Here is a 144,179-nt window from a genome sequence, read left to right on the forward strand (position 1 = left end):
ACTTGCTAAGTTCTTAGACGTGAAGAACACGGGAGATCAGGAGATCACAGTTTTCAACAGAGAAGCAGCCATGACACTGCAGATGCTATTCTGCATCCAGTAGCAATCTGAACTAAATAGCCATGGAGGCCACGTTCAAATTCAAAAGACTGGGGGTTTCCTTTCATCTTTTTTGTTTTAATGACACCATCCCTTCGATCCCGGCCTCAAGCACCATCCTGAGCTGCGCCCTCTCATGGGTCTCTTCCAGGAAAAGTCGATTCTGCTCAAACAAGAAGGTACTTGGAGGACACAGTGGTGTGGCGGAGCCTGGGCTGTGCGCACAGGCCTTCCCTGGCCTCTCAGCAGGCAGAGGCTGGGCTGTGCGCACAGGCCTTCCCCAGATGTGGCACAGGTTGGAATGTGCGCGCGGCCTTCCCCAAGTGTGGCAGAGGCTGGTCTGTGCGCGCGGCCTTCCCCATGTGTGGCAGAGGCTGGTCTGTGCGCGCAGGCCTTCCCCGGGTGTGGTGGAAGCTGGGCTACGAGGCTGGGCAGCACGCGCAGGCCTCCCGGCCTCTCAGCTGGCAGAGGACGTGGAACTCCGTCTTCTCCTTCCGCAAAGCGGGGAAACGTTAGCCATCGAGCTTCTGGTTCACCAACTTTAGAATCCGTCTTCTCCCCGTTCTCCAGGTTCTCCAGCCGCACAGGCCTGCACGGGCTCCGTCCCATAGGCGAAAAAATAAAAACAATCAAAAGCCCTGGCCCCATGGACAGTGGTCTGGAAGGTTCTGGAGCTGACTGCCTGCAGAAGCCTCATCCCCTGCACCCCAAAGCTTCCTTCCTTGAGGGTCAGGGAGATGCACTGTGGGTTTACTTTATTTTAGCTTTTAGTGTTTGCTTCTGAAGTTCACTGACAGGGGGTAGGAGGGAGAAGGGGGGGGAGAAGGGAGGGGAGAAGGGAGGAGAGGAGGGAGGAGGGGGAGGAGAGGAGGGAGGAGGGGGAGGAGAGGAGGGAGGAGAGGGGGAAAGGAGGGAGAGATGAGGGGGAGGGGGAGAGGAGAGGGAGGAGGGAGGAGGGGGGGCTGCTGTGGATGGCCTGACACAGTCGGGGGGGGGGCGGGCAGAGAAAAACTAAGAGTGGGCTGGCACCCGCGTGCAAAACTTTCCCGGCGGTGGTGGGCCGTCACCGGGCGCAGGTCTTCCCGGGGCAGGGGCGGCCGGCGAGGCTCCGGTCAGCCCCGGCCAGCGGGGAGGGCGGAGGGAGCCCGGTGCCCGGCGTGGCCGGGGGCGGCGGGCCGGGCTGCGGGCTGCGATCGTTAGAAATGCAGCATCATCCTCCGTGCTCCCTTCCCGCGCCCCCGAGACACAGCGGCGTGGGGGGCTCGGGAGGGGCCGGGGACGCCCGCCCCGGCTCGGGTCCCCCCAGCCCGGCCCCAGCCCGACCCGCGCCCCGTCCGCCTCGCATGCATCCACGCGGGCCGCCGCCGCGGGGTGGGGGGGAGGAACCCCAAACTCTAAAAATAACTCTCACAGAGCCCCTCCCCCTGCCCGCCCCCTCCCCCTGCCCCTCTCCCCCTGCTCCCCTCCCCCGCCCGCCCCCTCCCCCGTGGGGAGGACTGCAGCACGCCGAGGGAGGGCGCGACCGCGGGATCGCAGCTCGTGCGGTGAGCGGCGGCCCGGGCCGCGGCGTGGGGAGGGGAGGGGGGAGGAGGGGGGAGGAGGGGGAGGGTCGAGCCCCGCGCCGCCCCCCTCCCCGCGCGCGCGCGCAGCCAGCCCGCTGCAGTGTTTGAAAGAGTGCGAGGGGCGCGCGGAGGCGGGGCCGGGCGGGGGGGGGGGGGGGGGCGGTACCGGGCGGGGGGGGGGGCGCGGGGAGGCGGGGCCGGGGGGGGGGCGCGGGGAGGCGGGGCCGGGCGGGGGGCGCGGGGAGGCGGGGCCGGGCGGGGGGCGCGGGGAGGCGGGGCCGGGCGGGGGGCGCGGGGAGGCGGGGCCGGGCGGGGGGGGGGGTGGGCGCGGAGAGGCGGGGCCGGGCGGGGGGGGGGCGCGGGGAGGCGGGGGGCGCGCGGAGGCGGGGCCGGGCGGGGGGGGGCGCGGGGAGGCGGGGGGCGCGCGGAGGCGGGGCCGGGCGGGGGGGGGGCGCGGGGAGGCGGGGGGCGCGCGGAGGCGGGGCCGGGCGGGGGGGGGGCGGTACCGGGCGGGGGGGGGGGGGGGCGCGGGGAGGCGGGGCCGGGGCGGGGGGGCGGGGCCGTGGCGGGGGGCGGGGCCTGGCCGGGGCGGGGGGCGCGGGGAGGCGGGGCCTGGCCGGGGCGGGGGGGGCGCGGGGAGGCGGGGCCTGGTCGGGGGGGGGCGGGGAGGCGGGGCCTGGCCGGGTCGGGGGGTGGCGGGGAGGCGGGGCGGGGCGGGCGGGGGGGGGGGCGCGGGGAGGCCGGGCGGCCCCGGGGGGCGGGGGTGCGGCGGGGAGGCGCGGGGCGGCGCGGGGCAGCCCCGGCGCGCGCGCCCACGGACGGACACGTGTCACCTGTGCCGCCGAGCGCCCGCCGAGCGCCCGCCGCCCGCCGGAGCCGCCGCGCCGCGCCGAGCCCGGGGAGGATGCTGCGGCAGGCGCTGCGCCGGGCGCTCCGGGCGTGCTGCCGCGGGCTGGGCTTGTGCGTGAGCCGGCACCCGGTCCTGTTCCTCACCGTGCCCGCCGTGCTGACCGCGGCCCTCGGCCTCAGCGCGCTCCGCCGCTTCCAGCCCGAGGGCGACCTGGAGCGCCTGGTGGCCCCCAGCCACAGCCTGGCCAAGATCGAGCGCAGCCTGGCCGGCAGCCTCTTCCCGCTGGACCAGTCCCGCAGCCAGCTCTACTCGGACTTGCACACCCCCGGGCGCTATGGCCGCCTCATCCTGCTCGCCCCGCCCGGCGGCGACATCCTGCTCCAGGCGGAGCGCGTGCTGCAGACCCACCGCGCCGTGCTCGGCATGAAGGTGAAGCACAAGGGCTATAACTATACTTTTTCCCATCTGTGTGTGTTGAGGAATCAGGATAAGAGATGCGTGCTGGATGATATTATTTCAGTGCTAGAGGACCTCAGACAGGCTGCCGTCTCCAATAAGACCTCAGCCAGGGTGCCCATGAGGTACCCGAGCACTAAATTGAAGGTAGGCGCCTCCTGCATGCTCCTGCCCCGCGGGAAACTTCATTTCTTGCCCTAAACGAGCAAAGAAATGCAGAGGTCTCGACCCCTGGACACCTAGCTTCCTGGGGGGAGGGGGCGTGGGGGAGGGGGCGGGGGAGAGGGGAAGATGGGTGAAGGAGTGAAGGAAACAGGCCCCCGAAGGGGGTGGCTTAGAGTCTTCATTCAAGGCCAAATCAATGGCCAAGAGAGAAAAAAATAATTAAAATTAAAAAATAAAAAGGGAGGGAAAAAAAGAGCAAAGACAGCCCCCCTCCCCAAGAAAAGTTTTCTGAGACCCTGCAATGACCTCTTTGTTCAGGGTTAATAAATCAAAAATGGGAGGGAGAGGGAGGGGGAGGAAAGGGAGGGAAGGGGGAGTCCTGAACGATTGTGATGGGGGGCATTTCTTTTCATTCTGGGGATCCATGTACTTCTTATTACTGATTACACATCCACTTGGTGCCATCTCTCCACCTACCTCCATCTTCAGCCTGGCTTGATTTTTCTTTCTTTCTTTCTTTTACACCTGGGAGTTTGTAGATTGGTACCCTGTGAGAGTGTGTGTGTGTGTGTGTGTGTGTGTGTGGTCTGTGGGTTTATGACTGAAGGAAAGATTCCAGGAGTTGTGTGCATGTGAATTTTGTGTGTCAAAAGAAGCAGAAATGTTCTGTGTGTAAAAAGAGGAGTGGGGGAAAAAACACCTAATTCCTCACCTAGGAATGAATGAGTTTACTTCATCCTGCTATCCTTCTTTCCCTACAAGAAAATCCAAGTGAAAGCAAGATTGTAACACCCCAGGAAGACAAATAAAGAAGGGAAAAGGTATCATCCCACAATCAACAGAAATGATAGGGAACGAGGGATGTGCCAGCATCTAATACACATATATATCTGCCACGAGTGATACAGATCACATAGAGAGAGATATAGATATAGATATAGGTGTATAATGCTTTGGGGGGTGTTAATTCAAATTTGGTTGCTCAAATGAGATTTTTGCACTCATCCTCCACTGTCAGGACTGAACTAAAGCAGGTGATGAGGTGTGGTCTCCAGGTGACTGAAGTTCTGGGGACAAATGTGACTTCCCAGAGAGTCACTGCACCATTTATTCCCATGCTTCACCCAGTCCGGCTCAGAATCCTGAGCACCCAACAACTTCTAAGACAGGTGTTTCTCATGAAGAAGGACAGATCCTCCTTCTGTGTGTAAGAATGTGTAAGCATGTGGGTGTGTGATCGCCCATGTGCACACGCGTGCTTTCACAGAAATAATGACCTAGGAGGGGACTCTAGCTTCAACAACAGTCAGCCAGTATCATTCAGTGATAGAGAAAAATCACCAACTATCTGTTTATTTACTTCCTTATCTAATACCATCAATATGGATATATCATGGAAATAATTTTCTCAGGATTCTGGAGAGAGGGAAAAGCCTCTTTTTCATTTCCCGAATTCAAGGAGGGTTTAGTCCACTTAGAGCTAGGAGTCCCTCGGAAAGGCTGGTGAATGGCCTCCTTCCATTTCCCATGGTGTCCTTGTTGGAATGGATTGAGAGGCTGACAAGAGTCTCACCCATGCCAAGCTGTGAAGCTCTGTAGAGTTTAGTGAAACTAGACAGATGAGCTGTCAGTTTCAACTCCCAGTATAGGACTTCTCTGCTCCAAGCTTACTGGTGGGATCATGGCCGATTTGGGCACTGAGGCAGCATGCTTTGCATCTTCTCAGTCTTTCATCATTGCTGTTGAAGAGAGGTTGTGGGGGAGAGGATGTCCTTCCAGCCTAAAGTCTCAACTGAGTTCTAGCCTATGCTGTGAATCTCCATTGTATTGACTCTGGTTTAGTTTTCCTATTGAGTCAAATCTGTAGTTCATTCATGTGCACTACTGCTTGACTCTCAATGGCCTTTGCCCTTCCTGGGTGTAAGAGGTTTTTGGATCAGTTGGATGTGTTGTGGGCCTGGCCATAGCATTTGGGAAGTTACAGTTCCAAACCCTCATGTCTTCGTCATACTCATTTAATCATCACTAGTTATCCTCATATGATTTCCTATGTGCATGTGCAGGCACACGAGACGGAGATTAGTTTTACTGTCTTAGGGACATCAAAGTGTTTAATTCCAGCATCCTCACCCAGTATAATCTCTAGAGATGTGTGTGTGTGTGTGTGTGTGTGTGTGTGTATCTATATATACATCACTGAGTCAGTACCATACTAGACTTAAGAGTGTTCCATCTAAACTTTTGGATCAGTTGGTGGGTAGCTGTACATCTTGGTGGACTCAACAGTGAATAATCATATAGGAACAGAGCAATTGATGACAAAGGTGAATATAGTAAAAGTAGTCTACGAACTGTGAAATGAACAGAAATGCTACATATGGGCCGAAGCACTTGTTTTGCTCTATTCTCTGCATGTTTCCTCCATTGTGCAGGTCTGTCTCTGTCTTCATGGCTTCTGTGGGGGGCTGATGAGGTATGTTGGGGTAAAGGCACCCACACTGAGGTCTCCTGGGACCATCAGGCCCCTCACAAACACAGCCCAAATCACACACAGGCTCTTGCGGCATAAACTGTCATTTCATCACTATGGTGGAAACCCCAGACTCTTATCAATGGGAGCCCTAGGGTCTCAGGATCCAAGGAGATGACGTTAATTCCCGAGTGGCGGTGTTTGTCCGCGTGCGTCCCTGACTCATGATTCGGGTGCACACTGGAGTTCAACAACTAACTACTGGTGTGTGTGGTGTGAGGAAAACATGCATCTGCACTTTTTTCTTCTTTTAGTCCTTGAGTTCATTTTGCTCTCCCCTGCAGTGCGCAGGTCACCATGCTTCCCACCTGTCCAATATGGAGACTTTTAGTGCTGGAGAATTCTACTGGTGGGCAGGGACCGTGGTTTGCGGGACCTCACAGAATAAATAGCAGCGAGGGGATACCTGATGGGAAGGTGGCCATCGCCGGGCATGAAGGAAGCGTCGGGTCAGTGGTGAGAGGCAATGTGAAGACGGCGAGCTCTGAGGACAGGGAGATGTGAGCGGCGATGAAACACAGGTTATCTCCCAGCTCTTGTCAGGACGCCCGCGTAGATCTGTGCACTGGAGGGCTTAGAACTCCTTATCTTGACCAGGTGACACTGACAAGCAAGGCCACCGAAAGTTGCCTTCTATGGGGATTCTACACAGAGGCTTAGCTAAAGCTGGTACAAGAAAAAAAAAAAAAGAGCAATATGCAGCTTAGACTACTACAGGAAAAAAAAAAAAGGAAACATATACAGATTTTCCAAACCTGTACATAAAATATGCCCAAGTCTGAATTCGCTACACGACATCCCATAAAGCCTCCAGCCTGCCCTGGGATGTGACCTTTGCACTGTGTCCTTGACTAAACTCAAGGGTTATCTTGTATTCCTCTTGTGCTGTTCACTTGTGCCTACCCCACCCTGTCTTGTCCTGAGTAGACACTGTTCATGATGCTGGTTGACTAATGAACTGTGCTGGCCGTGCATTGGTCCTGCAGTCTCAGCAAATGTTGTGTCACCCTGAACCTCTGTGACATGCCTTTATGTTAAAGCTGCACTCTACAGAACCCAGGCCTCAGGACCTTTGATCCCATTAATTTTGGATCCATAACCTATAAGCACACATGTACAATCAGACACGTATAAAGCGTAGTATATCAATGTAGCCATACTGAATTTTGAAGGAAAAACTCGACATCTGGTTGAAGCTGGTCTCTTTATTAACATGAGACGGATATTTGAGATCCATAAGCAAGAACTAGGCTGGCTTCTGAGAGTGACTGGCAGAGAATGAAGCTTCCTGTCTGGGCAAGCGCGTGCCATCTGCCAAACATGGCACCTGACACTAAGTCAGGTGGAGTGGGTTTGTGACATGAGGCGGCTCTCGTCTCTAAGAAGGGCGCCAGCTTCTTCCACCTGCAAAACCATAGTGCAGGGAAATAAATGATGGGCGCTCTCCACAGCCAGTGGATGGGTTTCTATTATTATGTAACATCCCTCCATAGGGTAGACAGATACACAGCATTCCAAAGGATTTACAGGGCATTCCATGGACGTGACTGTAAAACATGAATCACGGGGTCCTAACACACAATTGCATATGTATTTTTCAGGCTTTCAGGTCTGAATTCTTTTGTTCATTAGACTTTTTGTGAGCACCCAAAAGAGGTGAGAGCAAGCTCGGGCCTGGAGCCTCTCTCCTGCTCTTGGCTTCAGCAAAAACCTACCATCAACCAAATGAGATCATTCTTCTAAAGTACATATATCTGACTCCTTTAGTTGGGCAAATTCGGGGATGAAGGGTGGCTATCAAATTCAAAAGGAGCAGATAGGATGGCATAAATTCTTCTCCTCATTCTCCTGCCCTCAGCTGGCCTGACAGTGGCCTCCTCCAGGTTTCAGGATCAATTGAAACTTAGGGTGCAGTTAGGTAGAATAAGCCCCCCATGACACATGGAAATATATGACAGACTATGCTTCCTTCCCATCCTGGAAGTAGCATTCCTTCCCTCTCCTACCAGCTTCATGGTACTATTTTTTTTTTGGTCTTTTCTTCTTTAAAAAAAGTTCCAATAACTGAAGCAGTCTTTACGCAGTGTTTTGCAAAAAGCACTGCATTTGCAGAATATTCGGTATTTTATCCCACTAATGATCATGGTACTATTTTTTTTGGTCTTTTCCTCTTTAAAAAAGTTCCAATAACTGAAGCAATCTTTACGCACTGCATTTGCAGAATCTTCGGTATTTTATCCCACTGATGATTATTTCAGCCTGGTGGGACCACGTTTCTTTTCAATTCTATTTGAGAGATCAGCATCTACGCAGGCCTATTTTGGCTATGTCTGGACATATCTGCATATGCTCAATATAAAAAAAAAAACTTTTAAAGAAGAAATCTGAAATGCCAAGTTTCTAGATTGGTCCCAGACCACGCTGGGGTTTCATAGCCCTTGGATTTCTTTCCTTGGTGGAACAAATCACCCCACCCCCTTCTCAGGACCAAAACGCAAGAGTGACTCAGTCCTGTGGAGGGTTCCTGAGCAAGGTTGGTTCACACAGCCCTGGTACACAGAAGACATTCAAGCGACGCTTAAGGACATTCAAGAACATTCCAATTTGTATTGCCATCCAGAAAAGTCAATTTCATTTTTGTCTTTTGAAGACCATCCTCCTTAAAGGATTCTGCGTAGATTAGCACCACTACAGCACACACTGGGAACTCACTGGAAGCTAAAACTCCCCAGCCCTCAGCTCCAATCTGTTGCCCAGAATCTGCATTTTAACCACATCCCCAGGTCATTCTGAGAAGCTGACTCAGCCACAAGGAAAGCTTCTGTTTTCCTAGCTCAGGCCTTGGGTTTAAAGGAATGTGTAGGTTCAGGTCAAAATTACCATAAGGAGGTTGTAAAGGGAGCCTCTCCCTATTGAGATACATGTTGGAAAAGTGGAAGAAGTGCCTGGCAAAGCCATCGGGGTCTCTTCCTCCTCTCTGACATTTATTTGGACCAGTCACCTCTTTAAATTTAAGGTGATGACTGTCTTTTAATACTTTCTGAAAATGGATGTATTAAGTCTAACCATCTCTGTGATGGGGGGGGGGACAGCATTTTTCTCGGGCTCTTTGGTAATGATTTCACAATAGTAGCAGCACAAAGCTTTAGTTAGTGCAATTATGTTAATATTATGTGAGAACCCAAGGAAGAGGAACCATACCTAGGAGGCCAGGGTGTGCCTTGAAAATGATACTGTAATCCATGCCTTTTGCAGACAGGACTATTGTGTTCGAGTTGACAATTGAAATCAAGGCTGATTCTTGCCTTTCTGAGGAATGGAGGGGGGGCTCTCAAAGGGGCCTAATGAGCAGCAAGCGCTCAGCAGTGAATGGGCAGTGTTTAGACACAAGGTGTGTGCTGGCCCCATTATGTTTCCTCTCCAGAGCTGCTGGCCGAGGCTGCACAGGTCCCGCCGGAGAGCCCCTAACGTCTCCCTGCTGTTCCGACTTCCAGTTGGCTTTCATCACCTGTTCTCTCAGTATGCCTGCCCAGCCATATAGCTGCTGCCCACCCCCCCACCATCCTGCCCCTCCTACCCTGTCAGATCATCCGTACAGCAATGTTTGATCAGTGATCACCTCCTCACCCTGGTACTAAAAGTTGCTCCTTGCAGCAGCAGCAGCAGCAGCAAAGTCACTGGAAACTTACTGGAAATCCAGACTGGCCGTTCTGATTCTGCCTCTGCTGTAACTCTAGAGTGGATGGAGCCCAGTAGGATGACTGAGATGCCTGCTGAAGCACCTCTCATGCTCCCTCTTGGTTGGGGGTAGAGGATATCCACAGAGCTTGAAAAAACTCTCAATACATGGGTCCCATCTCCCGAGGTTCTCAGGTAATGAATCTGTGAGTGGCTAGGGCATGATTGAAATCTCCTCTCATAATTAGAATAAATTACTAAGGTTGCAGACCAGCGTCTCCTTTTTGACCTTGCCAGCTTGACTTTGGTGATGCGTGTGTTTCTTTACTTACTTATTCCTATCGGCCTATATTAAATTGCCTGTAAGAGGGAGTGTGTTTGGCATTTCCATGTGCATCTGTGCTGTACTTTGATCGCGCTCGCCCCTCCCCCACCCCCAACCCGGTGTCTAGTCAAAGTTTCTTTTCCTTTTCATTCTGTCTCCACCTTTGGCATTCAGTCCTTCCTAGCGGTTTTATGTATATCTCTGCTTTCTCATTATAGTTTCTCACATAACCTGGCCTATGCAATAAGATCATATTTCCTGATCGTGTTTTCCCCTAACCAACATGAGAGAAGAAATGAAAAACTCATAACCAAGCCTTTGAGCTCTTACTTGGGTTAGGTCTCCTTGGCTAGAACTCTGACTTCTCTTACGCTTTCAGCTCACACTACATCTGACCATGCCAAGAGTGCAAAGCAAGTAAACCTCAAACTCCCCTTACCTTCATTCAGACAGTGCATCTTGCTTGTCATGACTCTGACACTATCAAAATCACACACAACACACACACACACACACACACACACACACACACACACACACACACACAACACATCTGTTCAAAGCGGAGACCCTGGAATAAGCTTTTTCCTAGAGCACTTCTAGGATTTCAAAGAGTAAGCATCTTTTGTACATTGTAGGTAGCTATTCACATCTCCATCAACCTTTACATTACAGATGTGCAAAATATAATTCCATGTGCAATGAGTCTGTGCTAAAATATAATTCCATGTCCCTAATGAACTGGTTGGTAGGTGGCCTTCTTAGAATAAGTTAATTTTCCTCAGAGGATCGAGCCAACAAGGTAGAAGTTTGCAGGACAAGCCCTGAGAAATATTGAAAAGGCACAGAACAGAAGGTCAGTTGGGTTTGCCTAACATTGCAGCAACATCTCAGCTCTAGCTGTCTCCATGGGCAGCCCTACATCTGAGGCTCACCAGCCGTGTCACTCACCAGCGGTGTTGCTCTGGACGCAGGAAACAGAGGACCACCAGGCACACATGGAAATGCATCTTTCCCAGCCTGTACTTGGTTTCAGAAAAAAGTTAAAAACTAAAAGTTAAAATTATATATGTGTACATAATATATAAAACATTGCTTGGGCATTGTGGTTTGTGCCAGATTTGGTACAACCAAAACAGGACAACCAATTACATTTGAATTCCAGACAAGAAGTTCAGTGTAAGTATGTAATGAATATTGCATTCTTGGCTTGTCGGCAGTTCCAATTTAGCTAGGTTTTCTGTAGCTGACCTGCTGGTTCTGGTACCAAAGGAACTCACACAATCACATCTGAAAATGTCACAGACTCTCCAGGTCACCAGCACCCATTCTAGCTTTATGGTAGTGGGTACCAAAGGAGGGTCTAGAGATGAGCAAACTCTAGCTAAAGACTAGTAATCGACATACCAGGAACTGTCAGAAATGCCGGGGCTAAGAGGGTGTGGCCCAGCGTCTTGTTCTGGTGAAGTGATCAAGTGATATTCAAGTGACTTCAGTAACATATGCTGTTTTAGGAAATCCAAGCTACATTTAGGAAGCTTTAGGTCTGCAAGAATACACCAGGTAAAGATTCTACCTAGCCTTAAGTGCCTTTTATTTTACAATGTAGAGGAAGAAAGATGAAAAGTATTAAAAAGGCATTTTTTATGAGTATGTGTAAGTGACAGTTGTAGGATGGGAATGTTTGCAAGCTCTAATAAGCCTGAACCCTTAAACAAGATGGCATAGCCATTGCATGCATTATTAAAAACCCTAGACAAGAATGGGTACTCACGCATACTCCTCTGAAAACAGATGTGAAGCCTGCTGTTCACCTTAAACAACAGCACTCACAGATATCTGCGTGGTGTAGAACACACTTCGCTTTCCTTCAAGATGAGCATCAGGTTTGCAAGGATAGAAATCAGACCTTGTTCCCATGATAACCTTCCACACATAATTTAGCAACCATTTTGCCCCTAAGAAAGTCCTTGGGAAAGTGAAGTTAAGTGTGATGTGTTTGTTTGGGGAGGTTTTTCATTGGTGCTGATTGAGGTTTCATGGATCTGTCAGTTCTAAAAGTTTCCAAAACTTCCCACGAAGAGCAGAAAACTGGACACCATTTCCATGTTCTATAGACAGCCATTTCTGAGTGTCCGTTCCTCCTGAGAGGGTCATCGTGTCATTTATTCTTAAGCAGGAAACAGATTTTCCTATACTTAGTAGACCCCGAAAGGAACAAGGAAAATGCCAGGTCTGAACTAGTTCAATGACCTCTTTTCATAGCTGGCACAGAACTCTCTCAGGGAATAGCACAGAAAGCCAATATTAGCACCTTGACACGTCCTTTCATTTCAGTTTTTCCAACCATTTTTTACCCTGGGGGGCAGAGGATGGCTTTCAGGAACTGTATTCTTTCTAGGCTCTGAAACTTGAGGTATTCCTATTAACTTCTTATCCGACTGTCGCTCCCAAAATATGTCAAGCTGTACATATCTAGAGTCTAGCATGTCTTTGAAAAATGATGTTACCTGACTTATCTTCCTGGCTGATGGAAATATATTTTGGTAATTGATAAAGTACACTGATAAGAGCGCTTCACCTCTCTTTCTTCCATTCAGTATCCTGACAACTATTGTGAGAGCCTTAAAGTTAGCAGCATCTGATAGCATTCTGACCCACTTAGCTTAAAGCAACTACTTTTTCATTGAAGTAGAACCTGTATCTTTATGAATTAATATAAAGGAGGCAGTTAATGATTAAGTTACTCTTCTAATTTTTTATATACTAGTAAGGAGAGTAAAAAGTGAGAGACAGACAAACCTAAGAATGCATCTAATTTTTCCATGTATGTGTTTGACTTTGAAGGTATTACTAACAACTTTATACCCCTGTTCTTACATATAAAAAATAGCTTTGTTAAACTCCATATTGCAGATTTTCCACGATTTTTGACATAAGACTGTTTTAATTGCAGCCTTTTGATTAATGTACACTCCAAATCATGACAAGCTGCAGAAAGATTTTAAAAAAATGAGAAATCACTCACTGTCCCTCTCACCAGTTCTGTCTTTTAAAATACCCAATTATTTGGCTGTAAATCACACAGTGGTTACCGTAGGATGGATACTTTTTTTATCATGTTTGTTTTCACTGTTTCCTTGAGTATTCATAATGATCATTTTATTGGGGGTGCCAACAGTTAAGTGAACAGATGTGGCATGCTTTACACAACTATCCATGTAATATTATCTTTGGAATAAATCTGGGGCGGTACCTTCACATGATTTCCATAGTCCTTGGGCATCAGAGAAAAAGCAAAGCCTTGTGCCTTGGCCAGAGATATGGTATGAGTGCTCTTTGCAAGGATGCGTTTTCTTCTGTGATTTAGAAGGGTAACTTCTGTAAGTTTAGCTGTTGTGAAAGTAAGATACAAATAGAGGTCACCTACTCCAGTAGCTGTTCCTCGCCTCCCCCCACCCCACAAAAAAACAACACCCTGGGCAGAAATTAGAAGGACCTAACTCCAAAGTTAATGAAAGAGCACCTTGTGGCTTATCATTACTAAAAGAATAGCTTTTACTACCTTTCACTTGGTTTCAGCTCAATAATTATCCAAAGAAATTCTTTAGAAACTTTCTAACTGCATGGTGCCTGGGGCTTTCCCCAGACCAACTAAACTGCAAGCTCAGAAACAAACCTGAGCTCTGGTATTTTCAAGATGCTTTAATAGTACCAGTGGACAGCCCGGCTAGAAAACCCTGGAGGACCTCACACCACAACAGGACTCCCCTGACACCTGACACGCCAGCTCGTTTGCAGACAAAATGAGAGAGAATATAAAGAAAAGCTTTAGTCAGGACCCATACTGCTTCCCCTGGAACTCGGCTTCCCGTCCACTTTGGGGTCTCCAAGGAAAAGAATAAATACTTGGACAGGAACCACAAGAGCAGCTTCTTCCTTCCGCGTAAGCTGTCTCTCGCGGTATGGAACTAAAGGAAGCAACTTTTTGTCTTATATACCTTCCTAATCTGCAATTGGCTGCCCAGAAATACAGTGTTTTAATCCATTTTGCTCTGTTCCAAAGATATACTGAATTGCTCATCATAGGAAAATACATCCCTTTAAAAGACACTCTCAATACGTTTATGTGAGAAGAGTTTAAAAATGTGGACACATGGTAATTATTTATTATTAGGATGATAAGAGCCAAAGGCAATAAATCTCAATAGTTCAAGAAGTATAATAATAAAACCTGAAATAAACTTTCAGTTTTTATTCAATTGTTATTAGCTTCCTTTATTTTCATCGAGCCAAACCTAAATTCAGACACACCTTGAAGTGGCCAATGTTTGCTGCTTCAGAACCAAGCTTGTCAACATTATTATTTGTGAGTCTACACTTTTCAATGAGCATGTAACAGGAGTATAAAGGAAAAATCAGTTAAATTAACTCTGACTTTTTAACTATCATAGTTTGAATAGGAAAAGAAGGACATTGAAGAATTTTTCAATACTTTTAGTCCTAGCCTAAATACGTCTTGGTTGAAAATCTTCAACCAGATTGCACATCTTTTTGAGTCTTTGCCTGTGAAAAATAATAACAGAATTCTTTTGTAGCTGTGTGTACTGGTTTTAGGAAGCTTGAGAAACTGAAGGCATTTATTAACGGGTCATGACTTTCCTGGATCAGTGTGATAAATTCACCTGTAGTAAAAGCAGTCTTAACGCAATATCTAATTAAAGGAAAAGTATGTTCATTAAGGTGTAATGAGTATTTAAAGTAGATCCAGCTACATAGGAATCATAACCATCTCTGCGCCCTTCTTGGATCACCAGAAAGCTTTTCCATTAGCTACCCAGTGGGTTCACAAATCATATACACCTTCTGATATTATTTTTAGATGACAATTATAAATCACTTGACTCACAGGTAGAAGAATACTTTCCTCTTCCATAGGAGCAGCCAGGTATGTCCTGCTGGCCACTGGTATCTGGGAGTCATCCATTACAAAAGGAAAGGCAAGACCTCCCACTCACAACTTTGTACTAAGAACTCCATCTTTGGCAAAAAGTTACAAGCACCTACCAAGTCGAGGCCATAGTGTCCCTGTATTTTGCAGAGTGGTATAAAATGGGGAATCAACTCATCTTTCACAACTGTTGTAAATATTCAGTAATTCTGGCTACCTTAATGAAGTTTAATGTAACTACAACATATTTTTGTGTGTACAGTTTCACAATATTTTATTGCCAGAACTTTTTCAAAGATTAATCAATATACTTAAAAATTATATATATAATTATATAAATATATATTATATAAATGTATAATCATATATAATTTTTATATTTATCTATTACATTATATCTTATATATTATACTTGTATAATGTATATAATATAAATTATAGCTATCTCAAATATATATCAAATTTTCTAAACATATCTATCAGTCAATCAATCTATCGACCTATCTGTACACACACACATTTCCTTGGTACTCTACTTGCTCTTCAATGTCAGTGTGTCTCTACAAGAATCTTACTCTTTGTATCTGTTTAACATAACATAACACTTCTATTTATTCTTTTCCCAACAATTCTGATTATGCCAGTCAGCGGATTTCATTATGGTGTTTCCATATGTGCGTATGACGTACATGGATGTTACTCACCTACATTCTGCCTTCTCTCACCCTTTCTGCCCTGTGCCCTTCCTCATTTTTAAATAAGATTTTTATTGTGACAATACTGTACAGAGGGGTGACAGTTACATGAGCAAGGTCATGAGTCCATTTCTTACCAAGCATTGTTGCCCCCTCCTTTGTTTTTCCCCTACCATCCCTTCCCTTCCTCAACTACACTCTCCCCCACCCCCACCTAAGTTGTAAAGTTCATTTTTCAACATAGTGTCTTGTACATCTCATTGTTGCAGTGGGTCCACCTGTATCCCTTTTTAATAAACATTTTGTTTTTTCCCTTCCCCTCTGCAAATGATACCAACATCAAATACAGTGAAAACAGAGATTATACCGTGGGGGAGGGACATACAAAGCAACAAAAAAAAAAAAATCACATGGTACCTTGTAGATATATTAGCAACAATAGCAAGAAAGAAAAGAACCACTTGAATCCCTGTCTTGGGGTTCATTTTGCTTAACTTCATCTTATCTGGTCATCTGTATATAGCTTTTACCTTTTTCTACTTTCCCAGACAGATACTTCCCTTATTGCAAATAAGGGAAACCATGGGACCTATGTGTCTTTGGTGCCCTTCCCCATCTTTACTAGTTCCTCTTCCACACGCCTGCCCCCTCCTGCTAAATTCCAGATAAGTGATGCTTGACGTCTTTCATTTAATATCGTAATCTCTAGACCTATTTTCCTGAAAACGATGCTTATCTTTTATGAATTCTCTGCTTGTAACTTTGGACATTTTAACTACAATTCCTCAGACTTCTCGTCTCTGGCTGAAGAGAGGTCTTCACACAAACTCATTCTTGATATCTTGCCTTGACACACTGAATTTTATATTTCAGGATTTTGCTATATCTGTTAAGTCTTAAACACATAGCATGTGTTCTTTATGAAGATTTTGAAGTACTTCCCTTGCATTTTCTTTATATCGATGAATAGCTTTTCTCAGTTGAGATTTGTTCCAGCTTCCATCGTTTCAAATTCTGTTAAGCCCGATGACAGGTTAAAGATATAAGTCACAAGCTCTTTATTTTTTTAATTGTCAGAAATCTACAGTTTATTAAAGAGGAAAAAAGTCAACAGGGAGTGAGTAGCCGAGGCTGGCAGTGTGATCCTATGAGGTTCATCAAATGACTCAGAGTTCAGAGGCCAGAGTTGATTCCTTATCAGCTTAGCTTCCTCAAGATCTCCAGAACATTTATTTTAGTAAGAAAGTCATTTTAATAAGAAAGGGCAGGGGTAGGCCTTTCAAGGAGGTTTATTTCAAGTGGTAATAAATGTTTTTCTTTCAAAATGTATTCATTAAAATTGAGGCCAGTGGAAAGTTGTTCTCTGAAAGCAGAGATCTGTTTTGCTATGAGTAACTATTCTGAAGGTTATGAAGTCAGCATAAAAATCCCAATAATGCAATAGACTTAAAAAATGAATACAAAGCAAGAAATTTTTATGAGTCTGTACCAAGAACTAAGAAGAGGAGGAAACAGGAGGTTATTAATCATTCACAGGACCTGGCTGAGAGATTGTTGGAAATTTCCATCACCCCTGCACCCCAAACCATCAATTCCTGGTCTTTCCTTTGTGGTATGTAGTAACAGATAAAATAATGATGTGATTATTTAATCAGAAAAAATCAAAGCAGATATACAAGGAGTGTACACAGTGAAGATGGTGAAACTGTAATCACAGCTAAGATGTTCAATATTTTTTTCAATAAGGACAAAAATAGAGCTGATTTCTACCTTTGTTTTGGGTACTGTTTGATTTCATAAGTCTCTGAGTTTGTTCCCATTTGAATGTTAAATTACCACTTTTATTCCCATTAAACAAATGAGTCATGTTTATACCTTTAACAAAAAAGTCATGTTAATCCTTGCTGGACCAGGATGGGTAAAAATACTCAGCAAAAACCATCTCACACCTTACTAATCAAAATTTTTTTGTGTGATGTACCTTTCTGGGTGTTCTATGCTACAGATTATAATCCCACAACAGATTATAATCCCTCAAGACTCTAGTGTTAAAAATCATGCAGTGGAGAGACACATGCTTTTGTATTTTTTGTAGGGATTCTTTGTACTGGAAAAGAATTAATTAATCCTATTAAGCATTAAATGGTTTCTACTAAATGAATTTAATCATCCTGGGTCAAAAATAGAAATATTGTTATCTGACTATCCCATAAATGTGCTTTTCTTTTTCTATCATAGTAATTTAATTCTCCGGTTGGCAATTGTTGTTGATTTGTTTCTTTTCATGAAGACATAGTAAGATTGTAGCCTGGGAAATCTCAATCTCTCTCTCTCTCTCTCTCTCTCTCTCTCTCTCTCTCTCTCTCTCTCTCTCTCTCTCTCTCTCTCTCTCTCTCTCTCTCTCTCTCTCTCTCGTTGCATAGAAATTGATCATGCTATGCATATGTGTCTCCAGGTAACATTAAATATGACCCTAACAACCCAGTGGCAACATGGCTTTTATCATTCTCGTCTTAATAATGAAGAAGTGGCACAAATAGTTAAATACCTGGTCAAAGTCCACTCAGCTGGGCAGTGCCAGTATAACAGCAGACCCTGTATCTTTCATTATGACACCGTCAGCCAGCTCTCTGTAGGTTTTTAGCTTGGTTGCTCAGATTCCTAATGTGTTCATGGGAAATACAAAATTAGGAATAGAAAAGGATTCACTGGATCATCAAATTCATTCTCCTCCAGAGCTAATAAAAGTATGTTTCCTGATGGCATTTTTTCCAGAAGCAATTTAGTCAGTTTTATTAAGCCGAATTTATGTTCCCTTCATTTAATTGATCGAATTTCTGCCACTTTTCTTGGGATCTGCTTCCAAAGCACTAATAAACCTGACTAATAACGTTGACACTTCTCCATTATAAAACTATTTCTCTTGATTATGGTATTCTACTGTCCCTTTATCTATTAACAATATGGAGTGACCTGAAATAATTCTTGTTCTAATAAGTCATGTTGATCCTTTGTTTTTACGAAGGGTAGAAGGGTTTTTAAGAAGGGCAGTGGCTTTAGTCTCTGGGTTTATACTGGAAGCAAATTGGCAGCCATAGTTGTTCTAATTTCTATTTAATGACCACTAGTCTGAGGGTCCCCAGGGAATTTCAAGGTATGAATAATAAGCATTGTGGAGTCTTTACTTGGTGCTGGATCATAACGGATTGTGTTTCTAGACCGCTATAGAGCAGTAGGCTCGCCAGCAAGCAAGTTACAAGTGAATTGACATGAGCCAGTGAGTCTCTCAGGTGATAACTGCCCAGGGAGGGATGGAGACACGGCATGTCAATGGTCTACCAGCAAACAGAGGACATCGTTTCCTACAGTGAGGGTGGCTGGGCTGATGACAGTCACAGAGAGTCTTGAAATCATTCCTTACAGGTCCCTCAGGTATGCTGTCCTTTGAGTGAGCTAAACAAAAAGTTAAGCTTTCTTTCAACTGTGGTACTATTATTTTTTTTCTTTTTTGTCGGTCATGGGCTTGAACTCTGGGCCTGGGCGCTGTCCCTCAGCTCTTCAGCTCAAGGCAAATGCCACAGTGTCACTTCCAGTTTACTGGTGGTTTATTGGAGCCAAGAGTCTCATGAACTTTTCTGCTTGGGCTGGCTTTGAACCACGATCCTCAGATCTCAGCCTCCTGAGTAGCTAGGATTATGAGCATGAGCCACTGGCACCCACGTACTATTGATTTTTTTGGGTGAGGGCAGGTAATTCTGTTGTGGGGGCTGTCCTGTGGGCCCTAAGATCGCTACCTGCGGCCTCCACCACAAGATGCTACTTGGATTTCTCCCTTTCCCCTAGTTGGGAAAAGGAAAACCCAAATCCTCTCCACATGTCCCGTGGGGTGGAGAAGAGCCAGCTCCACATTAAACCGATGTCCCCAGCCTGTGACTGCTGAGGGGTTGGTTTCCTCAGCTTTGTGTCTTCCTTCTGTAACCCAGGCAATCAGGAAAACTGTACCTTTGCACCTAATCTCATCTCCTCATGGGACGTGCAATCTGTCATCTTCATCAGCCGGCTGAGAGCATGAGGCTTTGGTGTGAGGAGTATCTTAGTCCACTTGGCCGGAAGCCAGGCGCTGAGCTCTCTAGAATGTCTAGGATGCCCAGTGAAAGCCACTGAGAAACCCTCATCAGAATCTCTCCTCCACTAAATAGACAAACAAATAAACAAAAATAAACAAATAACTGGGCTCATTCGCTTGTCAAAACTGTGGTCCTGTTTAGCCTGGAAGCCGATTTCCATTGTAAATGCTGTCGGTGTCGAAAGCTCAGCATTTAGGGCTGAGCACAGCTGGTTCTTTCGGCTTGTTCAATAATTCATCTTCCTTATTTTGGAGAGTCAGGAACGGCGAGCGGGGATGCTAAATCCTCAAGGTAATACTGCAAAGCCTAGTCACTGGCAACTAAGGAGGGAAAGGCATGATAAATCACGGAGGCCATCCTCCAGAGATTTAGGAGAAGCCATAAAAGGAATACCACCTGCTAACTTGGTTATCCACCATTTAGTTAACATGGGCAAAGCTGATCAGTCGCTTTAGGAGAAGCTCCGAAACTCGGCTCAACAAGCAGCAAGCAGCCTTTATCTCCTACTTGTGTCACCCATGCATTGAGTTCATTTCTCAAGTGTAACATTTTGACCTTTGTAAGCATTGCTTTCCTCCAGCATCAGAAGGTACGCAAGGGAATGGGGAGCCATCTGCTCAGCAGCAGCTTGTAGAAAACAGATGACATTTGATCGACTGCTTGATGATAAATATTTCTCATTACCCTCTCTATTCTCACAGTTGGCTATTTATTGCATAATCCATTTTAGTTCATTTTGCCCTGATCTAAGCTCAGTCTTGGCTTTCCTAATACCCTGGAAGCTGCATTCAAACCTCTAGAACAGGAGACTTCTGTAACTGTGTTCTACAGAAGTTCATTGACATGTTTTTTAAGTATCTCAGAATTATAGGCCTTTTACTTCCACAGCCTCCACAGGGGCATCCTAATACCGATGCCAGGACAATCAGTGTTTCTCTTTATATATGATAGGGCCCACACATGTGCTATCCCTTATGGTGCTCATGTCTAAGTCAGTGTAGACTGCTATAACAAAAATACCATCCATAGAAAGCAACCTAAACAAGAAGACACTTATTTCTTACAGTTCTGGAGGTGAAGGCACTGACAAATTTGGTGGACCTCTCTTCTCTCTGCAGACCTCTCTTCTCTGTATCTTCACCTTGTTGAAGGAATGAGAGGGCCTCCCGGGTCTCTTTATTATAAGGACTTGCTTCTTATTCATGAAGTACCACTATCATGCGCTAATCATCTCCCAGTGGCAAGGGCTGTGTGGGGTCTCAGTATAACCACTCTGTGAAGGACCCAAACATGCGCTCTGTTGCACCTCAGGTACCACAAGTTCCATGCATACTGTGGGATGCTAATGGAAACCTAGTGATTAATCTTAGAAATGTTTATGTTCTGTTTGTACTATTTCAGTGATTGATTCCACGTGATAGAAGCGTCAACATGGAGCTTTCCATTGGTCACCCTGGGCACTTTTGTATTTTAGCTCTCTGGAGAGTAAATGTGGAAAAAGGTCAAGGGTAGTTATAGACACATGTGCACAACCATTATTGTTGTTGAGGTAATGTAAGCCCATAAGTGATTATTTAATTCTGCATCCAGGGTAATTTTTCTCTGGAGATGTATTTATATATATATGTACATATATATGTGTGTATATAGAAATATAAGCATGTATTTATACTACAATTGAGTTTCTTGGTTGGAAATCAACCAGGCATAACTTGTAATATTCTTTCAAAAAACAATTTTTAAAAACCCATGGTAGTCATTAGAACAAGAAGGAAAAGGAAGGAAAGAGAATTTAAGCAAACAAAATCTCCATCTGAGGTTATAAAACTGACTCCTCAACTTAGAAGAGCAAAGGAGGTAAAACCACCCTGAGGATTGCATCCCTGGGCCACACAGTCCAACATTAGGCTCTGATAGAGGATCCAGGCTGTGCCGGCGTCCTCAGCTCCCAGCAGTGGTCCCAAGGGAGATTTTATGAGCAGCCACACGATTTTTCCCTTCATGAGATTTTCTTCAGAAGTGTGTGCTGCAGCCTGAGCCTTTGAGCCCCTGCTTCATTCCGTGGCTTTCTCTAACAAACCCCAAAGAAGCCTCCATTTGACTATATTCCAAGGATTTCTTCCTGGAGTAACATCTTGCAAAGTGAACCTGATTCCATGGACAAGATGTACCATAAATCATATGATAGGTATAATTAAATAAGTTGCAGAGTCTCTTAAAACTCAGAACAATCGAGAAAGCTATTGAAGTATAGCAATAATATGTTTAGAAGGAAAAGATGAAGTGTAAATAGAAATTGATGGAGAGGTTTAAAATCAGGGTCCCTGAGATTGGATACAGTGTTTAATCCTGTAATTCGTTGTATAGGGAGGCTGAAATCAGGGAGAGCACAGTTCAAAATCAGCCTGGGAAAAAGAAGTTAGACCTTATCTCAAACAACAGGAATACAGTGATATATAGCTGTGGTCTCAGTTATGTGAAAAATGAGGTAAAAGGATCAGAGTCCAAGACTGTCCCTGGAAAAAAATAATGTGAGACCATCTGAAAAATAATTAAAGCACAAAAGAATGGGTTGTGGCTTAACAGGTTGACTATCTGCCTAGCAAGCCTAAAGACCTAGAATTGCCTAAAAAAAAGGAAACTGAAACAGTAAAATAAAAATCCCTGAGTCCCTGCAAATAATAAAATTAATAGAGTTAACTATACAATTATATATAATATCTAAATTATAGCTAGTACTACAAAGAAAAAACCATCTTAATAATTAAATAAATGTATGATTAATGTAAAGTAAAATAACAATGGAAGAACAAAAGTCGATACTTTTCAACATACCAGAATCCCACTCATAAAGCTTTCCCAGAATGGAATAATCCAGTAGAGATGCTTGTATCTTGACTTCCCTTATTCTTCAAAGGAGAAGCTTCAGTGCCCACAAATATGATAAAGAAACTTAAATATGCATGAGCGGTGTCTGGGAATCAATAACCCAACAATACGGAATAAAAAGGGCTTTATTGAGAAGAGAAGACATCTGCAAATATCTAAATTAAACTCTCCCAATGAGGGCAGGCTTTAGGATGATTTTCTGATTTGTTATTGTGTTTTGTTATCGTTAAGTAGCTTTACAAGGGAGTTGTCACAGTTGTAACAAAGCAGCTTATGAGCACCACACATCTTGATCAATGTCACCCCTTTCCACCTTCTCACCTGCCCCCCCTTCATGCTTCATTTTGTGGGATACGCATTGAAATCTTGACTGCATTCTTCCCCTCTTCTTCATTCATCTACTACTTCCACCTCCTCCTTTGCTTTTAACTTACTCAGGTGAGCAGCTTCAATTTTCCATGTTCACTGGTTTTCACACGTTGTGAAGTCACGAGGCTCTTGCTCTGTCAGAAGCTAAACTCAGACATGGTATCTCGCTAGGACACAGCTAACACTGGATGTAGACTTTAAATGCTTTATTGGTTTCAGTGAGAACCTCTTATATTCCAGGATCTGTCTTTTGGACCCTGAGAAAACAAAGATGCATTTAATCTACTCACCCCAGATGCTCAGATCAGTAGGCCAAAAGCTGCAGCCTGGAACCAGAGCCCCGCATGCACCCTTGTCTTGTTGCTTTCTAGCTGTGTGGCCTTGGATAAATGACATTATCTCTACACCTTGGCTTCCTCCTTTAGAACAAGTGACAATCACAGAGGATTGCTAGAGATCACTGGGAGGATTGAAAGAAGACACAGTTTGGGGGCCACTGTAACAAGTAATGGGTAAATTCTGAAGAGACAAAAATAGCTCAATGCCATACAGGTCTGTGCTAGTCTGATTTTCCTAACTATGCCAAAATACCCACGAGCAATCAACTTAAAGGAGGAAAGACTGATTTCAATTCACACTTTCAAAGATTTCAGTTCATGATGAGGGGTCTTCGTTACTTTAGGCCTGAGGTGAGACTGAATATCATGGCTCACAGTGTGTGGTGGGAGAAGTTACTCACTTCATGATGGCCAGTAAGGAGAGAGACAGAGACAGACAGAGACAGAGACAGAATAAGAGAGAACACAAAGGCAAAAAGGGCTGGAAACCATATTCCCCACCTTCCAAGAATGTTCTTTCAATAATCCATTTCTTCCAACTAGTTCCCATCTCCTGTGGTTGTTAGCACTTGCCAGTAGCCCAGCCAGTTACGAACTCATCATTAGATTAAACCATTGTTGAGATCAGAGCCCTTGTGTTCCAATCATTTCTTCACAGCTCGTGAGCTGCCAGCCAAACATTTCCACGGCCTCTTGGGGGTGCTCTAGATCCAAACCATAACAGGTTCCAAGATGGTCTCTTCTAGGCTCCTATTTTGGAAAATGGAAATGAAATAAATTCTCCTCAGTGGCTAGAGTTGTTTTTTTGTTGTTGTTTTTGTTTACCTTCTTCTGGAATTACCAAACCTTAAGACTATTACAGCTCTAACATTTAAAAACTGCATCAAGGGGTTATTTTCTTCCTCATTTCTATCCAGTAGGGGAGGGAATGGAATTATACTAGAGTAAGACTGTAGGCCCAGGGAAAACTCTGTAGCTGTAAAGGTTGTTAGTAAAATTTATCACCTTTAAAAAGGGTATTTTTAGAAATCGGACACACAGCTGTCTCCCCCTGGATGATTTGGCTGCAGAGCTGACAGGAGCCAGAGAGGTGAAATCTTCAAGATCTTCCTCTCCCCCTTGATGGATGCAGGAGTGCTATGCAGAATTGACAACTTGGAATAAAACTTCCTGGTCGAGAGGGAAAGGGCGTGGCAAAAGGTCAAGAGAAATGCGGGTGGCTGTATGTCTATGAGGAGGAGGCTCATTCTGGAGTGGGAGGAGTTGCATGGTCTTTTGAAACTTTGATGTGGAAAACAAGAAAAATTATGTTTGAAACTGCTGCTTAACACTGCTGCCTCCAGTCTTAGGATTTGATTGCATTAAAATACCCACTGGCATTTCAGTTTTGTTTTTTGCAAAAAGCCATTGAACAAGATTTTGCAGGCCTTATTTTATGTGCATGCAACCATTTGAATATTTGGAGATATCAGCCTCAAGATTTCCATTTTCTTCCATTTTCAAAATTCTGATGTTGCTCATTTCAATAAAAGTAGAATCTAGAGCCTGCAGGTGGCTCATGACTGTAATCCTAGCTACTCAGGAGACTGAGAGCTGAGGATCAAGGTTTGAAGTCAGCTTGGTAGACTGGACTCATCTCCATGTACACACACACACACACACACACACACACACACACACACACACACACACACACACACACACACACACACACACACACGCTGAAAGTGGAGCTGAAGAAAAAGAAAAAGAAAACCAGGCATTAGCAAATTTTTCTATAAAGTATCAGAGGCCATAAACACATGAATATGACTTTGGACCATTGAATTTTTTATTTTAAAACTGAGCAAGTTCCAATTTAATTGGTGGCTATATATATATATATATATATATATATATATATATATATATATATATATATATTGTTAACCTCTGCATTAGATTTTCTGTTTTCTTTTTCAAAATGATAGCTCTTTTCCTCCTCTGAGTATCACATTGGCAGCCTCAAATTTGCAAGATAGATCTCTGTTTTCTTTTTCAGCCCTCAGATTGATGCCTTGAAAACTGCAGGAAGATTCTATTCTATATAAAATAAAATGGGCAAGTACAGTATAGTTTTGCAATCACATCCCTGACTCAACCCGGAATTAATTTGTGGACTTTGAAATGACGGGTGAAAGAGAATAAATACCCTTGTTTTTGATGCTGTAAAATGTTCTGAGAGCGGAATCTTTTTCATACTCCCCCTACCACAGCAAATGTTCCCTTCTTTCAGCTACCTCAGAATACAAGTAGTCCATTTAAAATATTAATGAAAATACACAAACCGTCAGCATTGCACTCCCTCCATGAAGGGCCTCCTAAGATAAATCTTCCACTGTTGGAATGAGACTCCATCAAGAAAATGAAGATGTTACTCCCTTCTCCCACACTTCCCCCATCCCAAACCTCGGTGTGGTTTGTGTTCTGATTTCCAAATATTGGAGCCGGTTTTCCTGTTGGTTTTTGGATCAAGGGTGTAAGCCTGAAAACTGCTTTTACCTCTAGGCTAGATAGCATTGCTTCATGCAATCTACTGCAGTCTGAGAGTGTTGTAGCACATCTGATAAGCTTTATCCCTCTGGGAGATAGACAGCCTCACTTTTTATAAATAGTTGGCATCTGGAAGCAGGTGTTTTTTTTTCCTTTTTGAATATTGTTATAAGCTTGGCACCTACCTAGGGTGACATTTCTTAGCGTCACTGTATGTTGTCAATAGAGAAAGCACCGACATTTGCATTTCAAGAGTGGCTACTTTAGGGAGAGCTGGAGATTTTACTCGTGTTTTGCGTTTTGCTGTTACTTTTTTTTTAAATGCCTTATGGCAAACCTGCAACATAAGCTACTGCTCTAATAACTTAAACTAAGATGGAATAACTGTACAGAAATGGGAAGTGTGCACAAGGTAATACTTGAGAATAAAATGGGGGAAAGGGTGAAAAAATGGAATCCCAGTCTTCTGATTCTGAAAGTAAAAAAAGCCACATATGCTCATAAAAAGCATAATCTAGTACTTTTATCGAGAATCAATATATCTTAGTAATTCTGTTTGTCATGTCTCAGATTGACATGTAGGTAGACATTGTTGTGGATTAAAAGAGAACACTTTGGACCAGGGAGTTATAATTTGGGGGTGGAGGGGACACTGTTAAAATCTTAGGATTAACATGGAAATGTACTGAATTGTTTCTGTGTATTTGTGTATAGGAAAGGTATGTTTATCCCTATTTAATATATGGGGTTGCTTGTATTTGAAAGCCTTTTAAAAATGTATTGAGTTTCTCTCATTTGTCCCTAGTGTCATACATGTTCCTCTGTATTACCAACATAGATATTCATGCCTATCTCTTTTCTGTTCACAGAGGAAAATCAACATATATACTAGGGAACTAGACCCAGTATCACAGATGTTCATCAGAATCAGAGTCCAACTCCATCTGGCCATCTTTGTTTCTGGCCACTATTCCTGGGTGAAAATTGAGCCAGTGAAAGAAGTCAGCATCTGTTTGAAGTGTTGGGTTTTCTTGGCAGTTGTTTCTGATTAATCACTTTGTTGATTAGTAAAATATTTATTAGGTTCCCACAGTGTCAGATGTCTTCCTCATGTTTTGATTAAACAAAAAAATCCAGAAACTGCAGCATAGATCCACAGGGTAGAAAAATGAGGAGGAAAGAGCACTGTGGTTTTTCATGGAGTTTTTTTTTGTTTTTTGTTTGTTTGTTTAAAGAATGATACAGCAAACAGCATCTAGAATATCAACATGGAGTTGGGGATTTTGCTAGAGAAGAGCAGCTGCCCTCATTCCCGGGCAGTTCTCTGTCCAGAGTGCTGAACTGGTATTTCCTGCAGGCTTCTCTTCTCTGTGAAGGGCCAGGGAAGACCTTGCCCCAACCATGAGTCGGAGCTGTGTTCCCGTTGCATTTTGTATGTGAGGGCATTCTATTAGATTGCACCGTGCCGTGTTGCATTTTTCTTAGTATCTTTGTTTTGCATATTTAAAAAGATTTGTGGAAGGGGAGAGGTAGCTGTGAGGAGTGAGCAAAAGACACAAGTCTGACCCCCTGTCGATGACGCTGACTTCTCTGCACACCTCCTGATGGAAGCGATCTGCAGTTTTATTCTTGCCTCCTGTGTAGAAATCTCCTATTTGGGGGCCTGGATTCGGATTAAAATCTTAGCATACATGCTGATAAGTGAAAAGATTAAAGAAAGGTAGAGGAGTGACAGGTTTTTTTTTCTTCCCTTGGAGTGAAGCGATGATAGGAGAGTTAAGTATTTATGCCAAACAATATGCCATTGAGCCTGGTTAATAGCCTCACCTGTCATGTTAGCCAGAACACAATACACTAAAACTTTTTTTTAAAATTTTTGCTTCAAGGTGAGTCCATCTTCACCTTTTCAAAACCAGTTTATTTCATGGGTGGTTACTTCAGAGTCTTTATGCTTTCCAAAACAACAATTAACCCTTCCTCTCCAGAATTAGTGTTCTTAAATAATGATTTCCCTAAAACAATGCTGCCACTTTTTTTGTTGTCTAACACATAGTAATAGTATCTAATATTGAGCGTGGCAGGCACCAGTAATCAGTGAAGACAGGGTTATGGAAATCAATATTCTGAAAAAGGCAAAAACAAAACTATGTAAATGTGCTCGCTGCTTTAGTCTAGTTGACGTTTTGACATGAAGAGAACAAGACCAATGGTCCGCATCCTGACTGTCCGCAGCTCCCATGCGTGGCTCTCTTCCTGTGGCCAGGGCTGCAGGTCTTCCTGGGTCCCAGGGCAGAGCTTTCAGTGCATGTGCGATGTCCTAGCGCTTCACTTCACTATGGAAAAGCCCAGGCCTGGGACCTGGTGTGTGGTCTGGGCTGGGAGCCAGGCAAACCCTACACTGAATCTGCAGAGGCGAAAGCAGGAGGGCTGTGTCACTGCACACCCATGGCAGTGTTCCTGCCCACCGCCGCTGGGGAGGCGGACGGAGACAGACACTCACATGGCTGGGAGGCTGGCCCGGAGGAAAGCTATGGGCTCCAACAACAACCAGAAAGCATGGAGACAGCACAAACCATCACATTTCCCCCCAGAGCTCTTAGGGCTCCTCCCTTGCTTCTCAGACTGACAAAAATAAATAAGTAAAAAGGAGACAAAAGGTCCTCGATGCAGACATTCCTGGTCCATTAAGATCAAGTAAATGGGGTCTCCATGCTACTGGGCAGAGGCTTAGAGATGGTTCACTATAGTGGCTGAAAGCAGACTTCCTTTACAAGTGAGGAGACCAACTGGTTTATTTATGTAATCCCAACTTTGTCTTTTCCAGTCAAAAAAGATACACAATACCAAACAAAGAGATTTTTTTAGCTAATAAGACACCTAGGACACTTTGTTTAATAAATAATTTATGAGAAGGTAGTTTATGATAGACGATCAGAAAACAAAACCAAATCAAACACTTATTCTTCCTTCAAGGAGAGCCTAGTAAAGAAAGAGAGAAATAAGATAGGACAGGCCACACATCAGCATTGTAAATGTCACAGGAGTGATACCAATACACCACATGGCTTCAGATGAAAGACATTTCTTCTAGATTAAGGTTTCTTGACATTTTGAGATCAGTTCTTTTCATTATGCACAGGTAGGAAATTCTCTCCCAATTAAACTGACTTATCTCAGAAAATCCTGAAGTTTCCTCAGTAACGACTGTGGGAATTCTGTCCATTTTATTAGAACCAACAACTGCATTAAATTGTACAAATTATTCAAATGTTCTGCTCACTGCATGCTGCATGCTGCATGCTATTGTCTCATAAAGAGGAGCTTTTATTTTGTGGTCATGGGGCTTTAACTTGAAATGGGGGAATGGGAAAGCGAGAGGAAAGAGAGAGAGATTCCTTTCTTACAATGCATTGTTTACTCATGTGCCCTTATATGAAACTGCTTTTTACAAATAATTCTTAAATATTTAACAACTTAATCTAACAGCCTAATCTAGCAACACCATAGTTTTTTTTCTACAACTAGCTCTGTCTTTTCCGATGCCTAACTATGAGGTCATCATTGACTTTCTATACATTATACCCAGCAGAGAATATAATATTTTTCTTAGTTATTTTCTTTAAACAATTGTTTAAAAATATCTGAGATAAGTTGCCAGGAATCTATCATTTTATAGTGAGCATATGGACTATTGTGAGCATAGGAGCACTCTGTTCCTGGGGCAAATAGCCAAATCAAGGACAGAGGGTACATCATTATAATGAAATGCTAATTTCTCATTAAAAGGAAAATCCTTTGTAGCAAAAGGCTGAGCAGGATGCAACTTCAAATCGACTAGAAGAAACTCCCTTTTAATAAACTGAAAAAAAAAAGTTCCAACAAGCGACTCCTTAGAATCTAAAAATTGTTTTCATTTTAACAAATTAGAAATGCAAGTACATTATAAGCCCAGGGTATCGTCAACAACAACAAAAAATTTTATTCTGGGCTAGCTAACTAAATGTGAATAAGTAAGAAGGCATCATAATTTTTCCTTTGCTTAGTATATTTTTATATATAAGTGCTTAATGCATTTATTGGTAAAAATAGTTGACGAGGATAGACTATATACATCAACTGTTCATATTTTGAGGCAAAATATTGTCCAAGTATTCAACATCCCTGGATATGTATGTTTCTAGCTGCATCTGTAAGCTGATGCATCTTTATTATTATTTTTTCTTAAGATACTATTTCATGGATTGGGGCTGTGACTCAGTGGCAGAGTGCTTGCCTAGCATGTGTGAGGGACTGGGTAAAATCCCCAGTACTACAAAGTTAGAAATGGAAAGTAAGACCTTATTTAATGGGGGAGATGATTTTGATAGGCCTAGGGACCACTAAAAGGATTTTGAAGTAAGGGCAGAGGTTAAATGAACCCTAAATGGCTAGAGGAAATGTGAGGATTGGTAACTCATAAAGCAGGGTTCATGTTAGATATAAAAAATACTTTCCACCTTTTGTTCAGTAAGGACCAATGAATCAGCAGTTTGGGGCTTGGTAGTAGAGATTTAAGATTTACTCCAGTTTATAGATAAATAACACAACTTTAACAATAAAAAGAGGCCTGGGGTGTAGCTCAAGTGGTAGCATACTTGTCTAGCAAGCGCAGGTTCTTGAGTTCCATCTCCAGTACCACCAAACAAACAAATAAATAAATTAAATAGCAAACGAACCAGAACAGGACTAGAGTGTCACATCTACTAGATGTGTTATAATTTCACATTGCAACAAAGTGCTCTGTGTGTGTGTGTGTGTGTGTGTGTGTGTGTGTGTGTGTGTGTGTGTGTGTGTGTGTGTGTGTGTGTGTGTGTGTGTGTGTAAAATCACCCTTATTACTTTCTCATATAAGAATGGTTGAAAGGATTTGTTTCCAAAGTAAATCTGGGCTTATTAAAGTTAGCATGATTATTTCTGCAAGTGAAGGTGAATTTTTTAACTACCTAGGGTCTTTTTTCCTTTTAGTTTGCTTAGAACTTCTCATTAAAGAGCTCAGGTCAGATTTTTAAAAGTTCCTTAAGATTAGGACAGCAAGTCAGGAATTTCTCACCAAACGTCCTAGAGATTTGGGTGAATTCTTAACACATTGAGTGCCCCAAGTTATCCTACGCCCCTGAGCCTGCCAGGAAGTGGCCACCTGCACATACCCACAATGCCTAAAAATCTTCAAGACAAATACCAGGCCGTTTCAAGGGTCTTTGTAAGCATTGGTCTTCTAAAGTCAATCTTAGTTGCTTTAAAGTGTCTGGTCATATCTGATTTTCTGCATCAATTTTTCAAATATGACTTTCTAGTAAAGTCTTGGTAATGTAGTCAGTGCTTTCAATTTTATCGTGTTATGGAGAGAACAGATCATAATTGAATTTATTTAAATAACACTATTGCCACGAAAATGAAAACACTCAAGAATTCCTAATTCCAGAGAGATCTGCTTAAGAAAACAAAGGATTGTCTACCAATTTGCCATTCGTGATGGGTAGTATAAAAGAAAAGAAAAAGTTTCTTTATGTCTGGAAAATTAAACAATCAGATGTTTCAATCAGGGAAGCCATACAAACTATAATCATCCTGGAATTTATTGTCTCAAATGAGCCAAATTAGTTTGAACACCTTTATTACGAAGGATCAACTCCTTTGAGATTTTCCAAGGGTCATCTGAGAAATGTCAAAAGTTAGTTTGGAGTCAAAAATACGTCTCTTGGAAAGGGAGGTTTCCCAAAGGGGGCCAGTAGATTCAAACACTTTATCAAGAAGAATCCCAGATGACTATGAAACAAGTCTTAGGCTCTCTGAAGTAATTGAAACATGGTTTGAAAAGTACAGCACTAAACCCACAAAATTACTTTGAAAAGATGAATAATCTTTGTTTCCTAGGAATACCGCTTAAAGGATAATGAAAACACATTTCTAATTTCTTAGTTTAAGAACAGACAAATAATATAAGCAAATACTGTTTTCACAGAGAGAAAAAAACTAAATTCCAGCTTTGCTGTGGTGTGTATTTTATATCATCATCTTCTTTCAAAACCCCTAAATGAATCAACCCAAATCTTTGACAGCCTGACCCCACATAGAATCCTTTTTATCTGGATTCCTTTGTATAGAATCCCTCGATAACTTTCCTATATTCATTCAGGATTGTCCTGTATTTTTTTTCTCTTTCTCATTCTAGAACAACCATTTTAACCTTAACAAAGACACATCCTTCATAACTCCTACACGTCTTCACAAAAATACAACCTATGGTTCTAGACTGTTTTCCATTATTCTTACTATTTCTGGCAATTCCAAATGCATATGTTTAGAAAAAATCAGGTAGATAGACGACTGTGAATTGTCTGATAAATGCAAAGATTGTATAGCAGACAAACCAATGTTACAAATACATCACCTCATGTTTTTACAAACATCCACTTCCTCACAGTAAACTGAGACCCAGTATGGAAAACCTGCTGAAGGTTGGCCAGGCCAAAAGTCTAAGCAGTCTCTACTATCTCTAAAGCATGCTGTCCGTAGCTGACTGTAATGTCAGGTATCTAGAACTCAGTATCTCGAGCTCAGTTCTAGTGCCCCTGGTCTCCTACCAGTATCTTCCCTTGTTGAGTGATACTGTCTTCTACCAGGTTTGTGAACAACATGATGGAACCTGGTTCTAGTCTCCCTTCTTTCCTGCATTTCTCACATTCAGTCAACAAGGAAGTTCTCTCCATCACATTTAAGTTTCCCTCTATTAACTCCTTTTCTCTTCCATCTGTTCCCATTTGCTTAGTGGAGGGATTAACTCTGAACCTGGCTATCAATATCGTCTACTCACCACACTTTCTATGTGTATTATAAAATTCCATCATGCCTTCATATATATTTAATATATAATATATGTATAAATATGATACAAACTTGTATTAAAGATCTTTATTCATATTGCTACCAGAGGAAATTTCCCACCACTCATATTTCATCAGAAGTTTGAAAGATGGTCAGTGGCGACTATTTTAAATTCATTAAAATCATGCAAAACAACCTCTCTGGTCTCTCACACATTCATCCTTCTTTTCCACCCCAGATGAGCCACGGCTGTCAGGATGTGATTCAGATTGCTGCTGGAGCCTGTGGAGGACCTCATGATAGGCCTACCTAAGGAGCTTTTCCAGTTTTCCACACCAAACAGCCCCATTCTGTGTGTTATTCTGAGTGTTATTCTGTCCACTCGGAGCCTAGCTCAGTATTTCCCTGAGTTCTGATAGGGAGCTGCCAACCCTGTTCTGAGGGAGTGTGAATTTTGATACTTGTTATTATTGGTATTTTTAACAATGCACCAAAGTGGCAGTACGCATTTGAAAGGCCTGCTTCTAAATACCTGCTTATGTAACTAATTGCAGTCACTCCAAATAGCTTTAAGCTCTCAGTCACCTACATACCGAGTTAAAGTAATTCCAGGTAAATGAGGAGGGTCAGATTGCTTTCTTTATATGATCTCTCCCAAGAGGAGAGCCCCTCGCCTTCCTCCACAGGCCTGACACCTGTCACCTTGAAGTCTCTGATTACTTGAAAATTATAGGGAATTAATTCATTGCAGGGAGGAAGAGTGACAGAATGTTGTTTTTTTTTCTTCCCAGAACAATGGGAGAGCCTCTTCTGGTTTTGCGTCTGTCAATAGCTGTGTTTGTAGTCGTCATACTTGGAAAACAGTTCTTGTTCTATTAATATTAATCTTTTTCAAATGTGTTAAATTAGGAGTTACCTCTAGGTGTACCTTTCAAATATATATATATATATATATATATACATATATACATATACATATATATATATATGTATACACACAAATACTATAGATTGTCTTTCAGGGTCATCACTTTCATTGAGCTAATGGTTATCTGCCATCGGTGGGGATGACACAACACGCTGACTTTGTGTCAACCCTGCCGTAGACCCCGTGTTCCTGGCATTCTTCTGCAAGGACCAATGAGGCCTGTGACAGGCCATGGGATACTAGGCAGAGCACAGGACAGATACAGCCAGCACGAAGCATTGCCACAGACACGATGAAAGCTTGCTGCAAACTACACTGATAACCTTACCTCTCTGCATAACCCAACATGATGCTCAGAGCACAGGGCAGCACACCCACAAGGAAACCACGTGAGCTTAGAACGGTCCACAGGGTACAAGCACACTGCACTTTACACACGAGATGGAACAATGGGTGATGTACAGAAAGGGGGCGGCGGGAGGCTCCCCGAGCCTTAACTGTTGCTTGTAGCCACAAGAAGATGTTTCCACAGGGCCTCACATGCTCTGAAATCAGGTTTGGATCTTCCCTCTCCCAGCCTTCTTCCCTACTGATCATACCTCAACACCATCCATCTTCTTTCCACTAGAGAATGTGTTACTCCTTGAAGTCTCTGTTTCCTGCCTGGAAGGAAAGCACTGGTAGTGCTGACAGACAGACTCCCAAATCTGAAGAACCTCACGGTGCCCATAATGAAACCGCACACATTCCTGGCACACCCCAGACGCTGTGCCCCGGCAAGGACTTCCTACCCAGATTCCAGAAAACCCATCTAGGAAAGGGTCATGTGGAGAATCTTACAAGGAAATGTAAATGAAATCCTCCAAGTTTCCCTTAAAAAATATCTAGGGCATACCTTCTGTCTCTCAAATTTACCTTGGCCTAGCAGCAAGCTCTAGGTGACAGGGAGGCTGAACCTCCAGGAGGAGAACAGATGCACATCCTTTCTCCTCTTTTTAGCTAAACACACCTTCCTTAGAGAGAGCTGGCAATGTCCTCTGTTTTACCACTCAGTCTGAAGACTGGTGCAGTGGTTTTGGTGTTAAGAGATACGGATTCAAAAAGAAAATCTTCAATGAATTTTGGCTGACTTTTTTTTGATAAATCAAAGTATCAGGTGAACGATGTTCACTTTGCATTCAAAGTTCAAGAGATTTTTTAATTATCTGTCAAAGGTCTCTAGGTGTTTCTTTACTGTATACCCCCAAATATAAAACTGAATACCAAGATTAGCCCATGCTCTTGCCTAAAGTACATCAGTCAGCCCAAAACAGTGGTAGCACACAGGCAAAGGTGAGCCCTGCCCTCTTTTCCCAAGCTCAGAAAGGTAATACGTAGCATTTGCACAAGGCTGCGAGACAGGAGGGTGCTGGCTTTCTTGGCCTGATCAAAAGCTCGCAATTATTTTAATAATTGAGGATGAACATCTTGGTCATAGCAAAAGAAATGGTATGAACCTCATTAGGATGTGTATCACAGACTGTATTTTCCAAGCGTGTCTGTCCTTTGGGAGATTACAAAGAAAAGGTAATTTAGTGAAGATAAAAATGGGCTTAAGCCAGTGTTGGCTTCTTTATCTAGCATTTTACAGACATAACGTAATTATTATCCCTCACTGTGGATTTGAGGTAGTTGTCTTTCAAATAGAGGAAGGACACAGGTGGAATAGGGAAGAAGAGGAATACAGGAAGGAAGGGAGGGAGGGAGAAAAAGGAAGAGAGAAGGGAGAGCAGGGGAGAAAAGAGGAAGGGATGAAAATGGAGAAGAGGGGAGATTAATGCCATTGCGTGTCACACCAACCACAGCATGGAGGATATTATAGAGATTGGGAGATAGAGCAAATATTACTATCCAAGAAAAAAACTAATTCACCTAGGCTACTGTGGTGGTTTACATCTTGATAAAATATGGCAGATTTCTTGTATCCATTCTTTTTAGTTGAGAATTTTCCCAGAAGTTTACTTAAGGAAGAGAAGTATGAGTGACTTGGTCCAGTCTAGAAAAAGATGGAGCACTCCTTGTTTCCACAGTAATGAACATGGGTCATCTAGCATTTCCGCTTCCTTCTTATTCCTGCTTTTCCCCCTTAAGGCAGATTTCTCTAGCATGCTTCCCAGAATCAGGTGGCCCAGACCCAGCAGACTGTTAAATGCAAAACAAGTCAGTCTATTAGAGATAAGAGCAGCCAGACCTTTCTCTTGGAGATGAGGAAGCTGGTATGCAGTGTGGTCACCCAGCATTTCCTCTGCCATCCTGCTGTGTTGTAGCCAACATGGGACTTGAAACCAGGTCGTGGAGTCAGTCCTCTACCTGTCTTCTTTCTACCCCAGTGCAGGCATCGGCTGAGAAATGGGGGCCCATTTTAAATAGTTAAGTGAGTAAACAGGATGATTTCAATATTTCCATGGGGATTGTTTTTATGCTGTTGCTAGGGCTTGAACCCAGAGTCAAATGCCCTTACTCTGCCACACCTCCACTCCAGCATTTTGCTGGCTAATTGAAGGCTTCTCTTTCCAGACTGGCTTTGACATGAAATCCTTCCGGTCTCAGTCACCAGAGTAGCTCAGATTACAGCTGTGAGCCACCTGCACCTGGCTCATGGGTGGCTTTTAATAGTAAGAACATCTACCCTTCCTGACAATTATGTAGATCACACACACACACACACACACACACACACACACACACACACACACACACACACACACACACACACACACACACATTTTGGTTCTTATCCCATCTTCTGTCCTTTGTCCATAACTCTAATAACGTTGACATTCACAGGGATTAAGGCACCTGCTCAGCACGTCAGTGCTTGTGGTAGGGATACTGGGAAAAAGGTGATTTTCCAGAAGGTCTAGGCAACTACTGTATTGAACTTCCTCCCTTCCAAGTATAGCCATACATCATCCCAGTGCACTTGACGTTTTGTTAAAAACGTGAGTGTTAGGGATAGCTAGGAGGACCCAGAGACCGACTGTGCACCTGTCATTATATAACGCTTCTCCCCACAGCCCCCCTCAGGTCCTACGTCACCCAAAGCTCCTTCATGGTAGCACTTCCTCAGAGAGTGACCAAAAGAGTTGCCTAGAATAATCTAAATAACATTTCTAAACACTGGATCAGTGTCAGCTATGTCTGTTAAAAATAATAATAATTCCAACCTAGTCTTGATTCATTTGTATGCTAGAGTGCTTGGTTAAACTTACTTTATATTCAGGTTGGCTAATTTTTTTATTTCATTTCAGCAAGACAGAAACCTTGTTTTTCAACCTTCATCTTATAAAAGAAAAACACCTGAAATACATCACTGCACTTTAAAAAAAGTGATTTAATGTATTTAGGCTGTTTTAAAGTTTTGAAGGTCTTCATTGTTGAAATGGCTTTGTAGGAATCTATTTACTTATTATTTGCTTTCTTCTCCTAAGTATGAAACCCCAGAATGTAAAAATCAAAAAGATCAATGGTTTGTTTTAATCCTAGTTTACATGTACACTTGACTTTGGAAAACAAATTATGTTAGGAAAGAAGTATTAAAAATTATTATTCAGATGAAGAAACCATTCAAACCTGATTGTTATTTTGGAAATTTCATCATCTATTGTACACAGGAAGGTTTTCTTTTCAGCAATGGAAGAGAGGTAACCATATAAAGTTTCCAGTATTCTTGAAGAGTCTTCTTCATTGAAGATTAATGCAATCTGAATCACAATTGCCTTTGACAGGAGTTGGGCTGCCAACGAATTAGAAGGCACTTGAAAAAGGGTTTGAATGTCAACCTAGCACATATATTCAGCAAACATTCTATCTGTTCCCATATATCAGAGCATCACCAAGTAATTCTTTCTCTGCACAAATACCTATGGTATCAATGTCTGCATATTCTTCAGTGTCTTTAAAGATGTGTCCTTTGGTCTTGTGTTTAATTTCACTTACACTGTAGAGATGGGGGTTAGGTAGGAGTAGTTTTCAAAGGTACAAATAGTAACCTTAGACTAAATGAAAGCTAAAACCCCAAGAATATTTTTCCAGCATGACTGCAGTTGGGGAAATAATAGGTGAGGCGTTAGATGACAGTCAGAAACAAACATCACCTGTAATTTTACTGATTCACTTTGCAGCTAGCGGCTGCCTCTGCTGACCTTGCCTAATGCTGCATCAGAACCTGCAGAAGGGCAGAGACTTCTTGACCAAACTCTTCCTTTTGAGCCATCCCTACTCAATAAATCTTTTTCTATGGTGCATGAAAGTGAAGCCTTCAATAAATCTAGTCATTCTCCAGCTTAAAACCCAATAATGGACAATTCTTTTTTAATACATTTTTAATTGAAAATATTGTACAGACGGGTTACATGAGCAAGGTAATGAGTACATTTCCTATCAAGCATTGTTGCCTCCTCCTTTGTTTATCCCTTACCATCCCTTCCCTCCCATCTCCACAACTACACTCCCCCCACACCGAAGTTGTAAAGTTCATTTTCAGCATAGTGTCTTGTGCATCTAATTGTTACAATGGGTATACCTGTGTCCTTATTTAAGCATTTTGTTTTTTCCTTTTCCCTCCCAGAATTAGAGAAATGTATATACAAGATGCAGGGCACCGACATCAAATACAGTGAAAACAGGGGTTATACCATTGGGGAGGAACATACAAAGAAACAAAAAAATCACACAGTACATTATAAATATGTTAGAAACAATAGCAAGAAAGAAAAAAACACTTGTGTCCCTATTTTGAGGCTCATTTCGCTTTCACATCATCTTATCTGGTCATATGTACATAGCTTTTGACCTTCTCTGCTTGTCCCAGGCATATACTAGTTATTGCAAATAGGGGAAACCATGGGACCTACGTTTGGGCCTGGCTTACTTCACTTAATATAATTTTTTCCAAGTCTTTCCATTTCCTAACAAAAGGGGCCATGTCATTCTTTCTGATGGAATTCTTTTGTGTGTGTGTGTATACATATATATACACACACATATATATATACATATACATATATATGTATATATATATGCCACATTTTCTTGATCCAACAATAATGGACAATTCTATCCAACAAATTAAGAAGGCTTCCTTAGCCCTTCCTGAAAATGCCTGACTTCCTCTCCATCCACAATCTCTTCATTTTCTTCAGTCCCTTGAGCAGGTAGTGCTGTCCTTTGCCTTGAGACCACCCCCATGCTAAGCCTTCCCTTCTTCCCAAGTCCATCTATTTTGTGCAGAGTGAACATGGAACAGGAACACATTTTGAGGAAATGTTGCATGAGAAGAAGTGGCTTTTTAAAAATAAGAAAAGAAAATTTCTCTCATGCTTCCTGATTTGAGGAAAATAGACTGAAAAACAACCTGAGGTTAGCAATTTATAACAGAAGGTGAATGCACTCAGTTAACAGATGCTACAGAGAGTACTACATCTCATCAAGTGCACATTCTGGCAGAAAAGAGCAATTAAAAGATTATATTATAACTGTAACTCTCTGTATAGTATCTTTACAATAAAAAATAAATAAAATAAAATAAAAAATAAAAAAATAAGATTATATTAGATCCTTTCAGATCGAGATCATTATCAACAAGGTACAAAGTAGACCTGTGCAGGAAGGGGGTGTCCAGTTTAGGTTGTATGATTCAAATGTTTTCTTTCAAACAAAGATCTCCCAAGGTAGGAAGTATTCTTGGCCTGGAGAAGAATGTAGGAAAAATTGCCAGGCAGATGGGACAATAGACACAAGAGATCATGAGGTAGAAATGATTTGATGTGTTCAAGGAACAAGAAGAAATGCCAGCCGAAGTGATGCTGAGACACTGTCACAGAACTTCAACTGTGAACCGGGCAGGTCCAGCAGGCCTGGGCAACACATCCCCCATTCAGTCCCACTGCCAGTGAAAGGCTCTGACAGGCTTTAGAGCTGGGAATAATGTGATTTCTGGTAGGTTCTGGCTGCAAGGTCCAGAGTAAGGAAGCAGACCCGTGTGCATGCCATCTCCACTCGTCCTTCTGTTAGTTGCGAGCTCCATTTCACAAAGCACTGAAACAGGGAAATATTGAAAACAGCATGTCATCTTTTTAATGTTAACACTCCCCTTCATGTGTCACAACAAAGATTTCTGTACTTTAAGGACTCACATGATTGGTGGAAGAAGTGCATTCAGAAAAGGAAGAGGATCAAACCAAATAAGGGCAGGCAGTTGTGTGGGTAGAGAGGAAGGAAGTGCTGGGGAAGAGGATCTACAAGGGAAATGAGTTTGACTCCTGGAGTCTCAGGGGTAGCAGGAGCTGAGGGGTCTTGCCCAGGGTAGAGGGTGGGGGGAAGAGGAAGGAGACTGCTGTGGAATTCAAGAAGTGATTAGACTTGCAGTCAGAAAATCTGACTTGGAACCTGGGTTCCACTCATTGACTAATGAGTTTTCCTTCTCTAAGTCTTGCTCATCAATTAAATTCAAACAGCTGTAGTATGTGACTGGTAACGAGCCTGACAAGATGTGAACATGTTTCTTAGCTCTGTTGGTTATCACCACAATCATCATTTCTGATGACCGCTCTCAAATTGTTTGTGTAGGTCATATTTTCAGAAAAATAGAGCTCAATAAGTCACAGTTGTGAAACTTATTCCTATTCTAAATAGTAGGAGAAAAACTGAGAAAACTGAGACCTCAAAACCAAAGGAATGAGCTCTGGGTATATTCTGTCCACAGCTGGAGTGAGCAGCAGGCTGCAAGTTAAGTCATGTGACCCCTAAAGGACCATTCTATGCAGTCATCCAACTGGACAGCTCCTATCTCTGAGCATGTTCTGCTAAGAAAATACTTACAATATCAGTACCTCTTTGTGTCTCCTACTTAGAACCTACTGACTACTCACTACAGACTATTTCCGAAGGGAAACTCTTCTGTAACACCTTGCAAAAACAGTGGGAGTTTTATTTCCCATAATATTGACAAGTATATTTCTCAGAACTATAAATACTGGGTAAATGATACACACTACCTGCAAGACTTTCAACAGAACTCTGGACTACAGCATATCCTACGTTTTGGGTTAAGATATGTAAAATGTATCTGAATATGAGTGAGAAATTCATTCCTATGTATTTCAATATATTGGGAAAATAGAGGATGGAAGCATGTCTTTTATACAGTGATTCCGTAAAAAAAAAAAAAACTAAGGAAATTAGACAATTTAGGTAGTCACACACAATGAAGATATATATTTTAAAATCTGTATTTGTCTTTAATTTTTTCACTCTTGTTCAGACATGTGATGAGCCATCTGTTTGATCTACTGGAATTTCCAAATGAGACCTGAGAGACAATCTCTGCACTGAAATTTCCTTACATGTCCTGTTGGTGACCAAAAATGAGTAAAGGCAGAATTGCACAAACAAAGTTTTCAAGAATACTTTTTCTTGCAAATAATGAAAAGCAAAAGTCTAAATCAAAGATGGAATTTCAAAATAATAGAAGGCTATGGACAAAATATATACTAAAATCCAAACAGTTTGAGAAGCCAAACTGAAGAGCCATTTGCATGTAGTGAGCAAACACAAAGTAATAGACACCATTTCTCAGTTCTGGAGTATGAATCCCACTTCCTGCCTTAACACTTGACTTTCCTCTCCTTCCACTCCAACCCATTGGGCTTTGCATGAGGTTTATTCAAGCGAGAATGTTGGGAATCTATTGCCAGCTTTAGTTTGACTTTTTATAAGGAAAAGAGAGAAATATACAGAGATGCTACAGAAATGAAAAATAGCCAGAGGGAAAAGCTTCCAATCAAAAAAGTAAATTTTGGTGGTACTAGAATTTGAACTTGGGGTCTTTTGCTTTCTATACAGCTGTTCTACCCATTAAGCAACTTGCTTCCAGCTGTTACTTTTGTTGTTTAATTTAGGAGTTTGTTGGTTTCCGTTAATTAGAATGGCTGTAATTATTTGACATGTAAGGGAAAGTTGGTATACATCATGACTAAGAAGTTTCTCTACTATAAATAGCTTCTCCACTTGCTGTGAACTTGTTCAATATTTTGCATTTGTGACACAATCTGAAAAGTTTGCTGTGTGCTAAAAGGAAAGTATGCAAAATACCTTAGAGTGTAGTACCTCCGATAGAAAGTTTTAATTAGACAGAATGTACCTTTGCTGGAGGCAAGGTAGGGAAGGATGCAAAGAGAAAAGAATTGCCCACATCACCTGAAGGAAACATTTCAACATCATTAACACTGAGACATTTTTGTACTATTCTGTACTATGCAGTGACACCAACAAATATACAAAATAAGTATACCAAAGAATATACAGAAGTGAGGTATTTATGTTTTTGTGTGCATGTGCGTGTGCGTGCATGTGTGTGTGTGTGTGTGTGTGTGTGTGTGTGTGTGTGGTGTTGGACTAGGTATAGGTGATGACTAGAGAAAGTTGAGCTTATATTTACAGACAAGACACTTTAAGTTTTGACTGAAATATCCAGCCAACCTTGCATTCCGGAGAAGTCAGCAGTGGGAAGGCAGGACTCTGGAGGGGAAGTTAGGACTTTGGGAGAGATGGAAGGCAGGAAGGACTGGGGGGGGGAGGAGAAAGGCATGACTCTAGGGGGGAAGGAAGGCAGGACTGGGGGGAAAGAAGGCCTCTGTTGGGGGGGGTAGGAAGGACTGGGGTGGGGGAGGAAGGCAGGACTGGGGGTGGCAGGCCTCGGGGGGTCACAGTCATCTTGACGCACGGTTCCCCTGCATGTGGAAGCCGTGTGTAGCTGCGCCCCCCTCTGCGCCCAGGCCGGGCACTGCCCACGGACCTGTGCATGGGTGTATGGGTGTCTCCCCCGCCCAGGAGGTAACCCAGCTCCCGTGTCTCTCTGGTGTCCAGGACGGGCGGAGCAGCTTCATCGGCCACCAGCTGGGCGGCGTGGTGGAGGTGCCCAACAGCAAGGAGCCGCGCGTGAAGTCGGCGCGCGCCGTGCAGCTCACCTACTACCTCCAGACGCACGGCTCGGCGGCGCAGGACCGGCTCGGGGCCAAGTGGGAGGCCGAGTTCTGCAGGCTGCTGGGCCGGCGCGCGCGCGAGCCCCGCGCGCTGCGCCTCTACGCGCTGGCCTCCTTCAGCCTGGCCCGCGACTTCCACCAGACCAGCGTGCTGGCCCGCACCAAGGTCCTGGTGAGCCTCGTGCTCGTGCTGACCACCGCCACGCTGTCCTGCTCCATGAAGGACTGCCTGCGCGCCAAGCCCTTCCTGGGCCTCCTGGGCGTCGTCACCGTCTGCATCTCCCTGCTCACCGCCGCGGGCATCTTCTTCATCACCGACGGGAAGTACAACTCCACGCTGCTGGGCGTGCCCTTCTTCGCCATGGGTAACTATCTACCCCCCACATCCCCCCCCACACCTGGGGGCCAGGGTCGGGGAGGGGGGACGAGGGAGCAACTCCCTGGGATTCTCGGTGCAGATTGGTGTTCATGGTCTTTGGTGGGTGTGTGATGGTGCCAATGCTGACTCGGGGTTGTGTCTCTCGGACCTTATGCACACTCAGGGAAAGCATCTAGCTTCTTGGGCCTCACGCGGTCAGGTTTCGTCTTCTGTTTCTGTAATCACACAGTAGTAAAGTCTCTCCTCTGTTCCTTACAATGGTGTAGGCCGAGGCGCAGAGGTGCAAGCTAAGGACATTCATTCCAGACCTGTTTTAGACAGGTTTTGATCTCCTCCCATTCCCAATGCTTTGACTCATCATTATGGAGTATTTTTATGATGTGGTAAAGAGAATTCTGGAAGCTGCTGCTCTCACAGGCTAATGTCAAAGAAGCTAGCTTTGTGTCCACCTCATCCTCCATTCTCCCACATCCTTAGGAACTCAGACCTGCCTGCCGCCATCATAAACCCTAATTTTATTCTGTTGCTGTGAGGAGAATTGATGAGCATCCTCAAGAACGGTTAGGCCTAATAGTGAATTGTCTCCGAACCACCACCCCTACGTCGTGGTCTCTAAACCATCCATGAAAAGTTTCTGGTCTATATTCTTTGTGTGCACATGAGCGTTCTTGAGAAAGAGAAGATAACCTCTGGGAGTAAGACTGTGTAAGGACTCACCAACAAGCCTGATGTGTCTTACCAATAACGTGACAATAATGGTGATCTACCTCTTCCCAGTGTGCTGTGGTTTGGAAAGCGAGGCTCAAGGTGATGAACTCATCTGAGTAAGAATGTCTTCAGCTAAACCATAATTGCTCTGGGCTTAATAGATTAAAGTAAGGGGTGCATAAGTGTTTTATTATCAAACGCTGAAGATGCAGGTGGTGTGGTCAGCAAAGCTCCCATATAACCTAAGCCTTTTATGTCCACTTTAGATGTCTGTTCTCATGTAGGATGCCACAAAAGGAAGATTTGTTGGGGGTGCTGAGGACTGCTTTATCCAAACTCATTTATGGCCTTGCTAAGTTAGCTCATCTTGTCGAGCATGCATTTCTTTGCGGGGGGGGGGGGGGGGATAGTGGCATATCTTCTAATGTGAAGGGTAATAGAATATAAATAAAGTCAATAACAGATAGTGAACCCTTAATGAGGATAGCAGGTTTTAGTACTGAACCTGGTATGCTAAGTGAATTCAGTAAAGAACTGGAAACAGGCACTGGCTTGAAGAAGTTGAGTTGTTCTGGACTCTGCATATCCCCCTTAAGTGCATATTCATTTTATTAATAAAAATAACTTTATGGAAAATTTTATGACCAATTAAGGATGAGCCAGATTTGTTATTTTTTCAGTTCAGTCATGACTTGAAATAATATTATAAGATTTATAAGAATCGTATGGTATGAAGTACAAATGAAACACAGCTCACTCAACATTGACAAACTATACTACATAGTTCCTACTCTAAAACTGTTGGCAAATTAAATAGGTAATGAAAAGGCTTTCCAGGAGAAGGTGGACTTGTAGACTGTACAAGTAAGGAGGAAAAATAATCTACCTCTTCGGATGTTACTTTGTAAGCCCGGCTTCTACAAAGTCAGCGTGTTGTTTTCATTCCTTAGACACATAACAAGAACAAGGAGGCCACAGTGATGGAAAATGCCAGTCCCACAGCTCACCCTTTGCACCTTTGTGCTGACCTTTCCAACAAGAAATCACCCTGGGATTGGTTAATGGTGTTCCTGCCGCTCTGAAAGGAACATTTCCACTGTGTTCTGAACATCCAGCAACCAGAGGCCTACAAGCAGAGGCTTGCTGTTCCCTCAAGAGCAAATCTGTTTTCTTGTGTTTCCTTTGGTATATAGAAATGATGATAGCAGTAAAACTGTCAAAATTGAGACCCAGTGAGTGAAAAGGACACACACAAGATTGGAGAGCCTGCTTGTCATCGCAGTGTTGGTGGCATCGTGTGTTACATGGGGTCGTCATGTAGAGTCCGTAGGGCTCCATTCCTCAGAAACAAATGAACCATCTGGACTATGCGGTTTGCAAATTTTGAAGTTCCTACGATAGGAGGCATTTATTATTGGTTGACATTAGCATTGGATCATTCCTTTATAAAAAAAATCTTTTAAGGTGTGTATTAACCTCAAAGCTCTAATATCAAGTCATTTTTGCTGTCTTGCAATCTGAGAAAAGAGAGAGACAGACAGACAGACAGAGACTTGAGACTTTAGAATAAAAAATACATTCCAGAGTTGTATACAGAGCCTCAGATCCATGAAGTTAACAAGACATAGGAGGCACGAGGCTCTGAAGGTGGTGTGGGCGAATGTGATGTTGAATGTAAATACATTGAATTTGGCAAATATGTATCTATTAGTGACATTGATTGAAAGGAGTCCTGGAATGAATTTTGGATCAAAACTGAACAATTTAAAGTCAATTTGGTGAAAGGAAAAACTCCCAACTCTTTTTTTTTAACCAACTTCTCTTCCTATCCCTAACTTCTTTGTGGGCTTTCTTTTGTGCTCCATTGTATGTCAAAACTGAGGCCACTCGCCCTCATGAAATCTTGCATCCATGGTGGGCTGTGTTACCACCGCTGTCCATTTTCCAAATGGAGCTAACATAGCTGCCCTATCTTTGACCACTTGTATTCCTTCTGAACACAGTGGCTCATTATTTCTTTCTCTTCATTGATCTAGTTAATATCCCCATTTCACAAGCATATGTGTGTATGTGTGTGTGTGTGTGTGTGTGTGTATGCGTATGCATATATATTACCAGAAGTATTCTACACACTTGTATATCCATTGACAGTTTTCATACTTTGGATCAGGTATTTTCAAATTTATATTGGTCAAATTTATATTGGTCAGATGATTCCTTCCAAGTTTGGATTAGGAAAGAAGATGACTATAGATATGTACTACTTCTCTCGACAAATGCTCAAAGTCAGAACAAAGTTCTGATGACACCCAAAATTACTGCATTTAGTTTTAATCTAGTACTCTTCCTCTATCTAGGCATACACCAATAATAGGCCACTAATTAAATGTATAAGTCATTGTTGGGCTTACTTTAAATTCAGTTTGTTTTCTGTTGATGTGCTTCCTGTCTCTGGCAGCAGGAGTGCAGGGTGATGTCTCTCTCTCTCTCTCTCTCTCTCTCTCTCTCTCTCTCTCTCACACACACACACACACACACACACACACACGCACACACACACATACACACACAGTTGCAGGCATGCAGTGCTGTCTGGAGCTGCACCTTGCTGAGAGGCTGCCGATGGTAACCATGACAACAGTCACCTTGGCTAACGATTGAATTTTCCTGCCCCTTTTGAGTTATCACGTGGTGAGGGTCTCATGCTAATCATGCCGGCATCACTGGACACATAGAGATGATCTCTTTATCTCAAGGATTCCAGATATGATGCGGGATTTCAGTCTTCTGAAACCATCTCCACCCATGTACTGCTGAGCCCAGCTATGTTGAAGAACTCGAGGCTGTGAAGGAAAAGACATTGAACAGAACTGGTCAGGTTGTTACCTTTGTGCATTTTCCACTTCAGGCCTTCAGAGGGGGAAAACTGGTCAATACAATAAATAAATATAGAGTATTTTCCACTGCAGATACACATTTAAAAAAAAAAGTGAAGCCAAAGCAGGATAAAGGAAAAAAGAGCATGGACAGCCAGTTGAAAAAAAAAGGCCTTTTCTCAAAATTAAAATGAAAACTGAGTGCTCAGAGAAGGGAAGGAAAGAGCCACGCCCCAGTCTGAGGAGAGCCTGCTCTGTCCAAGAGCAGGTAAGGAAGGCTTCGGGCCGGGCTCTTGGTTAGGAAATGGCGGAAGAGCAAGGAAGGGGTTGGCCGAAGCAGTAGGCAGCTGCCCTGGAGTCAGAAGAAAAGCTTGATGAGGTCACGGGAACAGATGGTGGAAGGCACTGAGAAGTCTTTTAATTTGGCGAGATAGAAAGATGTTTGAATCCATTATGGAACAGAAGGGTGTGGCCTGACAGTTTAAGTCTAGCTTTAAGTGTGTTATGCAAAGTAGCCTGCAGTCAGCAGGAATGTTCCATAAGGTAACTTTTTAGGATGTGCTGGTAGCCAGGGGCAGTGGCACAGGTCTGGAATCTTATTCAGGTAAAGATGCAGGTGGATCACGGTTCAAATCCAGCCTGAGACATAAATGCATGACACCTTCTTCTTAATGAACAAGGTGGATGTAACACTTCGTGCCTGTAATCACAGCCATAGAAGAGGCATAGATGGGAGTCCCAGGCTGGCCTGCGCCAAAAATCAAGACCCTATCTGAAAAATAATCTTTAAAAAAAAGATATGATTAAAGAAGTTCATGTGAAATCTGTCTGCGATATTGTGGCAGAGAAGGCCTGGGTGCCATCATGATGGTTCTCAGGGTTTCTACAGAGACAAAAGAATGAACTGACAGGATTGAAAGAAGAATGGGCAGACCATGTAAGAGAAAGAGGAATGAAGAGAGTTAACTCCAAGCTTTGACCCTGGAGAACAATCGTCCTGTGATATGATAGGAAGGCCCTGGAAAGATATTTTAGGGATATCGAAAGTTTACTTTTGTATCTGTTAAGTGAGAGATAGCTATTAGGCATCAAAACAAAGGACTTTTTCCTAGGCAATCATGTGGCACAGCTCCAGAGTCATTATCTGGATCTGGAGAAACAAATTTGTGATTTGTCCTAACCTCACTGTCATTTAAAGCCTCATATTCCAAAAAAAAAAGAGCCCAGCTAGAAATATAAGTATAGCTAGAGATTAGACACTGAGAGTGCCGCCCAGATCATTCTAAATGCTCCAAGTCTGAGAAGAACTTGGTTCTGAAAATAAAGGGGAGGGCCAGGCAGAGGATTGCCTACTGAGCAAAGGAAAGAGGGGATTCTAAGACAGAGCGAGATTGCCCTGGTCCCAAGAGCTGCTAATAGATTGTGCACAGTGAGAACTGAGAAGTGGCCATTTGATTTATCAATCTGCAGGTCACTGATGCCTTTGACAAGAGTGGCTTGGGGGCTGCTGAGGGCAAAGGAGTAATTTACAGATGATCAATAGAGCTTGGAGAAGAGGAAGGGGAGACTGGGGGTTAAGGTAATGTTCCAAAGGAGTTTTTGGTTTAAAGGGAAATGAATAATGCTTACCTCATGTAGAAAATGTAGAAAATATAGGAGAAAGCTTGATAGGAGAGCACTAAAAAAAGTAAGTTGCAGAAGCAAGGTCACTGAGTAGAAGAGAAGGGAGTCATTTTGGAGTATGAGAGCATCGGCAATGAGTTCCTACACTGTTAAGGAAAGGAAACATAAAATCTATGAACACCTGCAGACAGACTGGAGCATCGGTACAAGCGTGTGGGAATTCTCTTCGGTGTGTTCAATTTTGTCAGTAAAATGTAAAATAATTGAACATCTGATGAGGAAGTTGAGGGTGAAGTGAAGGCGTTGAGTTTTGGAAAAGAAGCAAGTATGGAGTATGAATTAGAAGAGCAAAATTGAGGATAACTGGGAAGCATTAAGGACTTACCTGGATTTCATATTCATGGTTGAAAGAAACAAATCAGCAAGCAAGCAAGAGCAAACCTTGTACTATCCAGCTCTAAATTGCTAGATGAGAAGTTAAGTAAGCATTGAGTTAAATTTGACCAAGGGGGAAAACAAGTGAACAGTGAGTTTTCAGTATACACAAAGGTAGCTAAACCTCTTGATCCCTCTGGACGTAGGTAAGAAGAGGTTTTGTGGCATCAGAGACCTAAGACCGAAGTATTCCTTCTCGTTCATTGTTATTTTCTTAAATAGGACACCCCAGAGGTTAGCACTAAGAATTGATGACAAGCTACAGCATTTTTAAAGCAAATTACATGATGTATTAGAAATGTTTCTCTGTGAGTTGGTATGCCATCGGACCTGCTTTACTTGGGGATCATTACATGCATCAAAATCTTTCTGGAAGGGACTGCTGTTAGAAGACAGAGGATCACAATAGGACATCAAAAGAATGTTCAGAGGTCTGACAGGGTGATGTGCCTTAACTTGCAGAGTGTCTGCCTAGCAAGCACAAGGCACTGAGTCCAAGCTCCAGTACTGCCAACACAAACAAATAAATAAACGTAAATATTCAGTCGCAGCTATTTCCCGGCCATATTATTTTCCATCACACTGCTTTGGATATCAAAGAGCAATCTACTTAGGGAAGACGCTAGCTAATAATGTGAATTAACTGGACTTACAGGTTGGAGTCAGAAAACTTTGAGTATAGTCCAAGTCTTACTTCTTGCATGCTTTGATAACATCTTTTCTCATGGTCCTTTCACACTTCTGTAAGATGAAGAAATTGGGCTGACTGCATCCTAATATCCCTTACACATTGGCTCTTTATGTCACTCTGTGATTTTAATTTCCTTGTGTGGATTTCTGTGCTTCTTGTGTAGCTTTGACATAGACTCCCCTGAGTCAGAGCGTTTTAATGAGTTAAAACACTGTCTCCCTCTTGTTGTATTGGACGTTCTGCAGGAAATGGGAAAGAAAGAGATTTGGGCCTAGGGAGAAGTTGACTTCTATGCCAAGAATTGGCGATATTATTATTGACTATTCTGCATTTCATGTTGTATGGCACTGTCCAGTATTAGGAGAAAATTTACCTTGAATTTCTGAGCTTCTGCGTAATATATGGATTCCATCTCCAGCTCTTGCATAATTTTCTTCTAGTGATCTCCCCCACCCCTTTGAATAGAGGTTAGGAATGTGAAAGGGTGCTGTTAGCCAACACACTTCTGCTCAGTGAGGACAATTAGGGACCTAGTAGTTGGTATGTTAGTTTAGAATTTCCAATGAAAATATCTGCGAATGTGTCCCAGGCTGTGCAAAATGTTCTGCCCTTACTTCTTCCCTTCTTGAGTGAAATGTAAATGAGGGCTGAATATTAAGCAGGCAGGAAAAGTAGACCAGCAGCAGTTTAGCCAGCACATAGCATGGTAGAACTCTTAATGTGCCACGTAGCTACTTTGCTCTAAACTTGAGAGATCTAAGCCATCCCCCGATACGTGCCTTTCAAAAGCAGCCATTGTTGACTTGGCTGATGTCAGAATGTTCCAGAAAAATATTCCTGATGCAAGACAGCCACAGCTGTCACCAGAGTGTGTTCCTGTAGTGCTACATCAAGGTAAATATGACACTCAGACCTGGAACACTTGAAGGGTGGAAACTCAATGAAGTTTATACCATCATTTTTCTGATGAAAAAAACAACTGGAGATTTATTCTCTAGATTCAATTATTTTTCAAGCCAGGATTTTTGTACCCTGTCATCTATCACAAAGAAAATTGACAAAGAAAAATGAATATACCTTATGTTTAGTCTAAGAACCGAAGAAGCTCTGTTCATCGATTCTCCCTTGCCTTTCTGGAATATTATGCATCAAATATCAGTGTCATTGTGGCTGGTTTCTTCTTCAGTGATTGACTAATGTCTTCATCCAGAACCAAAACAAAACTCTGATATTTGAGATGTGGCTTATAAATAATAACCAGTACCCTTAGAGAATATCAGTGTGAGAACAGACAGCCCTGAGTTTGAATTTAATTTAAAGACAATCTTGTTTCTTTGCTACCGCTGGTCCTCATAGACGTTTCCCAGGTAGGAAGAGAAATAGGTCTGGTTCTCTGAAGTTTCCGGTGATTCTTTCCATTTAAAGTGTAGCATTCCAAGTTGTGCCCCGAATGCCCTAATGTGAATAAAGACCCATGTAGTATTTGTTCCGTGTTTTGCTAATAGTATTTGAGAGGACAGTGTTAAGGATAAAAAGGTAGCCATATTAGTAAAGGACAAAAAAGAAAAGGTAATGGAGGAAACAGTGACGTTTTTACCAAAAGTACCAATTATCAAATTAACCTATATTTTAGTGTTATTTAGAAGAAAGAGCTGGGTTGGTACAAACAAGTTTGATGGCTTACTTTATCAAAGGAGAATTCAACGATGCCACAAAACATGTTAACAGAGAGCACATAAGTAGGTTTGGGATTGAGATGGTGGCGTGATGAACATTATATAGCATTATATTATATAGCGCTTATTGCATGCCCTTCTTATACAACCCTAACATTAAAATGATGGACTCTCCCTCTATAATATTGTTACAACCTTCTTTTCCCTTCATGATCAAGGGCAGGGTTAGTTTATATATTGTGTTGTCACATACCATACTTAATAATTGATGTGTTTAATAATCCTTTCCTTTAACAATTACTTCCTTTCGTAGCAAAGGTGTTTGTGTGTGTGTGTGTGTGTGTGTGTGTGTGTGTGTGTGTGTGTGTGTGTTTAAATTGATATAAACCCAAGCACGAAACTGCATGTACTGTTTCACAAAATTTAGAATGATGGCTTTTTTTCCCCCCTCAGAGGTCTTTTAAAGTGAATACTTGATGTGAAGATTTAGATTTCCAAATAGGAGTGAGCATTTGGCTTAAAGCTGGTATCTTTGTTTTGTTTTGGAGGTGTTGAGGTGATATGGGGGTTTGAACTCAAGGCCTTGCTCTTATTAGAGAAATGCTTTAGGGCTTGAGCAAAACACCTTCACCCGTTTCTGCGCATTAGTTATTTTTAGTGGGAACACAAGCATGACCTGGTTTGTTGATTGAGATAGGGTGCTACTGACTTTTTGCCCGAGCTGACCTCCAGTGACAACCCCCATGTCCTTTGCCACCAACTGACTAGTGACCCCACCTGGCTGTTTGGTCCTTGTGTGTTGTTTGATGGTCATTCAGTATTCATCAAGAGGTCAGGCAACTAACTGTTCCTCTTAAGCAAAGAAATAAAGCCACCAGGACCTTCCCCAAGGCTTTTGTGGGACCAGCATCGGCTATACGCTAGACTCCTCTTCTTCCCTTGTTTCTTAATTCTGCTTGTTGCAGAAGAGAAAAGAAAAAAAAAGGGAAACGATCACTCCTCTATTCTAAACTACCTCCTTCACTTTATTACAATGTGAGGTAGACATGAATGGAGCAGAACCATATGCTTGCAGCCTGGATAGCTGTGCGGTAGTCATGGATTGCTTCTACAGACCTCTTGCTGTCATCTACGGAAGTGTTTCTAGAGGTGTGATTTTTATTTATTTTTTTTTTTTGCTTTACATCTTAGCTTTCTCACCTTTAGACAAGTTAACCCAATCCTAAGGCTTGGAGGCAATGGGGGCTTACGGTTTCCAGGGAAAATTGAGCCCGAGTACCCAGAGAATCAATTACATAATGAGCTGTAATTTTATTGTAAGATGGAATTAGAATATCTGCCTCATAGGTCAAAAATTTATATGTGAAAAGCGCAGTTGGCAAAAACGCATTTCCTAGTGCAGCAATCTTGCTAAATTAGCAAGAGGGAAATCTGTTGCAATCAATCCAAGGAGATTCCTTTTCAAGGTTTATATAAAAATATTAGTTAATAATCAGGGAGCTGAGATCTGAGCCTGGGCAAGAAAATCCATGAGACTTTTATCTCCAATTAACTACCAAAAACAAAACAAAACAAAAAACATACTGGAAGTGGAGCTGTGGTTCAAGTGATAGAACACTTGAGCAAATAAAGCTCAGGGACAGCCCCCAGGCTCTGGGTTCTAGCCCTAGGATGAGAACAGCAATAACAGGAAATACGAGTTAATACTCAAAAGACTTTATTAGGAGCCAAGTGATCTCTGATAAAAATCCTCCCCTTTAGGAATGTTGATAAAATTCCCATCACGCCTCTTAGATTGAGCCTCATTTACCTTGCTCTACCCATCCATCCATTGTGGCTCCCTCTTTTTCTTTTAATTCTAAGACTTTTTCCCTTTTTTTTCTTTTTTTTTTCAATTGTGAAAATACTGCACAAAGGGGTTACAATTACATGAGCAAGGTAATGAGTACTTTTCTTATCAAGCATTGTTGCCTCCTCCTTTGTTTTCCCTTACCATCCTTTCCCATCGCCATCCCCACACACACACCGCCCACCCCTGCCAAAGTTGTAAAGTTCATTTTCCGACATAACGTCTTGTACATCTCATTGTTGCAATGGATCCACCTGTATCTCTATTTAAACAATTTGCTTTTTCCCTTCCTCTCCACAAATTATACCAACATCAAATACAGTGAAAGCAGGGGTTATACATTGGGGGAGGGACATACAAAGCAACAAAGAAATCATCTTATAAATATGTTAGAAACAATAGCAAGAAAGAAAAAACATTTGAGTCCTTATCTTGGGGTTCATTCACTTAACATCAACTTATCTGACTGTTTCTGCTTATCTCAGCCATATACTGGTTATTGCAAATAAGGGAAACCATGGGACCTATATTTCTTTGGGGCTGGCTTACTTCACTTAATATGATTTTTTCCAAGTCTTTCCATTTCCTAACAAATGGGGCAATATCATTCTTTCTGATGGAGGCATAGAATTCCATTGTGTATATATACCACATTTTCTTGATCCATTCATCTACTGAGGGGCATCTGGGTTGGTCCATATCTTAGCTATAGTAAATAATGCTGCAATAAACATAGTTGTGCTGGTAGCTTTAGTATGGAAGATCTTCACTAGACATACAATGGACAAGGGTCTCATATCTAAAATGTACCTGGAACTCAAAAATTTAAATCCCCCAACAACAAATCCCCAAAGAAACAACTGCCCAATAAATAAGCGGGCTAAAGACTTACATAGAAACTTCTCTGAAGAGGAAAGAAGGATGACCAATAGAGACATGAAGAAATGCTCAACCTCCCTAGCCATAAAAGAAATGCAAATCAAAACACATTGAGATACCACCTCACCCCAGTTAGAATGGCTATAATCAAGAACTCTAATAACAACAGATGCTGGAGGGGATGTGGACAGAAGGGAACCTTACTGCATTGTTGGTGGGAGTGTAAACTTGTTCAACCGTTTTGGAAAGCAGTATGGAGGTTCCTCAAAAGACTCCACATAGAGCTCCCCTGTGACCCAGCAATCCCACTTTTGGGCATTTACCCGAATGATCACAAACAAGACCCTCCTTTTCTTAATACATTAGCACTTGGATGAATCACTATCAGTCACCATACAAAGTAAGTGAACTAAGCGAATAGATTTTCTATTTTTCTTTCTTTCTTTCTTGGTTACATATTAATTCTCAAAAAGCAACATGTTTTCGAGATTTCCAGGCATCTAGGATTTTTCCTTTCTGTTTCTTCCGGTGCACTTTCATTAAAGTTTTTCATTGTGTGATTTCTTTCGGCCTACAGATTCCCCTGGGCATTCCACTTCTTAATCTTCTGCTGCAAAATGAAAACCCTACAGCAGTAGTGGCTCACTGTCTGCAAGTTGTACTCCTGTCCAGATGCTGTTAGGAATGCACAGTAATTACACAATGCTGTGTTCATACTGCAGTCCCACTGGAGAGAGATTTAGCCAACAGGCCCCTGGGCCTGTTCTCTAGATAGCTTTTAATTCCAATCTCCTCACATTCCTTGCTCTGACCAAAATCAAACTGCTCTCAATCCATCTCCACGGATCAGCTTTATGTCTCACGATGCTCCATTTACCAAAAATCCCATTGTGTATCTCATTTGTTCTAGTTTTCAAGAGTTCGGTGCCCTTCGTTTGACGATGTGGTTCTAGCTAGCTTTCACACTTATGGAGGAATGATCAATTCTCATTCTTGTTTTCTCACTATCCTTGTTCACACGTGTTTTGTTGCCTCTCAGGCTAAGTTAGAAATCTTCATGTACAGGAACAAAACTTGCTTTTATTAATTCAGTTACTTGTAGAGGGCCTGTCAGTGTATAAAAGGTATTTTTTAAGTGGTTTTTTTCATTTGTTAAGGATCTTTTAAAACAATTATTGTTACTCTAAAGGTGATGTACAGCGAGGTTACAGTTACAAGAGTCAGGGAAGGAGTTAGAAATCATTTTTGAATGGAACATGGGCCTTGGATTCCTTGTACAGGTCACGGGCTGGTTTCTGTGTGTCCATCTGTCACCTCCACAGTTTTCTTGCCATTCCTCTTTCTCCTTGGCCCAGCCCTGGGTGGGCAGCTCCAGTGGCCTGCCTCACCCAGTGTCCCTTGTCCTGTGTTGTGTTTTTCTAGTAGCATCTTGTTTATTGCCACAGAGCAATCTTGGATGAATCTTGATGCTTCTACTGACAACCTCCATTTCCAAAGAGCTGAGATCAGAGGATGGCAGGTCTGTAATGCCATGCTCAGTTTATTGGTTGAGATTGGATCTTGCTACCACTTTGCCCAGGTGAGCCTCCAACTAGGATCCTTCCAATCTCTACTTTCTAAGGAGCTGGCATCACAAGTGTGAGCTCCCATTACTGCACTCACCTAAGTTTTATAATTTCTGAAATCTTTCTGTAATAAAGCCAAGTACTGAAGAAAAGCTAGCTTCCCAGTATAAACTTGTGTCTGTGTATGTGTGTGTGTGTGTGTGTGTGTGTATCTGTCTGTCTGTCTGTCTGTCTGTCTGTCTGTCTGTGTCTGTCTGTCTGTCTGTGTCTGTCTGTCTGTCTGTCTGTCTGTCTGTCTGTGTCTGTGTCTGTGTCTGTGTCTGTGTCTGTCTGTCTGTCTGTCTGTCTGTCTGTCTGTCTGTCTGTCTGTCTGTCTGTCTGTCTCTCTCTCTCTCTCTCTCTCTCTCTCTCTCTCTCTCTCTCTCTCTCTCTCTTTCTCTCTCTCCCTCTTTCTCTCTCTCTCTAGTCATGGGGTATGAACTATGGGCCTGGGCACTGTCCCTCAATTCTTCAGCTCAAGGCTAGTGCTTTACCACTTGAGCCACAGTACCACTTCCAGTTTTCTGGTGGTTATAGAAATAAGAGTCTCATGGGGGCTTTTCTGCCCAGGCTGGCTTTGAACCACGATCCTCAGATCTCAGCCTCCTGAGTAGGTATGATGACAGGAGCAAGCCACAAGCACCCAGCTTCTACTCTCTTGACTCCTGGGTTAAATGTATTTTTTGAAGAAGAGCCCAGAGGAGAATTCTTCAAGTACACATATTTTTGCCATTACCTTTGGGAAAAAATGAGATGAGCATTAATAGCTATCACACTGTCTGGGAGAAAAGCATGAGAAACTGATCTCAATGGAGAATCCCCATATCATCATTTCTAAGTCACAGGGCCCACTTTCTTCCTTCTACCTAGTTTAAGCGAAAATGTAGTTGGATGTAAAATTGTTGCCTTTCCAGTCAGACTTTCCAATTAAATGTAAAAGGAGCTGCCTGTCCCTGTTTTCTGCTGTGATTCTGGTTCCTTTGCAGCTAAAAATAGAACTGGCACTTGTTTCTGGCACACTTACCGCAGCTTCTATCTAACTGGCTGTCCACCTCCTCCTAAGTCCCTCAGCATCGCCGCTTTCCAAGTATTTCCTCCTCATTGAGTATCTGTGCCTCACCCCACATGCTATTCATTTCCCATTTTCAAGGTTGACAGATATCCTGCTACCAAACTCTCATTTCTAGAAATTCAGTTCTGTTCTTCGATAGTAGGTATTTTTTAATCTTTTTTTTTTTTGCAAAAAAAAAATAGACATTCACTATAGGAAAACACTTAGAGAAAAATATAAACCCATCATCTAAATCAATAAATGATAAACACCATAGATTATAGATAGATAAGGGATAGATGTAGATAGATTAGATAGATAGATAGATAGATAGATAGATAGATAGATAGATAGATAGATAGATAGATAGATAGACAGACAAACAGATACATCCATAGAATGTAAAGACCTAGACATAGAGATACAAAATAAAAAGGAGATGACAAAGTGAGAAGACAAAATTTATGTTGATTTTCAGCCTGCCTTCCCATTTAAAGATAAATCAAGAATGCACATACATGCAGAAAATGTGCAAATGCTTTGTGCATGCTATTCTTGCTAATAATTATGTATTAACGCTTGTTGGCCCTGCTCAGATGGGGAAATAGAATGTTAGTAGCATTTCAGAAGCCTCCAGACTTTCTCTCCTTTATTGCATCTGCCTCTCTGTGATCATCAGCGTCCTGGCTTTCATAGTGACAGTATATATATACACATATATATATGTGTATATATATATATATATATATATATGCACATGCTTGTGTGCGTGTGTGTGTGTGTGTGTGTGTGTGTGTGTGTGTAAATGCTAGCTTCTTGATGGCAGTATACTGTGATTCCAGTAATGACTTTCATTCAAAAAAAAGTTGAATATTTGCTACTAACATAGCTTCATTGAAATCTTTTCTTCCTAAGTTGGGTGTATGTTTTCCATTTCTTTAAGATTAAACTGTTCTCTTGGATTTGGGCATATCTGTCTGTGGAGTTTATTTTCAGGTTAAGGTCTGTGTCCGTTAACCAAGGAATGCCATCTCTTTCGTCCCTTTATTAATCTTAGCATATCACTGGTTTTCAATCTACCAATGTGCCATTCTTCCTTTTCCTTTCTAAAATTGTTCTAATTGTTATTGTTGTTAATTTTGGTCCATCTTTTGAAATGCATTCATAAACATTATAATTCACTTTTCCATTGTTTTCATTTGTAAAAGTTTAAAAGGTTTGATTTTGATTTAGAGATTGCCTGAGGATTTGTAGTGTGTCTACTGATCAAATTCTCAAGTGAGGCAAAGCCCTCATTTTCTCTGTATATGATCAAATCAGTTATCATTTGGCTATCATTCATAGTTCCTCCGACTTACATTTTGTTGCTGTGTAATTCTTTATTTCTAATGTTACTTTTTAACCTCATTATAATGTAATGTTTCTTCTCAGTGTAATCCTTGGCCTTTAATTTACACACTACACATACACAACATTGTAAAAAAAGAAAGTCTTATTTTATCTCAGATCTTTCAATCAGGACCACGCTCTTCTTTCTGAAAGACATTATTAAACAATTACTTTGGTGTATAGCAAAGTAGAAATTTTTCAGTTCTTTTGTAATGTAATCATGAAACCAATTATAATTACTAGTGTGTGGATATTTATATAAAGTTATTGCTCATGAAAATATATTTCTGAGGCCTATATTGATGGTTATCACTTTATTTAGAGCCTATAATTTTATGTCCTATCACAAAAGAAAGACATTAAAGTCATTTTGATTGGAATAGTAATACATGATGCTGTTATGGATTTACATAGGAATTGATCCAAACATTATTTCATTTACTGCTAAATATTTGAGAGTTATAATCCACAGATTTTTGTTTAGTGTTATGGTAAAAGAATTAGTCTGTTTTACTAGGTTCTAACATTAGAATGTCAGCCTAGTCACTGTAATATTAGTTTTTTGTAACTAAAACTTTATGTTTAAACTATTGATATATTTTCCTGAGCTTATTCGTATTATTATTATATTGTATTATCTTCAGTTTTCTTCCTAAATCTGACTAAATATCTTTAGATATTTACCATTATTGTATTGTGCAAAAGCTGAATTTTATTTCAGAGTTGCAATATGAAAATCTAAATTTGGCAATCTTGTTATTTGCCCTTAAAATCATGAAATACCAATAGTGCTTCCCTAGACAGAAAAAGATCAGAAGATATTTTTAAAAGCATCTTAATGGCTTGCTTTTCAGTTGCTCTCTGGATGTTTGTTTGAACAGAAAGAAAAGGAAACTAAATATTAAAACCACCAAGAACTAAGCTTTTCTCTCTTGAAATTCAAAAACAGAGTTTGAATTATGCATAAATCTAATGCTGGCATTGCACAAGCAGCATTAAAACTCTCATCAATCCTAACCTTTCAACATAATTAAAACTCATTTTTTTCTGCAGAAAAGTACAAGCAAATAAGCAATCCTCACACATTTTTAATTCTAAAACAACTTGCTTTTCTTCTTTTCCCAACTCTTCTCTTGCATAATTTTCTTGCTTCTATCTTGTTATTTGATATTTATCGTATACTGTTTTACGTACTCTACCTTTCAGAAACATATAATCTTAATGAGACATCTTCCAAAAATATTTCTGTATTTATCTCTTCAATTTCAGTTATCAAGGCATTAGAGGTTATTTACTTTCTGCTTTCACATGCATAAAACAGATTAGCTTACAGTTTTAAAAGATGTTTTTAAAGTTATTTATTTTCATCTACATCGATGACCTCTAAGGTGGCAGAATCTTATTTGGAGGTCAACTAATATCATATTCATGCATTAATTTATTGCTTCATTCTGCTAAGCACTGAGATAGGAAGTGGAGATGATGAGGTATATTTTTGTTCATGGACAACACCTTTTAATTTTTACATATGATAGAAGGAGGATGATTTTGGACATCATGTGCTACAGAGATATAATATGGAGCACCCTGAGGGGGACAGAAAGCAGAAGGTCAGGTTGTGATCTATTGATGGGATTTGTCAGACTGAATAAGTGGGCAGTGCCTGTATTTAGAGACACTGCTACAGACTTTTTAAAATGTCTCCCTTCTATAGGCACCGATGGCTCACACCTATAACCCTAGCTACTCCGGAGGCTGAGATCTGAGGATCTCAGTTCAAAGCCAGCTTTGGGACAGGAACATCCATGAGACTCTTACCTCCAGTTAACCACCAGAAACCCGAAAGTGGAGCCGTGGCTCAAGTGGTAGAGCGCTAGCCTTGAGCTGAAAAAGAGCTGAGGGACAGCTACTAGGCCAAGAGTTCAAGCCCCATGACCAACCGAAAAATAAAATAGTTCCCTTCCTTTGCAAAGCAAGGAAAGCAACTGAAGAAAGATTCATAGCCCCAAGTTTAATGAGGAAGGTTGTTTGTTATTACACTAGACAAAGATGAAAGAGAATGAAAGATACCAATGTATATCCAGCTCCTTAAGCTTATGTCATGCTGGAGATTATCTGTCAGCTAAATGCCACAGTTATAAGAAACACACAAATCATCTTTGTAATAGAGGAAAATGGATGTCAAACCCGCCTTGGGAGAGACTCCACGGCGTGCCACAAGAACTTGGTCTCATACCTTGAAGTTCAGGAAAGGTGGATTCAAGGAGAAATAGTCTCTGCCTCTGAGTGCTGGCAAGGAAGTGGTAGGGATTAATTCTGTTCTCCAGAATTATCACTGAAGGACAGTCTGTTACCCCCAGCCAAACTGGCCTCTGGAGCGCTAAGAGCTGGGCAGAGACACAGAACTACAAAGGAGTGGTTGGGAAGGGACATTTCAAGTGAGGTAGCCCGAGTTTCGGCTGGAGGAAGAGCCTGCCTCCCTTCCACTGAACATCCCTCAGGAGCCTGCAGATGCTGCTCCACATGGACCTATATCCATTTTGTAACTGAGAGATTTGTGCTGCACACAAAAATAACATAAGCAAAACAAGCAGATGATGAAATCCTGCCCAAAGAGCAGCTTGTCCCAGAAAACAGCCAAACCTCAAAGCGTGCTTTGTAAGACACAAACGCCATGACCCCTCCTAGATAGTGCAAAATCCAAAAAATAGACACAAAGGAAAATTGAAAAAGTGAAGAGAGAGCAAAAAACTTCAAAAATGGAAAAAACAAGCTGACAGAGCTCAGGAAAAAAAGTGGGGGAACAAACAAGAGTGAAAGTATATTTAGAAACATGGAAGGCAGACTCAAAGCATTACATAAAAAGAACAAAAATAAGAACCAATGGGAGAAGAGTCGATTGAGAGGGAGACAAAGGCATCAACACAATCACAGACACGATTCTAGAGAAGATAAAAACGCAGAATAGAAATGAGTTATCCATTATCACCCAAGCCATCATTCAAGCATAAAGAAAGACTAAGATCCTCTCCTAAGTAAGAAAGTTTTCCATATGTTGTTATAAAATGAAGAACCCAGGCCTAGAATGTGGCTCAGTGGTAGAGTGCTTGCCTAGCATGCATGAAGCCCTGCGTTCCATTCCTCAGTACCAAATACACAGAAAAAGCCAGAAGTGGCGCTGTGGCTCAAGTGGTAGAGTGCTAGCCTTGAACAAAAGAAGCTCAGGAACAGTGCCCAGTCCCTGAGTTCAAGTCCCAGGACTGGCAATAATATCCTAAAGTAAAATATTAACTTATATCCTAAAATAAAATAAAATGAAGAGCCCAAACAAAAGTCAATGTAGAGAACAAGAAAAAAGGACAGAATACAATTACAAAAATCTTAAAAATAGACACATATATAATTAGTAAGATTGAGAAAGAGGAAAACACCATTTCTGCCTCTCATTTTTCCAGAGGTAATATCTCTGTAGTGATCTGCACTGGAAGTTATACAATAATGATGTTCTGCAACTTTTTCATAAATATTTCTACTTTGAAGCATCAGTTAGGACCTTGATAGCTGAGACAGGCTTATATATGAAGTCTGGTAATTTTAATCTGAGAAACTTATTAAAGAAAGAGGTGACAGTATCCTTTTGTTATAAATGGTATTGAGTTATCATTGGCATTAGGCAAAGTGTTTAAAACAAGATTTCACAAAGTTATTCACGTGGTCAAAAATTTATTTTGGGGGGAATCCATTAAAGAATAAAAAGAAATTTTAACTAATTAGTAGGGAGCTTTACATGAGTTCCAATGAGGAAGCATTGAATACTTTTAAGAAGAGGGGTCAACTTCCTTTATTTTTTAATCACTGACTCTCAAGTCTCAAGAATTGTACCTAGTAATAAATAGCCATTGGGTAAAAGTGGGTGAATGATGCTGCTACGGCTTGATTTTAACGATCTGGTTAGATTGTAATGCTTTGCATTCCAGATGGGTTTCTGGGCATATTTCTGGTTGTTAGATGGGAGAAAGGTTACTAATGGGTAAAAGATGAGAGTGGTTCACTTGTGCACAGCATAGGCCTACAACAACAGCACAAACAAATATATCCAGTCCACAACTGGGGGCCCGGATGGGGTTGGGAGAGCAGGAGATGCGCAATGAAAGGATTGACATGGGTCACTAAGACGCTCACCGACTGACGTGGTGAATTGAAAGCCTTTTGTGCAACTACTTAAAGATCTTAATAATAATAATAATAATAATAAATGTCAGCGTGACGGTGGAGAGCCCTGCCTGGTCAGGTTCGAGGTCTCTGCCTGGCAGGCATAGATCCTCAAAAGGCTGTGGCAACATGGAACCCTGTCTGTTCTGAGCGCCCCCGTGTAATTGTCATGAATGTATTTGGCCCTGTGGCAGCACAAAATGTGGCAGGGAGAATGAAGAGAAGGCGGGAGTCTGGCTGGAAACAGAGGGCACAGGAAGGATTAGCCATTGGCCTGCCACTAAAATAAGATGAAAAACTGGAGCCAACTTTTCTCTCCTTTCCGGAATGCAGACTGGGGTAAAAAAATTAGCAAACTGAAAGGCTTCCCCGGCATTCCTCCTAAAGCATCTCTTACGGTCCGCCTGCACCGGCCTCTGCTTCTCATCTTTGCATCAGCTTTGCCACCCATCTTCCAGAACTGCGGCGTGGTGCTGTCCCTGTTGACCCACAAAGCCCATCTCAGGGGGCGTCCACCTCGCTGCAGTGCACGTCTTGGTATTCATTCTTCCACCACATGGTTTCCCTGAGAACAGAACGTACGCCTTAGTCATTCTGCTTTACAACTTCAGCAAGAGGTTTGCACAGAGGGAATAGCGTGTTTCTTGTGGGAGTGACAAGTTGAAGTCATCCTAAGGAGGACACAAAAAGGGCACTGAGTGTCTTTCTCAAATAATCTTAATTCTCCAATTCGTGTGTCAACTGCCTCTGTGTCCGTTGGAAATTGGAAAAGATAGCATTTAAGGGTTTAATACCAAATGAAAGCGTGAACCAGAACACTTTCAGAGACCAGGGCCCATGCGGAAGAGACTGTGATGTTTAGCTCCTGCAATGAGTTCTGGAAGAGAGCATTCCAAAGCAAAGGAGGCTACAACTCAGACCACAAAGTGACCATCCTTAATGCAACCACTTACACAGCCAGGGCTTCCCTAGGAAAGTATTGCATAGCCTCAGCCATTTTAGTACATCACCCAAACACTAGTTCTTAATGGAAGAATTCTATATGTAAAGCACTTTTGGACAAGAAATGCCTGGCCTTGATCTTCTGCTCCATTAGTTCATTTTATACGCTCTGTGCTTGGCCCTCTGATTCCAATTTCTCAATGACTACCCCGATTTTCATCTAAATCAATATACACTACCATCTTGTGTTCATCTGGAATCTTTCCTAGAGAGCTATTAAGACATTTAATGTAATGGAATTTTGTGATGTATAGGGCAGAGGTGGCATTAGTTATATCTTAACTGGGATACTGAAGTGTACAAAGACCAACAGCTCATTCAAACTCAGCCCTAAATCCAGCATTTGCAAGTAGTTAGATTTTTCTTAAAATGGTTTTACCACAAAGCCAGGATTATTACCTTTTTTAATATGTATTTTTTATTGTAAAGATACTGTGCAGTAGGGTTACAGTTACATGAGTAAGGTAATGAGTATATTACCAAGCATGGTTACCCTCTCCTTATTACCTTTTAAAATGTGTGTGTGTGTGTGTGTGTGTGTGTGTGTGTGTGTGTGTGTGTGTGTGTGTGTGTGTGTATTTCCAGGTCATTAAAATGCTAATGAAGGACCTCACCTTGAAATTTTAAAAAAATATGAAAAAACATGACATTGTCTCAGTCACACATTTGTTTTTCATATATTTTATTGTTGATAGATTCATAATTAATCATTACCAAGTAATTGGAGCCCCAAACCCAGAACACTGCAGCAGAGAGAGATAAGATCCTGTGGTCACAGCCCAGCCCAGGAGACAACTCATTCTTCTTTGGGGCCACTGTTGCCTCTCAGACAGGTATGGACTATCACTGGTTGTCAACAAAATTAAACACCAAGTTACCTTACCACCCCAAGCACGCATTTCCATGGTCTGGCTTGCCTAGAAGATTTCATTTCTGTCCATTTCACTCCATTACCTTTTCTAATATACACAGGCCTTTGGCCTACTTTACCATTCTTCTTCCTTAAATGTGCCAATAATATTTATAGTTTTTTGCGATAGCATCACTAAGGATATTACTTTCCTCAATCATTCCTCTTTCTCTGGTGTGCAGAAGTGTAGGAACTTTAATCATTGGTCAATCATTATGATATAGATATATAGAGATATATAGATACACACATATGTATGTGTGTATATATTTATACATAAATTGCATAAATTTTAATTTATATAAATATATATTTCAATCCTAGCTTTCCATCTTGATCTTGGACAGGTTTTCAAAAATTACTATAATATTCATATACCAATTAATTCATTTTTTTCTTCTTTATTTTCTTTGACCATTGCCTTCCTAATACTCTTCTACTCTCTAGTTTACTGAGAGATTGATGGATACCTGCTCAAATTCTATGCTAGGTTCTAAATAAGAGTCTTCGGAAAGAGATGGACAAGTCATGTTAGGCTCAAAAGAGAGAGCTCCTCATCCTCACATGGGACTGGACCGGATTGATCCTCAGTTATTAAACAGATATCATTCTGAATACAGGACTGGCTCCATGGTTTACAAAATGAAAACTTGTCTGGTGGTGTGGCTCATGCTACTCAGGATCTGAGATCACAGTTTGAAGCCAGCCTGGACAGACAAATCTGAGGTGCTCTTATCTCCGATTAGCCAACAACAAGAACAAAAAGCCAGAAGTCAAAACCAACTGTGAGCCGCTCCCTAGCATGGGGCCCTGAGTAATTGCAGGCAAATAATTGGCTTTCTTGACATATACCATGTGTCAGTCACTGGTAAGTGTCCATAATACTGGGAGTATTAAGAAGAGATCACCACCTTGTAGAGCGGACAGACAAGGAAGCAGAGAAGTAAACAGAGAATTGCATTAAATATAATTTAGGATGAGTAAACCCAGACTTCTCAGCAGCACAGTCAATAGAACTATTATGCTGTCATCTAAAAAGCACTGAAAGCAATTTTACATGTCTGCTGAAATCTCCCACTAAAGAGGCAAAAGAAATTACATAGAAAGACAAAAAAGTTAGAAATTGTATTGTTTCCAGTGTTTCAAACTGGATGAAATCTCCCCTCACCTTCCCTTTTCATGCCCCCAAAATCTCAGAATGGAAAAATGTCAGCGCTCTTCAAAACAGTGGCTCAACACTCACCCATAATTGCTTCTTCCCTCCTCTTACTGTTCACACCTATTTTATGGGTCTTTTCTCTCTCTTTCTCTCGTAGCTCCTTCGCTCTCCATTTATTTTACAGGTTATAAAGTGCTTCGTAATCACACCCTGGACTCTCTCTTCTTTCCTTCTCCTTTCCTGCTGGTTTCCCTCTTCCTCCAACAACTCCCCTCTTACATCCATAGCATATTGTGGATTTCTTTTACAATCTCCATTCTGCATATAAAAGAAATGATGGTATTTGTCTCTCTGAATTGATTGATATCTTATTCAACATATGATTTCTATTTTATCTTGGTGTACGCTACATTTAGATAATCAACTAGTATTAAGAAAAACCTCAAATCAGAATTCTTTTTTTCCTGCTTGAAAACCTGACTTTTTTTCTTTTTATGTAAGTGCTGTACCTTAATCTTCTTAGCCTTAGCCAAAAATTTAAGAGTCCTTCCTGAAATACTTAATCCTCATCCCTCTCAATTTCTGTCTAACTCCTTGCTGGTTTTACCTGCAGTATGTATATGAATCTTGCTTCACCCAACTTTTGTTTTCTCTGTGATTCAAATCTTCAACCTCCTTCAGAGGCTTGTCAACATACTACTACTACTAATAATAATAATACTACAAGTTCCTTACTGCATCCATTACAAACCCTGTTGATAGAAGGCTTGGAACATTCAACCCAAGGAAGAAACAGAATGTGGTGGAAATCCAAGTGCATAGACTATTGCCTCAGGACATGTAAGTAGGCAAAATTAACACATTGCTGATTTTCTAGGATCGAAGGAAGGAGCTAAAAAAGAATCTGAAACAGGTTGCATGGAGAGAACCACCTTCAGGAACTGTGACCTTGAGTCAAGGACACAGACCAGCCCTGAAAATGTCCTCAAGCAGAGACAGCGAAATAAGTTCCCAGACCCCTGCCGATTTCCCGCTTCCAGGGAAGCAGTGGCTGCAGTCTACACAGCTCAGCCTTCTGGGCAGCCGGCAGGTGGAGAAGGTTGGAGGGAAACAGAGAGAATCGTGAGGACACCAAGCAAAACCACGTAGCCCTTTCTCTCCCTACCGGCCCCGGCCCTGTCTGGCAATGCTGTCACCTCACCTCTGCAGCCAGAGGGGCTGGCAGTGCTCAGCCAACCTTCAGGAAGCCGCGGGGAGACTTCAGACTTGTTTTACCCACACCTTGCAACCCAGATCTCCACACCTTCACACAGACATTGTTCCTACATCTTCTACTGAGAGACTTTCACTGACAACCTATCTCAATGAGTCACAGGCCAGGCCACCGTGAGCACTCAGATGTCCTTAGCTTCTGCTTTGTCTTGAAGAGCGAAGTTTATCATATACTTTCATGACCAGAGAAACATACAGTTATTTGTTTATTCACTTGTATTCATTTCCCAACTTCTTTGATTATTGTCTATCTTCCTAATCAGCCAAGGAAGCAAGTCAAAAGAATGCAAAGACTTGACTCCAAACCCCACTACTGCCCAAAAATAAACAGAAAGATTAAGAAAAGGCAGGGGAAGAGGAGGAGGAAGAAGAAAAGAAAGGAGAGGAGAAAAGAGAGGAAAGGAAAAGAAAGGAAACAGGAAAGAAAAGGAAGGGGAAAGGAAAGGGAGGGAAGGGAACAGAAATACAACTACCTTTGCAAAACAGGGCACTGATTGTTAGGTAATGAGGTCACCGCTTTCTATAAGCAGATCTTTTCAGACTCGATCTTTTAGATATGCCCAGCACTGAAGCCAACTTTGTGACCTTTACTAGATGTGACGAGAGCAACAAAAATCACCTCAATCTGAAGCTCACTTTCTGTCCTTGAAGCTGGTGTGTGTGTGTGTGTACACGTGCACACACTTTGTCTTACTAACCTCTGTTCTTACTGAAAACCCTGAGGATTTATGAAAGACAACTCCGTGTATTTCTGGGCTATGATGAGCTAGAACAAGTTCCTGCTCTTTAAAGGTATCAAAGAGTTCTGCCCTTTTCAAGGTAGTTATGATTGGCGGGAGGAGGTGAGGGCAGCAGTGTCCTTGTCCAGGGTGTGTATGTGGCTCCTCAGCTGGGCTCCCGTTAGATTTTCTGTGACAGTATTTTGGACCTCTTTGAGTGAGTGCCTCCTCCCTTGGGCGCGTGTCTGATTTGAGTAAACAGCCCTCAGTCATTCAGAGCCACAAGCACGGGAACAAAGTGAATGGCTGAGTTACATAACACAGTGTCTCTGAAGTAGAGTAGTTAGGCTGAGTTCCCGGGGTGTAGGAGCTTCCTGACCCGAAAAAAAGAATAACCGAAGGCCTTTGATGGTTGATTTGTAAATGGGGATGTACCTTACAGGGTATAAGCACAATTTCAAACAGGTCTACATTCCAGAGCCTCAAAAAAGTGCCCAGCTTCCCAAAGACACCATTCATTTTATTCTGTGATTTCTTTGTGGCTGTACTGGGATTGGAACTCGGGGCCTTGAACTCACTAGATAAGCACTCTTAACTCGTCAGCTATACCCCCAGCCCTTAGTTTTGGGGCTACTTAAAAAAAAGAATATCAAGTTCTTTTTTGCCTGTGTCAAGCTTGGAACTTGATCTGTCTGACTTCTACCTCTAAGAAGCTGGAATTACAGGGATCAGCCATCCACCCAGCCAGAATACCACTCTCACATAAATAGCAGTATATATTTTATCCTGGTTCTCTTTCTATTTACTTTGTAAGACTACTTTCCTTTTAACACACATACAGAAGTACATATTCTACCTATTTATTCCATGCCCTGTGGTCACTGCATAATACTTAAATCAGGGTAAGCATAGCAATCTGCTCAAATATTTAACTTTTGTTTTGGTGAACGCATTCAATTATACTTCTTCTATTTTTTTCCCAAATGCTAGATAGATAGATACCTAAATACATAGATAGATGGATAGATAGAGATGCTAAATATATATTCCCAATGCTAGAGAGAGAGAGAGAGAGAGAGAGAGAGAGAGAGAGAGAGAGAGAGTCCCTGCTATTGAACAATAGCAACTCTTCCAGCAATCTATCCGTAAGTAACCATTTGCCAATTGTTCCCCATCCACCCCTTTTTTCCTTCTCTTCTCTCCATCCTCTGATAACCATAGCTCTGTTGTCAGCATCAGACACCAACATTTTCAGCTTCCTGGTGTGAGTGGGGTCATGTGGTGCTTGTCTCTCTGCTTCAGGCTTAGTTCGCCCAGCACACAAATCCTCAAATGAGAGGATTTATCCTTTTTAAAAAATCTTCAAATAGTATTCCATTAAGCCACTCACCAAGTGATGGATGGTGAGGTTAGTTCCATTCCTTGGCTACGGTGTTGAGTACTGTAATAGACATAGAAGCGTGGCTGTCTTGTCCTCACGCTGGTTTCTTGTATCTAGCTGGATTAACATTGTAAGCAAATCCTCAAGGCCCTCACCTTCTATCGGCCTCCACAGATGTTACAAAGATCCGCTCATGAAAGGCGTGTACTGTTGGTAATTTCACATTAGAGGTGAGCAGAGTGCCTAGTGTGTTTCTAAAAAGCATCCATTTGTAGAAAACTCTCTTAAAGCTAACCTACACAAAGGATTCTGGTGGTAGACTTCTGTCTCCAGGTGTTTCCTGCTACTTGATCTAGGTATATATGACAGTTTCTATCAGGGATGTGTGTGTGTGTGTATGTGTGTGTGTGTGTGTGTGTGTGTGTGTGTGTGTGTGTGTGTGTGTTTAAAGCTAGAATTTTTTCAACATAGTGAACGAGGAGCTCAAAACCATTAGAAAGAGCCCAAGGTCAAGGGCAAGGACGGCCTCCACACATTCCCAGTAAGAAAACCAGGGCCGAGCTGTAGGTTTTGGCAGCAGCGACCGGCTCAGTCCATCCTCCAGTCTCTTTTCTGCCAGAGCACACATCTGCTTCTTCCTCTGGAAGTACGTATGTATGACTTTGTCTTTTCTTTTCTTTCCCAGAATCTCAACACGCATCCTTTACTGGTGGGTTTAACATGCTAGCAAAGGATTCTGGGAAATGTAGTTCCATGTGCATAGCCTCCACCTTACAAGGAATAGTGTATAAAAGCAGGATCGTGGTGCCAAGTGGCCAGCACTGGGGAGCACAGGGTCAGGGAGGGTTGGTTCAGCAACCGTCGTTTCTGTGTCTGGGTTAGCACACAAGAGTATAGAAACCTCACAAGCCAGACCCCCTGCCAAGGAGTCTCTATTTATTAATGATCTGATGCAGGAGATGGGAGCTTTCCATCCACTTTCACGGGGCAATCTTGATTTGGCTGCTCATGTGGGGCTGCCAGTTTTTAATCTCCTTAAATTGCACACAGAATGCTATGAATCCTGCTACAAGCAGGAGTGAATAAATGCAAAAGGAGGAAAAATAGACATATGTAAATTGTTTTTCTTTTTTTAATCTTGGCGTAGTCTCTGGGTGACTTTGCTTTTTAGGCATGTCTTTCATAAGGCTCTTTCTCGTGTAAAACAAGCACAGCAAAGTAGCAAAGGGAGATGCCATTTCCACTCGCTTTTAAAGCGTTGGTGGAAGCTAAGACTTTAAGTATTTATGGTTTTAATTTTAGACTCAAGATGCTATACAGTGACCTAGAAAGGCTAATGCTTCGTGGTATAAAGTTTGGAAAATATTCAGCTGAATGACTCTGGGGAACTCCCTCTGGAAATGAAAAAAAAAAGTCTGTTAAATTGCTTCTCTCTTTCCCTCTTTTGAAAAGACTTTTTTAGAAAGTCATCTAGTAGGGGAAATACATGGGAGACACAGAGCTCTGTTAAAGCTAATACTTCTTCCTAATTATACTACCGAGGACACAATGCCAGAAACGTGGCCTGGCGATTTAAACACAGTATGCAGGCTCATTATAGTTGCTACAATGCTTCATTAGAATAGCCCGAAGGACTCAGCAGAAATGTCTCTATGTGGTTCTGTGGTAGCCATCATTTATAATTTTCTTCTCAGGTATATCAAAAACTAACAGCAAAGCTTGGTCAAACTCATGTCTACCACTGGACGGGGTCTGTCATCCAGAACCATGATGAATAATACAAGGATAGCTCCACCCATCTGTGCACCTGGGAGCGGTTTCTTGTTATGTCACTGTCCTTGACAAGATTCCTGATTCAGAGGAATGCATTCCTTTTCTAAAGCTTTTGATTAGCATATATTCATTGCACAGAGAGAGAGAGCGGTTTCACTCACTGTGACGCTGCAATCCACACACACAATGCACTGCGGTAAAACTCACCCTCCTGACTCACTATGGTCGAAGCACTTCAGGAGGAAAACATTTCTAGGTTGCTAAAAGTTTCATTTGTTACAAGGAGTCACACTATCCTATGAAAGGACCAGTTCACCGACATTCCCCAAAACTTTGCAAAGCCTGGTATATAACAGATTGTTGTTGCTGTTGTTGTTGTTTTCCCTGAATGGTAGATGGCTGGATGAAGTGCTTTTGTCCTATAGATGAAGTTTGACTGGGACCTGAGGTGGGGGTGGGGGTATCACCTGAGTGGGATTGAAAATATCTGCAATGGAATTCTGCTTTTACCGGGTTTTGTTGTTGTTGTTGTTGTTTTGTTTGTTTGTTTTCCTGTGCCTTCAGACCAATCACCAGAACTTTCCCAGCTTCAGATCCTGGGTCTTGCCTGGGAGAGTCATAGTAGTGATTGTATCAGGGGTGTTAGGCAGCATGTGTGGGGAAATCTTGTTGAATGTATAAAGGATCTGTTAGCAGGGGAGTGTGTAATTTATCAACCCAAATGCACACTTTTGAGAGGAAAAGATGACACTCTTAATAATTATAACTAGAGGTATGCAACATAAATGAGGTCCAAAAGTCATAATATATATGTGTATACACACACACACACATACACACACACACACATACACACACACACACACACACACACACACACACACACACAACCCCTTTGGATATACCTTCACTATGTAGGTCAACAATCTAAAACATGTCTTATCTCCGCCCCCACCCTGCCCTTCTCCCAACCACTGTCTTCTTTCAACTTCCATAGCGTCCTTTTTCCATCCTTTCTTGTTCTCTCCTGTGTGTTCCCTCCTCCTTACCCAGAATGATGTCATTCATTGTGAATCAGATCAGTCACTTTCTTGATCTGGATGATTCAGAGACTTTGCTTCTCAAAACTCAACCACACAGCCAAGCCAACAAACCTGATTCTCTCTTCGCCTTGCTCCCCCCATGCCCTCCCTCCAACATTCCAAGCTGTTCCTCCAACATCCCAAGCACTTGCCTGCCTACCTCAGGGCCTTTGGACATGCTCTTTTCTCCACAAAAATTCCTTTCCCTTGTTCTTGTCATTGTCTGACTCATAATATCAACAAAAATGAGACTGTCTCCTTGCTGTATGCCAACACCTCAAACAAAGGCCACTATCTAATATCTAAATATTTGCTCAGTGAATGAGTGAATGAATGAATGAAAATAAAGGTTTAATTACAGGTAGAGCAGATAGAAATGAGTCAAACTGGTCTAAAGCAATAACTGCCAAGTGTACTAGCAACGATGAATTCCTCCCGTGATGTGTTCTAGTCTTGGCTTGTTTTGGAATTGTTGGGTAAGTAGAGAAGATGTTAAGTAAGGTCTCAACAGGGCATGAAGGACAGTTGATGAGAAGCTCATGGTGAGCCGAACAGATTCTGGCCTCTGGCGTTTACGTAGACATTCGAACAATCCAGAAAGAGTCCTGATTTACACTCCCCATGAAAAGAAACCTTTAACTACAACTTGAAGCCACGAATGGAGAAATCATAGACAGAGAATATTTTCCCAGTTCACCTGGTCCCATTCACTCATTTAAAGGAGAACAGAATGGAAGAGGAGGTATAAAGCTGTGTGCTGTGTGATACACTAGAATAGGTTTATCTCTGTGACAAGACTCCTTAAAGATACTTGATCTTTAAGTCTGTGACCATCATCTGAAAACAACTTCCTGGAAATAAAATATTCACTCTAAGCAATACCAAATGAGAATTTCGATGAGAGTGTTTCCAATCGGATTTACCTTGTTGGATGAGCATAACCTTATTTAATTTTAGATATGAGTGGGATGAAATGTTTTAAACCTTAATGGAATAACACAGCACACATCCACTCATTCTGCTGGTCTTATCAAGTCCCAGAAGACTGAAATTTTATTTAAACCCTTTGTTCTCAGAAGTGACATCGGTTTTGCTTCCACACATGAATCTCGTTGGGAGATGACAGCGATGAGTTGGAGTAGGTGTGGAAATAAGCGAGGGACATAATTTAGAATCCTTCAGGGAGACTCACTGAGGATTTGCCACTTTCAACCCCAAACGCTGCATGAAAAAGGCGCGGTGTTAGGAATTCACGATGCTTAAGAGTGAAGTTTTGTAAAAGCGAGCCAAAAGTCATATGCCTTTGCAACTTAGCCACACACAGGCATAACAGTAATTTTTTTTCCAAGATAAAAGCAAAGAGAGGTCTTAAGTAAGTAGAGTGCTGAAATCGTCCCTGGAAGCCTAAGAGCCACAAAGACCAAGAAAACTTGACTAGAATTCATGAGGGCAGAGGTGGGCACCATGAAGGTCAAGGCCTAGAATCTTCTCTGCCCCTAGTGAAGAGCAGGCCACTGTCTGATGAATCCAGTCTAGCTTCTCCCCACCGATGGATAACCGGGAGTCACGGATTGCTAAGGATGAGAGAGCTCAGGCTACTCATTTGTCCCTCACTCTGTCAGAACCAATCCCTGCCCACACGGGGCTGTGTGGGAGGGGCTTCTCCCAACGCCTCCTCCCCATCCCCTTTTATCCTGAGCTCATCTCTGTCCTCCTCCATCGGGTTTGATGTCCCGGATGTGGGTGTTTTAAATCGTATGCATTAGATGTGTGAAGGTTAGTGCTCTTACAGCCTAACTTTGTCTCGCAGTAGACACACATCCTCATGATAAACACAGTCAGGAAGTTCCTGAGAACAGTTTCTGACCAAGATTATATTCTTGCTGAATACGAGTAGTATTAATAATCTCCAGGTACCTGTGGCTCTTGCTTATAATCCTAACTACTCAAGATCCAAGTTCAAAGCCATCCCCAGACAAAAAAGTCCATGAGGCTCTTTTCTCCAGTCAACCACCAAAGAGCCAGAAGTGGAGCTGTGACTTAAGATGTAGAGTGCCAACTTTGAGAGAAAAAGATAAAGGACTGCACTTTGGCCCTGAGTTCAAGCTTCAGTAATCTCTCTCTCTCTCTGTCTCTGTATCTCTCTGTCTGTCTCTTACACATACACAAATACTGATAAAATACCTCATATACTACATTCATTGAGCAATTGTGGCTAGCTCTACAGGGGGAGAGGAGTCAAAAATTGATAAAAGACAGATTTTTTTCTTCAGGAACTTATAATTTTAAGACAGCTGCTCAACCCACTACCATGACCCAATTAATAATTAATAATGGCTACTTACCCTTTTGGAGACACTCCATTAAAGAGGAAAATGAAATGGCAAATTGCATTTATTTATTTTTATTTTGCCTGAGTTATTTAAATGGTGCAATCCAGAACAGAATGTGTCCTGAGATGCCCAAATAATGGCTCTCTAAGGTCCCTGAATGTTTACCCATTATTAAACAACTAGGACAAAAAGAAAACCACGGAAATTCACATCCACACGTAGTGCTGCGTGTTTTCTTCTGGCAAAACATAAAAATAGCTAACAACAGCTAGCTCAAAGGAATATGGGTATGTTCTTGTCTTTGTAATACTGACATTTACAATGTGAAAATGGAAATATTGCCAAGCCCATGCTGAGGAAAGTTGCTAACACTGTAATTTCAAGTTGATGCTGAACTTCCGCTTGGAATACATGTCTTGTTGAGACTCTGTGAGTCATATAAGCATAAACACCTACAAAAAAGGTGGAAGAAACAGCCCCTAAAATATTTTCCATGATGTGTATTATGAATTCATGAGAATATGTACTGTTCCTAGGTCTCATACAGCCAGCTGTGAGACCCACTTTCAACCAATCTAAAGTGCTTACTTCATTATTTAAAGTAAGCATATTCACAGTTACCTTGCCTTTGAGGCAGTTTGCTTTCTGGGAGACACATTTCCACAAAATTAAGGGCAGGGTATCAATAGTTCAGATAGTGATTTAGATGCAGCGGATGATATCACCAGGCTGGGATATCTCTGCATCCATTGAGTTGAATAATACATGACCAGGAATTTTTTAGATTTCATTTCATTTAATTTTTTAAAATGCCTTACTTTTAAATTTTTTTATTTTTTCAAAATTTGTTCAAAAACGCAGACAACGAATCAGCAAAGTAAGGTTTATCTTCCACATTTTCTTTAGGCTCATCTAGACTAATTCTGTAGCTGGGCCACTGCTGTGAGCATCAGTGTGTCACTGTCTCTAGTGTGAAGAACGTCTTAAGGATTATTTCTAGGATAAGCATATGTAACTAATAGCAGTGAATTCAAGTAACTTCCTATAAACCTCCGCACCTCTGCCCAGACCAGTCCCTGCGCCTCTGGAGATCAAAAGAGAATGAGAAATGAGTGCACAGGTGCCAACGATAACAAAATAGAATCTAGCTGGGCCAGCACCAGTCGTAGAAGCTACCCAAGCCATGAGCAGGTTCTGGTCAGAGGCACATGCATCGACCCAGAGTGTCTATGGGGGTTCCCGGATGCAGCGGGGAGTTAGGGAATCCCCAGGCCTGGTCTCTGAGCCACGGGGCCTGCACCGCCTTCCTGCAGTGCCAGCCTCTGTTGTCCAGGAATGAGCCTCGCAGGCAGAGGCCTGGACGGCTCCAAACGTGCGCCTTGCTGCTGCGATTGTCGCGAGGGGGCACCCAGCCAAGAGAATGAATGGGATGGAAGCTCACCCTGGGCTCTGTCTGCCAAGACATCTGCTGTGCCCGGGGCTGGCCCAGCTGGGCAGGGGGCCGGCCCTCTTCACATCGTCGCAGGCAGCTCTCTGGCCAGGCCGTGACCCGGTGGAATTGAGGCAGGTGGGCCTGGCAGAAGTCCTGGGAAGGAGGGGAAGCATCCCCGTGTGGCAGGAAAAGAGGAACGGAGACGGGACAGCACCAAGGGGAAGAAGAAGCCCCGGGAAGCCTTCGATTCCTCCAGACAGGAAGGCTGAGATTTTGAAGTTCTCTGCACCCAAGAACAACTCACAGCTAATACTGGTTTGGAAATCAGACTTGAAATCAGTCGTTATTGTCTTAGTCAGTGTTTCCCTTCCTGGAACAAAATAACCTGAAATGAAATCAACTTAAGGAGGGAGAGAGGCCTTCAAAGACCCTTCAGACCCTACTGGCCACTCACTTGGGGCCCAAGGGGCAGCAGAACACCAAAGAGGCTGGGAGGCCGCTTACGCCCATCGCAGCCAGAAACCTGGGAGAGAAAGACAGCAGCAGGGACAGTGTAAATATGCTTCTCAAAGCCTTCTACCTCCCGGCCCGCCTCCTCCTGCCACAGACCCAGGAAGCTGTGACCCTCGCTGCGGATTCACCCATCCAAGAGCCAGGCCCTCTCCTTCTAACCCCTTCTCCAGGCCTTGTCTCTGAGCAAGAGCCTTTGCAGGGCAGCTCGTGTTCACATGGTGGCAAGGGACGTAAGTTAAGAGGAGACGCAGCTGGGCATCACACAAATCTGCAGTTCAACCAGAACAAAAACCTGTACTCGTCTTGTGTCAAGAATTAGACATGAAAGCCGGGCACCAAGGGCTCACACCTGTTATCCTGACTACTCAGGACGCTGACATCTGAGGATCACGGTTCAAAGCCAACCCGGACAGGAATGTCCATGAGACTCTTATCTCCAATGAACCACCAGAAAACAGGAAGTGGTGCTGTGGCTCAAGTGGTAGTGTTTGCCTTGAGCTGAAGAGCTGAGGGACAGCGCCCAGGCCCAGAGTTCAAGCCCATGACAGACAAAAAAAGAAGAATTAGACACGAGCAGCCCAGGTCTCCTCTGCCGGCTGGAACACAGGCTGGGCGGCTTACAGAGCCTGTCATGCTGAACAGAGGTAGAAAGCCGGCCCTGTCACTGCCTCTTCATTATCTCAAGTCGGTTAAACTTTCTGTAAAATCATCTAATATAGCATTGTAAAGAATTTAATCACAAGGCCTCACCTTGCCATCTAGAAGGCTGTAGGCTAAAACAGCTGGAAACTAGAGTCTTTGGAGACAAAAAAATGGATTTTGAATCAGAGCAAGAATGATCTCCAGTAGAAGAAAGCTGATTTTAAGACTCAAAGCCCAGAGACATGGAACAGTGATTCATGCCTACAACCCTACCTACTTGGCCTGCAGAGATCAGGAGGAGGATGGAACAAGAGCAGCCCAGGCCAAGGAGTTAGTGAGACACCATCTCAACAAATAAACCAAGCGTGGCAGTACACAGCTGTAATCCCAGCTACACTGATAGTATAGGTGTGAGAATCACAGTTTGAGGCTAGCTCATGAGACACTCTCAGAAAAGTAACCAACAACAAAAGGGACTTGGAGGATTGTTCAAGTAGTAAGAATGTTTGTCGAGCAAACAAGGTCCTAAGTTCAAAGCCCAGTACAGACAGGAAAAAACAAAGAAAAAAATACCAAGCCCACAGGTATGGCCATATAACTGATAACAGATAAATATAACTAAGTAGTAAATAAGACAACAAATGTACAATGTACTACTAATTTATCATGTTAACTAGAAACAAACGGGTACTTTTTTAAAATCAATTTCCCTTTCCCACCCCTCCCCACAAAAAACCCAAGAATATCCTTACAGAAATTATACTAATAGTTACCTTGGAACTACCGTTTTATTTGTCAAAGAACGGATCTTAAATTCGGTGTGGTTAGCAGGTGTTTGTGGGTTGGTTCTTTTTAAAATTCTGATTGTTTAGCTTTCACAGCCGGCAATTTCAGTGCCCAAACCAACAGTGTGGTGACTAGAATTATACTCAGGAGCATGGTTTTTTTTGTTTTTTTTTTCTTTCCTCTTCCTGTAATCTTAAAGACAATCAGCAGAATCTATTTAGCGCTACGTAGGCTTGTCCACCCTTCCTGTCTGCCCTTTGCTTTGACTGGCAGTGGTCACCATCTTTCCATAAGGGATGGGATGTTACCTAAGATCCTGCCTCTGTCCAACAGCTAATTCTCACACTGGCGCACTGACATGTCCCCCTGGTGCTGTCCTTTCTGTTGACTGCCCAAAGAGGAGCGTTGATGCATGGTAGGCATATGGCTGCAGAGTGATCTGTTCTGCAACAGAGGAGCGTTCAGAGGTGAACGCCGCCTGTTCCTAACGCTTTTACCCCTACTCCCTCCTTCTGCAGACTAACAGATTTGGGCCTGGAACCCTTGGGCGTGCATGTGCAATGGAGGATCTGCAAACCCACTGCAGGCAGAGCAGAGTGCCTGGCCTACCTCATCTTGGGCATGCTCTTCCTTCCCGCTTCCCACCTCCTTCCCCAGTCCATGATGCAGACGTCTAATCCCCTTTTAGCTCTTCTTCTACTTGCTTTGTCTTTTCCACCCGCCGTAAGTCCTGTTTCGCCACTTTTAACTCAGATCCCCTTCTCCCCGTGTTGCCTTTGGTGTAATCCCTGTCATTTCTTCCTCAGCCTCCATAGTAGAGCTGTACGAACCTGTCCCAAACTCCCGCATCTTCTCCCCAAGAAAGGAGCAGAGACGCTCCCCGGCATTCCGACACTCGGGGACCTGTGTGTTCCCTCCGATTGTGTTTCCACCGCCATCCCAAAGCGTCCATGTACAGCATCAGATCCCTCACGGACATGCATATGGAAGCCTTTCAGGCCAAGGCCCTGGCACAGCCCATCTTGTGTCTACTCCCATTTCATTGCTGCCCCCTCAACTGTTACAGCCCTGCTCACCTGCTCGGGAGACTGGGCACAGAGCTCTACCTGTCTGGATAGGAAGAAAATAAAAAGAATGCCCTCTGAGTATATAGCAATCTTTCTGTCCCATTTACTTTCTCATTATACAACAGTTACTTCCAAAAGATTAAAAATCAAAGCGTATCACTGCCCCATTGAAAGCCATCCAGGAGTAGCCCAGGAAAACTACACCAAAAATATGGCTCCGAACCTTGGTTAAAAATACTGTATGAGAGCTGGTGCTGATGCTCATGCCTGTCATCCTAGCTGTTCAGGAGGCTGAGATCTGAGGATCATGGGTCAAAGCCAGCCCAGGCAGGAAAGTCTGTGAGACTCTTATCTCCAATGAACCACCAGAAAACCAGAAGTGGCACTGTGGCTCAAGTGGTAGAGTGCTCACCTTGAGCTGAAGCGCTCAGGGACAGCGCCCAGGCCCAGAGTTCAAGCCCCATGGCCGACAAAATAAAATCCTGTATGAGCCAAATACATGTGTGTCTTCAGCGAGGACATTTCCACGATTCCTTTTGTTTACTATTTTCTGACACACACCCCAACACAATCTTACATTGGGGTTCTTGAACTGAGCTTCAATATACGCCATTCTCTCCCTTGCACAGTTTTAATCTAAGCCATACCTATAAAAAGTTAGCTCCTTATCATTCTGATCTTGTTTGAGTTCCTGCCTCCACATGAGGTTACATTTATAATCACACAGAATACTCATAACCCACACATTACAAGGCCTTTCCCCACACATCCAGCAGCCCTGCCTCTCTTGGGTTATAATGCTTTGTTTTTGTTGATAACACTCCTACTTCTAAAATGTTACTTTATATGTTACTTCTCGTTCTCTGTGAATCCCTCACTTGGGTGTTTAAATTTTTATTTGGCTTTTTGCTTCTGGCTTTCCTGAGATGAGCCCTTACTATAGAGCCCGAGCTGGTCTGGGCTTCTGCCTGGCTTTCCCAAACACTGGGGTTAATAATAGCCTGTGCTACCACCGCAAATCTACACCTTATTAAGAGCAGAGACCTGGGGCATTTTATTTGCTGTCAGATCTGTCCTGGGGAGGGACTCACAGAGACATAAAATACCAATTGGTTCAGTGAATGAATACCTATTTTAGATGGATATAAATCGAAGTCACTTGCGATAAAAGTAGCCCAAAGTTATAGTGCTGGCCCATGAACCAAGTTTGTTTCTCTCTCAGGTACATACAGGTGGTACAAGCTGTCCAGGTGTAATCGGTACAGAGATAGCAGCTGTCTTCAAAGGCCCAGATCTTTCTACCTTGGTATGCTGCTACCAAGGGCTTTGTTCCTAACAACGGTTCCCTCCATGGCTTGCTTACACCCCACCCCCCTTCTAGCCAGCAGGTGGGAGGAAATCAAACCTCACCTTCTCATGACTTAAAAGCCAAACACTTTATTTCCTCTCACATCCTGCCACCCGGTCTCTGGTCAGACCATCACACCAAGTTGTGAGACAGGATGGAAAATGCAGACTTCAATCTGTGTGGGCACTGTGCCCAAATCAACACCGGAGTGCTCCTATTACAGAAAGGGAGAAAAACTGGGGGAAAGCTAGACCATCTCGGCCATCATATGTGAAATGATCTTTTTGTTTCTCTTTTCCATTTAGAATGCTATCAAAGAAAAAAATATCTCTACTAAAAAGAACAGAAAGAAACTAGAATGAGCCCTATTGTATTTGGAACAGCTAAATATATCTGTAGTTAGCCAATTACACTCTCCAGCTCTGCTAGCATTACTGTATCACCAAGCCCTGTATATTTAATTAGCCACAATATCTTAGAAGAAGAAGAATAAAAGGTAGAGGATGATTGCTGTCCTAGTTCTGGCTGCCCTGGTTCTGCTCTTCTTCCCTCCTGTCTCCCACGCTGGGCCATTTCCCCAGGGCGGATCTGGGATCCCTCTCCTTCTGAGCTGATAGGCTCACTGCAAAGAACGCTGTATTCCAGGTTGACACTTTACAGTGCAAAGGCATTCCATCTTTACTACAAGGACTTTATCAATGACCTTTCTGTTGCTTTCACTAGTTTTGGTCTCCTGAAAAATGTACTAAGATGAAAAATTGAAAATTTGAAGAGAATGTCTTGTGAAAGGTCTAAGAATGCCCTCCAGAGCTTCTATTGAATGTAGGCTAGACAGCATATGCTGAGAAGCTCTCTGCTCATTTTCATCTGAACTTACGAGCTGTTCAAGAGATGGTGTGTGTGTGTGTGTGTGTGTGTGTGTGTGTGTGTGTGTGTGTGTGTGTGTGTGTGTGTGTGTGTGTCAAGGAGGAACTCCCATTGTAAATTCAAGAGCACCAACACATTTTCACTCTGTCCATCTCTCAGAACTAAGATGAGATCTCTGGAAAGAAATCTTTATACTTTCAGTCTTCTACGTCCAAACCCGTACATATGGCACACTCCTTTAGAATATGTGGACTGTCTCCAGCAAGTGTTTTGACTTGTTTGGTTTTGATAAAACCGAAAAAAAAAGAATATGAATAGTAGAACCAAGTTGATAGATGACCTGAAAATATGCTATGGCATTCATTAAAAACAAAAGATCCAGAGAGATTGTGAGAGCACTGTGACGGGGTTCATCAGGCTGTAGTGTTTGTAAACATCTGTCTATGGACTGGGACACATGGCCACCACCCAACTCACTGCAGTGTCTGATCTGTCTGACTTTTGTTACTGGGACTGTGTAGGGCAGTTGATGCATTACCGAATTCTAAACAGGACATTGAGCCATTTAACTCAATCCTTTGTGGCCTACCAATTTGGGAAAGAAGCAACTACTTTTTTTACTCTGAATCTTTGAAAATGTAGGTGTTTTTCCTCAAAAGTGCCCTCATAAAAAAAAAGTGGTTATAAATTGTGTCCATTTCCACCATGTCTTAAATACACACTTCGATTAAAAATTGTTTTACATTTTGGTTTTTGTACAGTAAAAGATTAGTAAAAGATACAGTAAAAGTAAGACCAATGACTGCTTAACTTAAGTCAGTGATTGTCTCCAAAATATTTGTGGCGTGTCACCCCAGGGAGATGTAAGTACAGAATGGTTTAATCACTGCTCTAGGCAGGAGTCTTCCCCTTGTGAACAGATTCGAGGATTCAGGTTACTTCAGGCATGAGGTCATGAGCCCTTTCCACTCGAAATCTTCACTTCCCCGTTCCCTTAGTCACCATGATGAACTAGGATTGCAGGAGCAGGCAGCATGATGCCTTTCTGTTTGTAACAGTTTTGGATGTGTGTGTGTGTGTGTGTGTGGGTGGGTGTGTGGGTGTGCGCGCGCGCGTGCACTGAAAGGAATGGGAGAAGGTTTGGTGCTGGGTGCTCATTTCTGCTTCTTTACAACTGGTAACTGGAAAGAGCCATGAAGAGGATGTAAGGCGGAAGCCTTCTTGCTGTGGTTCAGAATGGCCTGGCTGCTGCTGGAGGCATTTGCAACCGTGGTGTCCACGTGGAAGGGGCAGATCCGCCACAGAGGTCAGACCGTGTCCCCTAGCCGCCTCCCCAGAGCACCTTCGCAGAGGCGGGGGTCAGTGGAATAGAACCTCGGTTGCCGATTTACGGCTGGGTGCATCGTGCCCATCTGCCATTAACCTCCTTGCTCTTTCTGCGGAACAGAAGAACGACCCAGGGCCTCTTGCCTCTCTTCGCTCAGAGAGCCACGGGGACCCCGCAGAGCTGGCCGCCTCCCTGCACCCCAGCTGCACGGCGCTTGGATGGCTTCACCCCAAGCCACACAAACCACACTTGAATGCCTTGCCATTCTGTTAATGCCAACTCTTCCAGGGGCCACCCCTCTGTGTTAATAGTCACCCCAAAGCAAGTTTAAGGACGCATCCTTCCCCTCCACATTAGCAATTGTCATAAAGCCGTAGTGATCTCCATGAAGACGTTTTAGTTTCTGTAAAGTATTTCTCCACAGGGTGGGGATAGCAATGTGTGAATTCTGACTACACATCGGTAATGGTAAGTACTACAATATACACCTAATACTTAATATACCTAACAACATAAAGGAATGCTGACACGCTAACTAGATCATTTTCTTTAGTAAATGAATACTTGATGATTTAACACCAGCTATAATAATCCATATTGACAAGCATTTGGGGGAGCCTGGAACAGCTCTCTTTATGGCTTCTTTACTCTTTAAATAGAGAAGTGGTTTTAAAAGGAAAAAAAAAACTCTGTGACATTTAATTAGATTTCTGCAGAATCTTTATTGTAGACCTTTCCATATGCTTAATCATTACCGTAGACAGACATATTTTTCTGTCCCAAATTTGAAAGGAATTCTAATAAGGGTTCAGAAAGTAGCTCTGATGAATTTTGACAAAGTTAATGAGAGAAGAGAGAAAAAAGAACCTCATGATAAGAAAAAAATGTATGATTTTCAAATTCTGTTTACACTGTTGTCTTCTATTTTTCTTTTTCACTTTATTATCTTTCTGGGTGGGGTTTTCCATAGAAATAGAACTTATATATATAAAATATATATTGTATATACATAATATATAATACACATACATCATATATAAATTAATATATTAGTTACCGTAATATCCATCATGTCTGTGAATACATAAAAGATGAAAAGAGGAATTTTTTCACATGATAATGGAAGCTGAGAAACACCCATGATAATGCCTTTTTCACGTTAAAGGCTCAGGAAAGGCAATCGAATAAGTTCCACTCTGAACATAGAAATACGAAGGAGAAAAACAGCAATTTTTGATGTAGCTTCAGATCACTTAGGCAGTTATCCTACATTTCTTTTGCTATTCAGAGTTCCACAAAACTGATGGAGGTCCAACCATATTGAGAAGGGCAATCTCATGCACACATCCAAAAAAAAGATGTTGACTCATCTGGGCACATCATAGCCCAATCAAGTTAGCATGTAAAATTATCCATCACACAAGACACACAAAAAAATACTTGAATGGCCACTGAAAGATTCAAATTTTTTAAGAAAAGAATCAGATAGTCTGTGTTTATCATACTTGACATCCAGACATTTGTACCTTATTCAGTAAGTAGACTAAATTTCTCTGCTATGGCCCAAGGGGAAAATTAGAATGTAGGGGAACAACTTCAACAGCTTCAACCTCTTCAGCATGCTCAAATCTGAAAGTCTCTAAAGTGATCCGCGAGAACTAAAGCCGTAAGGGGAAGATGTGAAGAGAGAATCTACGCTCTCTTCGTTTGGGTTCAATGGACGAATAACGCTTTACAGCGCCTTTCAGAGAGGTTTCTTCTTCTTCCCTTCCCAGGGAGTCAGTGACTTTATTTTATCAGGGACCAGTTGGCCATCAAATTTCAAGGCTTCCTCACAGTTGAATTTCTTTCTCTGATTTTTTTTTTCCAACCTGGAGATGTGAGGGATGTGCAGAACACGGTTTCCATTTTGGAAATGAAAATTTGGGACCTTGGCTCACTCAGACTGAAATCAACTCTGAGACCATTATCCTAATAAAGGAAGTGACAAGGCAGTGCCCTGTGTGACAGCATCACAGGGGACGTTCACGGGACCGGAGCTGCAACACCCGTGTCCTTGTGCAGTGACGAAGCCCGTTCGTCCACACGCAGTGACATGGAGGGGCACTGAGTTAGTAACAGTGTGGCGGAGAACCGACGTTCGGTCAAATTGTGCTTGCCGAGTGTGAGATTTAGCTGACTGCTGAGCAGAAGCTCTTGATTTTTCTTTTCCAGAAACTTTCCGGACAGAAGCATCCTGAAGTGTGGTAGCAGATAATAAAATGTGATAGCTTAAATACAACCAGAAGCCGTGTCCTAAAATTCTTAGTAAATCCCTCCATCTACCATATGTGGAACAATCTGTGAACAGAAGTTGTTCTGCATTGGAGACGTTTTGCACTTCTATCAGTGCAACCTATATAAATATTGCCCTTGGAATTTAAGGCGCTTAAGGCATGGAATTGGGCATCGAAATGCAGGAAGAACTAGTGGATCAAGGTAGAATAAGAAGGATGGAGGAACACACAGGACGGTGGCCATGCAGAGGAGAGGCTGTAGTTGGTACTGGGAGAGAACCCCATCTGTAAGCCTGCCGCTACCCTCCTGCAGATGCCGTCAGCGCTGGCTCATTTTCTCAGTCTTTTACCCACTGATTTCCACTCAAATGGCATTTTCATGTATCTGCCCTGATATCAATTAGGTATTTTATTGTTCTTCTCTTCTTCATTTCATAACACTTGGAATTATATGTCTATCCATGGCTCCTTTATCTGTGACATGCAGAACATTAACTGACTTATTTTTTTTCAAAATTAGTTTTAGTGATGAATGCAGTTTGCGGTCTCCCAGAAGTCTCTGCCTTTTATAAAGTGTGTGCTCCGCAGCATTGCAGTCTAGATGGCATGGCTTTTCCCTCATCAGAATGTGAGCTCCTCATCAGCCAGGGCCTCCTCCATGCTGGTGACTGATATAGCTCACCAGTGTCCAGTGCACAGTGCATACCCTGTAACTGAAGCAAAGTGTGTAGGACCAGGTCCTCTTCACTCAACAGCACCAGGCTAGCATGCACAAGGCCCTAGATTTCATCCCCAGATCTGCAAGTGAAATATTTCAAGTTGCATTCCACTTTCCTTTTGAACTATTCCTCTCCACTGACGGATGGACCTAGAGAGAAGACAATGATATCCAAAGCTAAAACGTCAACAAAGTAAGATATAACCTTTTTCTTCATTAAACACATTGATAGAAATTAAGCACATTGATAGAAATAACGCAACACACACACACACGCACACACACACACACACCACACACACACACACACACACACACACACACAAATCACTTTCGAAAGAAATTCTAAGCACAATTTATTTCATGACCTCAAACGGAAAGCCGTGTGAATCTGTCCTTTGATTTGGGAACAAAAAGCTTTTTAGTATTCAAAAGTATGACTAGATTACCTTATGAGCATATGAAACTGGCTGAAGACAAGACATATTTTACAATGACCCTCATCAGAGAGAAACAGAAACAGAAAGATTAGAGTTTGAGTTATTTGGATGCAATGAAAAGGAGATCAGAGTAGGAAAAATTAGTTGTCACTTGTAAAATTGTTGGCTTTGTTTAGCATGGAAGAGGAAACCATTGCTAATTAACCCTCAGGCTAAACTCATCACTAATCTTTATTATCCCATATTCTCATCCTTCTAGAGTTCTAGAATCATTTCTTTTACAGCACCTTTACCATTTATGCATTTCCCTGTGTCCATAGAATTTCAGCTCATCTCTACAGTACCTGCAGTACTTGAACACAGCAGGAAAAAAAAGAATTAAAGTGCCTTTGAAATGTCTTGATTTATTTTTTATACATATAGGGAACTTGTATCAAAAATATAGGTACTTTGTGATCTTTTAACCCAGACTGGCCTTCAGCCACGATCCTACCTCAGCAACCCAAGGACTGGATTTACAGATAAGGGCCTCAAACTGGGCCTTAAACTTTAAGTCCTTATCTCTTACTTCTTGACTAGAGACCTCCACTTAATGAGACTTGAAACTTCTCAAAACAGGAAGTATCTTCACTGTCCTCTCTTTATAGTCCCTCATTCATCAAAATACAAACCACACTGGATAAATGCTTGCCTTTTAGAAAAGCTATATGCATCAGACATGACAATGAAAGACTGACATCTTTTTTTTTTACAATATCAGAAATAGAATGATTCACTAAATCTGAATAGTATCATGGGAATGAGAAGATGTTGAATCACCCTAAATCAGACTGAGATCTTGTTGCAGTTGCAAAACAAGTTCGACAAGAAATATCCTCATGTCTTATGTATGTAACTGGAACCCTTCTACCTCACCTTGACAATAGAATCAAATTAAGAGAAAAAAAACACTTCTGGATTAATTGTAAGAAATCAGAAAGCTAAGTCTGGTTTGGAAAACAACACCTACTCTCACTATAGTTACTAGCTTGTTCGTATTTATTTATTTTGTTTATTTGCTTGTTTATTGTTGGTTGCATGTGGGGCTTGAACTTTGGGGCCTGGGCTCCTTTGCTCAAGGTGAGCGCTCTAGCACTGGGAGCCACAGCGCCACTTCCACTCAGATTTATTTTTAGTATATCAGAGGGTTGGCTCTACTGACTTATAGCCAGCAGCAAATTCAGTTTTAAAGAGAAGGCGCGACGGAGGGAGGAATATGCTAGTGGGAAGGTAGGAAGAAAAGGGAGGTGGAATTTGGAACGCTGGCTGTGAAGACCTCTTTCCTGAAGCGCACACAGAAGGGCCCTGCATCCTATTCCTGCGCTGCTGGGAGAGGCACGGAGAGGTAGGAGGCAAAGCACCTTCAGCCCTTCCACCCTCTGGTGCTTCACTGCTGTGCACCTGCGGCGCCCACCGCTCTCTTCCTCCCATGGGAAGACTAAATTAGTGTAAATCATGTGGGATTATTATAAATACTGTGTAGTGAGGAGAATAAATTGGTTCCAATCATGTGGGTACTTTCTTAAGTACTGACTGATGAGGAAGTGTAAGTAGGCTGTAATCTGTCAACAAAGTGGAGGAGGTCGTCTGGGAGAGGACACAAGAGGCAGGAACGCATTTGCATTTAAGAGGTTTTAAAGGAAGAGGAGGGAACATTTCCCAAATCATTCTGTGAGGGTCAGCATTAACCAGATGAGACATGGCAAAGAAAATAAAAGGGGAGGCCAATATCTTCCACAAATATCAATGCAAAAATTCTCAGTGAAGTACCTGCCAACCAAATCAAATGATGAATGAAAATCAGTACACACCATGACCAAGTGAGATGCAGCCCATCAATGCTAGCATCTGAAAATAAACTGATCTGCCAATAGAATGAAGGTCAAAACTCACCTCATGGTGTCAATACACACAGAAAAGGCATTAGACAAACTCCTACAACCTTTTATGATAAAAACACTCAATAAACTAGCAACAGATCAGAACATCCTTACCTAATGAAAGTCACCTATCAAAAACGTACAGTTAATATCAAATGCCAAAAAGATTAAATACTTTTCCCCCAAATTCAGGAACAAAATGGGGGTATCTGTATCCATAACCTCTATTGGACTTGGAAGTTGAATAGTGTTTAAAATGATTAGGCAAGAAATCAAAATATATGGCATCCGTAACAAAAGGATGAAATGAAGCTACCTGTGTTTGGATTTGATGTGACTTCCTATGCAAAAAATTTTTAAGGAATACATTTAAAAAGTCATTAGAACTAATAAAATGTCATTGAAACGAATACTTGTATCCTGCAAGGCTGCAGCAGGATACAAGATCAATACACACACACACACACACACACACACACACACACACACACACACACACACACACACACAAATCAATTGCACTTTATATGCTACCAATACACAATTGCAAAAAGTTAAATTAAGAAAGCAATTGCCAAACCCCCTGACAAATTATCACAAATGTTCCCCTTATCAGATTAGCTATTGAGGAAGAATGGCCACGAAGGAAAAGAAGGAAGAACAGACAGTCTCTACAGCCACATGAACGAGAGTAGAGGGAAAACATGAGGCAGAAGGAAGAAGTAAGTACCCCATCTCAACATAGGAGACTACCACGGAGCCTGGGAGCTCAGAGGAAGAACACATTCCTTCCTCAAGTTTACAATAAGTATTTACTGGGCGCTGAGAGCACTGCTGTAGGATTGAGTGATGTAAGAATCATCACAAATGCAGTCACTAACCTTAAGGAGACCCACGTCTCATCATACCCAGGTAAAAGAATTGGGCTGAAGAACAGAACTGCTCTCTTGACTTCCAAAATCCCTCTCTATACTCTACATATCCCTGTTTATTTACATCTAAACTATTAAAAGAGGAGAAGTCATATGTCTGGTCTGCTTCCTAATTTGCCCATGAGACTCAGAAACAATTATGAACGTTTCCCAAAATTCACCTGTGCCTATGCCTCACTTTAGTTTGTCTCTCCTTTGTACCCTGCATATGTTGTCAAGAGACATCTTAAGGAAAGAAGAGGAAAAATTCATTCACTCCAAGGAATAAAGGACCACTCTGCTTTTGAATTGGGTTTTCCGTGGAGTATTCATATTTTTATATTTTTAATGCACTTCAACTCCTTAAGTTGAATACTGAAATAATTCCTTCTTGTGGCTCTCCCTACAGTAACATTGCTCTTTAGTGTTATTTAAATTGAGAAGATTCTGAAAACGTAAACGTGAACCTGTTGTGCTAGGCATAGGTGGTTCACACCTGTAATCTCAGCTACCCAGAGGATGATCACAGTAAAAAGCCAGCCTGTGCAGGAAAGTCTGATATTCTTATCTCCAATAAAATACCCCCCCCCCCAAAAAGTCTGAAGTAGAGTGAGATCAAGTGATAGAGTGCTAGCCTTGAGCACAGGAGCTCAGGAACATCTGCCAGGCCCTGAGTTCAAACCCCAGGATGAGCAAAAATATTTTTTTTAATGAACCTGCTTTGGTTTTATAAATACTGGAGTTTTCATATCTCTCGAAGCCTCAGAAATTTCAGATCATGTGCCTAAACTTTCAGATGTTCATAGAGCTAAATTCCTCCTGCCCTAGGGTCCAGTTAGCTGTTTTACTGCAGCATTCTAAGAGGATTATTATTATCATTGCTTGATAAATCTCTGCCTAATGGAAATGAGCTGGATGAACTCCAAGAGGATTATCAAGTTGGAAAGCTGGGATCAGATTGACCATAAAGGAGCAATGAGGGTCTTGACATGCTCCCATAATGAACGGCCATTTCTGTTGCTAACTGTAAGACTGAATCTCAAAATTACGTTGGTATACTATAAACGTGGAGCCAAGACCCCAAAGGAATAGTCTCCCATAAATTAAAAAATGGGAGCTACTACTTACTGAGGGTCGAATAGGTGCCAGGGTCTGCCGTCTCTGCTGCTTTATGTGGCCATCTCGCGTAGTCCCGGAAGCAACCCCTTATGTCTGTCCAGCACGTGAGACAACCAGGGGGAGAGGTTCGTTGGGAAGTCTGTGGCTGCTACTTCTTCCTGGGTGTCCGTCTTCCAGGCTGAGCAGGGTGAGCTCCGTGCCCTGCGGCTCTCCGTGCCCCGTTCCTCGTCCTCTGCCCTTGGGAATCAACTCCAAGCATATTCTGACAGACATAACTTCTGTCTATAAGCTTTGGTCTCCATCGGGCTGAGCCAAAGCCACAGGCTGCAGGAAGAGGCCAGAGAGAGGGACCTACAGTGAGAAGGAGGACATTTTAACTGACAAGGAGGGCTGACCCCTGCAGAGGTGCATTCTGCAGGGCTCAGAGAGGGTGCACCAGTGACATCTCCACCCAGCTGGGGCTGAAGAAGAACGCCCATGGAAAGATGTTCATATGGCAGAATCCAACCAACTGAATCCTTTATGAAGCAACACTTTCCCACAATGAATTTCTAAGGACAAAAGAAAATGAAAGGTAGTTTTTTTGTCAAAGCAATCAGAAAACAACAACAACAACATGATACTCAACTTGAATCCTGGTACTCACCCACTTCCAGGCTTCCACAGCTATCTTCAGGAATTAGTTAACGTTTCCTTTCCCTAACCACAGAGGCTGCTTCTTCACGGGTTAACAAACAGAAACCCAGAACGGCGCTCAGCCCAGGCCACATACCTGACGAATAAATAGGAAGCTGAGGGAATTTAAACCTGCAGAGCCCAAGACCTTCCTTAACCAATACACACATTCTTCCTTCTGGTTATTGATGTCCAATTAAGCGATCATTCCCCAGTCTATTATTCAACAGAATATAACAGCTCACATTCACTGCAGGTGTCCTACGTGGTAGAGACTGTTCTAAATAATTATTATTTCATAGTCACATCAACACTTTAAATGTGTCCAGATTAGGAAACCAAGGCCCTTCATGGTTACACTAATTCTCCACAATCATTAGACAGTAATGAAACCAGAATTGGAACTCAGATGTCTGATTTCAGAATCTACCTTTTTAATTACACCTACAGCTTTTGATTTTTCCTTTTTCTTCTTCTACTTCTCTTTCTTTTTTCTTAGGATTAGATACGGAGGAGGGATGTATATAGCACATTTTTTAAAAAAATAGTCTCTGATAAAGCTAACCAACATATAAAGCAGAACCCAAAGGGAAGTTCTGGTTGATTAATTTAATGACTATCCAAATGATCAGAGTCATTCCATTCCTGAGCTTTCTGGTTAATTGAGTTTCCATTGGCTTCAAGCTATTCTGTTCCAGCCATGGACTGTTTTAATTTTGTTGTCATTGATAAGAGACGCAAGGAGAGACTCAGGACCTAACCCTTTCATGAGTTATTATTTTACTTGGCATCTATCTGTGCTGCTACACAGAGGATTTTTCTCTTGAAGAATATTTAATAGGAACTGAAATTGTGTATGGATTAAACTTGTTAAGCAAAATTCCTCTCATTTCAAATGCTTCCCCTAATGACTGGAATCAGACATTTAAAAAACTATCCCAGCCCTGGGTGTTAAAGAAATCCTAAGTTTTCACACATTTTATGCTTTATAAAGATGAAAGATTCCCAATGCCGGCAATTAATGGACTGTTAAATTCAGCATGTGGATGTGATATTGGTTTCAAATGGGACAAATAGAATGTTACTAAACTTCAGAGTGATGCTATTTTATTATATCTTCTGAGTGGGAGACATTCCAGAAATACCTTCAAATGAAGGAATTAAAATTTCCAGCTCTTTGTCATTCACTCACTAAAGGCTAAGATTATCTTAATTTTCATTTCTGCAAGTTCTTGTACTTATTCGCTTTAATATGACCCTTAATTCTAGGTCTTGATTTTAAATACCTATTTTGTGTTTATTCCACAAACTGTGGATCCATTTCTCTTGGTGATGGTATGACTGCCTATCTACTCCCAATTTCCCACCCATTTTTCATTGCTTCACTTTACATTAAGCAATAAATAAATCCTTAGTTCCATTCAGCTACTACTACTCCCTTCTCCAACAAGAATGGCAAAGTGCTGTTCCCCTCAGGTCTTCCTCTCCTCAAAATCTGCCCAACTGGCATTCTATTTTGAATGAGAACTAACTAAAAGCCACCATTTTTATTTTTGCCATGGTTTGGATAGTCACATCTCTCGGGGCTTCCATCTTAACAAATATGTCTTTGTTCTTCTGTCCTTCTCCCTTTCTCATTCTTCTGTAGACCCCTGTTCCCAGTTTGTGGTTCAGCAGATGTATTAGTATATCTGCCCATCAGCAAAGTTTTATAGGCCAGCATTTCCTAATTGGCTTCTTTTCTACTAAATCTTACCAGAACTACTTTGCTCTCAGTCTAGGCAAGTCTTAGAGTGGCCTGGCCAGATGCTGTTTTTTGTTTCTCTGTCTGTTGGCTGGTTGGTTGGTCCAGTCTTGGGGCTTGAACTCAGGCCACTGAGCTTTTGGGCTCAATTATAGTACTCCTACCACCTGAGCAATGGTTTCACATCAGTGCTAAACTGGAGATAAGAGTCTTAAACATCCCTGCCTGGTCTGGCTTTGAACTGCGATCCTCAGCTCTCAGTCACCTGAGCAACAAGGATTACAGGCTGGGTGAGTCCTGGGAGCCCACCTCAGGGCTGTTTTGTGAGGTTATCTGTGTGCAAAAACAGCAACAAACCCAGCTGGGATTGTGTGTGAGGCCAAATCACACCTAATCAGCACCTAGTCACCCACTGCCAGCCCTATTTTAAGAACAATGTGAAACACTGAGAAGAAAACAGAAAAGCTCCAGGCTATGGGTTTTTTTTTTAGTAGAAAGAAGAGAGAACAAGAAGGCAAATCTTCATGCCTGCCTGCCCTGCCCTGCAGTGGGACTTCAGCCTTCTGTACTGCCCGAGTCCAAGCAAGGAAAGCTAGAGTTCCAGGCATCCCGCTCAAAGCCAGCTCTTGGCTGGCTGTCATGGTAAAGAGAAGCAGTAACCAAACTGCATTCTGCGAGTAGCATTCCAAGTCCAGTGATCTGGAACATTCTCCGTGATGCACATCCTGCAGGCGGTGGCCCTGTGCTGTCTTATGCCGATGCTTAGGTGTGATTCCTAGGAGCATCACTGTGAAAAGAGTGGCCAACCAGGAGAGAAGACTTTCTCTGGAGCAGGAATGACTGAAGGAGGAGAGAAGACTTTCTTTGGAGCAGGTCACGAGCCATAGCTTTTCTTACCCTGATTCTTAGGTGTAGGTCCGTGTCGAGAATGTGTGTCCTGCTGAGAGTTTCACATGTTCACAGAAAACAGAGATCCGCCAGTGTATCTTCCCAAGACAAACATAGAGATTTCCAATTCTGTGGATTAAAAAGAACTAGAAACCACCCACCAGTGCTTATTAAAATAATGTATCAAAGAAAACCCCATTAGGGAGTACTAATGCAGGTAGTTATAATTAGTTCCAATAGAAGTTGATCCTTATTAAAGTTGGACTTATTTTTAAATTGAAAAACAGAGTGATTTCTAGAATTTTAATAAAAGCCTTTTTATGCATTATGAAGGCTTCCAAATCAATAATTATGTTGTTTTTCCCCATATTGTATTTTCTCATTAAATGGCACAGGAAGAGGTGCTTTAAAACTGTTCTCTTTTTTTTGGGGGGGGGGGGTCCAGTCGTGGGGCCTGAACTCTGGGCCTGGGTGCTGTCCCTCAGCTCTTCAGCTCAAGGCTAGCGCTCTACCACTTGAGCCACAGCGCCACTTCCGGCTTTTTTCTTTTTGCTTATGTGGTGCTGAGGAATCGAACCCAGGGCCTCATGCATGCAAGGCAAGCACTCTACCACTGAACCACCTTCCCAGCCTCAACTGTTCTCTTTTTTTTTTTTTTGCCTGAGAAACTTGGCCCAGGAGACCTGGGAGCAGGAGGATAAAAATGAGAAATTCCAGACGCCGCCATATCTTGTCTGTATCCTTCACTCCAAATCATTCTCTGCTGTTCTCACTGCGCAGCTACTGTGGGATGTGAGTTGAGATCCCCTGAGCAATCCAGAAACAATGGACAGCAAGCCAACCTGACCCTTCCACTGACTGCTGTGGACCTGAAGGATGCCTTAACCATGCACACCTTCACACACACAGTTCTCCCTAACCTAAGCCAGTGTCTGCCAGAAGGTGTCTAAAGATGCACTGAAGAGTTCTCAACTCTTGCTCAAGCTGTCATAAAGAATTGTCTTTGTTACCTGGCTGCCACATAATAAATCTCCTTTCTCTGTCCTTCATCGTGTCCCTTTATTTGGTATAGAGAGGTGAGTGCCTTGTGGTGTGGTATTCCCAGAGTCTGCATATGAGGTGTAAATTTGAATTGCAGCACAAGAAGGTGATACCCCTGCCCCCCAAAATCATTATGTTGTATTTGCTTCTTAATTCATGCCCCTGCTTCTTTACTTTTACAGAAATCTTGGTGGTTTTATCATGGGTGAGTATACGTTTTCCCATGTATATAGTCTTATTCTTTAAACAGTTGTATTAGAAGCTAGTATTTGTGTCCATGGATGCATAGTCTGGACTGATAGATGTGGGGAAAGACTCTGTTTCTTGTTTGCCTTTGGTGTTGGCCTGGAAAAGTCCTTATCTAAAAAGTCCTAGTTAAAAATATATCTGGTTACATCTAATTAGATAACATGCAGTTGTTTAAAGATGTATAATAAACTTTAGAATTTGTAAAAAGAGATTAAAGGTACATTTTGGGCATATCCAGAATCAAGTATTCAGATGATTTAATTAAAATAGAGGTCAGTGAGCATCTTCTAGACGTTGGTAACTTTGCCAGATATTCCGCATAAAAGTAACATAAAAAGAACCCAGGCACCAGCAGCTCATACCTGGAATCCCAGCTCCTCAGGAGGCTGAGATCTGAGGATCATGGTTGAAGGTATCCAGGGCAGGAAAGTCCATGAGACTCTTATCTCTAATTAACCACTCAGAAAAAGTTGGAAGTTGGCACTGTGGCTCAAGTGGTAGAGCATTAGCCTTAAGTGTGGAGAGGTTCAGGGACAGAGCTCCACGCCCTTAGTTCAAGCCTCAGTCTGTGGGGGAAAAAAAACATAAAAATAACACATTTTCAGTATCAGAGTTGCATAAAATGCATTGCCTTTGGAGAACTAGCAATCTAACCAAAATACTGAACCAAATCTGCTCATGGTTGGGAACTAAGATTAGTGAATAACCATCAGATAAGAGTTGAAGGAATAGGAAATCATCATTACACCATCAGCCACAGCTTCATGGCCGTGATGACCCAGTACCAGTGGGTGAATACATCCATCAAGGGATTATTGTAAGGCAAAGAACAATTACATAAACGAGCCTACGGGACTAAACTTCTTCTGGTTATGTTCACAGGGCAGAGAAAAGACACCCTAGCTGTGGCAAGCAATCAATTTGAACTGCTTGGAAGTGATCAGACATGATAGAGAATTAAATGAGTGGAGAGCAGCAGGAAACACTGTAAAACTACTACAACCTGTGAATACATTACAACATATCATGTTTAGGGATCATGTTTTTTTATCTCTATCACACTGAAAGAGTGATTACTTAACCTAATATGGTTTGGTATCGTTTTCCACACACACAGTCCTTTGCATAACATAAAACGACAATACGGTCTATATAATATCTCTAATGTTCTACTAAAATGACCATTAGCAAAGCCAAGCCATATTTAGCCATAGAACCTTGGAGCCTCTCTTCTCCCTCCTGAATTCAAATGTGCCATGTGTCCTCATTTCTGCAGAGAAATGCTCTAATTAAAGGATTCTTTCAATTACCTTACCCATTATCTTAATGTTTTACTTTTGACAAGATAATGAGAGAGACAATCTGTTTGGTCAAAGCATCTTGAGAAAGACATGAATGAATATCTAGTGGTTTTTTTTATTAAATTTCATTCAATATACACATGCCAAGCCTGTAACCTAATACAGGAAAGAATAGATCATTGCCTTTAAAAATGCCTTTTAGCCAAATGTAATTATCTTAACCTTTTCTGGTTGTTAGGTTATTTTTATATTTCCTGACTAGATAGCCAGAAAAGACAAATTTGGACTATCAATAGGTTTTACATTCATGGTAAGAACTTAAATACCTACTTTCCTGCTGTAGCAACTAAAAATTTACAATTCCCTAAGGCCAATGTGTCTTTAAAGTCAAAAATTGGCATCACATATGCTTGAGTCTAAACTAACATTAAATTAATTATAAAACAAGAATCTTAGATATTCATAAATGACATTTCTTTAAATGTCAACTAACCTACAAAACCCTGTTCATCAGGAATAGATTCAATCACAGATGAAAGTTTTACGTAGATTGGCTTGCCAAATGGAGATTCCATTTTCTTAGAAAAGAAAAGAAAAAAAAAAGAATTCCATGGAAGCCAGATGAGGGTTATTATTAGGGACTCAACAATACCATTTAGGACAATGTGTCTTGTGGTTTTCAAATAAACATCCCTAGATGCCTGACAATTAATTACATTCATTGTCCAGTGTTATGTCACACACAAGACCCATTGTTAAAAAGCAGGCTGGAAAATAAAGTTTTTAATTATGTACATCCAAATCTCAAGTAAAATTTAAAAAGAACAGGCATTGAGTGGATCAATTCAAGAACTCACCTAGAAGTGCAAATTTCAAGTGACTGCAGCTATTCAATATCTTTGTTAAAGAGTGTGATGGTAGATTCTTGGCATCTAAGGTATATCCAGAGAGATAGTCTGTACAAATGCTCAGGGTGCAGAGAGTTCAGAACTCGTACTACAGATGTTTCACTCTTTTTCCCCTAGTACCCAATTTCCGCTAATTTAATTTATCACTTTAATTAAACTTTATCGCTTTATCACTTAAATATGTTGACTTTCACTTTGCTGTTAGGCACATTTTGCTTTCGGGTAGGTAGCCTTTCCCAAAATTAAGGGCAGGGGGGAAACTCAGTAGATCACACAGTGAAGAAAACACCAGTGATGCTAATGGGATACTGACTGAGATCATATGTAATAAATCCCTAAATAAGGCGGTTTTACTGTATTCTGTGAATTGGGAATGCAATCCAGAACTCCAATATCTATATACCACACAAGGTATATTTTCCTGGATTTTATGAACTGAGTTACTGTGTGCCTTTAAGCTGCACCATTGTCTAATAGATTTCTTGGAGAATATCCCAAGCACAGCTTGTATCCATTCACAAAGAAAGAAGATTCCTGGTTAGAACGGTTATGCCTGCAAGGCTGTTAAGTAATGTGTGAAGGTTTCCATTCACTAAGAAAGTAACCATGCATGCTAGGTGTGTGATTCACGTGGTAAAACACATGCTTCAGAAGGGTGAGGTGCTTGAGGTCAGAGTCCAGTGTCACCCAAAAATTAACACTGGATGAGAATTGACTACATACAAGTCTGGAACATGACGAAAGAAACAGAAATTACACATAGAGTGTAATACCTTTACTTTCCCAGCTGCTATGTTAGACCGTGAGAGCTGAACAGAACGGCTCAGTAGCTAACAGGAGCCTAGCACATAGTGCTAGCTAGTTTAAGAAACATTGGCGGAGTAAACCTTCCACCTAATTACCCTTGATCCAAAGGTGTCCAGAAGTGGGAAGACAAGTATAATTCATCCACTCAAGTGGGGTAAAGGCAGTCATTCACTCACCCACTTCACGTCAGTGAAAGTTGAAGAGCCCAAAGGTAGTTACTGCTTTGATTCTTGTCCTGAAAATCTTGCCCTGTCTTTTGTGTGACCTGAAAGATTGGTTTGTTTGTTTGTTTGGTGTGTTTTTTTTTACTTGCATCCAATGTCATTTAATTAAATCTGTATGGATTGGGTTTTTCAGCTATTTGGCCAACAAGCAGATTGTCAACATTATGACATCAACTTGAGGCCATTTTTCGGGCATTTAACGTCATCTGGATCCGCATTTAACGTCATCTGGATCCGCATTGGAATCAGTCTGAAACAGGGGTTAAGAACTAGGAGGCGATGGATCATGGGACCACGTGCTGGAGCCGTTGCAGGTGGTGTGCAGGGCAGCCACAGCGTCTGCTCTCCACAGAAGAGTGATTCATTCGGGAACTCAATACGTGTGCAGGGGAGAAATACCATGTGAGAATGTAACAGATGTCTACAACTCGTCAGGGGGTAGGACAGACGATAGACCCTTCAGGCTTCGCCCAGAATGCCAACAGGCGTCTTTGCTGAAAGTGGAAATGGCGGGGGGGTGGGGGGGACACGAAGTATCTTGTGTGTAAGTCAGATTTTCAGGCGGTGGTGGGGAGACCACGCCACGAGGAAGCGGAGAGTACAGTGCTACTCCACCGCAGCGTCTCTAAAGCCAGTCACTCCAGCCCCAGAGAGGAATAAAAACCAACTTTCTCTTTCTTGTTTCTTGTTTGTTTGTTTGTTTCAACCACAGGTCACGGAACTAAAGGCGTGTTTGAGCTTCTGTCTGGCTGGCGGAGGACCAAAGAGAGTCTACCCTTCAAAGACAGGGTGGCCGACACCTACTCCAATGTGATGGTCACCTACACCATGACCAGCTGCCTGTACCTCATCACCTTCGGCCTGGGGACCAGCCCGTTCACCAACATCGAGGCCGTGAAGGTGTTCTGCCAGAACATGTGTGTGTCCATCCTGTTGAACTACTTCTACATCTTCTCCTTCTTCGGCTCCTGCCTGGTCTTCGCCGGGCAGCTGGAGCAGAATCGCTACCACAGCATCTTCTGCTGCAAGATCCCTTCTGCAGAGTACCTGGAGCGCAAGCCCGTGTGGTTCCAGGCGGTGATGAGCGACGGCCACCAGCAGGCCCCTCACCACGAGGCCAACCCCTACCAGCACCACTTCCTGCAGCACTTCCTCCGGGAGCACTACAACGAGTGGATCACCAACATCTACGTGAAGCCCTTCGTGGTCATCCTCTATCTCATCTACGCCTCCTTCTCCTTCATGGGGTGCCTGCAGATCAGGGACGGGGCCAACATTATCAACCTCCTGGCCAGTGACTCCCCCAGCGTCTCCTACGCCTCGGTCCAGCAGAAGTACTTCAGCAACTACAGCCCGGTGATCGGCTTCTACGTGTACGAGCCTCTGGCCTACTGGAACAGCGGCGTGCAGGAGGACCTTCGCCGGCTGTGCAGCGGCTTCACGGCCGTGTCCTGGGTGGAGCAGTACTACCAGTTCCTGAAGGCCAGCAACATCAGCGCCCACAACAAGAGCGACTTCATCCGAGTCCTGCAGGGCTCCTTTCTGAAGAAGCCCGAGTTCCAGCACTTCCGCAACGACATCATCTTCTCCAAGGCCGGGGATGAGCACGACATCATCGCTTCCCGCCTGTACCTGGTGGCCAAGACGAGCAGGGACAAGCAGAAGGAGGTCATCGAAGTGCTCGAGAAGCTGAGGCCCCTGTCTCTGTCCAAGAGCATCCGCTTCATCGTGTTTAACCCCTCCTTCGTGTTCATGGACCACTACAGCTTGTCCGTCGTCGTGCCTGTCCTGATCGCGGGCTTCGGCGTCCTCCTGGTGTTGGTCCTGACTTTCTTCCTGGTCATCCACCCTCTGGGGAACTTGTGGCTAATCCTTAGCGTCACCTCAATTGAGCTGGGGGTCCTGGGCCTGATGACACTGTGGAACGTCGATCTGGATTGCATCTCTATTCTGTGCCTTATCTATACTTTAAATTTTGCCATCGACCACTGTGCACCCTTGCTTTATACCTTTGTACTCGCCACCGAGCACACCCGAACACAATGTATAAAGAGCTCCCTGCAAGAGCACGGGACAGCCATTTTGCAGAATATCACTTCTTTTCTTATTGGGTTGGTCCCTCTCCTCTTCGTGCCTTCGAACCTGACCTTCACACTGTTCAAATGCTTGCTGCTCACCGGGGCTTGCACACTCCTGCACTGTTTTGTTATTTTACCTGTGTTCCTAACCTTTTTCCCTCCTTCCAAGAAGCACCACAAGAAAAAGAAACGTGCCAAACGAAAGGAGAGAGAGGAAATCGAGTGCATAGAAGTTCAAGAGAACCCTGATCACGTCACCACGGTATGAAAGGTGTAGGCGGATGGATTTATTTATTTATTTATTTTTCTTTCCCAATGTTGCACAACGATGCAGGGCGAACAAAGTCCAGACGTCAACTGCTTGGGCTGGCCGGAGATACCCAGGCAAGTCAGATCAAGAGTGCATTCCTCGACACACGTCCCAGGGTCTGCTTCTTGTGTGGGAGGAAGAAGTAGGAAGAGGAAAGGGGGGAGGGAAGTCCCATTCTTGTTCTCCCATGCAAGTTAAATTTCTCAAGGCGATCTTAGAGCTCTTCCAAGGAATGAATGAATCAATCAATCAATGAAGTGGTCATGTAGAAGGCCTAAAGATCCAACTCCTTTTAAAGAGGAAATGCTTGGGGAGAAATGGAAATGAGGGAAAATGAGGTCTCTGAGTGGGGAAGATGACATGGGAAATTTTTAAATCGCCATATCACTTTTCATGTTTGTTTATTTGTTGTTGTTGTTGTTTAAACAGCTTGGTTCAAAGGAAACCTATGCATTTGGGAAGTGCATATTTAATCCCATCTAAACCAAAGGACTTCCTGATCCATTTTATGTGCGCATGTGTGTGTCTATGGTTATACACACATACATGTCAATGTGTCTTCACTCTACATGAAGGCCTGTGTTAAGGAAAGCGTACGCTTGCAGATCGTCTGAACTTTTCTCTAGAAAGTCACATCCGCTTTAGCCAAGTGTATACACTCATCAGTGGCCATTCAAAACCTGTGTAGCCATCAGTGGCCATTCAGAATCAACTCAACTGTCCAGGCAGCAGGATGGTTCCTTAGCTGTGGGACAAGCAAAATAAACAGAATTTTGAATCCAAATCCATTAGGTTCTACATATTACATTGTTCATTATTGAGACTCTAACTTTGGATGGCCTAGCAAAAACCACAAAAGGCATTTGAGTTAATTCCCTCTGAACAATGTTTAAAACCTCATGTTACAGCGAAATAGTTGAGATGGCTTTTCCTTGGCCTTTAATAGTTCTCTAGATTTAAATGGGCTGATATGCTACTTTCAGAGAGCTTAGCCATCTGCAAATCAGCACTTTCTGCTCACCGCCCATGGGTGGAACAGTACACAGGTGTGTATGTGTGAGAGAGAGAAAGGGGTGGAGGAGAGAACTGAAGTACTCCACAATTACATCATTCTTCTTTCCAGATGGTGAAAATATACTGTTATTGGATAGAGATAATTAGCATAAATGAAGGTAAAGTCACTGGGTGACTTGTGAAGGGAAATAGAGGTAAATGCACATGGTTCTTAATGCAAAGAAAGGAGTCTCACGCTGCCAACCCTAGTGTGTACCTTACACTCACGATGTAGAGCATTTACCCAGGCTTGACCCTACTCTGGTGGTCCCACTAACTTAGGCAATATAATTTCGTAGCTTCTTGTGACATCATTGTTCTTGTTACCCAGAAAGTAATTTCCTAGCTCTCGGCAGGTGGCTCCTAACTGAGCCTTCTGCTGCATTCTTCTTGGGTTAGAGCGGTTTCCATTGTTTGAGGTTCAAAGCTGTTTCCTAGCAAACAGACTGTGGTGGGCTGCTTGTGTGGATGAGTGCTGTGTTTCTTGTTGGAGAAAATTCCTAGAAAATGTGTCACGTAGTAACACAATTTATTTCCAGGTAGGAAAGAACAAATATCCAGTGACTATAAAGTTGGCTAGAAGCCCCTTCCACTGAAGGAAACTGCAGTTGCCCATCCACTTGGGTTCTATTGCTTTAATTGAGTGAATAATATGAGTATCTCTCAAAGCAAAAAACAAAAAACAAAAATAACTCCTGAGCTTGGACGGGTCCAAAAAGGACACACAAACCACTCCATTCTTGCTATCATTCTTTGAGATAAAGTTGATAGATTAGTGAAACAGTGAAATAATTGGACTTTTACGGATAGTTTGCCAGAATACTAAGAAAGGAAGAACAGACTTTACAATGAAAAATGTTCAGATAACAATTCATTTTATTGAGTACAGTTTGTTTTCTCCTACCTGAAGGTCTTTCCTTTCTAGTGGAAATGAACCATATCTTCTCTGTGGTACTGATTGAGAATCATATCTATCCAAAAGGGTAAAAAAGAGCTGGCCATCATGGTACTTACTGTTTTCACTGTATTTGTACAGACATGTCACAGGAAATTCTAGCCTTTTACCTCATGAACTGCTAATGCCAGGATGAACTGATAGTCAGACTAATAAACCTGGAGAGCATGATCTCATATTTTGAAGTGAATGTTCCGCATTTCAGTTTGAGTTTTGGACTTGGGAGCGGGAATTCCTCTTTCACAGATCACCAGTCATTTGTGAAGATGGGATTCTGTTGCACCTTGTAAAAAGACGGGAGGCGAGCAGTTGAGAGAGTCTGCTCTCTTTGTACTTCTTTCCATTCTGCGTTGCACCCCATCCATGTGCCTATTTTTTTTTTGTAAAGCTGATCTATTGGGGTTGGTTTCAGTCTTAAACACCATAAACCTTTCCAGATTCAAAGAAGATCGGCAGCCGGTTTACAAAAGAAAGAACAAGCCATGACAGTTGCCAAAAATGAATATGAGGACTGTGGCACATGGGGCCAAATAGCCAGAGAGGTTCGAATAGATTTTCTCCAACCTCATGGTCTCTATTCAAATGAGGAAAGAACTTTTTTGGTTATGTCCTCAAAGTTTCTGGGACAAACACCAATTTGTTATTGTTCAACTGTCTGGGGAGAAGGCATTTTGGAAGGAACATTAGCTTTTCCAAAAAACCATGGTACTCTCTAATAAACCATAGCAATAATTCACTGAAAGAGATAGAACTCCATGTCCTGGAAGAGTTAATGCAATCACTCCTCCCCTCAAAATAAAAATGCCTTCACTCAGACTCCAGAAACAATTTAAGCCCAGAAAAATCGAACAGAGTGGCATCTTACTGTGAAACAGATACTTCTAAGATTTCTCTCCTGTTTAGCAAGATGCACCTGAAAATATGAGATCATGGCCTGCAAGTAGCTCCCACCTTGCCCTCTCTCAATGGCTTGTGTGGATCTCTCCCGTTGATTCTAACTGCATTGTCAATTCATGAAACATAAATGGCTTCAAATTAGAAATTTGTCTGCTGTGATGCTGGTACAAAAGAACATTGTGGGAAATATTTCATATTTATGGAATATTTTATTTACCGGCTTTCTTTCCCCTCTGAAGGTGATAGCTTTTAAAGTTTGGAAAGCCCTACCTGATCTGTGTTGAAACTTGAATGGGAATTTGTCCCCGCCTCCACTCCCGTCCAGCCCCAATCAGACTTTGAAATAGAAAGAATATCACAAACCCCACTTTCTAGAACACTAAGCTTCAGAGGTACTCACCTAAATTACAGAATGAAATAATAGTTGAAGTCTTAACTGCCGTGGTTGAAGGACACGTCAGACTACCTTGCACCCTGCATAAGTCCTTTTAATGGAAGATGTGTGCAGATGTCAGCCATGAAATTTGCAGTAACCTTGAACCTCTTTGAAGGTTATGCATGAATATCTTATGACAGAATTGTTGTCCTCTGTGGTTTTATCATGTGAATGTCTCCTTTGATTCCCATTTATTCCCACAGGACTAAATTCACAGGTTGTATGTGGTACTGTGGAAGGAAGAATTGTGATGAATTCTCCACAAAACCATTTCTGTGTGTTGAGCTCCAATGTGTGAGCCATGTCCATTGTGTAATTATCCATTGCACTTTACCATATCGAGCTAACCCTTCTAGACTTGTGGTTAGAACTAGAGATTGACTATTGCCATTCAGAATTACACGTATTTTTATAAGTTGACTGTAAATATCATAAACTACAGTCGCATATTTTTATGACCAAATAGTTATAAATGCACGGCACTATGCATGCCTTCTTACAAATACTACATAGATTATTAAAGACACTATTTTCAGGGTTGATGCTCTTTTTCTTAAAATTCTCATATCCCCATCATAAATGCCTTGTGGGTTTTGGTCTCAAGGCCTGAAGTCCACAGAAAGTCCCATCCTTATGAGAAGACAATTTCAAAATTGTCTTCCCAGTGTAGCAGCCACTTCTTCTAGACTGTCCACTGCAAAATCTCATTTCCAGGAAAAGGGCCTAGGGAATTTTATATTGGTCAGTAATAAGCCTACATCCATATTCTCTGTTTGTTAAAAACATAGTGAACCCAAAGATTGAGCACCATGAAAATGGAAGTTAGGGCTTGGCCCCGGGAATAGAGAATTCAATGGTTTGCTCAACCTCTTAACCCAGGGTTCAGTCTATTTTGTTGGTGTTGACAACATAGCATTGAGAATTCCCTCAAATGTGAACTGGAAAGAACTTTCAAGTGTGACCTTTGATTTCTTTCAAAGGAAGATCCCTCATTCTCTTAAAAATAAAAAAAAAGTCTTGCTCTTTGTGTGACTGCAAGCAAAATCAAGACAAATTTTATGACATTGTCTCAAAACGTTGTCTGTGTCTGAGTTGATAAGATGTTGAAATCTTGTCCGCTGCCATCTAAACACAGAACTTGGCATGAGCACCGTGGTTCAGGTCTTTATGCCAACTGCTTGTAAGCAGTGATCGGCAGATTTACGTAGGGAAAATATACACTCGTTTGCTCTTTTTCCCTCATGTAATGACATTGACCAAAATGAAAACAAACGTCTCAAAACTGAACACAACAAAGCTTCTCTCTATAAAGGGATTCCTGTGGGTCTGATAGTAGTAAATTTCTTTGATTTCTAGATTAAAGTTCCCAGGTTTACCTACCATCGTGTTTGATGGAAAGATGTGATCTTCTGTCTTTTAATTGGGTAGCATCAGATTAGACAAGATTAGATTAGAAGAATGTTGACAGATAGACAAGCCCAACTGTCAGAAATCAAGGTATCTGCACAAGACAAGAAAAGTAATTCCCTATATGTTACGGTTTTGAACACAGCACAGAGAATCAGATAGTGCCTCAAAGCTATAGATTTATAACTGCTACTAAACTTGGTTATATGCAAATATATCCCACTGGAAGGGTGCATCTGGATTTCTAAGCATGAATTGGAGCCATAGCCCCTTCATGAGTGAAAGTGAAATGCTTTGAGAAGAGGTTTCAAGTAAGCATCCATGAAAGCATGGCTCATTCTTTCCCAGGGTCGTTGTTAATACTGCTTGGGCAAGGGAGAGATACAGCAAGTGAATTGATTGTCTTGGTCAGTTTTTCTGTACTTCTCTTGTGAAATGCCAAACAACTCCAAGAGAACAATACATAGGCTCACAAGGATGATTAACAATATAGATGGGAAAGGGAGAGACACAAAGAATAAATGATTGTTTGGGTCAAGTTTTTTTTTTTAATTTTTCTGTTTTTCTTGTGAAATGCAAAACGATTCCAAGAGAGCAATACCTAGGACCACATGAATAGCAGTGACATAAATGTGTAGTTTATTAATCAGATCTTAACCCTTCTGCATCCCTAAAAAATACACTTAGAAAAAAATAGGCTTAGCCTCTATGCTGGAAAGATCTCTCTGATATATATTTTTAATACAATGACGTATTTCTAAATAAAAATCACGGCTAATTTTTGCACTTTTATAAAGTATAGAAAGCCAATCTCTGCTATTTTTCCCAGTTGAATTTTCCCTAAGACAATTAATTACTAAGTTTTGCCATCCGAAAGAAACATGAGGAGCATAGGAAGAGGAACTTGTTTGTCCTCACCTGAACTTGGATTTTTCTAAGTTGTTTGTAATTGGGTTCTGGCTTCCCAGACAGCTCACGGTTGGGCATAACATCCTCTCATCTTATTAGAGCGATTGTCCACAGGACAAAATTGTTCCACCAGTTGAGAAAGAAGTGTTTTAATGTTTTGGCAAGATTCCAGTGAAGAATTCCCTTTACATAGCTAGAATAGGCTGACAGGATTAAGATCAGTGGGGTTTAAGACAAATGTGTTACTTTCCACAATGGGTAGATTTAAAGAGCACTTAAGTTATCTTAAGTGTAAGATGACTGATAATATCTTTCCCTGTAATCTGAAATCATTTGCATTACTATTTGCTAGTTACAAGTAGCCATTTTGATAGAGCTGGAAGGAAAAATACAGAAGAATGTAGCTGGGTGCTGGTAGCTCTTGCCTGTAATCCTCACTACTCAGGAGGCTGAGATCTGAGGATTACGTTTCTAAGCCAGCTCTGGCAGAAAAGCCCATGAGACTCTTATCTCCAATTAATCACCAGAAGACTGGAAGTGGTACTAAGGCTCAAAGTGATAGAGTGCTAGTCTTGAACAAAAAGAGCTCAGGGAAAGTGTCCAGGCCAGGTTCAATCACCACAACTGACAAAACAGACAGAAGCTTGTCATATTCTTGCATTTTCTGGTATACTTACTTTGATGTAGAATGAAGAAAATCTAGCATCTTTTCTTCTCAGACATACAGAGCATGGGGTAGTGATAAATGACAATGTAGACTTGCCAGTACAAACATTGAAAGTTGGGGCAGAGTTTAAGCAACAACTTCATTATACTTTCCTCATAATTATGCATGTTTTTCAGCAATAGACTCTCTTGCTTTTAAGTAGGAAATCTGTCACACTTGAAAAGGGCAAGGATCTCTCCTAGCTACCTCATAAAGACATTTGAAGATGAGACTGCATTCAGCTTTCGACTAAATGGCAATACCATAAAGCCTCAAAGCAGTATTTATCAACTCTCCTTGTTCCATTATTGTAGTTTTTATTATCTTGAAGTAGATGTACAAAAGGGTTACCATTCAGCCTATCAGTTAATGAGTACAATTCTTTCAGTCAAGCCTCCCCAATGCTCTTTTGCTTTGGAGATTTTGACAGGCTTAGTGTAGAATGAACTGATGTACAGACCCACTTGGACATTCTCATTAATAGGTAATATCCATTAATATAACGTCACTCAGGACCATTGGTCGGCTGTCTCTGTACAGACATCCCTGAGCACAAAAACTCACAAAGAGATGCTGACTTTGGTCTGTGGTCATGTTTCTCTGTAAGTAGAGATAGGAGTATCTTGTTTTGAAGGCTTCCCAGGTTAAAAACACTTGGGCTGATGCTATGTCAGAGTTTCTCCTGAGTGGTGACACATGCCTGTAATCCCTTGGGAGGTGATTGTAAGAGGTTTGCAGAATGAAACTAGTTTGGGCTAAAGCATGAGGTAAACTAAAGCAAACAGGGCTAGGGCCATGATTAAAGTGCTGGTGTACTTTCCAAGTAAGTATGAGGCCTTGAGTTTAAACCCTAGAACCACAAAAAGAAACTAATCTACCACAAACTTCAATGAAACACTTCCTTTCTTACCCGTTGAGGAAAAAATCGGTCTGCTCACTTAGTTAGCCTAGCAAAAATGAAGAGACAAACTTCCTAGCATTTGGAATGCCACGTCTCCAATAGAAACCATCGCCTCTATTTACAGCTCAATTTCTCCGATGGGCCACTTGGGAAGTGATTTTATCAGTGAGAAGAAAACGATTTGCTCATGCCTTAACAATTGTAGGCATGAACATAGAAACTGAGCGATTTTTATATCCTGTTCAGTGCTAAAACAGGAACTCACCGTTCCGTTTCCTGGCTGCCCCAAACACTAACTTCTACCATGAAATTAAGAAATGACACCAAGTATGAAATCATCAGATGCCAGGGCAACTAGAGCTGTCTCACTGAAGAAAGCCGGAAAAACTTTCAACAAAAGTTATAACATCCAAAAGGTATTTCCTAGGAAAATACCTTCTTGAAAATAGAGGACTACTCAAGGAGACATTTTAGATCTTACTAAGAAGAAAACAAAAATACCATTCCAAAGTTTACAAATTGCCTGAATCTGGTCCATTTTCAAAATTCCTTTATTCTTGATCATTAAAAAATAGCTTGTAAATCAGGTTTTTCTAATTACAGTAAGATTCATCATTAGATGCACACTTACTAAGTGAACAACATACCACAAGGGAAATAATGTTCCAAATATTTTGTTATTTCATTATCATTTTCATTCTTGAACGCAGTGATGAATAATGATTTTAATGGAATTTCTCAGGATTGCTTTACTTAAGAGTTCTTTGCTGCAATGTCTACAAGTAAAAGTCTTAAATTATAATAAAATCTTAGCTACTTGAAAAGTGTTATCATATTTATCTTTATTACATAAGCTGCTAGGTGAAGTTATGCACCTTGGATCTTAACCTTGGATTTCAATATTAGAAACCATAAAAATCCAGTTTCACTAGACTTAATAAGGCACAGTTTGTATACATGATGGAAGAAGACATTGTGCTTTGACTCTATAGTCCCCAGAGTCAGTTGCCTTTAACAATTCTTTCTTGATCACAGCCTCAAACGCTATAAAAACTAGGTTTTTCCTAGATTTACCCAGTCTTCTTCATTTTTCACTGTTACTATTAATGCCCCCAGAGAAGATAATCAGATTCAACTTATTCATCCCTCCTCAATGAAATATTTGGGTTTCTGAATTTTCAAAGATAGATTCAGCTAGGCCAGAATTAAAATTTATCTCATGTCATCACAAGGTGGCATAACATAATCTACACAGGTTTAATCCTTAAATCACAAATTCTAATTCAGGGTGAGGCCAGGTACCAAGGTTTGAACTGATGGCCTTCTGCTTGCTATGCAGGAGTTCTGCACTTGAACTACACATCCCCAGCTTCTCACACTACTTTTATGCTTTAAAATTTTAATAATAGTGACATCAAAATATCATAGCATTATTTCAGTTATCCTGACATCTTTAAGAGAGGGGATTACTTTTAAGGAGATTTTTTTAATGCCTGGACAGTTTTTAGAGATATTATGATGAGTCTCTGAGTCCACAAGCATCTCTACAACATGCTCATTTTTTAAGTAATTGCAGTAACTTCTTCAGGTGGAAAGCAAATCTTAACCGACGCCAATGCATTCTCCCTAAGACATCCTGCTTTCTGTATCTTCCTGTGGTCACATCAGCCATCATTTTTCCCAGCATGTGAGATCCACAGAAGATGGAGAGCACAAGCAGTGTTCCACAGGGGCTCCTGAGTAGCAAGTGGCATTTGGGAAGTGCAGCTCCTGTGTTTGCCGCTGCCAGCTGCATGTCCGCACAACCTCACCCATGAGCGTTCAGTAACCGCTGCTACGTCATTCACACCACAACATCAGACTTTCGAGTATTCAGATCTACTCTACTTTGAGCAAGGAATACAAAGTAGGTTAAGTAGTTACGCAAAGGAGAAGCCCTTCACCAGAGCCGTTTGTGAATCGCTTGCGCCTTGATCCACATCACCCTTCCCACCTTCTCACCGCCCAACCCCCACCTCCCTTCACCTTTCCTAGTTTTAAGATTTGTATTGAATGCTTTGACATCTTTTTGTTGAAAATGATTACTCTATTCTCTGATTTTCAATCTTTCAATCTCAACCTACAAAAGACCATATATCTGGAGGGTTTTATTTTTGCCTCATTTTCTGAAATTTTTTATAGCCCGTTATATAAGAGTAGGGCATTGGATAAAAGCAAACTCTCGGATTTGTCAGAATTTACAGTCTTTCTGCTGGTTGATGTACTAGAGCTTAGAGTTACGCTCACCTTGATAGATAAATAAAATGGAATATGATGTAATATAAAGAACAGTATCAAAGGGTAGGAGTGATATCATAAAAAGATATTACCAAACAAAAAATGCAATGCAAGTGCAAACTTTTGACATGGGTCCGACATAATAGAACAATTTTTTGGTCCTATTTGGTTTCTGATTATTGGTTTACTCTGTTGTTTTTTGTTGTTGTTATTGTTAAACATATTGGAAAGGATGAGAAAAGTAGTCACATAAACTCTAAAAAGATGTCTGGCTATTATCCCCTTAAATAACAGGATCAGGAATTCAGCAGCGCTCAGGACTGAAGTTTGCTTGTGGGTGGGTTTCTGAAGCACTCCTGGGTTGCTTGGGATTATGTTCCCCTGCTCTGCAAGTGTTAATACCACCTGTATTGGCTGAGAGAGGAATAGCAATGTCAGATCTCCTGACTTGAGCCTTGCGAATCTGTTGAAGAGAGCTTTGGCTGGAGGGCTCCAGGGTGGAATTATGAACTCATCTACATGGAGCTTGCGTATGATTCAGGTAGATGATGCTGCAGGCTGACCACCGTGGTCTGAGAGAAAACGGCATCTGCAAGATTGCACAGAGGATGTGGAAAGCCGAAGGACTGACCAGGATGAAGGCTATAATATAGTGCTCGGAGCGGCTACAGGAAGCAAAGGAAAGCAGCTCCCTCGCTCAGTGCCAGAATGGGGGCACTGTTAGAGTCAGCTCGTGAGGGAAGGGCTTTTTCCAAGACGTATTCTTTGGCTTGAACACAGTGAAGAGTTTATGTCATACGAACACCACCCTCTCCATTTCTGTATTCCAGCTGTCCAGAAACAGATCCAAAAACTCAGCAATGTCACGTACATTTAAAACTCCTAGTGATTGACAGAGCAGGTTCGTGGCATGTGTTAGATTCCCTTGGTTCTGCAACTCTACCTCTGCTCTGTCTCAAGTGCCCACAACACACACACACACACACACACACACACACACACACACACACACACACACACACACACACACACACACACACACACACACACACACACACACACACACGACCCTCAAAATGTAAGAGGGAAAGACCTGTGTGTATCCGCTGCCTCCCAAGTCCTCCAGGAAACAAAACCTAAGTCTTCCTTGGAAATGAATCATCTCTTAATAATACTTTGTTAACAAGTCAAATATTATTATCACTACTTTCGAGATTATTTTTAAAAGGAATACATCATCATAAGCAAGTCTGATACTCCTATGGAACAGTGAATCATTTTTTTCTATCTTAAACCACTATGAAAGTTCCTTGTGAGAGAAATATCAATGCAAATTATGTGTGATGAGATATAACTACATGGTTTCCTCCTCTTCCCACCCCATGTCCTTTTGTAAATGCAAACCTTCAGACAATGCATTAGTTAAAATGCCTAAAAGTGTTTCTCTTAAAATCACTTATGGTTCATTTTTTACTTTCTCTGGAAATCACAATGAGGTATAATATATGTGCATAATGAAGAATTTAAATTAACTTGCTTCTGTACTAACCTCCCCCCCATTTTGCAGTAAAGGTGTTAGTTCTAACTAGTGCTCACAAAAACCAGAAATGAGGGTTCTTAGAAACTGGAAGAGATGGATTTTCATCTTTAAACCTGAAATAACCATTTCCTTGAATGGCAGGAAAGGGTGGCGTTAGATTGGGGAGCCTTATTTTGGAAATGGTTCAAGAGGACATCTGTTCACGGAGCTAGGAAGTCAAGAGTGGCCAACCAAGCGACCACAGGGGACTAGAACCAACAAACAGACTCCCAGAGGCATTGTAGATAATCTCAGGATTAGCACAGCCAGTGGCCTGGAAAAATCTGCTGTGATCACAGTGACCTAGGGAGATTTTCAAAGTTACCCTGCCCTCAAGTACATAGAAGACCAATTAACTCAATAGCTCTACACAGTCTCCAGAGTTCTGTCAGCCATAAATGTATGTATGTAGCTGAATTTCGAAACTACTGACCTAGACCAAGTGAACAAATTTCAGTCCTAATAAAATACCTACCCTGAGTAAAGCTTAAGGGTTTTTTTTATTGCTTATTTGTTTTATTTTTTTAAGCCAAAAGCCAGGCATTGTGATGCCTCTCAGCAGTCAGGAGGCTACATCAGAAGGATTGCAAGTTTGAGGCCAACCTTGGCTATGTAGAAAAACATGTGTCCACCCCCCCAAAAAATGTCACAAGCTAAAATTATGGATGGTATGATTTTGTAGAGTCCCTAAATGGGTGTCCAAAGGCAAAGAGATTCTTCCTGGTAGAGCCAGTCCTAATGGGAGTAAATCACACTGAAGAATGCACTTCGAATGCACTAGGGCTCCCAGCACCACACGTGATGTGCTTGGTCTGAGCAGTCACCAGGAGCAAAGGCCAAGAATGCGTTCCGCAGCCTTTAATGCAATGTAGCCTGCACGCATACTACCCACAGAAGAACTGCATTTGCACAGCAAGAAAGCAGCTTCGGAACCAAAGAGCATCTTATTGAAGAGTTTGTATTCCATCTTGCATTGCTTTTCAAGTCTATTGTTGCTCGAGTCAACGGTCAGAAGTATGACTAGATCAAGAGGAATGTAAAATGAGAGTATGGGGTGATGGACCAAAACCAAACGTAAGAATCAGGAGAACATTGTCATCGCCAATAAGAAACATTAACAATGATCCAAAATACACTTGTGGCACTGAAGTTAAAAACAAAAAGAAGAAATAAATTAAAACTGTTGCACATAGTAATGGGTCTGATCATGACATGTCCTTCCATGCATACAATGTACCTTGATCCTATTCACCCATTCTAATAAGAACTTTTAAGTGTTCAAGGTTCCAGAATATGTGTGGTATCATACAGGTTAATATTTTAAAGTAGTGAGTTCAAATTCGTATACAGACCTTACACATAGATGTTCAAGTGTATAGATCCTTCACTCATGGTCTTTTTACTATGGCATTTGTGTCCTTGGTCACATTCGTGTGGATTTGATGTGCACAGTGTCTCATATTTATTTGTACAACTATTCCTCCAAAGCCATCAGAAAAATCTCTCTCTACTGAACAATCACTTTGGTTATCCCAATATAAGTTAGGAAGAATTTAGTTCACCTTAGCAATCAGGTCTTCAGCCATAAAAGTTCTATCTTTAATCCCACTATAAAGACAGGGTATTGTTGTTTCTACTCATCAGATATGGCTAAGGTTGGATGTGTATGGGAAAAGAGTAAATTTTCATAACGTATCTGACCCAAAACAGTTTCATAACTTGATTGATGACCTGTTTCTCTTTAATATAAAACTTTCCCTCTAGGATAACTGTTGTCAAACATTTTACATTTACAAATGTATGTGCTTCAACATTACTGCTTAAATGTCCAGAGATAATAGTTTATATGGACCCTTTATATTCTCCTCTAGAATAACTAAAACATGTGAGGAAAGAATACACTTGAGAAAAGGGAACCGGTTGACTCGGTGTTACAAGGCTATGCAACATGGTGACCGAGCAACGTGAAGGCCATTTGAGCCAGGGCTTTGCCAGGTCACTTGCTGGGAAAATTAAACACACGTAATTATCCACTACTTCATTTATTCTCCAGCCTATATTTGCCAGTCACAGACCAGGCATGCAGAGAGAAAGCCTCGGACGCCATGGCCCGACATTGAAGAATTGGGAGAAGGAAGCTAGTCGGTGAGATATTCATAGGCAGTGAGCACTGAAGGATGTCACTTGAGTCTCAGATATGACGTGCATCTGAATTACCTGTGAACTCAGACCCCAGGTTGTTTGGTCTCACCTCCAGAGTACCCATTGTCTTGAGTTGTGGACTAAAAATGGGTACTGCTAACAAGTTCCCTGATGACCCAAACACAGCTGGTCTAGAGAGCTACACTTTTAAACGTGCTGAAAGAGAAATGTGCAGGCGGTGGTAGGTATTCTGAGAGTGACTGGTCCAAATGTGCCCAGGAAGGGAGAGGGTCAAGACCCCACAGCTGAACAATACATAGGCTCGAGAAGCTGCAGGGTCAAAGTGTGAAGGGCAATCCGGCCTCGCAGGACAAACAGACCTACTTGGACCAAGGTGCGCCACATCTTCCCACAGCGGAAAAGTGGACAGCTGGCCAAACACTCCAGCCGGGGGTCTGAAGAATCTGTGTGTAACAAATCCATTCTGAAAACATATAAAGTAGGAGAGGATATATCATTTTTAGTGAAGTCCTGGAACACATCAGTTTGATTGAAAGTTTCTAGAGAAAACACGGAACATTAGTTGGTTGCTGCTTAACTAAGATGTGAATTTAACTGGTCATTCCATAATTTTTTTATTTGCTGAACTTGACAACTCCTAAAATGCTGTGTGTGAGTCAACTAGGGAGATGATCCAGAGGGACTGAATCTGGATAATATTCTATTACTATGCTAAATAATAATGGAATATTATTTTACATGTGGCATGGTGGCAAGTTATCATATATCATTAAGGAAGTTAAGCGTCTGGGCTTTGTGCTCACGGTTTTTCCAAGGCCTGAGATAATCCTTAGCAATACTCCTGTCACTGCCTGTATGGACAAAATTTGCACAGTGGTTTTTGTATTTTGTATTTTGTGTTTTAAAAGGGGGCCATCTTTCAATTCAGTCAAATTGACAACTGCTATTGACCTCTACAATCTTCAAACATGTATACATTTTAGATTCCACAGCGTTTGGATCGCTCTCTGCATGTGGAATCATTCAGTACCAAATAGAACACAAAAGGAGCATTGATAAATACTGCCTGTAGGAGAGAAATGCTAAGTTAAATCAGAGCCCAGAGCATCTGCAGATGTCTTTGGTCCTGTTTGAACAAGAACTACTTCAAAGTCCGAATGGCTTCAACATTGGCTGAGATGGACTGAGTTAGAACTCCAGTGCCACTAAAATTTTAAAAAGGAAATGGCCTTGTTGAAACTCATAGCAGAGCCACACACAAAATGCTTCTAAAAGCCAAAATTCTCCTACCAAATGCTCCAATAGAGTTTCCTTTTTAAGGCTTCATGAGTAAATACTAAGATTTTTTTATCGTTCTCAATATTTGGAAGTCACACCTCAAGGTTGATGAAGAGAATAATTATTGACTAGAAGAAATTTTTCACCAATTGGGAATGTGAGCACTCAGTTACCTGGGAAATAGGAAAATAAAATGACATTATACATTAGCCACACCACTGAGTTACTAATCCACCCAAGAAATTTTCAGGAAGAACTGATAATGTGCCAAGTAATGTAGCCCATGCTCTCCACTAGAAAAACCTGTTCAGATTGCTCAGAATAATAGTATGTCTAGTAGAGAGAAGAAAGTGAAGCTACCTATTTTGCCTTAACTGAAAGATTAGTGCTATGAGACAATGCTAATTCCAACTGTATCCTCTGCCTGAAATTAACCTCATCGAAACATGGTTCAAAGTTCTTAGCTAATACTGGTTTGCAATAATAGAAGTTACTCTATTACATTTTTGATGGAAAGAAATTTTGATGAGTGCCGGGTTATTTGGGAGTAAAATGCTAATCCATCAAACCCAATCAATCCATCTCTGTATTAATTAAAAAGAAGTTACAAACCTTTCTTTGATTAAAGTTAATACACTAAAATAAACTAGTAAATATGAGTACAAACAGACTCCAACACTCATCATTGATCCTCTAGGAGGGGATAATGGTAAATGAAGACAACAGTCAAGCAAGAATTCAAATGGAAGGAAGGAAGGAAGGAAGGGCAGTATTACAAAAGTCTATCTGTATAGAATGCTGACCCAAAGTCACTTCCCTTCATGTTATCACTTCGGCCCCCTTTTCTTTAGCATAGACATGATGCTAAATAAAATAATAAAATAAGGATAGCTTAGCCTTTCATGGGTGGTTCATGCTTGTAATCTTAGCTACTCTGGATGCAGAGATCTGCAGTTCCTGAGCCAGCTAGGACAGACAAGTCCTATCTCCAATTAATTCCTCCAATTAATTATCTCCAATTAATTCCTAAAAAGCCAGAACTAGTCATGTGGCTCACGTGGTAGAGCACCAGCCATGAGTGAAAGAAGCTGAGAACATGAGGCCCTGAGATCAAGCCCCAGTATTGGCATTTTAAAAAATGATTTTTAAAAATGGCCCAAAGTCTAATTACTCAAAAGTCCTGGAATTTCTAATTTTCAGTTACATATTTTTACTTCCTTAATGGATAATTTTATGTGTTCATGTCATTTACTTACCTTGAGCACTGTCGAGGATGGAGACAGGTATGTCGTGGTTTCTTTTCTTAAATGTTCTTGATCTATTGGAAGATGCTAGCGAGGAAATAACCAGGAAGAGTGGAACACTAACATGGTTTATACGTGAGGGTAGACACAAGTGATAGCCTGGATTTGGGGCACTGAAAAGAAACACTGCGTGAGGGAAATACAGAAGACCTCGAGGATTTCACTTGTAAAGCTGAAGCCATTAGCCACATCTATTATCTAGTAAGTAATTTTAAGGTATCTTCACTAATCAATGTGAAAGGCTCCTTGCTGAGGAATATTAACAATAGCCTTGCACCCCCTTAAATATTTATCAGCAGCTTACCTTTTAACAAAAGCCATAATTTCCTTTAACAGAGCAGGGACCATATTCATAACCAACTGGTCAGTGGAAAGGAACAGAAACACAGTGGAAACGTGGCGATGTTCTCCCAGTAGCCACAAATTCAAGTGGGAGCCATTGCTATGCTTCTTCTTCTTAAGCTAAGGAAGAAAAATAATCTTCCTCAAGCCATTTGTGGCTGGAATATAAGGAGTTGGCCCACAAGCACAAAAGCCAGCCTGTCGTAAGCAGGAGGAAAAAAATGTATCTTTCTCGCTTCCCTCTAAATGAATAATTTATTGCTATTCCGTCTGCTGTTCCCAAATGCAGGTTAATGAATCATTGATTAATCCCAAAAACATATGTTTGTAATTAAATCACAGATTCTATAAGATCATTAACCAGTCCTCTAATACCTGAAATTAAGGAGAAACTGGGTGGCTTAAATTCTTGGATGCCACAAGGAATACAAGCAGTATTTTCTGTACGAAGGTACTATTTCTGTGTTGCTTTTCTTTCTCCTAGAACTTCCTGAGCATCTAACTTGTTCCTGTATGGAATGTGTTTTAGTTCCTTTAATACCAGTAGAAGTATTATTCAGTTCCAGCTATTGAAGTTCTGACTCAGTCAGCAAGCAGATAATAACATTGTCGCTCATCCCAAATTGTGTGTGTGTGTGTGTGTGTGTGTGTGTCTTAGTTTAACCTTATTATAATCTTTTCAAAGTGACGTGTAATTTATGTTGATGGAGCACCATGTTATTTGTGCTGGGAAAGGCATTATGAATGATTGCACATAGGTTTCAGCATATGCAAAGCTCTCCAAAATTGTTACAGCTTCTGGGAAGCCATATAGCAGTGATTTCCACTAATGTTTTTAGTTCTGTTTGACTTTCAGCTGAAATGGCTGCTTGAATCTTGAATCTTGAAGCTGTAGTCAAACGAATATGTCCGGCTCTCTTTTGTACACATTGTTTTATCTGACAGGATAAATTTGTTAATGGAGGGAGGTAAATATTAGAAGTTAAAATCCTGTTTTTCTTCCTACTATTGTTTCTGAACTCAGAATTGCAGTATGCCTGTCATAAAATCTGTTTGTATCTGCAGTCTCTTCTTCTCCTAGAACTACTGCAATATTGGTTCAGTGCGCTCACCTGTTTGGTTCACTTAGTCCAGCACTTTCTAGAGCATGTCCAAGAGTCCACAGGGCAACACTCAAGGTTGGGTGTCCATCGATGGTCCATTCCTGTCGCTCTAGCTGACAAGCTCAAATCAACTAAGTGCTTCAGAAATGTGTGTGTTGGTATTTGGGTTAGAGAATGGAAAACAATGACATCCATAATTGTGTTATCCTCGGTCCTCAAGGTACCAATACAGTGTCTTTATAATTTCAAGTTGTTAAAATGTGATCACAATGAAATAAAGCTTAGGATGTGGGTGTGGAAATGCCAACTGGTTCAAAGTACACTCAGTGATGACCGTTACTGTGTTTACTACCTGTATACACGGGTGCAGTGTCCCCTTCCTTAAATGACGAACTTCGCGGCTTTCTTATGGCCACTTTCCACATGGAAATAATTCATCCATCCACTCCCTTGAAGCTCTAAGGAAGGTATTGCCGAGACAAAGGAGCCATTTAAACCAAAACATTATGGGTTCAATAGCTTAGCTATAGGATGGGAGTGAACCATCACTGCAATACAATATTGAAACATCTCAGGATGCAATAAAGACATGTAGAAATTCCATGCAACTATGTCAGGCCATTTGACTCTTCAATTATTGTTCAAATACAAAGCCATTTGGTTTATCTTGCCATAGGCCATGGTTGAAAGGTCAATGTGATGCTAACCTGTTCCCAGGATAGAAATGTTAAAAAAAACAAGATGATGGGTTGTTTGTTTGTTTGTTTTTAATGATGTTGTATTACAGGACAGATGTTAACCACCAGATGAAAATGAAGATTTCTTGCAACCTTGTATCGTCTGTGTGTATCTATTCTTACTAGCCTAGGGAAGAGAATAAAATTTCCAGTTTTCTGCTCATCTCATGTCATTTTCCACAGGCAACATAACACACCAGCACACAGCTCCATTCGGGTACAAAACTGTTGAAAGAGAAGAAAACGGGGTTATTCAGAACACTTGGAATATTTTTCAGGTGTGAAATATGAATTCTTCTGTCTAGGTTTTCTCCAAAAGGTCATTTTGGCCAAAGCCAACAGTCTCTAAATCTCCCTTAAGCCATTTGGATCACAAATGTTGCCATGCTCTAGCTGTGACAGTTTAGATTCATTAACAAACTGTTAATATCATTATCTAAACACAACACTTGTATCTTCCCATTATGAAAAGCTATTACAGACGTATATGGATTTCTATAAAAGTTGATATCTATATGCTTTTTATATTAGAAACCCATGTGGAAACAAAATTAATCTGATGAATGCTGTTAATTATTTTAACTTTTTCTATTAGGTACAAAAAATGTTCATAAAATTATTCTCTCTATAACTTACCAAGATTTATCAGCTTGAGTAATTTTTATAATCAGAAGACTGGTTTTGTAATTAAAGTTTTGTCAAAGAAATATGAATTGTGTGGCTCCTTCCTTCCTTGAAGTCATGTGACTGAAATACTAGAAATGCTGTCGGGTTTTCTCTCCTATTCTCTGTGGTTGGGAATGGGGAATCTAGAAAGTGCTGCTACTGAGAGAGAAATGAAAATGAAGGTCTGAAAACCATGAGGGACATGCTAGAAGTAGGGACTCCAGGTAATTAAGACTGGGGGCCCTGCCACATTTGGTTAAATGTTACTCTTCTATGCCAGGCTCAGCTACTCAAGAAGCCAGGGTAAGATGATAGCAAGGTCTTACCTCCATCAATAAACTGAGCGTGGCAGTGTGCTCCTATCATCTTAATTACACGGGAGGCTATAGAGGGAGGATCGCAGTCCAGGGTCACTTTTGGGGGGAAAAAAGACTGAAAAGTAAAGCAAGAAAGGACTGGGGATGTGGCTTCCATGTAGCTGGCCAGTCTAACTCAAGAAAAGATGTGGCACCAAGTTCAAATAACTATCACCAGAAAAAAAATAATTAAGTTACTTTCCAATCTATTCTCTGATCATAGCAAACTGTGGATGTGACATCCTTAACCTGATCAGTCTAACATCAAATGTGACAAATCTCTTCAGAGCCTTGATTCTTCTATTCTAACCTCCCCTCCCCAAATGCTTCAGGAAGATAATAGTTGCATCTCAAAACAAAGATACCCTGGGGAATTAGAATGACAGGAATAGCCATGAAAGGAGGGCAAGCACTCAGCTTCATATTTTCCCAATGCCATTGCCAAATTGCGGAAGATTCTAGCAAATATAGACTTCCCTTCTCCAAACGGTCTGCCCTGCCTACTTACAGGGAGAAAACTGTCTGAAAAAGTTAGGAGAGTGGGCTACATGTGCCTTACCCTACCCCATATTTTAGGCTGGTTGTAATATTTTCCTTAGAAAGGAAGTAACAGAGAAAGGGGGAATCAGAATGGCCTAATGGGAGAGAGAAAGCAAAGATGACCGTGTTATTTGATAAAGTTGCACTTATAGCTTGCTGAAATACAGATCCAACAGTAAAGAAAAATCTTTACCTATCAAAGTCATCTCACAAGGAATGACATGTTAATTTAAAAAAACAAACACATCTGACACGGGCACTGAATAAGTATGCAAATAATGTGTTGGATTCATCAGATTTCAGGAAGCGTTTTAAGTACTATTCGCAAAGTCTTCTTTATAGATTCCTTGGGCTGTGCACCTTCCTGTGGTGGGGTAACAGAGGAGACCAGCCAGTGCACAGAAATGAATGTTAACGAAGGGAGGGGTCTCTGCAGTCCCTAAAGTCAAGTGTGGTTTCACATCTTCATTATCCACTCAGAACTGTTGAACCTGCTTCTACAAATAAAGCAGACAGGGGTAGTAAACCAGAGAAGACAATCAAAAATGTTAAAGATCCAAGCATTAAGGAATAAAACACACACACACACACACATATACACACACACACTTGCCAGAAACATAAGTTTTGATGTGTACTTAGGAGAAACACATACCAAAAATATAGTTAGGCTAACAGAGCTGAATAAAGATGCAAGATAGCAAGCTGAGAGTCCCTTTTGTAATATTTATAAGAAATAAATAGGCCAGTGCCACTTGAGGTGACTTGCAAGATGGTTCTGAGAGATGAAAATAGCTTTTTACTCATCACTGGAATAGAGGTTGGCCACTTCCAGTTCCGAAAGAGTTCAAGACACACTGGAAGGCTCAATAGTGGAAGAAAATGATTGGAAGCAGTCAGATTAATACACACACAAAAATAGACCGTGGCTCAGGAAAAATAGAGCAGTGACACACAGAAGCCATGCAAGTTGGGAGGAAAATAATAGATCTGAGCCAGTGCGCCCAGAATATGCTGTACTTGTTCATTCTATGTTGAGTGCTTGTTGCTGATAGATGCTTGAAAAGGCAATCGGTGGTATTTCTAGAGGCCGGGACTCATTATCACACTGCTCTGAGAGCAAAGATAGGTAGGGGATGCTTTTTGATACTGAATACTTTTCTGTAGGATTTTTTCTTCAAAGGTCAATGTAGCAATCAAATGTGAGCACAAGAACCTGCAGCAGGAACCTATTTGTCCCAACATGTCTTTCTCCATTGCTGAGGAGATTTTGGACAAGCATTGTTAAATGGAGGAGCAAAGGTGATCCTTCAGTTCCGGCTCTTAAGTGGTTGAACGATAACGTTTTAGCCTGTGTAAAAAAATAATGAATGTGTTCCATCAATGGTATCTAGCGCCCCTCCTTTCTTCTTCCAACACTGCACATCTAGCTGCTGTAAAGTTCACAAAAGAAAGTCACCATACCCTCAACCTTGCTGATTGAACTGTGAGTGACTATGGAATCCCTCGTCTCAGCCAGCTTCCTCACCCTACATTATTCACAATCTAATCCTGTGTCCCAAACTGCAGGTCTTTCTACAAATACTGACTTTCTGTTGCCAATGCCCTTTCAGAGGACGATCACTTTCTCGTGATGGAAATACAGTATCTCTTCAGACAATCACTAGGAATGGCCTCCTTCTATCTGATATTGGCGTTCATTCTTTAGTCAAATTGGAGTGGATCACTGTCCCTCTTTCACAGATGCTCCACTATTTGGAGTGCACTCTCTTGTTCTCCTAAGGAGCACTATATCACAGGAAAATTTCCAGCCTTCCAACTGTTTCTCCGGGGGTATAATTTCCCAACAACACCTCATTCATTACAGGAGATACTCAGCATACCCCTTCCCACCAGTGGTGAGCACCTGGACTGTTCTTTCTCAGAAGTTACTCAAGGGGGAGGGGGGGACATCTCAAATTCTAGTCTCCATTAGAGCTTTTCCTGAGAGTAAGGTTTGGCCCCCCACCTCGTTCTTCAGATTCGCCTCTTTTCACCCAAGATCATACCCACAAAAAGGAACTTTCCAGTTACCGAGGCCCACAGGCTGTAAATAGCATTCACAAAAGCAATGTGTTCTTATTTCCTTGTATACTCCTGGATAATATAAGATGTTTGCTTGACAACATCGTACCTTTTCCGTATTTCCCATTTCCAATTATTTCCACTTTTCATTATTTTTATATCACTAGAGTATGCCAATCTGAGAGGTAGCTTGGGAATTAAGCACAAGGTGTTTTGAATTTGAAATATTTGGATTCGCTTCAGGTTCTGTATCTGAAATTGGCCAACCCAAGTCTGTGGGTGGGAGACTTATCTCACTTTCCCATGTCTGGCTTCCCTGGGATCTTAAAGTGTGAGCAGTTAATGCATGGAAGCATCACGAAGAAACCCCTCACTTCGTACATTTAATGTGTGTTAATAAGCTATTTCAATGTAAATTATGAGTCAGCAAGTATGTATTGACATATTACTATCATTTGTTCACTGATTTATCACATTTATTTCATGTATTCTTACTTACACACATAGATTTGTACAAAGCAATTACTGCAAAGCTCTCAATGTAGAATTTCATCACACAAGGACTGGATATTACTACTATTATTACTACTATTATTATTACTACTATTATTTCTCCCTTCTTGAGAAAAGACATTCCCTTATAAAAGGCATACTGATCTTTGATCAGTTTGTTCTCTATTTTTGGTCTGCTGTTCATCTCAGCCTCAACCTTTGGGAAATTAGTAATATACTGTACATGCTAACTATGTCTATCCTATTGTCAAAGAATTGAGATGTAATGACATTTATGAAACATTAACATTCTGTTAATTATAGAGCAATCTTTCTTCAGTGTCTTGGAGTCATCTGATGAATTCCCTTTATTACTGCCCTGTGGCTATATAGAAGACAGGCATTCTAGGGAATGGTTACAATTAATAAATTATGATGAAGAAGGGATATACTGTTTTTAGTTGCTATATCAAAGAGTTACTTTTTAACCTAACTTCAAACATTAAATTTGTATTCACATTTCTTCCAAATGAATCTACTTTTACTTATTTATGTATGAGTTAGCACACATGTAGAATATGGGGGAGATTCTGTGATACTTCCATACATTTACCTGGTGGATTTGAGACAAATACAAACTCCACCACCTTACACACCTTATTCCACCAATTCCTATCCTTTCTCTGTTTCAAATAGCATTTTCTGGATGGTTTGCGAATGCTGTGTATAAGATGTTTAGGCCATAAAAAGGCATATAACCACAAGGGCAGATCGGACCAGATAATAACCAGCAGCAAAAAAAAAAAAAAAAGGAAATGTCAACAGAATTTCAGGATTTTGAATGGCGATGAAAATTCAGTCATTCATTTAGGAGACAAAATTAAGCTGAAAGCCAAAAAGGCCAAGGAAACTCCAAATGAAAACCGGCCTAATTGTTTTTATAACCATGAAACCCCTAGGCAATCGCACGGATTGGGTGAGCAGGCAAGATGCGGGTCCTTGCGGAGAGACCTCAAGTCAAGCTGTGGTGAGCTGCGGGGCGCCACATCTCCCCTCTGAGCCAGGGTAGAGGATGCCGGAGGGCCCAGGACTCCACAGAGGTTCTAGAAACTTCCGTCAGATGAGAAAGAAGACCAAGGGAGGGCGGAGCAGAAGAGAAGGTGGGAGCAGAGGGAAAGGAAAGAGAGAGGACGAGAGGGAACGCAGGAGCACTGCAGAGAACGCAGAACAAGGCCGAGGATGGAGTAGTCAGGCGAGAGGCCCTGGCAAGATCACCTTGACGGGCCTCGTTCTCTTAAGAGAAGAAGAGGGAAGGGCACACGCTGGGCCGCCACACACTGTCCCCAGGCTTCTGATTTTTGCAGTGTGTCAAGCGAGTTGCTTGACCACTTGGTCAAAACAATTCGTTCACTTCCCAGGGCATCCAGGGCTGCTGCAGAGAGCAGAACATCATCACCCCGGACTGCCTGGCTCTCCCAGGCCAGCCCACCCCTCTGACGAAGGAGGAAAAGAGGCTGAGAGCTGAAATCAGTGACCGCATGCCCCTGGCTGCCCTGGGGACATTTCCATCCATGCAACACCATGACCTTTGAACAAACACATCCACTCCACCGTGTCCCATCCCTCTCTTCTTCCTCCTTCCTCTTTTTGCAAGTCTGTGGCGGGTTTCATTCATAGATATTGACAGATGATTATAGACATGGCTAAGAGATAGAGAGCAATAATATTGGATTCTCTCTGTCTTTCTATTAACACAGAAATACATTTCGATGCTGTATTGGTTATAAAAGGTAGTCCATTCTAGTTTATCAACAAACAAGGGCTATAAAGGGAGAAGAAATGTCTCAAATCTTCCTTTCAAAACAGTAGTCTCTTTGATTTTTCTCTCTCTATAGAATGTAATGAAATGTAAGATGTAATTACAGAGCTGACTAGAAGAGTGTTGTGGACAGTGTATCTCATTTCGTCTCCACAAATACCCTATGAAGCATGTACCCAGGGCCCTCTCCCTTTACACCTGTTTCCCTGGTTAGGAAATTGAGTCTCCAAGATGTTAATACTTTCTCAAGATCACAAGCCTAGGAGAAAAGAGAGCTGAGACTTGAACACGCTCTCAGAGCTGGTCTCCGTTGTGAATATGTAAGCCTCCTCTCTGACACCTAAGAGTCTATACCCATACTAAGAATCTAGACCCATACTCTTTAATCTACAAATAGTCAAGGTCATGGAGGTCACAGCAAGTAGCTAGAAAACTGAAGGCTGAGGGGGGGAAAACTAATGGAGTATCTACTTGGTGTTTTGAATACAAGCTTAAAAAAATAATATTATTTAAACAATTGCCATTGGCTTCTCTCCTAAACTTTCCAGTAGATTCTGAAGCCAGTTGGGAGACAACACCCAAAGTTAAATTTAAAAAAATAAATAAAATCTTGGGAAGAGCATTTTTTGAGGGGGTCCAGTTGTGGGGCCTGAACTCTGGGCCTGGGCGCTGTCCCTCAGCTCTTCAGCTCAAGGCTAGCACTCTACCACTTGAGCCACAGCGCCACTTCCGGCTTTTTTCTTTTTGCTTATGTGGTGCTGAGGAATCGAACCCAGGGCCTCAGGCATGCAAGGCAAGCGCTCTACCACTGAGCCAACTTCCCAGCCCGGGAAGAGCATTTTTGCTGTGCAACTGAAATAGTGTTTTCAAAGATTTTGCTCTTGCGGCGTTAGGGTTACTGTTAAAGTGGGCAAGAGAGAGATTGGTGAGGATGCACCTTGACACTGTGCACCTCCTGCCTGGTGGGCAGTTTTGCTTTCTTCAGCATTTCCATAAGTTTAGTTGGGGCTTCTGCCAAATGGCCTAGTTAGTTCTTAGTACAAATCTCAGGCCCCCTCTCAGCCTGTCCTGTTTTCCATTGGACTTGACCTTGAAGAAATATTACCTTTGGCTTGTTGGGATGGACGGAGGTGAGATGACTCCTGCTCCGGTCTCAGTCAGCTCTGCTGAATCAGGGGAATTTCACACCAGAAGGAACCTGGGGCATCATGAATCACCAATGCGTGAGGTCCGCCCGAGGAGCTGCGCTCTGCTCCGGTGCTGCGGCTGCGGCCGAATGTCCCATTGTACACAGTTTCCCCAGATGCCCCTCTCACTTGGCCTGGTGAGATGAAGTCGTTTCCCCTCAACGCATCTGTCACTGGAACCTGAGAGGGAGCTACTACTTGCCTCTATTTTTAAGAAAAAGTTGTGATTGTTTTTCACCTCCCACTTGATCTTCAAATGACCTATAATTCAGATATCTACATTTACTTATATAACTTGTCTACATGTATATAATTTATAGTTTAAAATTACAAAAGCCAAGAAAGCAGTCTTTTTATACATTTAATAGAAGACACTTTTAATCACTTGTTATCTGGAATCTATTAGAAAGAGAGCTCAGTAAAATATGCATAGAGAGAAACATATTTTTGCAGGTTGTGGGGCTTGAACCAGGGCCTGGGTGCTGTCCCTGAGCTCTTTCGCTCAAGGCTAGTGCTCTACCACTTGAGCCATAGTGCCACTTCCAGTTTTGAGTGGTTAATTGGAGATAAGAGTCTAATGGAGACTTTTCTGCCAGGCTGGCTTCAAACCACAATCTTTAGATCTCAGCTTCCTGAGTAGCTAGGATTACAGGTGTGAGCCAGCGGCACCCAGCTTGAAACAAAATCTTTACATGATGATTTTGTTAATGTTCTTAGCATGTAAAGGGAAGAAGGTTGTCTTTAACTGTAAAAGAAAATGAACACTGTGTTCCTTTAGGACTTTTCAAAGGCTGTCAGAGCTTCCTTTAAGGAGAGCTACATGTGTCTGTCTGACTGTCTTTACATGTTTCTGTCCATCTGATTGTCTTTAGGACCCTGGGCGGCTCAGGATGTCACGGGCAGCCCTCTACCCCTGAGACTGTACCTCTAGCCCTTTTGACTTGCCTACTTTTTGACTAGGGTGTCATGCTCTGTGCTGTGGAATTTAGGCTATCGACCATCTATCGCTCCCTGCGTGGTGCGCTACTGAAGAATGAAGCCTGAGATCATGGTGGGAAAGCAGGCTGCCTCTTGGGTTTGGGAGCAGCGGGGCGGGGGGGGGGGGGGGGCAGGAGGGGAAGTGAAGAGTCAAAGTGTGCTTCAATGGCATGCACTTTGGGGAAACAGTACGCTCGTGAGAGACGATGTGCACCCTCTTTATAGTTTAATGATCCATGATCTGCTACCCATGTGTTGAAAGGATAGAGGCACTTACAGGAATTCACACATTCATGGAAATGAGATCGGCTCACTCGCTTGAAACAAGCAAGCCATGCATGCTGAGCTGGCCTGAGGCGCCAGAGGCCCCAGATCCCTGGTTTTGTAGGGGAAGAAATCCAAGTTGAGGGAGGCAAGTTGTCCTAGCTTCTATCTACGCATGCGTGAGGCTGTGGCAACTTCCATTCCAACTTCATGTCTGAGGTAAGTGTTTTGGGGTGAGGCAGTGTGACCCACAGAGTCCAAACTCAGGCATTCTCAGTGAATGGCTAGATTCAACAACGGCTCTACCACTTACCAAACAGGTGCATAATTAACTCATTTTTCTCAGCCATGAAGTAAGTTATAACAACAGTATATATGTCAGAACTTTATGATACACACACATACATTCATATATATATATTAATCAATACTAAGGTATTAATCAATATTCATTGAGGTTATTGATCCTCAATTATAGTTTGATACAGACTTGAGCTTGCATTAAGAGTTGGTGTCTTCCCTGGCATGGAGAAGTTAGAACACAAACTACACGTGTTACGTGCGCAACAAAACCTTTTTATTGTTTTCACTGGCTCACAGGAGACTCGTTTGCGTGTGCTGTGCAGAGTGACTGGGCAGAGTGACTGTAGAGGGAAGGTCATAGGTAAAATACCCAGGCATGACATCAAATCTCAATCCAGGAAATTGAAAGCGGAGCACAGGAGAATCCTGATTCTAAAAGGTTGCACAGGATGAAATTTTTCTGTCCACAGACATTGGGTCGTGACACATGACAAGTAAAACTCTCAGTGGAATCAGCGTCTAAGATCAGAAGCTAGTTGCCTTGTTCGTTTGCATGTTTGGTGTGGTTACCACAGTAGAACAGCGCTTTTGTTTCTAGTCTTTGGATAAGAGGCCCACTCGTGTGTGGCAATAGTCTCAATGGTTTTCAAATACAACTGACACGTTGTGAGAATAGGTTTTCTGTGGGTCTGTATTTAGCCCCTCGTCTCCCCTCTCTGCTCTCCCTGTCTGACTCTCTTGATGGTCAGAAACAAACACACCTCCTCACATGCCCTCTGTTCTGTCTTGGTTTGTTTTTCATCATTTCTCTACTACTTTCTCTCCTGCTGTTTTTGTGTCGTCCTTCAACACACATGATTTATAATTGAATTGTTTGCTGTGGTATCAGTGCTGCTGGGTAGTAGGCCCTTGTAACCACCAGAGACCCTCGTTGACATGTACAATTCTCGATGTAGACACACACAATTGATGGGAGAACCAGTTAGTTAAGGCTGTTGCTAAGGACACCAGATAAGGAGTACTGTAGAATGTTTATTGGTTGTTCTACTTTTTTTGGAGTATGACCTTGGGACATTTCCTCTTGTTTAGACAAGGAAATCAGTGACATAACTCATAGAGGTATTCTTGAGTTGCTTGGAAGACTGGCAGCACTGCCAAATGTTCCAAAATATTCCCATCCAGTGAGCATTTTTACCTCAGCTTTGTGGTGTCAGGAAAGTCCACACAAATCACTATTATGGTCAAATGGAGAATTACCGAATAGGGCAAGTTGGCTGGCTCTTTTAACGTAAGGAACCCCATTTTAAATCTGTCCAAGTCTCATATTTATTACCCACCACGTTCCTGAATCTTTAGATTTAAAATAAACAATACCAACAAAACCAAAATGATTCAGAATGTCAGTGCAATATATTTTCTTTATTGAAAAGAATGTACTCGAATAACACAGCTGTGGCTTGAAAAGAAAAGGGAGAGAAATTATTTTAAATGTGTGGATAAAGAGAAACTGACAAGGATTAAGCCATTTGTTCCCAACACAGTAGTTAAAAGTGTCCTTCAGTTCACAAGCAACTGGGCTAGAACTAATGAGCCAAACATCTTTTGCACATTGTCATAGAGAGTTCTTCAAATGCTGTGTACACGTTGACCAGACAGAGTATGCTTCTACAAGCGTCCGAGATAATGTTCAAAATTCTAACTGTCTACATAGGAAGAATTAATGGGTGGCGGTTTCCAGGACATTTTTTTTACAATGTGAAAAGCATCAAGTTCTATAGCAAACACAATGAATGAAAAGCTGAAGCTACTCTGCGCCTTGCTATTGCTTATGATCCCATTTGCATCTTGGGGTCACTATTTCATTAGTCATCTATGCAGGTTGAAGAGGGAGCGCTTACTCTATGTTGTACACTTGGGGTTGCACTTCAGGATCAACACTTTGGCATCTGAACATGTACGTTCTCTCAAGCTTCAAAGAATAAACACAAGTAAGCCACTACGTTCTTTGTCAGCGTGTTTCAACACATGCACTGGAGCTTGCCACTTATTTCTGAAGCCCGGGTGAACAGGTGTGGGGGTTTCTCGGCCTCCCAAAACAGGTGCAAATTTCTCGCCACAGCCACCACCATTATCGTGACTCTCCATCCATAACATGGGTGCTAGCAAATCGGGAACTGCTCTGTTTAAGAAAACAACAACATTTTTGAGGTGCATCTTGTCCACGGATTTCCACTCCTGTTCAACACTTTTCTAGGTTAACGATTCACAGACTCAGAACCATGTGTCTGACTACAGCCCCTGAACCGCACGCGCTAAGCCTTAGACGTGTGTATCTACTTATTTAAACACGTCTCGGCAATGGGAACTAGATCGTTCATGTTGCAGGGGAGCTGTTTTGTCTTTTATAGCGCAAAATGTTTGTTGTGGGCAACTACAGAGAGATCCTAATGGTGAAAGCCTAATGGGAAAGGGCTTCAAGCTAGCGTTTAGCCAGAATGACGAGAAGCTATACCGTGAACCACTACAAATTTGTGTGCTGATTTTTTTTAATGAAACCAGTTACCATAAGAAGATGGCCTATTTTCCCATTTCTGAAAACTCCAGATAGAAAGCAAGTGTTACTCACCACACAAAACTTCCAATGAGAGTTAGAGCTGTTTGATTCAGGCATACACATGTGTATATAAAGATGTATATGCATACACAATATGATAGTTAAATAATGAATGGGTGTATAGCTACATAAGATAGAGAGAGACAGAGAGGCAGAGAGGATTTTCCCATGAAGTGGACAGACATACTATCCAGTGGTAATGATGTTTGTCAAGAGGCTGTGAAGGAACCCTGGAATGATGCAATCATTCCCCATTGAGTTTTAGTTGAAATTTCATCTCTGCATGGAAAAAAAAATGTCCTTTCACCCTGCTACGGTCTCCAAGTGAAGCTGTGGGCATGTCCGGAAGTCAGGCAGCTGCTGCTTTTAGTCCCTGCTTATCCACAAGTACAAGCACAACAGGAAGAAAAACTTCCCACAGAATGCAAACTGCACAGTCCTTCCCTCATGCCAAGATTTAGTTTATTAGTCTGCTCCTGGGTGCTATTTTATTTAACTCAAGGCTTCATGCTTGCAGGGGCTCTACCGCTTCAGCCAAGCCTCAGACATTTTGTTTTAGCTACCTTTCAGGTAGCTAAACTAGCCTCAGACTGCCATCCTCCTACCTATCCCCCCCCCCACTCATCTAGCTGGGATTACAGAAGTGTGATACATGCCCGAGTTTTCTTTGAGATAAGGTCTCAGTGACATTGTTTTTTGTTTTTGTTTTTTTTTTGTCTAAGTGGGCCCTGGACCATACTCCTACCTCTACCTACCAACCAGCTTGGAAGTAAGAACCATGACTCTAGCTTGATTTTCCTAACCCTGGGACCACACAAGCATGCATATTAAATTACTCGGATGACCAGCCGTGCCCTAAGGGTGAAGGATCTCCATTGACTGGTATGCCACCATGCTGTCTCTCTGTGGAGCGTGAGTTAGGAAATGTGAACAAAGGCTGAAAGAGGTTGGGCTGCGTAACATCTAGAATCTCCCATGGCACTGATGTTCTAGAAATACATCCCGACAGACAGAATGTATTTTTTTCTGTTCTTCAACCCACTCCCAACCCCATAATCTAACCCCATACCTTTAATCTAGATTCTTCTATACTAAGATTACTCACACACACACACACACACACACACACACACACACACACACACACACACACACACACACACACACACACACACACACACACACACGTCAAGCATCGTGAGATTTTCTGTTATCTGGTTTTACCAGATAAGTTTTTCCAATAGGTTTGTCTCTTCAAAAAACAAAAAGACAAAACTTTAAAATTCTTTTAAAATTCCCCTGTGTGGGAATAGGGAGTCAAGTAGAAGAATGCATATAATAATATCACTGAAATAATATTGGAAGGGAGGTGATGTGTTTGCTTTTCCACATCTGTGCAATATCATTCTAATTGCTCCAGTAAGACTGAGTTACTGCTGTAAATTAAAGCGTCAAGAAAAGAAGGTTTAAAAAAGAACTTTTAAAAAATGTCTCCTAGTATTTCTGTAGTATCATTAGTGGTTTTAAAGTACACTGAAATGTATGTGTATATTCTCTATATACATATACGTGTATAAATACATTTCCTGTACTATACACACATACTATATAAAGATTAAAGTATATACACATTTATATAAAGAGACAAGTGTATATACATTTTTCTATATATAAAACTATACATTTCCTATGTATTTACATTATAGCAAAGTTCATTGGAGGGGCTATACCTTTTCCAGCAACAATTCATTTTGCCACTTTAAATATTTGTAATCGGTATCGCCCTGCCTCTAAATGAAGAACTGGAAATGTTATTTTAGAGCAAATAGGAAATCTCAAATGGCAAATCCTGCAGAGCAGCATGACAGTAACATAAAACGGTGCCTGGAAATAGGACCTCACTTGCCTGGAGGCCAGAAAGACCCCCTCGGCATTCCTTCCACTGCGTGTGAATCCTCGCGGTACCAGCGGGACGCCCGGATGCAGGAGGCTCCCTGCCAAAGCACAAGCCACGTCCCTCCACGGGGGCTCACGTGTGGGCCCGGGACTTCCAAGCACGCATTCTCTCTTATTTGGAAAGGTCATGGACTTTATCTTCTTATTTAGGAAGTAATTACTGCAGAGGGTTTTTTTGTTTTGTTTTGTTTTTACCAGATTACCAGAAAGCTCTCTGAAAGTTACCCCCAGCATGTTCCAGAATGGTCTACCTACCAACCAATGCTGCAATCTAAGACCTAAGACCTCCTTCATAATCTCACTGCAGAGTACTCAGTACTGAGGAGTACTGAGCCTCAGTACCTCGCACATGAGGCAGGGACCAGGTGACTGATACACAAGTCCTTTACACGTTCATTGGCTGCAAAGTCTGATGTGAGCAGGAGTTCCCAGGGAACATAAAATCAGTGCTTTTAATCCTATATTAGCACAACCTAGTTAAACCTGAAACAAGACTGGAGGTGGTCTGGGGAGAGGAGGGAGACCTCTCCCCTTCCTTTCCTCTCGGGGGCGTAGACCCCGAAAGCCAGTGCTGACTGACTACATGTAGTTTGGTGTGTGGTCCGCTCTCCAGGAAGATCCTCCCCTCTGCTCTGCCTCCGGGATTGGCTTCCTGGCTCTCGCTGCTGGCGCTGGAGGCTGTGAGGGGGTCCAATAGCAGAGGCCGAGGCCTTCTCCCTGCACCCCCAAGCATTTTGGAGACTGCTGTCATTTGTGGCAGCCTTTCCATTCTGGCTCTATTTGTTCCCATTTTTGAACCATTATAATTAATAATTATATTTTTAGGGCAAAAGAAACCCACACATTATGTTATTATATCCACAACAACCAAAAGCAATGCATTTAAGAATTCTTATGATCTGATCCCCATTCTCAAGCCAACCAAAGACGTAAAGAGATTCTTTTCCTGCGGCCACGTTATCAAACTGTAAGGAGAGCTAGCAGGGATCATGTCTTCACGTGTGTTGCTGTAGTTCCTATTTTTCATGCTAAGATTTCATTTTACATTTTCCTTAATTATGAGAGTGAGTTTAATAGATAATAAGAACACGGTGCTTCACTCTGTGTGTCTTTCCTGCTTTAATCTGTCCAGAGACGTTTTTAATTACCTGCAATGAATGATGGTTTATTATATAATTCAGTGGTCTAGATACACACAGGTCTGAAGTCTACTGAATTGCCCTGGGTAATTATAGCATGGGGGGGGGAAAAATGTATCACATTTGCTTACCTTGACCTACTTTAATGAAGAGATAATGTCCTTTATTAGCAGCCACGCATCCAAACGTTCCCCAGCTCCACACAAGTGCATCTCAGCCAGAATAAATGCCCGGTTAATCACAGTCGTTTGGTTTTTGCCTTGCAAAAGCTCTGAGAATGCTGGTGCTTAATTCTCTGCAGCTATTAGAGAACTGTCTGGCTTCCCATGATACATGGGAAAATAATTGCATAATTATTGCTAATTGTTTGCATAATGGGGTACTCAGAGGATAAACACCTAACGTGTCATCCAGGAATCAACACTCTGACCTTGAGCAGAAAAGTGGGACAGGCAGCTAACAGCCCCTCTTCACAGCACCTCCAGTTAAAAAAACAAAAACAAAAGCAAAAGCGACCCAAGGGGGGTGGCAGGGACAGAGCCTTGCCCGCTACACCCTGCACAGAAAACGCACGGGAGCTGTCAGATCAAGGTAGGTGTGCACGGGCCACATGTAATGGTGGCAGGGTTTGCTGTGGCCTGAAGGACGGCCCTAAAGCACACAAACCATGAAAGAGAAGCTAAGGAAAACACCAGGCAATACCTGAAAGAGCAACACCATAGGCCCGAGTCATGCTGGGCTAAGTCAGGTCCCTCCATCGCCCATTCCTCCAGAAAAACCCAAGAGTTGGGGTCCTCACCCCATGCCCAGTCAAACCTAATTTCTCTGGGCAGAAATAATTCACTTCGAATTCTAGCTCTGCAATGAGCTTGTGACTTTGGACAGGACATGTCCACTCGCTGGGTTGAGTTACTGGAAAATTTTTCCCTCTGCTTTCTCCAAGGCATTGGAAAATTCAAGACAACGGGAGAAAATCATCTCACCATTCCAACGCACAATAAAAACTAGAGAACCAAGACGCCTTGTACTCACAACTTGGCGCGCTGAATTGAAACCCCTTTATACAACTACTTAAGGATGATTTTTTAAAAACATGTGGAAGAATAAAAACAGAGACTCTGATTACTCTAGGAAACCCTTAGCCTGGTACCTCACTAAATGTGTGCTGTGGGCCTGCTGTGCCTCTTCTCTGTAAGCAAGGCGGAGAGTGTGGGGAGCACCGGAGGAGGCCCGTGGCAGTGCGGACCACAAGGCCCCCTTCCGCTGCCCGTGTGCCAGGCAGGATTCAGCGCAGGGGCCGCCAGCCTGGAAAAGCCTCCACCTGCTCACCTGCCAGCTGACTTTGTGGAGTTAGTTTAAGTCTGTGAGTCTTCATTTCCTCTTCTGAAAACGGAGGGATAGATCTGTATGTCAATCCCACCGTCAAAGGCTTTTGTTTTTTAATAAGAACTGAAAGAAGGAATCCATCGGCAAACAGGAAACCTGGCACAGGGTGAGTCCCTGGGGGATGATCGAAATGCTGTCTCTAAAAATCCCCATGCAGCACCAATGGTGAGGAGGCAGGGACCTAGAGGATCGTGGTTCAAACACAGCACAGGCAGAAAAGTCTGTAAGATTCCACCTCCAGGTTACTAGTAAAATGCTAGACTGGAGGCATGGCTCAAGTGGTACAGTGCCCATGATGGGCCAGACAGCTGAGAAAGGAGGCCCTGAGTTCAAACCCTGGTACCAACACACACACACACACACACACACACACACACACACACCAAACACACATACACACACATACACACACATACACAAACACATACACATACAAACATACATATATACACACATACACATACAAACACATACATATACAAACACACATATACACATATACAAACAAACACATACACACATATACAACAAACATATATACACACACATACAAACACATACACAAACACATATAGACACATACAGACACACAAATACACACGTACACACATACACACATATACACACATACATGCAAACACGCATGTACACACATATACACATATACAAACAGGCACATACACACATATACAACAAACACATATACACACATACAAACACATACACATACAAACACATACACATATACACACATACAAACAAACATACACAAACACATATAGATACACACACACACAAATACACATGTACACACATGCACACATATACAAGCAAATACACATATACATACACACATACACATATACACATACACAATACACACACACAATCTCTCAGATGAGGTAAATAAAATCTCCTGGATACAAGGAGATAAATTAACTTTGGAAAGTTCTGGTTACAATAAGCTTCTATATGCAAACATTTAAGAATCAGTGTGTTCACATGAAAAGACTGAGTCTTTAAAGCAAAGAGATGGTGTCTCACATCTGCCCAGGGTCTTTGAAGGTCAGAACCCTTTAGTTTTCTGTTTCTTTCTAGGCTTTCTAGGCATCCTGCTTTGGGGAATCTTGTTCCCACAAATCAGACATATATAATATCTGATGAACTCCCAGGATGTTGTTTTCTTCAAGATATCAGAGGGCGGGGCAGGAAGAAGGTGGATGAGTGACCGCAGCTATGCAGATAGGCTATGCGCTGGTCAGTGTCCGCTGACATTGGGATTTAGATAGTTCATTATATAATTCATCCATTTTGTACACATTTGAATTTTTCCTTGAAAGGTTTTGCAAACATAATTACACAAACCAGAAAATAATGTCATGTGTGCCTATACACATGATAGCACTTAATACACACAATCATCTAAGAACACTGGCTACCCTCCTGAAATTCACACACCCCTTCAAGCAAAGGCAAATTATCAGTTGTTGGAGGTGAAGTTCTCCCTGCGCTTCAGAACCAAGAGGTGAGCTGTGCTCATGGCTGTGGAGAGAAGTGAGCTGGACGGTTCACAGGCAAGTTCAGCCTCCCCCCGCCCCCAAGCCGCTCTTCATCGAAACCAAAAATGTAATACAAATTGCACTTCTCATTTAACTTCTTCTTCACATGCCTGTGATTTGTGCTCCGATAGCCAACATAAATGGGTAGTTGGACAGGAGACATTTCAGAATCAGCTCCCAAATGACAAAGTTGAGCGTGCCTGTCAGTGGGCTGCGAGCAACAGGCATCTTAATGTTCAGCCTTCCTTTAATGGAAGCTACCGTTGAGAAGACCAAGGTGCTGAGATGCCAGGGAATCCCAAGGAATCTATATTTGGCCAGAGAGCCTGATTTTGTAATTAAAAGAAGTATCTATGCTAACCGATATGGTGGCTCAAATTTATACTCAAGCTACTTGTGAGGTAAAGACTGGACAACTGCAGTTCAATCGCTGTATGCAGTGGCATTCACCTCAACCAATAGCTGTATGCAGTGGTATTCACCTCAACCAATAGCTGTATGCAGTAGTGTTTACCTCAACCAATAGCTGTATGCAGTGGGATTCACCTTATCCAATAGCTGTTTGCAGTGGGATTCACCTCAACCAATAGCTGTATGAAGTAGCATTCACCTCATCCAATAGCTATATGCAGTGGCATTCACCTCTCTCTTTCCAGCTACATGGGAAAGCACAAGTAGAAGGATCCCCTCCCAAAGCAGGTCTAGGCATAACAGGAGACCTACCATGAAAATTAACCAAAGCAAAAAGGGCTAGTTGCATGCCTCAAGTAGTAGAGCTTTGCAAGCACAAGACACAGAATTAACCCTCATTATGAAGTAGAAATAGGAAGAGGAAGAGGAGGAAGAAGACAGAGAGGAGGAAGAGAAAAAGGAGGAGGAAAAGGAGGAGGAGCAGGAGGAAGAAGAAAAGAAGGAGGAGGAGGAGGAAGATGAGCAGGAGGAGGAGGAGGGAGAGGGGAGAGGAAAGGAAGAGGGGAGGAGAAAAGAGAAAGGAGGAGAAGGGAGAGGAGGTGGGAGGGAAAGGAGGAGGAGGAGGAGGAGGAGGTATCATGATAACTGTGAAATCGCCCTTTCCAGATAAATTCTCCTAAACTGCTCTTTTGTTCTAAATGCCATTATTTTAAGCATTCTACATTATTCTTAATTATACTCAATTACAGGTACTTTAATATCCGAATTGTAGATTTTAGGGTTTCAGTTCACTTTGGTGCATTAACAGAATCCTATTATTATTCACTTAACCTTTAGAAAGGGCACAGATTGCTCACCTGCCTGTCACTAAGATTTGTGCTTCTGCATTCGTCATCTCCCAGTTGGACAATTCCAGTCACCTGGCCGGACCTTTCTATTCATCTAATTTGTATTTCTAATCCATTCAAGGCTTACAAGGTGCTCTGGTTTGTTTCCATTCTCCAGCCTTCCTGCGCCCATTCTCTCTAGTCTGGTGTAATGCCTTTCTCCTTTGCTTAAGAGTCATATTTAAAAATTAGACTCAATAGTCATGTTCCTGGAGCAAAGAAGAAAAGAAAGAGTTGTTCTGCTGAGCTTTGGGAATAATGGCTCTCTTTACAATAACAAAAACAGGATTCGGTTTGTTTGCTTTGACTTTATATTCTCCAGGATGTATTAGAGGAACATCTCAGGAGGTTGGGTTCTTTAGTATTAATATTTAATAATTTATCCAGGCATGGGTGGCTCACACCTACAATCCTAGCTACTCAGGAGGCTGAGATACCAGGACTGCAGTTCAAAACCAGCCCAAGCAGGAAAGTCCATGAGACTCTTATCTCCAATAAACCATTCAGAAAATGCAGAAGTGGCACTGTCTACATCTATTACCCTCCTTTTGATGTGTGTATGCTATGTTTAGGGTCTCCCTTTAGTTTTGGTGTCCTTTCATGAAACCTGACTTTCTCTCTCCTGTAACGGGAGTAACAGGCTTGCTGGTGGTGATGAGGACACACAGCAGAGCTCATACTGTGTCCTGAGCATATGTAGAAGATAGAGCGCTAGCTTGGACTCAGAAAGGCTCAGAAACAGCACCAAGGCCCTGAGTTCAAGCCCCAGGACCAGCATTATTATTATTATCATCATCATCATCATCATCATCATCATCATCATCATCATCATCATCATCATCATCATTATTATTTGCAATTCAGTATTTTAAATTTCACTTGTATGATGAATCCCACCTTCCCATCAGAAAGAATGGTTTCTCCTAGTCTAGGAAGGCAGCCCACCTCTTAGAGAGACTCGTATTCTAAGTGCTCCCAGAAGTCTCTAATTGCACTTCTAAGAACTGGATGGTTTCTGTCTATATGGAGCAGGCAATGACCGCCACGCTAAACATAAAGGACAAGAATGGTTTGCATATACAATGCCCAGATGATCCGTACTGAAACCGGAGCTGGCCTGGAACAATCTGGAGAGGTAGCCATCATCATGAACCCATCAGCCACCCCATGTCCCTTCTACATCAGGCGGAGGGCAGCTGCCCCGAGGGAGAGACAGCTGACTCCAGATCATCAGATCTAGTCCCGCTCTGACGGGCCCAGTTGGAGCACAGGGCAAGTCCTTCCTCCATAGACTGAAGAGGGCGCACGCAGCGCGGACAGGGGCCCTCTCTGCTCTGTAACTCTTCTACTCTCCCGGATTGAAATACTGCAGCAATGGCAGTTCATTTCAACTGTGCCGGGAGAACACCGTTGTTTTGCTAGTCCTTGTTAATCCCTTCTTGGCAGGATAATTGCGTGGAGATAGGTGGGCAGTCAACTGACACCTGTAACTTCTGTATAGGCGCAGGGCACGGTATGAGCTCTGCTGTGTGTCCTCATCACCACCAGCAAGCTTGTGATTCCCGTTACAGGAGAAAGTCAGGTTTTATGAAAGGGTGCCCAAACTAAAGGGAGACCCTAAACATAGCATACACACATCTAAAGGAGGGACTGGTGTGGACGGCCATGTCAATGGACGGCTTCTCCCAGCTCCTCCCACCTGCTATTGGTCCTGGGATTCTCCTTTTTCATTGCTTCTCATCCCAGTCCATCCTTCCTGGAGGCTCTACCTGCTAGAATTCTAGTTCCAGCTCCTATCCCACACATTCACACACACACACACACACACACACACACACACACTCACAATCTGTTGACACACTTTACTGTCTTCTAACGATTACTGCAACAAAATGCACCCTGCAAAGACTAAACTGTGGGCTCCTCAGGATCTTCTGTTCTATCCCTCTCCAACTCCCTCTACTCTGGAATGCATTCAACACCAGCTTTCTCAGGCCTCTGCTGAGATCAGCTCGTCTACCTCCTCCTCTGTCTAGAAACAGAATTTTTAGAGCATAAAGTGCTCAAGTGCGTACCTGGCCAATACCAGGCCCTGAGAATTCCGAAGGCTCCGATTTATTCTTTAATATTCTGTACAAATCACACCTCATCCTTGAAGCCACATTCTCTCTCGTTCCCGGCACTGTCTTTCTTGTTAGAGAATATGCTCCCTGGGAGTTAAAGTTATATCTCAGTCCAAATTATCATCCAGCCACTGACTGGGATAAGGCCATTAAGTAGCAGGATCCCAGGTCCAGTGATTCTTCAGAATGTTCCTTCCCATGGGGATGTCCTTTGGGCTTTGCTGGAATGGCCAGGGGAAGCTATGGTATTCTCTTGGGAGTTCAGAACAGCCACAATAAATGGAATCCTCAAATACACATCCCTCAAACAGGGCTGACTAGGTTGTAGTGAGGAAGAAGATATAACTTCGGAACACTATTCTCTACCATGAAAGGCAAAACTAGGGAACACAGAGTGAGAGACAGAGAGACAGGGATTTGCGTACCATTCCACTTTTGCAGTGTCTATGATAGATTAGCTGTGTGGTGTTGTTAAGTCTGAGGATTTCATTTGGGGGATTTCATCAATCAAAAAAGTTTGAAATGAAAAACTATCAACCAAATAACATTTTCTTACAGGGAAAAAATGCTGTTATGATGTCAGCTTATAAACAGACCCTTCATAATCTCTCCGGTGGCCAGTCTTCTCATAGAACAGATAATTGCTAGATTTCATGTCACAGTTGGCATGTCAGTTTCAAAACATGCCATCTGTGTGTCAGGCTCTTCACTGCAAATATATATATAAATATGCATTGCATCCAACAATTCTGGACATAGTTTTTCATTTCTGGACAAGTAGATAGGCGGCATATGTTTCTGGACAAACTGACATGTTTTATTTGAGAATGAACAGTAGGGAAGTTAAAGAGCAAATACATGAGTTGACCTAGGCGAAAAGGCAGGAGGCAGACAACAGTATTCTCTCGCCCATCTCTGTAACTTGAAGCAAAAAAAAAAATTTTTAATAAAGAAGAGTATATTTGGCCAAGTGTCGGTGGCTCACACCTATAATCCTAGGTACTCAAGAAGCTGAGCTATGAGAATCATCATTCAAAGCCAACCCAGGCAGGAAAGTCCATGAGACTCTTATCTCCAATTAGTCACCAAAAAAGCAAATAATGGAGCTGTGACTCAACTGGTAGAGTGCCAGCCTCGTGCACAAAACCTCAGGGGTAGCACCTAAACCCTGAGTTCTAGCCTGAGGACGGGCACAAAATATATATACATTTCTTTTCCCGTGATACACAGCATTCACATCCAATTAACCACTAAGTTTTACAAAACATTGTTTCCAAACTATTTCCAAATCCCAGTGGCCCCTTCTTCTGCAGCCCATGCCCTGCCCCCGTCCCTCACCAGCCCCATGTTCATCAACCTGGATTCATCTTGCCCGGTTACATCTGTAAACCATCCATCCTTCAGGGCTCTACAAATCGTGGGTGTCTGAGAATGAGAGCCTCTATTTAAGTGCAGAGTCTCAGGCGATATGCCCGAGGGACCCTAATGCAGGAACCGACCATTTCCGTCTTAAACAAGCAGCCCCGGCAACTCTACTACAGCCCCTTCAGGTGTTACACTTTGGTGGGATGAGGACTCTATCGGCCTCAGACAGTACAGTCCAGAATGGAAATCTGACAGCTGGATTAAACATCTTTACATCGTTTCCATAGACGAGTTCGCAGCCATGATAGAATACCCCTTTGAGTCCTCCTTCCAGATCCCTGTCCTTCTTTGTCTCCTATCAGGCTTCACAGAATCTCTTAGACACTAGGCTGAACTATGTGATGTGCCCTTTGGCAGGAAGCTCTCTCCCTGATTTTTAAGATCCTTCTAGAAAGTGTGTCTGTCCCAGTCTGACCAGGGACTCCCTCCTTTCAGGACTATCCCTGGGTCCCAACCCCACCCCATGCCCACGCCATTTAAGACAGCATCTTGTGCTCTTACAAGGCCCCGTACAGATTCTCTGCCACAGCATTCTCCACCATCTATGTACTCATCCATTTTCCCAACACACCCTTGCACTCTTCAAACCAAAAGACCATCTTCTATGTTTGCCTGTCTACTCCACCGCAAAGCACTGGACAGATTGTGACGATTTGAATTTCCCCTCAGCTGACTAACAGGTTCCTTCTTCACAGTCCAGGCCCTGCTCACTGCCTTAAAAGCAATAGAAGTCATTTCTAATTCTCCATCCCATTTGTAAATCAAGCAAGGAAATAGACTAGGATTTAAAAGCAAGCAAAAAAAAAAAAAGAGGAGGTAAATTTAAATACAGAATAAATCTCAATAACCATACATCAAAGCAATAAGAGACTTCAGAGCCAACTAAGAGCTAGGGAGCCCGGCTTTTTTTTTTTTTTAACTAACAGGCTATATATGATGTTAATCGGGCTGTATAAATTCTCTATGCTTCAGTTTCCAAATAAGGGATAAAAAATATATAACCTTTTGGATTGTTAAGCTGTTTTAAGCAGTCAAATAGATTCATAGCAAAGTGGGCTTTTTTCTTTCTATAAAGTACCAGAAATTTCCTTTTTTAGATTTTGCAACATGCATTTCCTTCTCAACTGCTCAAAAAGACAACTAGCTATAAATAATGTGGAAATCAATGGTTGCATGGTTGCATTTCAATTTTTTAAAATCCATTGCTTATGAAAGAAAAGAGGCAATGAGCTATTTGTGACTCTGTGGTTGCAGTTTGCCCAAGACCGATGCACGGTACATGTAAAACTTAACTAATATTGTAGCTGCTATTATTTTTAAGGGAAATTTTCTTTCTGGCAAATGACCTGAGTTTCAACCGCTTGTACCAGCTCTAATTATTTCCCCATACCAATGAGAATGCGTTGTACTGATTTGTATTCATTGGGATCCACATGGCCTGGCTCTTATCAACACTCATGAACTCAGAAGACTCCTCTCCATTCTTCATTCTTGTTTGTCATCTGAAATAAAACCAGTCACATATTTTCCAGGAAAGTGCAGCCTTCCCTGTAATCACAAACACCCAGGCACAGAACTTAATTGAGAAAACCCTGAAAGACATCATAACGGGAAACGTACCAGTATTAGCAGCTTGGCTAGTGTGAACAATTTTGTTCACTTGAAAATCACTTGAATTGAGTGATAAACTGTTCATTAATAATCGTGTTAAATTAAAGCAAAAGCACCAAACTGCTAAGTATGGAATAAATCACACCTTTTTCTTCCCTTTACCATCCATCCCATGTCTGTTTATAGCACCAGTTGGCAAGTTCATGGGGTTCACCTCACTCCCCAATAAATTCAGAGTGGCCTGAGCTTGGGACCAACATTCAGATGTTCTCATGCAGTCTGGGTACTACTAAATTGAACAATAACATAACCACGTCTGGAACTTTCTCCAGGAGACAGAAATAAATATTGTACATGAATTCAAAGAGCATACACCTGCTTCCTTTTTATATCAACTTTTGTAAGTGGATTCTTTTTCGGGCCAGACTTATCTAGAACATGTTGTTGCTCTCCTCTGCCCCCCTAACCCCCACCTTTATTTTGGGGATCTGCCAGGCCTGTCCTCCCGCTCAGGCCCTGAGCCCGCAGTGGCTGCTACCTCCAGAGTGACACGGAAATGATCTGGCTGCTGAGCGCTCCCAGATGCTCAGGTTTGCCTCCACTCTGCCTCCTGTTTCTGCCTTATTTGTTCGACCCCTATACATTTCCATTGCTTTAACTCTTGTCCTGAACAACTCCTGTGAGCCGGCCACTTCACCTGACCGCCGATTGCTCAGCCTCTCTGCCTTCCACCCCAGCACATGAAACAGCTTAGAAGTAGGCTTCACCCTCTCTTCCTTGGAGCATCTTTCCTTCTGTGGCTAGGTATCACTTTTGTGATATGCCTGCTTCCTTCCCCTTCTGATTGAAGGGCCCTATTCGCACACCTCACCTTTGGGCTCAATTGAAGAATAAGATTCTCTTTTAGAAGGCTACCCTGCCAAGTCTTCACTGGTGGCAAGTACCTGCAAAACACTCCCTTGGAAGTGTTTGTATAGATTTCAGTGGCCCTCTATTGAGAGGAAGGTGCCAATTTCACCTACTCGGGAAGTGTTGATGGTCACTCGCTGTTTTTCTGTCATCTTTCTTCACTCCCGAGCCCTGGAAACCTGTCACCGACCTGGGCTCCCTCCACGGTTTGCTTCTACAAGGATGGAGTCTCAAATCTGTGAAGAATCAGACCCAATTCTGGGCAGCGAGGGCAAATACCACAGGCTCCTTGGCAAATTCGGGTCATTGTGCTCAAACAGCTCTGATGCTTTGCTTTTACTCGAATACGTTAGATTTGTGTGTAATTTTTGTTCACTTTGAGCATGCGTTACGTGGGGGGCGGGTAGATGTGAGAAGTGGATAGCAACAGAATATAGCATAGAGTAACCAAATCCAGAACACTGTAATTTGGAATTGAAAGGTGAATGTCCTTTCTGAACTGTGTCCTGTTCACAGAGGACTCACGTGCAATCGCTACAGATGCCACCAGCATGTCCTTGCTGTCTATCGGCCTGGTTCTGCTGCACCTGTTACCACGTCCCATGGGAAAGGATGTATCACCTCGTAGTCTTCACAGGACCACCGACTTAACCAACTTGAACTGGCATGCTGTCAGGCCAGTTCAGTCAGTTAAAGTCACCCAGTTCAATTACAGATGGCAACTGACAGCTCAGAGGGTGAGACCCACATGTGCATTTCTAACCACTCAGACCCTTGGACTACATTTGGGGTGGCAAGGATTTAAATCGCCCTCCATACATTAGCGCAGGATACCACCCAGTGCAAAAGGGAATCGTCTGTCCTTTAAATGCATTCTCCAACTAGGAATCCAAGACAGAGGTAACAGAATTTCTTCAAGTGTCCTTAGCCACAAATAGCCTTTCTAATTCTGCCTCTGGTATCCCACAGTTTTAGCGCAGAGAACTGTCTTCTCACCTCAGCCCCACTTCTGCTTCCAGAAGGTTCTCAGTGGCATGGAACATACCTCCACTTGACTGCCCAAGCCCGGCTCTCATGGACTTCTTCTCAAGAGACCCATTTCTAAAACTCAGGGTTTCCTGCAGGCAACTACAGATACCTCCTGCCACCAAATCAAGTGTGTGTCATGTTCCCCGATAGCTGGACACCTCCCAGGTATCCAAGGAACTCTACCAATACACACAATTGATTCACACCCATCAAAACTGAAAGAGAAGGAATGGAAAAGGGTTCCTATTTTTACCTCTATCTCATAAGGGCCTGGTTGCTTCTCAATAAACTGGAGTATGAATTCAAAACCTACCTTTGTGAACATCTCTCTTCTACAATGGTATGCATCTTCTTCTCTGATGTCCACGGATATTTTGACCTACGTTATCCTTTGGAAATTCTTAGCACTGCTAAACTCTTTGCCTCCCTCTCTTAAGTCTTCTCTCCTTTGTTTGCACTGGCTTAGTGGACAAATATTCTATTCCCATTCAGGGAATTGTGGTTCCTTTTGTTAAAGACTATCAAAGGCAGCTGTATGTTTTTCAACTAAATTACATGAGACATGTTGTTTAGTTACCATTTCAGTGATAAATAGGTACAATGTTTGATTCTTGAGTAAAATCTCATTTTAAGAATCAAATAATTGGATTTCACTGTAAAATACATTTCAATCACCTCGTTCTACTTGTAAAGTATCAAAATGCATTTGGATTTTGTTATGATCCTTATTGTGATTCTCCCTGCTTGTATTATTTTGTAGTTTGATAGTCAAGCACTCTCTCAATTTGAACCACATGTCCAGGTGTTTGTTTGTAGTTGGTTTTTTCATCTAGAATCATACACCAACTTTGCCCAAGCCAGCTTTGGACCTCAATCCTCCTAGTTTCCTGAGTCATAATAGGATTCTTCAAATCCATCTTTTTTAGTTCATAGGGGCTTTCTAAACCCTGTCCCTCGACAAAGCATGGAATGCCATGTCTTTTATTCAAAGCTAATTTCATCTACATCTCAAACTACATGCTAGGTGACAGCACAGTGTTTCCTCAAATCACTGCATACTAAACAAGTGACCCATTGACAGGCTGGTTTACGCAGCCACCTCTGAATTCCACCCCAAGAACTAACAACCTCATTCTGCATCAATCCTCGTAACATCTCTGGTGCATCCCGGTTCTCTGGGTATCTCGGATACAGGTGGAATCAAAGCAGGGAGGACTTAAGTCGTATATTCAAATTAGCAGAGAAATTAGCTCCAGGATCCCTCTCCCAAAGCACCTCATATTTAAACTCTCTTTTCCCTCCTCGCTATCCTTTCTCATACATGCTTCCCTAAGTTGTGTTAAAGGCCACGCTTTGGTTAAACAGTTAATAAATGAGAGTGTACATTCTTCCTTTGGGGAATATCTGGGCAAGGCTAACCTTAAACTTCACCTTCCAGAC

General features: G+C 42.2%; 2 protein-coding genes across 3 annotated transcripts in view; one reads left to right on the top strand and one right to left on the bottom strand.

Moving 5' to 3' along the window:
- Positions 1-2,565: 2,565 nt before the first annotated feature.
- Ptchd4 (patched domain containing 4) lies at positions 2,566-99,332 on the top strand. 2 transcript variants are annotated; one of them, XM_070023335.1, is made up of 3 exons: positions 2,566-3,114; positions 42,266-42,746; positions 97,299-99,332. In XM_070023335.1, exons 1-3 carry the CDS (start codon positions 2,566-2,568, stop codon positions 98,930-98,932), a joined length of 2,664 nt encoding a protein of 887 aa, XP_069879436.1. In that variant the 3' UTR covers positions 98,933-99,332. The 2 variants fall into 2 exon arrangements, with proteins under 2 accessions (XP_069879436.1, XP_069879437.1); XM_070023336.1 differs by having other exon boundaries at positions 2,566-2,940.
- A 28,438-nt stretch (positions 99,333-127,770) lies between these two features.
- The window catches only part of Opn5 (opsin 5), a 44,198-nt gene continuing 27,789 nt past the window's right edge, over positions 127,771-144,179 (bottom strand). The window contains exon 7 of the mRNA XM_070023339.1: positions 127,771-127,869. Within this exon, the coding sequence (XP_069879440.1) occupies positions 127,819-127,869 (51 nt within the window). The 3' untranslated portion in view covers positions 127,771-127,818. The remainder of the gene's footprint in view (positions 127,870-144,179) is intronic.

The sequence above is a fragment of the Dipodomys merriami genome, unplaced genomic scaffold (genome assembly GCF_024711535.1).
Source record: "Dipodomys merriami isolate MVZ:Mamm:240054 unplaced genomic scaffold, mDipMer1.0.p SCAF_16, whole genome shotgun sequence".
Lineage (NCBI taxonomy): Eukaryota > Metazoa > Chordata > Mammalia > Rodentia > Heteromyidae > Dipodomys > Dipodomys merriami.

Bases quoted from the DNA above. Each gene is read 5' to 3' on its own strand.
- Ptchd4 (XM_070023335.1), top strand. From the start codon at position 2,566: ATGCTGCGGCAGGCGCTGCGCCGGGCGCTCCGGGCGTGCTGCCGCGGG. The intron at 3,115-42,265 runs GTAGGCGCCTCC...TCTGGTGTCCAG, and splicing joins ACCCGAGCACTAAATTGAAG to GACGGGCGGAGCAGCTTCAT. The intron at 42,747-97,298 runs GTAACTATCTAC...TTTCAACCACAG, and splicing joins CGTGCCCTTCTTCGCCATGG to GTCACGGAACTAAAGGCGTG.